The following is a 144179-nucleotide window of genomic DNA, read 5'->3' as shown; positions in this document are numbered from 1 at the left end:
GCCTAGACAACATAGCGAGACCCCGTATCTACAAAAAAATTTTGAAAATGAGTGGGCATGGTGGCATACACCTGTAGTCCCAGCTACTCGGAAGGCTGAGGCAGGAGGATCACTTGAGCCCAGTGATCACTTGAGGATCACTTGAGGCTGCAGTGAGCTAAGATCACACCACTGCACTCCAGCCTGAGCAATATAGCGAGACACCATCTCTTTAAAAAAAAAAAAAAAACAACATTTTTTTTAAGGGTGCAAAAGAAAAGGTCCTTCCATAAGGAGGAGCGTGCCCGGGGCCGCCTGTTCTTAGCCACAGCCCAGCCAGGTCCAGCAAAGTCAAGCCTTTCTGAATAGAACATTCCTGATCTTCCAGCCATCACAGCCCCTTTGCCTGACACCTCTGTTTCTCTTCATTTGCTCTTTCTCTTCCTTCCGCCACAATATGCTCAAATCATCTAAAACTTTCCCTTTATCACTGAGCCTCCCTAATTAAGCTAACATTATTAGAAGGTTGAAAAAAAAAAAGAAAGAAAAGAAAACCCTCCCAAATTCTCTCTGCGTTTCAGTAGCTCTTTAATATGCGAGGCAACGAGAGATGATCTGCTCCTAATTGCCAGTCCCTGGAGTAGCCAGTCAGAAAATGAATTGATGCATTTTTTCCTTATGAACAATGCATGTAGCACAAATTGCAGTGGCCGTCACCAGAGATTTAATTACAAAATATCATTACTTTCACACATCATTTCAGATTTGGCCTGATCAAATCAAAGTTAGGGTGAGAGGGAGAGAAAACTGCACTCTTAGCAGGGTCATTCATTCAGGGGTGGCTGCAACGCGGGTGGGAATTGGCATTGTTCAAACTTCCTCGGGGCCATTGCAGGGGAAGCAGCTGCCAGAGACAAAGATGCTAAGGGAGATTTCTGGGATCCAGGGCTTGGGCAGAGTGGAGGCTGTGGGCGTCAGGGCACAGGAAGCACCCCTTGAGGAAGGGCTCAGGCTGCAGAGGGTCTCAGGACCCTGCATCTCAAAGGTGCTGCAGAAAGTCCTTCCATCCTTGGCTGATGCTGCCAGTTCATTCATCCCACAAATATTTGCTGGGCGCCTAATGTGTGCCAGATACTGTGCTGGCCCCGTGGGGGTGCAAAACAGCGAGCAAACAAATGTGCTCTCTGTCTTCACCGGGTATATTCTCTGGTTGGGGAAACAGATTGGAATTGAATAATCACAGTAGCGGAGCCAGACTGCCTGGGTTTGAATTTGTGCACCACCACTTAGTAGCTGTGCGACCTTGGCTAAGTCACTCAGCCTCTTGGTGCCTCAACTTCCTCATCTGTAAAATGGGGATAATGATAGTACTTACCTCATAGTTGTGTTGAAGATTATGCGATTTAATATTCATAACATGCTTGGAACAGTGCCTGGTACATGGTAAGTGCCATGTAAGTGTTGGTCAAATAAATACAAGCATAAAATTGCAACTATAAGAAGCAAAAGATACAGTATCCTAAGAGCCTATATGGTAGGGGGATTCAACCTAGCCAGGGAAGTCAGGAAGGGCTGGAGCTAAAATGCAAAGGAAGGGGATACATTAATTAAGGGAACACTATGCAGGACGCAGTGGTTCACGCCTGTAATCCTAGCACTCTGGGAGGCTGAGGCAGGAGGATGGCTTGAGGTCAGGAGTTCTAGACCAGCCTGAGCAAGAGTAAGACCCCGTCTCTACCAAAAATAGAAAAAATTAGCCGGGCATGGTGGCTTGTACTTGTAGTCCCAGCTACTGGGGAGGCTGAGGCAGGAGGATTGCTTGAGCCCAGGAATTTGAGGTTGCTGTGAGCTATGATGACGCCACTACACTCTAACCCAGGCAACAGAGTGAGACCCTGTCAAAAAAAAAAGTAGGGGGGGAACACTAAAGAAGAGTTGCCTTAGCAGAGAAAGCAGCATATGCAAATTCCCCGTGGCAGGAGGAAGCATTTTAAGGGCTAAAGCACTGGGGGGAAAAGGCCAATGTGGCTGGGACATGATACAAGCTCAAGATGAGGAAGCTGGCAGGGCCAGTCCATGTAGGGCCTTGTAGGCCACGGTCAAGAGTTGGGATATTAAAATGGTCCATGAGCATTAGAGTCTTAGAAGCATTCATCTCTCAGTTAGCCTCAGTTGTGACAGATTTGTGCAAAGGTGGCCTAAATTTTTACCCTCCCTGTACCAGCATCTCTTGCAATGTCACTTTGCAGCTCCTTCCACTAAGAGATAGAGTCTATTTCCCCACCCCTTGAATGCGGGCTGGCCTTGTGACTTGCTTTGCCCAACAGAATATGCTGGGAGTGAGTGACACTGTGCCAGTTCTGAGCCCAGCCTCAAGCAGCCTTGCATGCTTCTGCTTGCTCCCTGGAACCTGCTCAGCCACCGTTAGAGCAAGTCTGGCCTAGCCCACTGGAGGATGACAAGACACCACAGAAAGCAGAAATGAGTCATCCCAGCCATAGCCATCGTGGCTCAGCCAACAGTCGGCTGACAGGGAGGGATCCCAGCCGAGAGTGGTAAAACTGCTCAGCCAAGCCCAGCCACGAGCAGCAGAACCGCTCGGCTGCCCTGCAGAATTGTGAGTTAGATACACGGCCATCGTTTTTAGTCACTAGGATTTACAGTGGTTTGTTACACAGCAGTAACTAACTGATTTGTACACTGGCAGGGGTGGGGACATGGTGAGAAATGAGAGAGAGAGAGAGAGAGAGAGAGAGAGAGAGAGAGAGAGAGGGAGAAAAAGGAGAAGAAGGAAGAGGAGGAGGAGGAGGAGAAGCAGGGACAAGGCCTGAAGGGACAAGGAGAGGAGAGTTACTGGGACCTGGAGGGAGAAGGGCTAAAACAGCTGTGGCTCCTGTCACCACTTGGAAGGGAGGGAGCTGGAGGGTCGCCAAGAATTTTTAGGCATGTAAAGGCGTTCCGAAACCAAGAAGTTTGGCACCACAATGCTCAGAACAACTCTCTAAGGAGTTCACCTCGTGTTAGGGGTACGAAACTGAGGCTCAGAGCAGGGATGACAGCTCGCTGCGCTCACACAGCAGGTTGGTGGCTTCGCTGGGACTCGACTCTGGGCTGTCTGGCACCAAGGCGCACTCACACTCTCTCCCCAGCGCCAACGCAGCGAGAAGCCAGGGGAGCAGCGGAAAAGCACCTGGCTTCTGCCACCTCCCCCAAGAGGGGAAAATGACGGCGATTGATTGATCTCAATGATCAGCTACAAATGGCCGCTCCATGTGGCCATGTTAATCAGCTTCTACCAGCCAGGATCTGACCAGTTTGAAAGGTTTATAGCAACAATGTGGGGCTGATTTATTTCTCCTTAATAAAAAAGTGATCAAGTGAAACCTGCATCTATCATTCTATTTATCACTCGGGATGATTTATTAACTAATTACACTCGCCGTGGCCGCTGGCTCTAAGTGTGGACGATGGGGGAGGTGGGGTCAGTGTGGCCATCGGAGCTGCCCTGGCCACATCCACCGCCTTCCGCTCCAGCCTTGCCGCTCACACACAAGCAAGAACAGGTTCTCAGTGTGGGGCTAAGCCTCTGCGAGAAGGGGACACTGGGGAGGTGACAAGTGAGGGGCTGTCTGGCCCAAGACTTTCCTCCTTCCTCCTTCTTTGTCTGTGGGGAAGACAGGGTACAGTGAGCTGCAGGGAGGGTCGCCAGGTAAAACGTGGTCGCCCAGTTAAATTTGAACCTCAGATAAATGCTGAATAATTTTTCAGTGTAAGAACATCCCAACTATTGTATGGATGTCCTGTAAGATCTTGCAACCCCAGCCCCAGCTGTCTGTCACCACGAGAACTCCCAGGGTCCACACTCGTGGTCCAGCCTCTCTCTGCACAGTTGCTCACCCCCTGCTAAACCTGTGGGCTTCCCACGGGGGTCTCCGGGAGGATGTCACTTCTCAGAGCCAGCAGGCAAACCATATAACCTCGATGAGCCTAATCTGTAAAATGGGGGCGCCCAGCCTGCCCTGTTCTTCCCTGGCATGCCACACCGGGCTGGTGAAAGGGGATGAGTCCATCCCTCACCAACTACACACTGAAAAGGTTGGCCTCTCTTTAGTCCTCCTGGAGACATCATAGCTATAACCTCCAAACTTTTTTCTATCATCTTCCTTGAAATTTTGGGTTTGGGGTAGGAGGAGTCAGAAGGTGAGTTGACACAGCCTTTGCAAGAGAGAGCACAGTGTGTCTACTGAAATTGGAAATAAGGCTACGATATGCTTAGAACAGAAGTGCTGTCTGAGGGCTTAGTAAATCCAGCGACCAATAACTATCCCTTGGACGTAGCAATCCCACTCCCCCAAGTGTCTAAACCAGGGAAGAACAAGGGTGTTTCCTTTAATCACCCCAAACTCAGAAACAAGCTGAAATCTATCAAAATAGAATTGGATAAATGGACTGTGATGTAGTCAAAAGAAGATGCAGACATAATAAGAATGAGGGAAAGCTATTTACTAACCTCCAAAGATTTCCAAGATATATTATTATTATTATTAGAAAAAAGCAAGCTAAGGGCATTCTAGACCAGGGTTTCTTAACCTTGGCCCTGTTGACATTTTCGGCAGGATAATTCTTTTAGCGGGGACTGTCCTATGCATTGCAGGATGTGTAATACTAATTACACTGGCCGTGTAATTGGAGGCTGGTAAAACTCTGCTCTCCTCCAGTCGTGACAACCAAAAATGTCTCCAGACATTGCCAAATATCCAGTCCGCAGCCCACCAGTGAGAACTGTTCTAGACAGCATCAGGGATGTTTATGGGAACAAAAGCAAACACCTAACCGGTACTTCTACGTGAACTTAGGTCAATTTGTGAATGCACAGGAAAAAGTCTGGAAGGAGAGTCTCCAGGCTGGGTGCTGGGGTTGCCTCTGGGGAAGGGAGTGAGAATTTGGGTGGGGGAAAGAGAGGGATCGAGGGAGACTTTCCCTTTATGTGTATTATCTGCATGTTTGACGATGAGAATGCATTTGTCCAGTACTTGCATAATAAGAGAGAAAGGAGGGGAGAAGAGAGAAACAAATGGGAAAAGAGGAGGGGAGGGAAGGAGAAGGAAGGAACTAACGAAGGAAGGAAGGAAGGAAGGAAGGGAGGGAGGGAGGGAGGAAGCGGGGGGAGGGAATGACTGGCAGGAGCCAGGTCAGTAGCTGAGGAACACTGGTCCCGCCTGCTGTCTTTTCCTCTCCGGTCCTCAGTGTCCCCAAAGAGTAACTACTAAAGGGGCTGCACAAACAGGTCTCCAAAGACCCCTCCTGGCCTGTCCTCAGCTGAGGCGGCCCCAAGGTGACCTGGCTTCCCTCCCACACAGCCCAGTGGCTGCACAAAGAAGTGCTTGGGGTCCTCTCCCTCAGCAGCTCTGGCTGATTATGCCTCCCCGGGGGGAGGGGGGCTCGGGGCCTGGTCAGCGCCCAGCTCCACACCGAGGACTTGCTTGGGGCTTGATTAAATAATTACACAGAACCTACTGAGTAATCACGCCGTCTCAAGAAGCAAGGAGCACCTTCCGAGGGAGGCCCCATTAGTGATTTGGGGGCGTGTGAGTGTGTCTGTCTCCTGCCCATGATAAAATCATCATCAGAAGTCCTCATTAACAAAATGCATCCATATGCCCCATCTCCCTCCACTGCCTCCCGAACCCAGAGACAGGGATAGTGTAAGGTCCCGGCTGGGGACACAGGCTCAGAGAGCCCTGCGGCTGGCGCAAGCTCCCACCAGACGCTGGTGGTGAAGGCGTCATGCCAGGAAGGACACTCAGAGCAAGTACAAGGCTCAGGACTGAAAGAGCCCTAAAGATGTTTTGTTTGTTTTTTGTTGTTTTGTTTTGTTTTGTTTCCCCACTGGGCGTATTTCTCTCCTTTCGATTTTGGAAAACAAATCTGAAAACAGCCAGGGGAGCCCCCCTAGGTCTTGCTGCCTAGAAAACAGCCCAGTATGAGGGGTGAGGGGTTAGGGGTGGGACCCAGGCCCAGGGGGGCTGCCAGGTGCGGAGGGTGTGAGCCCAGGGAGTCCCAGGGGCTCTGCTCTCGGACTGGGCGCTGGGACCCCCTGTCCTGCAGTGAGCAGCCCACCCATGCCCACCTCCAGGGTAAGTGCCTGGTTTAATGGGGAAGAGAAATGCACAATGGCCAATAAGAGGTCACCCCAGGACTCCCCGGGGCCCAAGCCTACTCCTGAGATGCCCGCGGCCTGCTCACAGCCTGCCGGCTACCCACGGCCAGGCCCATTGGCTCATTCACCCTGGAACAGCCCAAATTCATTAATAATGATTAGTCTCTCCTCAAGAGGAGGCTCGCAATCAAAGGGCCATTAAAATTAAGTGCTGGAGGAGTGGGTGGCAGAAGAGGGGGAGGGGAGGGAGAGGGAGGGAGTGGGCAGGCAGAGCTGGGCAGGGGTCCCTGCTGGACCCTGACACTTCCCTGCCGCAGGACCTTGAGTGGGTCACATCCCGTCCTGCTGCGGAGGCTCAGTTTCCTAGTCTCTGAAACAGAGGCAGCTGTGGCTGCGGTGTCAGGGATGCTGGGTCTGGAAGGCCCCAGCGGGAGGGAGTGGAGGTGGCTCCCAGCACCACGACCCTTGGGAGGAGGTGATGGAGAGGGGACAGCTTCTCACCGCCCAGCTGCCCTCAGTCGGGGTCCTGGGCAGCCACCCACTGCCTGCCTCATCCAGTCCCGACACCCCCAGGGGAGTGCTACAGCTCTGTCCCCAACACCCCCAGGGGAGTGCCACGGCTCTGTCCCCGACACCCCCAGGGGAGTGCCACGGCTCTGTCCCCAACACCCCCAGGGGAGTGCCACAGCTCTGTCCCCGCTCTGGTCTCTGGGCAGGGGCAGCAGAGGCAGCAGGACACACAGGACCATCCCAGACCCTGGAGGAGGCAGGACCAGGACCAGACAGGGCTTCCCGGCCCTCCCCTGCCATCTGGAGGGTGGTATCGCAGGAGCCCTCAGGGACAGAGAGGCAGCCCCAGTGCCCCTCACCCAGCACCTGCCCCTCCAGTTGTCCTGGGTGGCAAGAGGCCAAGACGCAGCCCTCTGCCGGGCACCAGGACAGCTGACATGGAGTCCCACGCAGGGGCAACTGAGAAACACATGCCGCTTTCTCAAGAAACAAAATTCAAACAGGAACAAAGACAGGAAGCAAAAGAAGAAAACAGACTCCTGCAGCCCGTCCCAGGAGGTCCAGCCCTCCTTGGGAGAAAGGGAGACGCCAAAAACTCCAGATGTGCTGATCCCTGGGGTTTATGTGGCTGTCTGATTCCTCTTGAGGACAGGAAATGAAAGTTTACAAAGGCACCTATTCTGTGCCAAGCTCTTGTTATTTCACATGACAAGGTTGGTATTAGTCATTCCTATTTTAAAGGGAAAACCAGAAAGACAAAGAATCTTGTCCAAAATCACATGTCCCAGACCCTCAGGGTGCCAAAGCCAAGATTCAAACCCAGGAGTGTCAGATTCTTCTGCTCTTGCAGGTGGAGGCGACACCTGACCTGGGAGAGTGGTCCCCGCCTGGGCCAAAGCCAGTGATGCTAACGGCTAACGCTTCGCAAGCCCCTCCCCTGTGCCAGGCTACAGCTCTGCAGGTTTGAATCCCTTCATCAGGACTGACATACTCGGGTCATAAGGAAGACACTGAGGCACAGTGAAGTTGAATGACTCGTCCAAGGTCACAGGGTAAGGCCATGGCAGAGCCAGGACTCAAGCAGTCGGACTGAAAACTCCACCAGGGCCAGGGCAGTCCGGGTTTTGCTCCCCACTGGGCTCCTCACAAATGTCGGCTGGATAGGGGGCTGGTGGAGGGAAGGAGGGTGGCCAGGTTAGCAGAGCAGTGGAGATAAGTCGCATTCAGAGGTGGTGTCTAGAGCCAAACTGCCAGGGTTCAAATCTCGGCTTTGCCACTTTTTACCTGCAAGCTTCTTAATTGGTCTCTGTGCCAGTTTTCTTATCTGAAAAATGAGGATGATAATGGTTCTTACCAGCTGGGGTTCTTAGGAGAAGCAAATGAGTTTGTGCACAACATGGCGAGTGCTCCATGCTGCCGTGGATGAGGGGAAGACAGGCAGTGCTAAGGCCAGTGCCGGCCTGCAGCCAGGGCCCTAGGTGTCTTCATGAGGCCAGCAGCGGGACTCAGCCCCCACGCTGTGCAGGCCCAAGAGCGAGCAGCTCCTGAGCACCAGGCTTGCCTCACCCGCGTCCCTCCTGACACTGGTGTCCCTCCTGACACCGGTCTGCCCCTTACTTTCCATCTGGGCTCCCCCAGTTCCCTGGGGTCCGCCTGCCCCTACCCAGAGGATAGAGACTCTCAGACCAGCCCTGAAATGGTCTCCAGCCCGGGAGTAGTGAGCTGCCCGTCACTGAGAAATTAGAGCAGAGTGGGACAGCCACTTGGGGACCTGCAGACAGGACTCTGGCTGCGAAGGAGGCTGGAAGCCACTTTGCAGCTTTGTGAGAGCCCTGGGCTGAGCACCACCGGTGCGAATGACCACAGCGCCACCTGGTGGTCGCATGGGAGATGGCCCAACCGGCCCCAGAAGGCAGAGCACACACAGTATCCCACTTCCACGGGACACGCCCCCGCCTAGGTGCTTCTCCCAGCGGGGCCCCTTGGACATTTAACAAATGAACTGAGGCCCCAATACCAAGCACTTCGATGGATTTTTTTTTCATACATTATGTTATTTAATCCTAAGAAAACTCTAAGGAAGGGATCATTACCCTTTTTACAGACAAAGACACTGAGCTCAGAGATGCAGTTACTTGCTCAGGGTCACACAGCCAGCAGTAGTAGAGTGAGGATTTGAGCTCACGAATTCTGACTCCACAGCCTGCCTTCATAATCACTAAACCTTGAGGGATTAAGTGAGAAAGAAAACCAGCACTCCCCCCTCACCCCTCCAACACACACACACACACCCACACACACACACGCACACGCACACGCACACGCACGCCCCACACCACCCCCATTTCATGGAGCTTACAACTTAGTTGGGGGAACAGACAGAAATCAGAAATTCGTTGACTAGGCCCCATGTGTCAGGCACCATGTTAGGCACTGGGCTAGGGGCTAGGGGCTAGGGATGCCATGGTGAAGAGGGTGGTCAAGGTTCCTGCTTGAATAAAGCTTGCCAAGGAGACAGACATTAATCAAATAATCACACCACTAGACATACAGCCAGGACAAGAAATGTGAAGGAAAGGCATGGGTTCTGAGACCCACTATCAGGCCACCTGCTGCCCTGAAGAAGTGATGTGCTGAGCTGAGAGCTGAACAATAACCAGGACTCACCCAGGCAAGAGGCACTTACTTGTTCATTGACAGATGAAAGCAGCGTGTGTTTACCATTCATGTTTTCCTCTTTTGTTACACAGTTATAAATCCATAAATAACATACTGAATATAAGCTTTTACAACTTGCTTTCTAACTCCACGTTGTTTTTCAGCTCTCTGCATGTCACTACAGAGAGAAGGTTCTTTTAACTATAGAGGCTGTCACGCTACTGACATCTGCCACATGCACCGCGATTTATTGATCTGTAACCCCACTGATGACACTTGGGTCGTTTCCAAATTTTCTCTCCTACAAACTGCCACAGCCAACATCCTCCAAGTCCACGTCTTTCAAAGCATGTCCGTGTTACACTTCCCTGCAGAATGTGCCCGTGTTCTCTTCAATGCTTGTCAATGTCATTTTGGGGGAGATGTGGAGAAAATAATTTTCTATTACTAAAAAGTTTACATTTTATGAATGAATGAACTATAATAGTAAATGAAGCAAATTCATTTGCTAGTTTATTTACTCTGGCTGAAGCCAAAGTTAAGGTTCTAGAAAACATTTGTCATGGGGAACCAGGGAGATGGCTGAGGCTGACCCCAGACCATGCAGGAACTCACCCCGGTGCTGCAGGCACACCTGCAGCCGATGCAAGGTGGATTTCAGACCGTGTCTGACCACATCATTGGAAGAATTGATGTTATGAGTAGTCGCATTGATGATCTGGACAAAAACATCGAAGACCTCATGACACAGGCTGGAGTGGAAGAACTGGAAGGTGAAAACAAAATACTGGCCACACAAAAGAGCTGAAGGTTGCTAATAATTTACACTGAAGTCTGGAACACCATTTTTCCAAGCCAGGAGAAGACTGCGTGGCTTTCTGCAGCTAACTACTATGTGTAGACAGGTTTTATATTATAAAATGTTCATTCTTATGACATACTATATAGTTAGCTTATAGAGTGATTTATCCTCCAGTGTCTCGAACATGGTATCTGCACATCTTGGACTTTGGTCAATTGTGCTATTAATTATGAAACACTAAAACTTTAGTGGTTCCCACATTTTAAAAAAATAAAGATAAAAAACATTTGCCAAATGTTTCCCACTTTTCTGTAGACCTTGGTCTTTCTTCCACTTTGCAATTTTTCCAAAGCAGACAGCTTCTTAGGAGATACACAGAAAAGGTTCTAGATGGTGTGGTTTTTTTAATCCCTTATTGCATAAACAGGACTCCGTTCTGTGTTCCTGGTCTCAGGATTTCAGCTGACCACCCTGTGGCCTTCAGGCTGTCTGGTCTCACGGTTGGCGACGCCACCGTGGTTACACCACATCACCTGCAGATGCACACTCCCTGGAGACAGGTGGTACCTGGGAGGAACGGAGTACACTTCTAGCCAAGGCTGGACCAGTTTGCACGTTGCCCATCTGTGAAATGCCTCCTGAGAACACCTGATCTAGACAGAACCATATTTCCCGTGATCCCTGGAATGTGCTATGGCCCCTCCCCCTGGCTCCAGGTGCACCTGTAAACTCCACATTCGAGGTTTCTAGAGTAGCAGGTCTGAGAGAGAAATCATCAACATTGACCCTGAAGCCTGTGGAGCCCATTGTGGTCTCTCTTGGGGGAGGAGGGTGCCCAGTTCTCAACAACAGCCCTTTTTCTGGAATTGTCCCTGATTCCCAGAACTATGGTGAACCTGGCCAACTAGGACATGAAGGGTGAAAGGGACTCTAAGGCCAGACCTTACCACCTTCTCTACCAAATTCGTTCGCTGGGCTCTCTCCATCATCCACTCTGTCAGGAGCTGAGCTGAGCCCAGTTGGATTGAACAGAAAGCCACACCCCAGGAGACAAGGCATCCGACCCAACAGCAGCTCTGAAATCTGCCACCAGGTGGCAGCACAGCTCCTGTGCTGGCCCTGGTCTCTCTGGCTTGGAGTCCAATGGGACTCTCGGATCTGCAGACAGACCAAGCCTTGTGGTTCCTCTGCCCTGTCTCAACTGTATGATTCATTCTACATCACCCCTCTTCCTCCGTCCCTATTAAAAAATCTCTCCAGGCCAGGCGTGGTTGCTCACGCCTGTAATCCTAGCACTCTGGGAGGCCGAGGCAGGCGAATCATTTGAGCTCAGGAGTTCAAGACCAGCCTGAGCAAGACCGAGACCCCATCTCTACTAAAAATAGAAAGAAATTAGCTGGACAACTGAAAATGTATAGAAAAAATAGCCGGGCATGGTGGCGCATGCCTGTAGTCCCAGCTACTTTCTCGGGAGGCTGAGGCAGGAGGATCCCCTGAGTCCAGGAATTTGAGGTTGCTGTGAGCTAGGCTGATCCCACAGCACTCTAACCTGGGCAACAGAGTGAGACTGTCTAAAAAAAAAAAAAAAAAATACCTAAAAAAAATCTCTCCAGCCAGATAAGATGCTGCAGTCAGTTGCAGCACCGGGAATCTCTTGTGCCCTCTGAGAGTGTGTGTTTCCAAAGGAGCCTGTTCCACCACACTGGAGGCATAGGGCGGGGCTGCCAGGCAGCTCTGGAAAACCCAAGAGGCAACATGAGAAGGCTCAGACCAGTATCCGCCAGAGAGAGGACTCACAGAGCCCAATAAGGTGTCCCAGCCTCTGTCCCAGCATCTGCAGCCACAAAGCTCTAAACCTGACTCAGCTCCACTCCCTGAAGCCATGGAACTTGGAAAGCCCTTTTGCTGGAATTGCTCCAGAAAAAGGTGGAGGCCCAAGGGTCAGCGGTCTAGGGGCCACACGCCGAGCCCTGCCTCTCCCTTCCCACCATTCCAGGCAGCCTTGACCTCACTGGCCTCAAACAAGGTCCCCAGACCCCCACACCCGATGGATCAGCACAGGGGTCCTCCCACAAGGCCTGGATCTTGAGGCCAGCACAGATCCATCCAATGGCCCTCGGAGGCTCTTTCTGGCCTAGGTTCTTGTCCTTGACACCCTATCCCCAATCAGGGCAGACCAGCCCATGTGGGAAGGTTAGCAAGGACAAGCCACAACCCTGGAGAGGCTGCCCAAAGCCTGAGGCCGGAAGCCTGAGGTCTGGAATGTTTCCAGTTCCACACTCTCACGGCTCCCCAACAATCCCTTCGGTGTACACATCACAATCATAATTCCATGATACATGTGCTCATGTGGCCTTTTAACATCCTGCTATCCTCCTCACCTGCAAGCCCTGTAAAAAAAGGAACTGCATTCGCTCCTGTAACCCCTGCATTGAGCACAGTACCCGGCACGTAGTAGGTGCTTGAAAAATAACGGTGGAGTAAGTAAAAGAATAAATGGATATCTTCCCAGAGGAGACCTTCAAATACTTGTAAAATGTTTTACAATTTACAAAGCATTCCCCACGGTGATCCCATTTCATTCTCCCCACCAACCTATGGAGTCGGTACTGTTACCATCCCCACAATACAGTGTATTCATTTTCTATCCCTGTAAATAACAAATGACCACAAACTTAGCTGCTAAAACAACACAAGCTTTTTACCTTACAGCTCTGGAGGTGAGAAGTCCAACACAGGTCCCATGGGCTAAAATCAAGGTGCCAGCAGGGCCGCGTTCCCTCTGCAGGCTCCCAGGAGAATGTGTCCTTTCTCCGGTTCCAGAGGCCACCACGTTCCTTGTTTCATGGCCCAGACTCCAGCCTCAAAGCCGGGATCGTTGTGTGTCTCCGACTGAAGCCAGGAGAGGTTCTTTGCACTTACAGATCGGATGATCGGATTGGGCCCACCCAGATGGCCCAGGGTCACCCCCCCATCTCAAGGTCTGCAATTTTAATCACATCTGCAAAGCACCTTTTGCCATGTAAGGTAACCCAGTCAGAGGTTCCAAGAATTAGGACATGGACATCTTGGGGCGGGGGATATCCTGCCCGGCACACACACAGTCAGAAACAGAGAGGTGAATTAACTGGCCCACCTCACCCAGCTTGCGACTGGGAAAGTGAGGTTCAAAGCCAAGTCTTTTGCGCTACAGAATTAGGCCTCTTTCTCCCCTTATCGCCCATGTAAATATCCAAGATCTCCAGATGCCTTTTCAGGAGCCAGAAGAGAAGGACACATGGGCCCGGTCCCCTTAGAGTAAATAAATACACACTTTTATTTATGTTTTAAAAAAAAAAAAGAAAGAAAAGATGTGCTTTTGTCTAGACAGTGGGATCATGTGGGGAAACTTTCTCTTTGTTTCCCTTTATTATCACTATTTTAACATAATACAACTAGGGGAAAAAAGGATTAACCCACCTCATTGGCTGGGGTGCGGCGGGGGTGGGGGGTTCCGAGACCTGTTGCTTCTGCAATTAAACAAGTGGCCAGCAGATGGCGCAGCAGGCTCATAGCAGGCTCTCCGCCCCCGGAAACAACCTTTCCAGGGGAGCTGGGGGTGGCAGATGTAAAGGAGGGTTTTCCCTTCTCTTCTGCAAAACCCGTTCTGGGACGAAATACCCAGAGAGGCTCCAGCAGGGTAAGGCAAGAGCATAAAGGCCAGGGGGCCCCAGCCTCAGGACAGCCAGTGTTGGGGGCCTGCCCCGCCTCATGCCCCGCCTCATGCCCCACCCCCTGAGCACAAGGACCAGAGGTCAGGCCTGCAGGAATTGAAGGAGGGGATCAGGCTTGGTGGCAGGGCAGCAGAAGGCATGCCAGGCATAGTAGCTCATGCCTGTAATCCTAGTACTTTGGGAGGCCAAGGCGGGAGGACAGCTTGAGGGTAGGTGTTTGAGGCCAGCCTGGGCAACATAGCAAGCCCCTGTCTCTACAAAAAAATAAAAATAAAAAAACAGCTGGGTGTGGTGGTACATGCCTATAGTCCTAGCTACTTGGGAGGCGGAGCCAGGAGGATTGCTTGTGCCCAGGAGTTGGAGGTCACAATGAGCTGTGACAGGGCAAGACCCTGTCTCTAAGAAAAAAAAAAAGGCAGGAGCAGTTGGGTTGCAGGACACCAGGACACTTAAGATGGCCCAGCACCTCACACACTTTGTCATGCATTTATCATTACATCTCATCTTCTCTGAACTGGCTGGGAAGAGAGCAGCATAGTTTTTGAATCTCTCCAAATTTACACATAAAAATAAGCAGCCAAATTAGCAAAAGCAAAACCCACAGACAATGTTTGCTTCAAAATTAGGCAATAAGGTATCCCCGTGAACACCAAAACGTGAGTGGAAGCACCCAAGCCTCCAGTAGCCACTGCATGTTATCAGATGCCCCCTAGGACTCCTCCTGCAACGCTGTCCCTGAGTTGGCTTCTGGCCCTTGATGCCCCATCCACTGGCCAGCAGAGGGAAACAAAGGGGTGTCTGATGAACTCGAGAACAGGAAAATCCCAAAAGAGCCAGCAGGTATTTGCTAGAACACAGGGAGGGACAATTTGAGAAGAGCAACTGAAACTGGGAGGGTCTTGCCTAGTCCTTTAACAGGTAAGTACACGAGCCTGCAAGGACTCAGGCACTGGAGCAGTTGGACCCTATGAACTCTCAACACTAACCCATTGGGGTTCCCTTCCAGGACGGGCAGGGTCCCGCACCACTGACAGTGGGCTCAAAATGGGGCAGGACCAGGACAATCAAAGAGAAGGAAGCAGAAGATCCAGATAAAAGAGGAGGGAGGAAGTTGAGACAGGAAACCTCAGAAAGCAGGCCACCATATTTTTGAACACCACATGAAAACCACAAGAGAGGGTGCTCTTGAAGTTAGCGATGCCATCCTGCACATCTCCTTCTTCAAGTTTAGGAAAACTAATTTTACATAAAAATGAGCAACAGAAAAGTCTTGAGGCCAAATCCCATACAAAGTTAATTTAAGCAAAAGGAGACTATGGAGCTAAAAAGCATCCCTATGAACAGAAAAAGCACGCCAGCAAGACAGTTCTCAGAACAGATCAAAACTGTAAACTTCTATTTCGAAATGACCTAAAAGGCATTTTTTAATTATGCAAGATGTGAAAGAACATAACTCGGGATTAGATGCGCATGTAAATAAGGTGACAGAACTCAGGAAAAAAAACTAGAAATATAAGGGGAAAAAATCATTTTAGAAATTAAGACTAACTAGAAGGAACACGAGAGCAAATTAACCCAACCTTAAGATAATGACCTAAAACAAAATGGAAACAAAGGAAGACATATTTTAAATCAACAAGAAATGAAGAAGGGATTTTCTAAAATATTCTAGAGAAAGTGACAGATTTTGAAATGAGCCAAAGAAGTTCCAACCTGTACATAATACGAGTCCCTGAAGAAGAAAGCCAAAGCCAAGAGAACAGACCAACCACTAAAAACAGTAATTCAAGAAAACTTAGGGAAATTTTTAAAACTTCAAATTACATATTGAAAGAACATACTGAAAATATCAACCCAGAATAATAAGACATCTTCAAAACACATTCTAATAAAATTCAAGGAAAGAGGACAAAAAAATCCTTCAGGCCTCTAGGCAAAAAAATAAACACTGACTTACAAGGAAAAATAAATTAAATTATTATCAGACTATTCAAGAGTAATGCTTTATAGTGGAAGAAAATGAAGTAACATATTTAAGATGTTCAGAACAAAGAATGGTTAATAATTTTATGTCCAGAAAAACTGACTTAAAAGTATCATGGGCATAGGAAAATAGTAATTCACATGAAAGAACTTAGAATATTGTTCTGATGAGTCCTTCCTGAAGAACCTATTAGAGAAAAAGCTTTAGACAATCAAAATCATTAGAGAAAAATAATAAAAGGCCTGATAGTGAATATTAAATATATAGTTACTTGCACAACTAAGACTAAATAGAAATTGCAAAGGAGAAAGTATAGCATGTAATGGCTATATGCTCTGACAATGTAGCTACAAGACTACTTTCAAAATATGGATAATATGAACAGCATATGATTAAAAAAAAGCCAAACTATTTCCAGCAATTATGTTGCTGTGTGTTGTATGTTGCTAGTGGTATCACAGTTGTCATTTTGAGACTGTTATGTTTATAGCGTGGGCTAAAGAAAAAAAGTAATGACTGAATATTCTAATTCTATCATCCCCTATATCCTTGAGGATCTGATTTGCAATACGGAAGAAAGGGTGGAAGTCATATAGAAGAGATGAAAGAGAGACGTCATACAAAGGAGATTAAGTGAAAATCCTAAATGTGAATTGGAATCATCAATATGATCACAGGGTGCCGTCCTGGTTTCTGGCTGAAAGGGTTGTGTGTCATAAAATGTTTCCTAATGGTCACACCAGTAGCAATGTGCATCCATAGCACCCAGATAGTGGTCATGAAATCCCATTTCCCATTTAAAAATGAAAAGCATTCCTGGAGAAAAGGCCAATTCCAGGTCTGGAGCAGCAAATGATGAATGCAGATGAATCTGGCTCCTCTTGTCATGCAGAAAGCTAGGCAGCTCCCAGAGATGAGTAGGGTTATACCCAAAGGACTTGAGAGCCAACTTGAAGAGGATCTCAGTAGCCAAGAATGGGACCATTTGAGCTTCATAAAGAATAATTCTTGTAACCGATTATAATCCATCAAATATGTTTAAATCCTAGAGCTCGTAATGATATTTAATAAAATGACTTTGCCTCCAAAGAATGATGAAGCAATTAATTCTCTCGAAAATTGTAAATAAAAGGAAAGAATCGAGCATTTCTCTTGCCGTTCTTACATGAACTGCACCACTGAGTAAGTAACAAAAAGTAGATAAGGGAAGTGTCAGTCTTCTAAAAGTATTCCTACTCATGAATGAAAAAGAAAAGGTAGCGTTGGGATGTTATCACTTTGCAGCCCTCAGTGAATGAACAGACTAACCGATAATGCGCATCAGCAGCTCCCCACGTAGAAAGAGGCATCGCCCAACAGTTTGTGCCTCCGGATGAAAAAACACAAGCCCACCGAGAACCCAGCCAAAGAGATTGAACCCAAGACTGATCAAGCCTCTGGATCCAGCTGCTGATCTGCAGGAAGCACAGAGGACAGAGGAACACACAAGGCTACATGGTAAGGATGCAGTCAGCAAAATCCAGACGGTGGGAAACTCTACAAGCTAAACAGATAACTAGTAAGGAAAACGGGTAGATAGAGGGGAATCTATAGATTAAAAGAGACTTTAAAGATGAATTTTTGGCCGGGCACGGTGGCTCTCGCCTGTAATCCTAGCACTCTGGGAGGCCGTGGCGGGTGGATTGCTTGAGCTCAGGAGTTCGAGACCAGCCTGAGCAAGAGCGCGACCCCGTCTCTACTAAAAAAATAGAAAGAAATTATCTGGCCTACTAAAATACATATATAGAAAAAAAAAATTAGCCAGGCATGGTGGTGCATGCCTGTAGTCCCAGCTACTCAGGAGGCTGAGGCAGTAGGATCATTTAAGCCCAGGAGTTTGAGGTTGCTGTGAGCTAGGCTGACGCCACGGCACTCACTCTAGCCCGGGCAACAAAGCAAGACTCTGTCTCAAAAAAAAAAAAAAGATGAATTTTTTAAACAGGCAAGGCTAAACAATAGTATCTAGGAAGATACACATGAGGAAACAAAGTATTGCAAGAAAGTGATTACTGTAAAAGCAATTGTGGGCCAGGGGCAGCTCACACCTGTAATCCTACCACTCTGGAAAGCCGAGGTGGGAGGATTGCTTGGGGTCAGGAGTTCAAGACCAGGCTGAGCAAGAACGAGACCCTGTCTCTAAATAAAATAAAGTTAGTAGGGTATAGTGGCATGTGCCTGTAGTCCCAGCTGCTCTGGAGGTTGAGGCAGAAGGATCTCTTGAGCCCAGGAGTTTGAGGTTGCAGTGAGCTAGGCTGACGCCACTGCACTCTTCCCCCAGGGGACAGAGCAAGATTCTGTCCTAAAAAAAAAAAAGATAAAGTAATTATGGGGGCCAGGTGCGGTGGCTCACGCCTGTAATCCTAGCACTCTAGGAGGCCAAGGCAGGTGGATTGTTTGAGCTCAGGAGTTCAAGACCAGCCTGAGCAAGAGTGAGACCCCGTCTTTACTAAAAATAGAAAGAAATTATCTGGACAACTAAAAATATATAGAGAAAAAATTAGCCGGGCATGGTGGCGCATGCCTGTAGTCCCAATTACTCAGGAGGCTGTGGCAGGAGGGTCGCTTGAGCCCAGGAGTTGGAGGTTGCTGTGAGCTAGGCTGACGCCACAGCACTCTAGCCCGGGCAACAGAGGGAGACTCTGTCTCAAAAAAAAAAAAGAAAAGTAATTGTGGGGAGTGGGAGGGGACTAAGGCTGGGAGAGGCATTTGGAGGGAGTTGTGGGGGGTGCTTGCCAAGTTCTGTTTCTTAACTTAGTGGTTACAAAGATGTTTGCCTTGTGATAACTTATTAAGCCAATTTTGTGTGTGGTTTTTTTAATCTATGTTTATTTTACAATAAAAAAGGGATTTTTTTTTTAAGTTGAAATGACTGAATGAATGAGCAACTCTAGTAGGTCTCACTGTTCTCTTTTGACAGATGACAAAGGGAAAACTCAGAGAGGAGAGCAGTTTGCTTGGGGCCACACAGCTGCTAAGCTGCCCAGCTGGGCATGAAACCCCAGTGAGGTTCATCTGTTCACTCAGCAAACAGTTGCCAACACCCGCTGAGTTTACTGCTAGGGAAACAGCTGAGTTGAAACAGCCTGACTTCCCGTCCACCTGTCCTGCATGGGTGGGAGGAGGGGATGGGACATGCAAAGGACACTAGCTGGTCTTGGTACCCAGTAGGGCACAGCCACAGCATGCCCCAGGGCTCGTCCCCTGTGCGAGGCCCACGTGGTGTTCTCAGAAGCAGCAGCCAAGCCCGTGCCCTCTCATTCCTGACTCTGAGACGAAAATGCGTTTGAATTCACCAGAGCCTCTGATGAAGTTTCACTTCCCTTTCTCAGCACCTCCCTGACTATTCTGTCACCTACAGAGGGAGGAAGGCCTGGAAAAAAAAGATCTCTGCCTGAAACTAGGAAGTCAGCGTGACCCTCCCAATACCCTGCCTGGGGAGGAGGGCACGGATGAGCCGGGGCAGATGGGGAGGAGATGAAACTGGGCTGTCACCTCTGCAGGCTGGAACCGCCTCCTCTATCTGCCTTGTCTTCTGGTATCCCCAGCACCTGACCTTTGGCCTTGTAGAAAGCAGGACCACGATACGTGTTTGTTGAATGACTGAGTGAAGGAAGGACTGAATGAATGAATTTAATATAGCATCTTATCTATTTCACATAGAGTCCAAAGCTCAATTAATACTTTAAAAATACTATATTAGCTTTCATTCTAAAACAGAAGTTATAATAATGCCTACCCCTGGGGTCATTGGGAAAATTAAACAAGTTAATGAATGCAAAACACTTAGGCCAGTGCCTGGCACACACTAAGAGCGCATGAGCTACTCACGTAAACCGAGAGTAGGTCATGCTGCACGATGTGGGATTAGGGTCAGTGTGGGACATGGGTTGGAGATCAAGCGGAGGATAGAGCTAAAATTTAGTGTGAGGTTAGGATTAAAGGACCAGTTTGTGGCCAGTCAGCAGTCAGATTTCTTAATTAACCCTCTATTTGTTTATTTATGCCCCACATTGTTCTAGAAGGATTCAAGGCATCTTTTAGGAATATCAACTGCAGAAATCAAGAAAGAGAAGATAGAAGTTGCTATGGACTGAATGTTGGTGCCTCCCCAAAATTCATTTATTGAAACCTAATCCCCAATACGATGACATTAAGTGGTGGGACCTTTGGGAGGTGATTAGGTCATGAGGGTGGAGCCCCCTGAATGGGATTAGTGTCCTTATAAGAAAAGACACAACAGAGGTCTCTCAATAGATAGATAGATATAGAAATATATCTTCCCCTCTCTGTCATGTGACTATACAACAAGAAAACAGCTATGTGCAAGCCAGAAAAATTGTCCACACCAGATACGGAGCCTGCCAGAGCCTTAAGAACTGTGAGAAGCAAATTTCTGTGTTTAAGCCACCCAGTCTACAGTATTCTGTTACAGCAGCCCGAGCTGACTGAGACGGAAGTGGGTGCAGTGCTAGCCAAGGGCATTCATGTTGGCCCTCTCAGCACAGAGCGGCAATTGGGCACCAAATCCCAGGACTCACTGGTTACTCTGAAGGTCACGCTGAGAGCTCAGGGTTGAGTAAAGCAGGCCTTGCAGAGTTCTGGTGAAGATTCCATGAGTTCACCCATGTAAGGTGTTGGACATAGTAAGTTCTCAACAAATGTTTGCTGCTGTCATCAGCACCCAGGGCTGGGCACTGACAGCCTGGTTCTGAATGTACAGTGAGCAGTGAGGACCAGTGTTTTCTCACTGGCCAGACTAGCGCACCCTCTCCCCGTGAGCAACCCTGGGGTCAGAGCCAGAGGAAGTGGATGTTCAATAGCCAAACCTATTCCATGGGGGCCACCCTGACCAGCAGCTCTAGGGATACTGGAAGCCTGTTGGCTAGGAGCCCTCTCCTCAGAATGTGCCTGGACAGGCTCTGGAAGCTCTGGGCCCTGACTGACCAAACCCCAGCCCCCAGGACACCTCTTTTCTTTATGTAGCCAAATATGAAATTTGGCCTGATAATGAGGAATAGTCCACAAGGCGTATTTTTTTCTTTTTTCTTTTTTTCAGACAATGTCTCGCTCTGTCACTGGGCTAGAGTGCCATGGTGTCACAGTAGCTCATTGCAGCCTCGAACTCCTGGGCTCAAGCGATCCTCCTACCTCAGCCTCCCAAGTAGCTGGGGCTACAGGCCTGCATCACCACGCCCAGCTAATTTTTTTATTTTTTGTAGACAGTCTCAGTCTTGCTCAGGCTAGTCTCCTACTCCTGGCCTCAAGCAATCCTCCCTCCTCAGCCTCCCAAAGTTCTGGGATTACAGGCCTGAGCCACCTTGCTCAGCCAACAAGGCATATATCAAATGCTGAGTGTGTGTGTGTGTGTGTGTGTGTGTGTGTTTGTGTGTGTGTGTGTGTGCACATGCGCATGTATCGGAGGAGTTGTATTCATTTCCTATTGCTCCTGTAATGATTTACCCCTCTGTAATGATTATTTTATAGTTCTGCAAGTCAGAACTGAGCTAAAACCAAGGTGTCAGCAAAGCTGCTTTCCTTCTGGAGGCTCTAGGGTAGAATCTGTTCCCTGCCTGGTCCAGCTTCCAAGGCTGCCCACATTCCATGGTTCACAGCCTTCATCCTCCCTCCAGCCAGCAATTGCATCACTCTGACCTCCAATTCTACTGTCACATCTCCTCTTCTGACTTTGACCCTGCCTTCCTCTTATAAGGACCCTGGGCCCAGCTGGATAATCCAAAATAATCTCCCCATCTGAAGATCCTTAACTTCATCACACCTGCAAAGTCCCCTGTGCCATGTTGAGGTGACATATTCACAGGTTTCAGGGATTAGGCTGCAAAATATCTTTGAGGGGCCATTATTCTGCCTACCCCGGGGACCTAGTGCTATAAACTCCTGAGGTGCTGTGAGTCCCCTGCCCTCTGCTCTACCAAAAGGGGGGACTTTGGAACCAAGAAACAGCCCCCTTTCTCAGTTCTAAAGAATTGTTGGCAAAATGTCCTATCAGGAGGTGAAGAAAAGAGGTTGGATAATCCAAATGAACCCTTTGGATCTTTCCAGAGTAAACAAGATATTATGTTCACCTCTCTGTGGTCCCAGCGTTCACCTGTGATACCAGCCAAGGGCCAGGGTAGCAGCCGGCATCGGGATTCACCTGCTGCGGGAAATCCAGGCCATGAAGGACTTCGCCACTCCTTCCTGCTCACCTGTGACTAGAGTGATAATTTCTTTACCTCCTGAGATGGTCCAAAGAAGCAATGACCTGGGGACCACTTTGAGTCTTCCAGCTCTGCGGAAAGTATAAAATGGATCCCAAGTGCAATGGTGTGCCTAGCGTCCCAGATCCATGTCCCCCACCAAGCCCCAATTCCCACTTTATCTGACCTGCTGGCCCTGGGCCTGGACTCCCGGCCATGGACACAGGGCAGGAAGGCCTCCTTGATGAGGCACGGACACTCAGGAGACTGTCCAGCTGCCAGGCCGTGGAAGCCACCACAGCTGGGAACCAATCAAGCACCACTCTTGTAAAAGCAGTTCCTTCAGCTAAAAGTCATAAATGTCCTCCTGTTGAAATGACAGGTTGATTTTTGCCTCTGCTGACAGGAAACACATCTGTAGAAAGTGGTGAATCCTCATAGTCTAAAGCGGGAAGTTGGTCAAATACCAAGACCAAAACCTGGTATATTAATCACTGGGCAGAAGTGTGAAGAGGAGGATGCTGGGGAATGGAGACCCCGCTAGGGACCCCATCAAGCCTAGGTTACAATCAAATATTGGTGGCCTGGAAGCTGTTCTGTCTCCAGCTGGAGTCTTTGCACTTCTCTACTCTGAACAAGCTGGGCTGACCCCAGCATTTAACTCTCAAAGATAGCTTTATCACTCTCATTTCCACGCCCCTGAGATGCTCACCTAAAGAACTAACAATTTAAGAGTAAAAATTGGCAAGGTGAAGAAATAGGGACAAAGGGGAAATGGAAGAAGGAAAGCTAAGAACAATCAGGGATGAAATTGATACAAGCAACAAAGTTTACAGAGTCCTAGGTACTTGGAAACTGTGGGCCACAAATCTGACCCTGAGCTTCCTAGCAGCCATTCTGAAAAGGGAAATATGATCCATCACATGATTCATAAGTCATGTCAGCTAAAAGCAAAACAGTTTCCCTCAAAGAAAATACCTATTCCTATTATGAGGACACAGAAGAAATTTCTTCTGTGGTTCACAGAGAGGCCACTGGGCAGAATGAGTGAACACTGTCCTCAGCAAGATCCTGACAGTAAATCCAGCAACCAGTTTCCTAGGGTTGTTTCTTATAATTTGCCTCGATGAAGGCCCATGGTATAATGCTGAACCCAAGTTTAGCAAAAAGTTACTTCCTGGTGAATCCTCCAAGGATAAGTACTACAAAATGCCTGTTCTGATAAGAGTTACTAAGAATAAGCAGGTAAGTGGTAGAAGTAATCCTTTGTGAGTTTGTAAGTTTGGGAGATTTATATAATAAATTTTTGCCAAAATAACTAAAATCTTTTAATTGGGTTTTAGAAGTGTTGAGCTAGATCTCTTCTCAATGTTATAATAATAATAAGCTAGGCCGGGCGTGGTGGCTCACGCCTGTAACCCTAGCACTCTGGGAGGCCGAGGCGGGTGGATCGCTCGAGGTCAGGAGTTCAAGACCAGCCTGAGCAAGAGCCAGACCCCATCTCTACTAAAAATAGAAAGAAATTATCTGGACAACTAAAAATATGTAGAAAAAAATTAGCTGGGCATGGTGGCACATGCCTGTAGTCCCAGCTCCTCGGGAGGCTGAGGCGGAAGGATTGCTTGAGCCCAGGAGTTTGAGGTTGCTGTGAGCTAGGCTGATGACACGGCACTCTAGCCCGGGCAACAGAGTAAGACTCTGTCTCAAAAAAAAAAAAAAAAGAAAAGATAGCAGGGCCAGTTCCGTTACAATCACTTCTATGTAATAATGATAAAATCAATACACCTTCATATAAGATCATCTGCATTGCAGTGATATTATCAGTACACACCATTCTGAAAGTCGAAAATGGAAAAGACAGCCTATAATGAATAATGTGAGAGTGTGGAGCCATCAGAATTTTCATACTCTGGGTGGGGCATGTAAATTGGTACAACCGCTTCAGAAAACTACTTGTTAGCATCTACTGAAGCTAAACAAATATCTACCCCATAACCCAACAATTTCACATCTAGGTAAAGAAATACCTACCAATGTTCACCAACAGACACATACTACAAGATCCATAGCAGCACTATTTATAATAACCTCCAACTGGAGATACCTAAATGCTCATTGACAATAGAATGGATAATCAAATTGTAGTATAAATTCATACAATGAAATACAGTCATCCCTCAGTATTTGTGGGGGATTGGTTCTAGGGCTCCCATGGATACCAAAATCCCCAGAGGCTCAAGTCCATGATATAAAAATAGCATAGTATTTGCATATAACCTACACTCATCCTCCTATATATTAATACTTTAACTGATCTATAGATTACTTATAATACCTAATACAATGTGAATACTATTCAACAGTTGCTATACTGTATTGTCTAGGGAATGATGACAAGAAAAAAATGTCTGTACATGTTCATCACAGAGGCAATTTTTTTCAAATACGTTCAATCCGTGGATGGTTGAATCCATGGATGTAGAACCCAAGGATGCAGAGGTGTGCTAGATACCAATAAGTAGAACAATCAACAACTATACATAGCAATATGGATGAATTTCACCAACATAATGTTGAGCAAAAGAAGCCAGACGCCAAAAAGTATATACAGTATGATTTCAAATACGTAGAAGTATAAAAACAGACAAAACTAATATATGCTGATAGAAGCCAGGATAACTTTGGGGAGCTGGTGCATAGAAGGGACTGTGATAAGGCTTCTGGGGTGCTGGCAATGAGTGTTGGTGACATGGATGTGCTTAGGTTGTGAAAATTCTTGTGCTATGGGCACTTTTCCGAATATACATTACACTTTAATAAAAAGCCTTGTAAGTGGGATCAGGTCATTACAGTACACATTTAAAATTAGTTAGGGATGTTGTTCAAAGAAAGGGGGTCTCAGTCTGACCAGGATTAGAGCCCATTCTGTGGCCAGAAGGAGGCTGGGCTCAGCCAGGATAAGGTTCCAAATGGATCCGAGGTCAAAACTCATCTGTGGCTGGATCAGGGCTCAGGCTGGCAGGAGGCCCAGTCCTCCCAAGCGTGACTGTTGCCATTCCAAGGTCCAACCACTTGATGTCTCCACTCAACAAATTGCAGAGCGAGGAGACCAGGCTGCACAGAGCTGCCTGGAGGGAGACCGGCCCTGAGCTGGGCTACGTTGGAGGTCACAGCGCAGGGAGGGACCAGCAAACGCCAGGGAATGAATCTGAGTGGCAGCAGAGCTGGCTGGTCTAGGGCTGGGGTCCAGGCCCCGGGAACAGGGGATAGCTGTGGGGACCACAGAGGCAAGCCCGGCTCAGAAGTCCCAGCTTTGTCCCTGTCTTGGCAGCACTGGTCAGTCATTCAATGCCTAATGAGCTCCTCCTCTTGGCCAGCACTGAGGATTCAATGGTGGGCCAGTGGGGCACGGCTCACAGTCAGGGGCACACCTCCCCGCCCCGCCCTCTGCTGCCACAGCACTCACAGCTCCCTCCAACCCAGAAGAACCTCCTGTATTAGAATCTGCACCCTCTACAGGTTTCTTTGGAGATAAGGTTTCACTCTGTGGCCCAGGCTAGAGTGCAGTAGTGTGATTATAGCTCACTGCAGCCTCAAACTCCTGGGCTCAAGTGATTCTCCCGCCTCAGCCTCCTGAGTAGCTGGGACTACAGGTATGCGCCATCATGCCCAGATAATTTTTGTGTTTTTTGTAAAGACGGTATCTCACTATGTTGCCCAAGCTGGTCTCAAACTCCTGGCCTCAAGTAATCCTCCCACCTTGGCCTCCCAAAGTGCTAGGGTTATAGGCGTGAGCCCTTTTCTTGTTTATTGTCTGTCTCTCCCTCTAGGGTGGATGTCCAAGGAGCAGGGACCTCATCTGGTGTCCTCAGCTTCAGGGCCAGAGTAGATAACTACTAAATATTTGTTGAATGGAACTTGGATAGCAACGAGGTGGTCGCATCATCCCTGCAGAACCAAGCAGAACAGAGCAGGGGGGCTTCCTCTGGGTCTGTAGCTCCCAGTTCCCCAGACCGTGCAATTCTGAAGCCTTTGACAGGGCTGTTTGTGGGGTGGTGTGGGCACCTGAGTGGGACCAAGAGCTGGTGGCTTTAGGGCCAGCAGTGCTGCAGGAGAGAAGGTGCTGTCAGCCCAGCTCACAGACAATGAGCAGTTCCACTTCCCCCTTTTCAAAAGTAAACACGATGGGGGAGGGAAGGGACAAGCTTTTGTGCCACCCCTTGATGGGCCCAGGGACCTGGCTATTACAAACAGGAAATAGGAGCCAGCAGAGACTCAGTAGAACCAGCTGGGGGTGCCCTGTCTACTGCCAGCTCCAGGGAGCTTCCCAGCCACCGTAAACTGGCCTCAGCAGGTGACCAAGGACAAAGAGACCAGCTGGTTTGGGGCCTGCTGGGGCCCTGGGAAGGAGACCTGGGGAAGGAGGCAGGGCATGACTTCAGGGAAACAGGCTGAAGGGAAGGGGATGGAAGAGCTGGAGCTGCAGCGGGTGCTCCCTGGAGGAGGAAGGAGGGAACAAGAGCCTCAGACACAGACTTGAATGGCCACATGGATGTAGGCAGCTGTCCAGGACCTTCAGAGAACCAGTTTGGACCCATTTCATTGGGCATCAGAGATGGGGTTACTAGGATGAGCCTCTAGCCCAGTGTCTACACCCTACCCCGGGGTGCACATCCGGTCAACATTTCAAGCACTGTCCAATAGAACTTTCTGCAACTGTGGAAATTTCTTTAGCTAAGTTTTCCAACACGGTAGCCAGTAGCCTCACATAGCTGGTGGCTACCATATTGCACAGCACAGCTCTAGACCCACATGCAGAGTAAGCAAAGCTCCCTCCCAGTATTTCTTTTTTCCCCCCCTCTCCTTCCACTCTTTCACATCCTCTTCTCTTCTTGTGCCTCAGGCTATCAGCCAATAACTGATTGTAATGGAACTGATTGAATTTCATAGGACATAAGCTCACGTAAAACGAATATATAAAATACCTTATTTACCTATAAATTTCATTTCTATCTCAGCCTCCTGAGTAGCTGGGATCTTGCTCTTGCTCAGGCTGGTCTCCAACTCCTGAGCTCAAGTGATCCTCCCGCCTCCGCCTCCCAGAGTGTTAGGATTACAGGCGTGAGCCACCGTGCCTGGCCCAACTCTTTATTTTGAAAATTAGTAAAAGAAAGGAAAGAATCAAGCACTTTTCCTACTTTTCCTGTATGAACTATATCTTATTGTAACCAAATAATTAGTTAGAGGAAGTTTCTCTTTATAGAATTATTTCAGCTAATAAATGAGAAAAAAAGTTGAAGAATTAGAATTTTACATTTTATATTTTATGACCTTTTAATAGCACAATAGATCTAGGCCATAGTTGTCAATGGCTAGGCATTGCACGGAATGAGAGATGAAAATACGGAATGTGCCTCATGGTGGAGGTACACAACACCACCTATGATGTATTCTTGCTAAAAACATTTATTCTGACTCTATTAAGATACTAGTGACATGAAATAGAGAGATCAGAGGAGTATGTTAAACGATACCACAGGGATGCAATTCAGCAAACTCTAGAATTTAGGAAACTCTATCAGACAAATACCTTATTTCTTCAATAAACTAATTGAAGACAGAAAAGGGAAACCTCTCCAATCCCTGCCTATTCCACCTTGCACACTTAAAAAGGAGAGAAAGGGCAAGCCTATAGATTAAAAGGGATTTAATTATTATCAATCAATGTGATATGTGGACCTTGTTTGAATCTTGATTCAAGCAAATACATTACATTTCTAAAAATTATACAACAATTGGGCATATTTAAACACTGGATGTTGAGTAATATTAAGAATTTGTTGTTGGCCCGGGCGCGGTGGCTCACGCCTGTAATCCTAGCACTCTGGGAGGCCGAGGCGGGTGGATCGCTCAAGGTCAGGAGTTCGAGACCAGCCTGAGCAAGAGCGAGACCCCGTCTCTACTAAAAATAGAAACAAATTAGCTGGCCAACTAAAATATGTATAGAAAAAATTAGCCAGGCATGGTGGCACATGCCTGTAGTCCCAGCTACTCGGGAGGCTGAGGCAGTAGGATTGCTTAAGCCCAGGAGTTTGAGGTTGCTGTGAGCTAGGCTGACGCCACGGCACTCACTCTAGCCAGGGCAACAAAGTGACACTCTGTCTCAAAAAAAAAAAAAAAAAAAAAAGAATTTGTTGTTGATTTTTTTAAGTGTAATAATGATATTGTGGTTACATGTTTAAAATTTCTATCTTTTAGAGACACATACAGAAATGTTTACAGCTAAAATAATCTGATGTTTGAGATTTGCATTGAAATAATTCCACAGAAGAGGAGTGTAGATGGCCATATAATGAAATAAGTTTTTCCATGAGTTGATAACTGTAGAAGCCAGGAAATGGCTATATCGGGGCTCATTATATTATTCTCTTTACTTTTGTATATACTTAAAATTGTCTATAATAAAAAGTTTTCGGACTAGGGATGGTGGCTCATGCCTATAATCCTAGCACTTTGGAAGGCTGCTTGAGGCCAGGAGTTCAAGACCAGCCTGGGCAACATAGCAAGACCACAACTCCACCAAAAAAAAAAAAAAAAAAAGTTTTAAGGAAAAAAGCTAATATTAGCTTATTTTCATGCTTTCTGCATTTTTACTGTGAAAACCATCTCCAAGGCCAAAGGAATCTGAGAAAGGTGATGAAATAAAAGGCATTGTACAAAAAAAATTGCATTCGTTAATACTTCAAACTACATAGAAACAGACACTTAGACCAATGGAACAGACTAGAGACCAGAAAAAAATCAATGCATCTACAGCCCAACTGATTTTCAACAAAGGTACCAAAAATACACACATTGGGGGAAAGGACAGTCTCTTCAATAAATGGTACTTGAAAAACTGGATGTCCACATGCAGAAGAATGAAACTAGACCCCTCTCTCTCACCATATATAAAAATCAACCCAAAATGGCCTAAAGATTTAACTGTAAGACCCCAAACTGTGAAACTAGTAAAAGAAGGCACAGGGGAAATGCTCTTGACATTGGTCTGGGCAAAGATCTTTTGGATAAGACCTCAAATGCAGAGGCAACAAAAACAAAAATAGACAAATGAGATTACATCAAACTAAAAAGCTTTTGCACAGCAAAGGAAACAATCAACAGAGTGAAGAGACAACATATAGAATGGGAGAAAATATCTGCAAATTATACATCTGACAAGGGGTCAATATCCAGACAATGTAAAGAACTCAAATAACTCCATAGCAAAAAAACAAATAATCTGATTTTTAAATGGGCAGAATGGAAGCTGTCCAGGTCATGGCAAAAATTAAAAAAAAATTTTTAAGTGGGTGAAAGACCTGAATAGACATTTCTCAAAAGTAGACATGCAAATGGACAACTGATTTATGGAACAATTCTCAACATTACTAATCATCAGGGAAGTGTATATCAAAACCATAATGAGATATCACCTCACTCCAGTTAGAATCACTATTATCAAAAAGGCATAAGACTACAAGTGTTGGCAAGGATGTGGAGAAAAGAGAACTCTTACACGCTGTTGATAGGAATGCAAATTAGTACAGCCATGATGGAAAACGGTATGGAAGTTTCTCCCAAAATTGAAAATAAAGCTACCATATGATTCAGCAATCCCACTACTAGGTATATATCCAAAGGAAATGAAATCAGTGTGTTGAAGAGATATCTGCACGTCCATGTTTACTGCAACTACTATTCACGACAGCCAAGATAAGTGTCTATCAGCGAATGAATGAAGCAAATGTGGTATATATACACAATGGAATACTACTCAGCCATGAAAAAGAATGAACCTCTGTCCTTTGTGGCAACAGGGATGAAGCTGGAGAACATTATGTCAGGTGAAAAGAGCTCAGCACAGAAAGACAAATACCGCACTGTCTCACTCATGTGGAATCTAAAAAAGTTGATCTTGTAGAAGTAGAGACTAGAATAGTGGTTACCAGAGGCTGGGAAGGGGAGTGGGAAGATGGGGGGAAGTTGGTCAGTGGGTACAAAGTTAGCTAGGAGAAATAAGTTCTGGTGTCCTGTGGCACAATAGGGTGACTATAGGTAGCAATAATGAATTGTATTCAAAATAACTAGAAGAAAGGATTTTGAATGTTCTCACCATAAAGAAATGATAAATATTTGAGGTGATAGATTTGCTAATTACCCCAATTTTATCATTACACATTGTACGCATGTACTGAAACATCACGTCATACCCCAAAAATATGTACAATTGTCGTGTGCCCATTAAGAATAAAATAAAACTTATAACTACTACAAACTATATTTTTAATTGAGGTAAAATTCACATAACATAAAATTAACTAAAAGTACAGAGTTCAGTGGTATTGGATGCATTTAAAATGTTGTGCAACTTCCACACCCACCAAGTTGCAAAACATTTTTATCACCCCAAAAGGAAACCCCATACCCATTAAGCAATCATTCATCATTCTCCCCATCCCCAGTTCCTGGAAACCCCTAATCTGCTTTCGGTCCCTATTAATGTACTAATTCTGGATATTTCATATAAATAGAATCATACAATATGTGACCCTTTATTTCAAACTATTTCTAACCACACATTTACTGAGCTCTGTTATGTATCAGGCACTAGTTAAGTGCTAGAGGTAAGACATGATCCCCACCTCCATGGGGATTACTAGACAGACATTATTCAAAGAACTACAAACACTTAGCTATCTAAGTACAAATGTGTAAATGCTGCAGAGTTGAAAAACAGAATCTCTGGCGAAGGGAAAATGAGGGAGACTGATCTAGTTTGGGGAAGGAGGGACAGCTTCTCTGAAGAGGTGACATTCAAGCTGACCTCTAAAGAATGAGGAGGGGTGAGTCTACGGCCATACCACCCTGAATACGCCCCATCTCGTCTGATCTCAGAAGCTAAGCAGGGTTGGGCCTGGTTAGTACTTGGATGGGAGAATGAGTAGGGGTGAACCAGGGGACAGGAGGGACAAAGCTTCTAGGACAGGTTAGGGGACAGGCAATGAAAGTAAACAGAAGAGTAATGAAATGATTTGGGCTTTTTTGTTTTTGTGGGTTTTTTTAATTGACTAGAGTTCATAGCTTATATTAAGGTTCATTTTGTTTTGTTTTGTTTTTCTTTGTTTTGTCTTGTCTTGTTTAGAAATAGACTCTTGCTCTGTCGCCCAGGCTGGAGGGCAGTGGTGCAATCATAGCTCACTGTAACCTTGAACTCCTAGGCTCAAGCAGCCCTCCCACCTCAGCCTCCCAAGTAGCTTACACTACAGGCACGCACCATCATGTCACCATGCCTGATTAACTTCTTTACTTATTTTTTTTTTTTTTTTTTACAGATGGAGTCTTACTGTGTTGCCAAGGCTGGTCTCAAACTTCTAGCCTCAAGTAATTCTCCTGCCTCAGGCTCACAAGGCTCCCAGGCTCATGCGGTGGGATTACAGGCATAAGCCACAAGGTTCACTCTTGGTGTTGTACAGTTCATTGGGTTTTGATGATTGTATGATGACATGAATTCATTATTACAGTAGCATACAGAATAGTTTCACTGCCTTAAAGATACCCTGTGCTTCCCCTATTCATGTATCCCGTCCACCCCCCTTGCCAACACCCCACTGCTGGAAACCACTGAACTTTGCACTATCCTCTATAGTTTTGCCTTTTCCAGAATGTCCTATAGTTGGAATTACAGAGAATGAAGCTTTTTTGGACTGGTTTCCTTCACTTAGCCATATCTATTTAGGGATCCTCCATGAGTTTTCATGGCTTGAAATCTCATTCCTTGTGTGTGTGTGTGTGTGTGTGTGTGTGTGTGTGTGTGTATGATAAAATAAATATAACATAAAATTTGCCATTCTAAGTGTACAGTTCAGTGGAATTAAGCGTAATCACATTGCGGTACAAACATCACCACCATTTATCTCAGAATTTAGCGTGTTCCTTTTTACTACTGTATAATATTCCATTGTATGGGTGTACCACAGTTTGTTTATCCATCCAACAATTGAGGGATGATTTGTTTTTCAATAAGACCACTGGCTGCCATGTGGAGGACAGACGTGAGGAGGTTTAGGAAAGAAGACAGGGAAGCCAGAGACATGGCTACAGCTGTCATCCAGGTAAGAGATGATAGTGGCTTCAACTGGGGTGGTCTCGGTGGAAGTGTAGAGAGGTGGGTAAACATAAGAGCATGAGTGGCACGGCACCGGCAGGCTTTGAGGACAGATTGGACGTGGGGCTGAGGGAGAGGAAGGAGTTAAGGATGAGGTGCATCTTTCTGGCTTGGGAGACTAGGTGGATGGATGGTGGTTTTATTGACCAAGACGGGGAAATGTGGAAGTAAGAATAGGTTTGGGAGAGGACCACAAGTTCAGCTTTGGATCTGATGTTCTGAGTTTGAAGTGTCTGAGAGACATCCAAGCGGAAATGTGAAGTGCCCTATTGAACATCTGGAGCTAGAGCTCAGACCTCTTCCTCTCTATCACCAAACAATCCACCCCCCACCCTTATTTCTAGTCCTGAACAGGTCAAGTTTCCTTCAGCCTCGTGACCATGGCATTGCTGTTCCCTTCGCCAGAAACCTTTCTTCCCCAGATGGCTGCATGACTAGCTCCTTCTAAATATTCAGATCTCAGGTCAAATATCACCTAACCAGAGAATCCTTCCCCAAGACCCAAGCTAAAGTCAGTGTAAGGAGTGAGCTAGGGATCCACATTGCTCAGATTTTGCTGTGCCAATGTTGCATTAAAAAAAAATAATAATAACTTCCAGAAACTCAGTGCTTATAACAGTAAACATTCCCTTCTCACCCAGGGGTCGATGGGTCAGCTGGGCTCAGCAGGGCCCCCCTGGGCTGAGCTGGGCTGGGCTGCGGGTTGTGGTTGAGCACGTGGCTGCCTCACATGTCTTCTCATTCCAAGTCCAGGCTGAAGGAGCCTCCACTCTCTGGTATTTGTGGTTCTCATGACCAAGGGCAGTTGCTCAAGAGGGATGGATGGAAACACTCCACCTTGGAGCTAGCCCTGCCACTTCCACGCATATTCTTTTGGCCAAAGCAAGTCACATGGCCAAGTGCACTATCAACAGTGTGAGGAAGTCTACTCCTCCCACGATGGGGAAGGCTGGAGAAAGTAAATATTTGCTGAACAATAATACAGTCTACCAAATGACCTAATTCTTTTTCTTCTAGGTGGTCATGTTTCTTGAGTAATCCCTCTGCACTCTGACAAAATGCCATCCTTTACAAATGAATGAATGAATGGAGGAATGTGCTTTTCAAGGCAGAAAGATTGTCCCCACTCTTCAAATAAGGAAGCTGGGGCTCAGAGAAGGGAGTGACTCACCCACGATCATAGAAACCACCTGTGGCAAGCCCAGCCTGTCTAGCTCCTTCAGTTCAATTCCCTATAAACAGTAAATAAGGCAGGAAAATTCTATTTTCTGGGCATCGAGGCCATATCACCCACTCCACCCTCCCACTGAGGCTCGGTTGACAGGCACACGATTAGGGGGCAAGTACACCAGAGGCTCTCTTTGCCAGTTAGATTTCAGGTTTCACTCTGAAACCAGGTAGGACCTTGATTCGTCATTTCCTGGTGTCTGAGCCCCAAATGTTAAGTACATGTTGATTGAGTGAGTCATTGGTACCGTGAAGGTTTTAGTTGCTGATTCAGTGTTCTGTGAACTTTGCATCCTGCCCCAGCTGTGCCTGTCCCTAAGGTACAGTCACCTCTACTTCTTCAGGGACCTGCAGTGTTTAACATAGAGTGGGGCACACAGTAGTGCTCAAAAATGACATATAGGCATAAGAAAAGTCTAGAAGGACATGCCCAGATAAACAGTGGGCAACTCTTTTGAAGTAGGGTTACTTAGGACTTTAACCCTCTACTTTAGGTCTTTATATAATATTTGAGCAGATCAGGATGAGTATAGGTTGCTTCTGTAGGTATGAGTACAGGTATGCTTCTAATTGCATAAGTTGCCATCAGAAAGGAAAAAAACCATTCTGGAAATATCCTAAAGTTCATACTAGCACGCAAAAAGGCATTACTTGCTGGATGGTTGGGAAACTCCTGAAAATCATCTTCCTCCAGAATCCTACTCCCACACATTGTTAGAAGCCTGTTTTCAGAAACACTGAGTCAATTCCCAACCACTCCTTAAAGTCGGTGAGCCAGTAAGCATCTACCCCACTCCCAGTGCTGAGTGAGCCACCAGGGTGACAGGTGACAGGCAGGGAAACAGGTGGTAGCCAGAGTCAGCAAGGTCCGCATTCATTTCATAGCTGACATGGATGGAACTAGACCATGGGCCAGACACTGTGCTAAGTGCTCCACATGGATTATCACGCTTAATCCGCACAAGTCAATGAGGTAGGAGCTATTATTATCCTGTTTGACAGCTGCGGAAACTGAAGTGCAGAGAGGCGAAGGAACTTGCCCAAGGTCACTTAACTAGCAGATGGTGGAACCGACATTTGATTCCAGAGCCCAGGCTCTCCACTGCTACCCCACGCTGCCTCCCGCTGGGAACTTGCCCAGATTCCACAGGCAGTAAGTGACAGAGTCAAAATCCAAACCGAGAATGGTCCACCAGCCTCCAAAGAATATCCTCTTAGCTGATATGACATCCTTCTCCCTTCCAACCCCCTCCATTTCTGGATCCAACACCAACACACTGGGTGACCTGGGGTAGCCTCCCCGAGCCTCAGTTGTCACGGCTGCACAAGAGAAACAACACTGCTTACCCCGAGGAGCTGCAGAGAGGCTTGGTGAGAAGAAAGTTCCTCCCGTGGAACATGGTAAGCGCTCAGTCAAGATACGTCTGTGTTCTTTCTGCTTTCTAGGAGTTCGTGCAGTCGGACAGGTGGACACAGGAGCAAGCCTGTCCCATGAGCTCTGTGACTGACGTTGCCCTAAGAGCTAGGGGGCCAGGAGAGGGTCAGAGGCCGGGCACGGGATGAGAGGGCATGTGTTGCTGTGTATCCAGAAAACTCAGCTAAAGGAACATTGGAATAAACAACTCCCAGGAGGAGGGAAGTTCGGTTCGTCATCTTTCCTGTTTTCCTAGCCTGGCCCAGGTCCAAACCCTCTTCTTAATCTTGTCAGGGTTCTGGCCCTCTGCCCCGGGAAGGAGCCGCCAGGAGGCTCCAACGTGAGCCAAGTCTTCAAGGAAGTGATGTCTGTTTTCTGTGGGTCAAGCAAAGACAAGGGAGAAGGAGGCGGGGACAGAAATAGGGAAGGGCCTAGTGGGAAGACCCGTTCTTGAACTAGTGGAGAAACTGAGGCTTAGGACAGAGCGAGGTTGACTGATTGTGCTGGTGCTAGAGTTGGGGTAAGTAGCCTGTCCTCCTGCTTTCCAGGCCAGAGTCCTCTCTGCTGCATGTACCCATCACTCACCGCCTTCCTGCTCTAGGACTACCCAGGCAGGGGGAGCTGCTTTCACTCCCCCTTTCCTACTACTGCTTCCAGAAACATCTCCCCAGCCCTGCTCTGGATGCACAGATGTGGGTCCCGTGGGCACTGGAGGAGGAAGTAGTAGCTTCAAAGACCTTGGTTGGTTTGGCAATGTGGGAAACGAGCATGATCGAGCCTCTCAAGGAAAGAATCAATGTTTCCTGAGCACCTACAGTGTGTCTGCACAATGCCAACCACATCCAACATGTTATATCATCCAGTCATCACACTAACTCTGAAAATAAATTACATTCCCATTTTGCAGATGAGGAACCTGAGGCTTATGGGGGAGATGTTTCCTGCCTAACTCTACCTCCAGCCCCTAACTTTTGTCTGAGCTCCAGACCTGGTTATCCACTTCCTCTTGGGCATCCCCATGTGTATGCCCCACGTGCTTCTCAAAGTCAGCATGAACAATCCTGAGCTCATCATCTCCACCCCCACAGACTTCTGGTTTCCCATAATAGCGGCACTACTCAGAAACCTAGATATCAACCTTGACTTCGCTCTCTCCCCATTCCTATCTCCAAGTAGTAGCCTGGACCAGTGGTCCCACCTCTATTTCCCAGACACTGGCTTTCCTTGATGCCAAAGTGGGTAGCATAGTCTAGACGTTCATCATCTCCCTCCTAGATGACTCCAACAGCTTTTGAAAAAGCCATTCTGCCTCCAGTTTAGCCCTTGCCATCCATGCCCCAACCAAATGTCAAAGTAATCTTTCTAAAATGCAAATCTGCCTAGTCTCAAACAACTGAAAACCCTTCAGTGGCTTTTCAATGCCCTTGAGGTTAAACCCCTTACACGGGCTTACCAGGCCCCAAAACTCTTGGCCGTTGCTGCCCTCTGTGCTGTCACGTTGGGTCACTACCTACCCTCTGCTCCACAAGCCTTGGACATTCCGGAACGCTCACAATTCCTCTTTCACTTCAAGGCCTTGGCACGTGCTGTTTTCTCTGCCTTTGCCTGGCTAACTCGTCTCATCTTTCAGGTCTCAGCTTAGTCACCACTTCCTGACCCCCCCTCTTAAGCTTCGTAAGCCGCCCTTCCCATGAATTCCACAGTCCCCCTGTACTTCCTGCACTGAGCTGCCCACCCCCTCCCTCTCGCATGCCCCTGTCCAGGCCAGCAGAGCCTTCTCCGGCAGCACAGACTCTCCAGTGGAAATACAAAGCACACCGTATGCGTAATTATGAATTTTCTAGCAGCCACATTTTAAAAAGTAACTGTAAATAGATGAAATTTATTTTTTAATTTATTTTAATAATGCATTTTAACTCAATATTTCAAAAATAGTGTTTTAACATATAATCAATATAAAAATGATTAATATTTTATTTTACTTTTGTACGAAGACTTTGAAATCTGGTGTGTATTTAACACTCACAGCACATCTCAGTTTGAACTAGCCACATTTCAAGTGCTCAATAGCCCCACGTGCTAGTGGATGCCAGACTAGACAGTACAGTTTGAGAAGATGCTTAAAGCTAACTGGGACATCAATTCTGAGGACTAGGCCGGGCACGGTGGCTCACGCCTGTAATCCTAGCACTCTGGGAGGCTGAGGTGGAAGAATCACTTGAGGTCAGGAGTTCGAGAACAGCCCAAGCAAGAGTGAGACCCTGTCTCTACTAAAAACAGAAAGAAATTAGCTGGGCAACTAAAAGTAGAAAAAAATTAACTGGGGGTGGTAGCGCACGCCTGCAGTCCCAGCTACTCGGGAGGCTGAGGCAGGAGGATCACTTAAGCCCAGGAGTTTGAGGTTGCTGTGAGCTAGTCTGACAACACCACGGCACCAAGACTCTGTCTCAAAAAAAAAAAAAAATTCTGAGGACTATTCACAGGCAGGCACTCTTTGGAAAAAAGGATCCTAAGTCAAAAACATCTTGAAAACACTGACAAAGTGAAACAGAATCTTTATGCTTCAGGACCTCTGAAGTCTTCTCTGTGGTAATGTGATATGTGATACAGACCAGAGAGCATGTAGCGTTTCCCCAACTTATTTGAGCTCAGAGCTCTATTTTCATAAAGCATTTCTGGGGATTAGTGTCCAGTGTTCTTTGGCAAATGTTGTTTTAGCCACATCCTTAAACTCAGTAGAACATACGACCCCCACAGGAAGAACCTGGGGTTCGGGAAGCCCACCTCAAGTGCCTCAGCATCTGAAACCTGATTACTGAATTGACTAATTAACTAACTCTGGGGGGCCACATAGGCAGGACTAGAATCAGGGAGCAAAAACTGCAGCACAATTGAACTCAAACAAGAAGAGTTTGTGTGTGTGTGTGTGTGTGTGTGTGTGTGTGTGTGTTTAAAACCCAATTGCCAGATCTGTCTGGAAAATGCAATAGGTGGCCTTGTGAGATGGTGATTTCTCCATCACCAGTGATCAAGAAGGGATCAAGGTTGGAGTTCAGCGGCTCTTCCCCAGAGTCTCTCATTTCCCTTTTCCAGAACTTACAAAGAAAGAAGAAAAAAGCCACAGTGGGCAGAGAACTTGAGTGTCAGAGGAATTAGTCAGACATGTTCTGGGCTCTTTATCAAGGACACACTTTGGGATTCTGGAAGCTTCAATGGAGGATGTTTATAGCCAAAACCTCTCCGAGGCTGTAGGTTCTTGGTTCAGTTCACAGGATTCTTTTTTTTTTTTTTTTTTTTGAGACAGAGTCTCACTCTGTTGCCCAGGCTAGAGTGCCGTGGCATCAGCCTGGCTCACAGCAACCTCAAACTCCTGGGCTTAAGCGATCCTCCTGCCTCAGCCTCCCGAGTAGCTGGGACTACAGGCATGAGCCACCATGTCCGGCTAATTTTTTCTATATGTTTTTAGTTGTCCAGCTAATTTCTTTCTATTTTTTTTTTTTTTTTTTAGTAAAGATGGGGTCTCGCTCTTACTGAGGCTGGTCTCGAACACCCGAGCTCAAACAATCTGCTTGCCTCGGCCTCCCAGAGTGCTAGGATTACAGGCAAGAGCCACCGTGCCCAGCCTGTTCAGAGGATTCTTGATCCATTGCATATACAGTCAAAATCTAGTCAATGACTAATTGAATTAATCAGTCAAAATGTGTGTGTCTGGGTGGAAGACAAGAGGATAGTCTGTTTCTTTTAAAATTGCTTTTGTGGGACAAAAACCAGGCGAGACCAATCTGTGCTGTTAAAAGTCATCAGGAGGCTGGGCGCAGTGGCTCACACCTGTAATCCTAGCACTCTGGGAGGCTGAGGCAGGCGGATTGTTTGAGCTCAGGAGTTCGAGACCAGCCTGAGCAAGAGCAAGACCCTGTCTCTACTAAAAAAATAGAAAGAAATTAGCTGGACAGCTAAAAATATATATAGAAAAAATTAGCCGGGCATGGTGGCGCATCCCTGTAGTCCCAGCTCCTCGGAAGGCTGAGGCAGTAGGATTGCTTGAGCCCGGGAGTTTGAGGTTGCTGTGAGCCAGGCTGATGCCACGGCACTCTAGCCTGGGCAACAGAGTGAGACTCTGTCTCAAAAAAAAAAAAGAAGTTATCAGGATAGCAGTTACCCGTGGGGAAATGACAGGAAGGAAATATGGGGGATTTGGGGGGTTTGGACAATCTATTTATTATTTGGTGCAGGTAACAGTTTGAAAATTCATCAAGCTTCACATTTTTGATATGTGCACTTTTCTGTATGTATATTACATTTTGATAAAAAGTTTTAGAAGTTGCTTTCGTGATGATATATTACTTTATCACAATAAGAAAAAAAGTGTGACTATGATCAACCTAACCAAAATTATCAGGCAGGTCTGTGATGAGCTAGGGAGGAAGAAATGAACCATCAGCCAGGTGTTTTTCTCACGTAGCATCCGAGCTGCATTTGTGCTGGCTCCAAGGGCAGCTAAAGGTTAGCCATGCTGTAGAGAGGCCTCTGGCCATCCAGACAGACAGCAGATGGAATCAGAGCCATCATCTTAGAGCCCCCAGGTACCCATCCATAGGATACTTGGAAGTGCCTGGAAGCTGAGGCCTTTAAAGGTTGGGCTCTGTGTCTCCACACCAAGTGCAGGGCCTGGCACAAAGTAGGAGTTCAACTAAGTGTCCCTTTCCTTCCTCACACCTGGATTTCAGATGTGGCAGTGCCAGAAGTGCCAAGGCCTGCTGTGAGAAGGGACTGAAGTGCCCCATTTAGGACTGGCAGGGATCACAGAGGCTGGCACAGCTGGGCTGAGAATGGAAGGGGAAACGAAACCCCTGCATAGCTCACATGTGCTCAAGCAACTACAAAGAAGCCATCTGTGGTCAGTTTTGAGAGTGCATGGGGGAGAAAGAGTTAGCTTCAGAGACATGGGGGTGGTGGTGAGGAAGATGGGTTTCAGGTGATGAAGATTGGGGGAGGTCAAAAAAATAGCAGTTAATAATAGACAGCACACCATCCATGGTGCAGAGGGAAACCACCTTGGGCTGGCCAGGCACAGTGGCTTGTGCCTATAATCCTCGTACTTCCGGAGGCTGAGGTGAGCTTGAGGGAGTCCTGGACCAGCCTGGGCAACATAGTAGATCCTGTCTCTACAAAAAATAAGAAGAATTAGCCGACTGTGGTGGTGCGCATCTGTAGTCCCAGCTATTCAAGAGGCTGAAACGAGAGGATCACCTGAACCCAGGAGTTTGAGGTTGCTGTGAGCTATGATTGCACCACTGCACTCAGCCTGGGTGACAAAGCAAGACCCTGTCTCAAAAGAAAAAAAAAAAAGAAAGAAACTCTGGGCTTAGAACTTTGTGATGTTGGCAAAACACGTTACCAAGCAGTTCTCTCATCTGTAAAAGTGGGACAATAATAGTTCCTTCCTCTTGGGGTTGTTGAGAGGGTAAAATCAGTCGATGCGTGAAAAACGTACAAATCTTGTTATTGCTGTTTATAATAACGGTATCGATAATACAGTAGGAAGAAGCCTCTGTTTCCTTCTGAAAGGAGACTTGATAGACTAACTTGGGAGCCAAAAACAACCAGAAATCTAGAGGGTATGGGAGAAGGGAACAAGAGACCACCCAGAGGAAAGTTTCTTAATCTATGTGAACCTGAACTCCTATGCAAAATGCTGTGTTTAAGTGTATATGTATTTTTTGGAGGGAGAGGGCCATAGTCCCCCACCGGCTTCTCAGTGGAGTCCATCATACACACATACACACACACACACACACACACACACACACACACACACACACTCTTTTAGGAATTACCTATCTAGAGAAGTGAAGAGCCAAGAGAAGGAGACAGATAAGACAGGAGGCCCACAATCATCCATGGATGGCACGAGCCACCTCCGTGCACCTAAGACATGGGGCTGGGGGCAGTGGACAGTATGCAGGACAGAAACAGAAGCAAAGGAGAGTGTTCACAGGAATGAAGACTTAGAGGACCAAGCCCACTCACAGCGGGCGTGGAATGGGGCTTAGCCTAGCTATCATGAGGCCTAGATAAGGCTCACAGAGGCTGTTGAGGGGAGGCTGGGTGAGTGAATGGATGGGCGGGCAGGCAAATGGACCCAGCAGCTGAGGCTCAGGGAAACTGGGGAGGCACACTGCAGATCAGGAGGGAGGGAATTAGAGAGACCTTGACCATGTGTCTGGGGAACTGTGGAGGGATGGAGTGGAGAAATGCTTTCTGGTGTGGTGGGAAAGAGCTGTCAGCCAGTGTTTAGTTCTTCCATCTGAAATACTCCTGACTCTACGGGTGAGGATTTGCAAGGAGGCAATCTGCCAAGGAGAGGGACTTAACTGTTGGTTCTGTAACTGTTTTAGGAACACCATGGGGTGGAGTAGGGTGGACAGAGACTTTGCTGTTAGACAGTTGTGGGTTCGTACCCTGACTTGGCCATTTCATTCATTCGTTCATTCATGCATGCAACAAATATTTCTTAAGCACCTACTATGGGCCCACCTTTCTACCAGATGCTGGAGACAAAACAATAAATAAAAGATGATCTCTGAGCTCAAAAGTCTTACATCTAGTTGGGGAAATGGACAGTGACAGTGCAGTATGATATGTGCTCAGACTGGGGCCGTGCACAGGTTGCTCTGGGAATAGAGAAGAAGAGCACTTATACTTCTCCAAGCCTCAGTCTCCTTGTCTGCAAATGGGAATCATGTCATTCATTACTAGGAGTCTCCTGGCCCCTGCTTGACACATGTTAGGAGCTCATTGCAGCCCATAATTAATTCACTTATTCAACAAATGCTCATTGAACACCCTATATGTGCCAGGCGCTTCTGTGGATGGTAGAAATTTAGTATTGAAATAAACAGATGAGAATCGCTGCCTTCATCAAAATTACATCCTAGTAGGGGGGAAACAAATGATGAATAAGTAAAATATTTAGCAGGCTAAATGGTGACATGTACCTTGGAGACAAATAAAGCAGGGACAAAAGGAGGGTAGGAGGTTGTAATTTTAAATAGAGTAGTGAGGAAAAGTCTTACTCAAAGGAAGCTATTTTAGCAAGGATCTGAAAGGGGAGAGGGACTAGGCCATGGAGATATCTGGGGAAAGGACGTGCCAGGTAGAAAGATCCAGAAATGCAAAGGCTGAGGCCACAGGGTGAGTGACAGGTGTTTTACGGTGACCAGGGTGGCTGGAAAGAGATGATCAAGGTGGACAGCACCAGCAGATGAGGTCAAGGGAGGCCTTGGAGGGGAGTAGGTAGGGCAGGGTCTTTCAGGCCATTGTGAGACTTGACTTTACCCTGAATGAGATGGGAGCCACTGGAGAGTGTTGAGCAGAAGAGTGACAGGATCTCACATCTTAAAAGGATCGCTCTGTTTTAAAGAATCACTTGTTCTGAGTACATACTATGGCATGACAAGCATAGAGCAGGGGGTACCAGTTAGGAGGCTCCTGCATTAAACCAAGTGGAGATGATGGAGAGTTGGGCTAAAGTGAAAGCAAAGGGAGTGGCGCGAAATGTTTAATGTCTGGATTTTTGAGGGTGGCGTCAATGGAATTTGCTGAGAAACTGGATACAGAGGGGAGGCAGGCAAAAGAAAGAGTCAAGGATAACTCAAGGTCCTGGTATGAGCCTTTAACTATGATGGAGAAGACCAAAGGAGAAACAGGCTTGGGAGGAAAAATGGAGGAAAGACAGAGGCAGGAAAGACAGAGGCACGCAATGTTTAAGAAGCCTGTTGGAAATCCAAGAGGGGGTGTTGGGTAGGCAGTTGAATATACATGTCCAAGGCCTGGAGGCAAGGTCCTGATTACAGATGTAAACTTGGGACTTCTCAATATATGATTGGTATTTAAAGCCACAAGAGAGTACAGGATTTTATTAATCTCATACACTTTCAATTTGGAGGTTCCCAGGCTAAACTTGAACATTCCATAAGGATTTACGCAAATATTTTACCTATGTTCTGTCTCCCACTTCTGAACAAAAATGCTCACCAGGAAGGGAAAAGTCCCCAGAAGAAAAAAATCAATTTAAAATAGATCGTGTCTGGGTGTGGTGGCTCATGCCTGTAATCCCAGCATGTTGGGAGGCTGAGGCGGGAGGATTGCTTGAACCCAGGAGTTTGAGGCTGCAGTGAGCTATGATCGTACCACTGCATTCTGCCCAGGTCAACAAAGCAAGACCCTGCCTCAAAAAAATAAAATAAAAATAAAATAAAATAGATTGTCTTGCCATTTCCCGCAAAACAGGAGGAGAACCAAGTTCTGGGTCGGTGGGAGGATTTGAAGTCTTCAGCATCATCTTTCTCTCATCAAACCCTTGAGGCTGGGCTTGCACAGAAGAGTCTTCCTGGCTTTCCCGCCCTGAGAGCTCTCCCACCAGGTCCCAGAATACTGTATTGGAATTGATGGTTTATTTGTCTATTTCCTCTACTGGACAGTGGCCTCCTCCAGGGGAAGGCTGTGCTGAATTCATCCCACACCTACCAGCAGGGCCTGACACCAAACAGGCATCAGGGACTGTTACTGGCACTTCAGTGCCTTGCAGAATCTGATAAAGCACATCCACCTTGCTGGGTCCTGAGGGTCTTTGTCCAGCTCCACCTCCAGAGCTCATGTCTGTGCTGCCAGGCCCCTTTCCTGGCACCCACCGCTGATCCTGGAAAGGTAGAGACAGACCCTGTAGGCCTGGACTCTGCTCTTGGGGAGAAGACTATCCTCAGGAGCCAGGATAAGCCATCCAGAAAAACTAGTTCTCTGAGTCAATCCTCAAGCGAGTTCCAGTGGGAAAGGGCCCAGGGCCCTGGAGGTGAGGTTGGAAGCAGCTTAGAGGCAAAGAATGTGTCTCCTCTGAAGGAACCTCCTCCTTATCTGACCCAGAATTCCTGACACATCAACTGTGCCAGCACTTTGTTAAGAGGGTTGGGATGACCCCAAAGGCCCTGAACTAGAAATCAGCAGACCCTCTTATTATATAAGAGTGTGTCTTGTCCATCATTAAACAAGCCAACAAAAGCCCTCTCTTAAGCCCAAGTTACTCCAGTTACTGCATTCTGTTCCTCCTCCTTATTATAGCTAAACCTCTTCAACAACTTGTCTGAACTTGCTATCTCTACTTCTTCAGTTTCCACTCACCTCCTAACTGTGGCCCATCCCTAAAATAAGGCTGTCCTTCCAGGCCCTCCCGAATGACTTCATCTAGTCTAATTACTTCAGGTATCACCTTGACGTTGACAACTTCTAGTTCCTCTCCCGAGCTCCAAGCCCATGGATCTAACTGCCCACTAGACCCCTCGACTCAGCTACGCCACAGACACTGCACACTCAACATGTACAGAGCTGAACTCATCACCTTCCCTCCAAACCAGGTCATCCCAAATATTCCCTCTGTGAATGCACTTTCATCTTCATCCTTGATTCCTTCCCGCTCCCTTTCCCTGATATAAACAATCAATCACTGATACATCAACCCTATGTCACGAATATCCCCCAAACACATACACTTCTCTCCAGGCTCATGGCTTTTTGGCTGATCAGAGCCATCCTCATCATCACTTGGCCCAGATGGTAACAACAACTTTCTTAACTGTGGCCTCACAAGCCTCAGGTCTTGACTACTCCAAATCCATTTTCTATGTTGCGGGTAATATTTTCTAAAATGCATATTAATTATGTTCCACCATTGTTTAAAATTCACAGGGACTTTCCAGTGTTCTGAGGATAAATTGCAGACTCCTTAACTCAGTTCAAGAGACCCTGCACGAGCTGGGCCTTGCTTGCTCCTCCAGCCGTACCTCTCACTACTCTTCACCCTCTATCCCTCGGCCACACTGCATCGCCAGTAGTTCCCCAAATAAACCACACTCTCCCCAGCTTCCAAACCTCTGCCATCTGTTCTTTTGGCCTCTAGTCTCATTTCCCTCACTTGCCTTCTCTATCCTCACAAACCTTTACCTGACTGACTTCTGTTTCCATTTTCAGGCCTAAGCTTAAATTGTCACTCTTACTGGGAACCCAGCCTGACTCTCAATTATGGATGGCAGCTCTGCTAAAGGGCTCCTACAGCAAACACACTGTACTTTCCCACAGTAAGTGACAATTCCTTGTTCCCTTGTCTGTCTCACCCACCAGGTCTGAGGTCCTTGAGAGCAAGGACCTTGTCTTTCAAGTTCACAGCTGAATTTCTAGTACCAGGCATCATACCTGGCTCATAGTTGGTGCCTGTGTGTGCCTGTGTGTGTGTGTGTGTGTGTGTGTGTGTGTGTGTGTGTCTGTGTGTGTGTGATGCAGGGAAGCTGGTGAAGCTGCCGGATGCAATGAGAGCCCAGAGAAGAGGGAGAGATAATTATAGAGGCAGGTCCTGGGCAGATTCCATAGAGATAGTAGCCACTAATAGGATGTGCAAGGCAGGATCCAGGGTTAACCCAAGAGGCTCCAAGTTTCTGAGCCTAAATGACTGGGAGAAGTAGAGCTATCCACTGAGCAGGGGCCCTAGAAGGGAAGGGCAGGTTCGGAGGAAAGTTGAACTAGGACCAGAGGGCTGTGGGGGTCACTAAGTGGACATAAGCAATAGCCCGAGGATAAATATGACCGTAGCTCTAAAAAGAAGTCAAGGCTAGAGGCATGCAATTGAGAGGCTGCCTATAGAAGTCAATATAGAATCCATAAAGCTAAGAGGAGAGTGTGTGTAGAGAAGAGAACATTGATGATGGAACCTTTGGGAATACTTAAGTTGTGCTTGGAGAAGAGGAAGAGGCAGAGAAACGGCATTTGGAGAAGCAGGAAGAATCCCAGGAGAATGAATGGTCATGGGGCCAAATGCGCAAGACCTAAAGAATGTGCTCATCCACACCATTGAGTGCTGCAGGAAGGTGGAAGAGAATCAGGCTACTCTATTTAGGAACTAGGAAGTCCCTTAGAACAGAAGCTGGGTGAACAGTCTTTAAGGAATAGGAAATAAAGCAAAAAAACTCAGCAAGTGTACACTGTCCTTTCCAAATATTTCAAACAAGGGTGAGGGGAACAAGTGACCTAAGGACAATGTGGAAGGCAGGATAGAGGTTCAGAGACTGGGCTCCATAGTCAGATTGCTTGAGTTCAAATCATAGCCCCATGACTCAATAGCTGTGTGACTTTGGGCAAGTTAACTTTCCTAAGCCTCAGCATCCTTGTCTATAAAATGGTGAAACTAGTAGCATCTGTTTCATATGGTTACTGCAATGATTAAATGAGATAGTGTATGTGAAGCACTTAGCACCGGGCAGAGCACGTGGGAAGTAACCAGTTGAGTGAGATATTATTTTTAACAAGGTCAAGGAAGGAAAGTGGGAGAGGGGAGAAGTTGCCATGCAGGAGGAAGAGAAGATGCTTGAGCAAGCCATGCTCTGGGGAGGTGAGGGGATGGGATTGAGGGCTTGGAGGGCTTGTTGGGAGGTAGATCGTTTCAAAACTGGGCCTTGGCTAAGCAGTCATCTGCTGGTTATTGAGTGAGGAAGCCACTTCTGTTCCATTTTCTTGGAGAGTCAGGCTGAATTGTCTTGGGGTTTCTGTCACTCCTAGAATCTGCTGGTATTCCCTGGAGCCCTGGTTTCTGCCTCTCTGCCTCCCACTGCCCGCTGGTTCTCCAGCTGAAGGCAGCTGGATTCGAGCAGCAGCAGGACATCCCAGCAGCATATACCATGAGAGGGAGCTTCAGCTGCTTCATGACTTCTCCTTGGGCTGTACCCTGGGCACAGCCCCAAATCCTGCTGTGCCCTTCACAGCGTGCATTTTCACAGTCATTCCACATGACCTGCAATGGTTAACGATGCTTCTGAAACACGTGCAGTGGGCTCCAGGGGCCTGCTCGCTAATCTGCCTGTCTCCAGCGTCACCTCCACCAAATGTCCCCACTCTACTGCCCATGGTTGTTCTGGTACCTATCCAAAAGCCTGTCATAGCTCTCCTGTGGTAGCTCCACTGTCACTGGGAGGGCCTTGCTCCCTTCCCAGCCTCATTCTCTGGCACATCTTCACATTTGCCCTCTGCTCCATCCTGACCACATGGCCTTGCACATATTGCTTCTCTTCCTGCAGTAGCTTTCCTTCTCCTCCACAGGCCAGCCCCGCCTCACCTTTGAAGAATGGCATCCAACTGGAAACCTTTCCTAATATTGCCCCCTACCACCACCACTGGTGAGTTGGATGTGCTCCCTCACTCTGGAGTTCCCATAGCAACTGGTGGCTGGCCACCTCTTTCCTGTTATTCCTTGTACCTTAGAGTAATGGTGGGGAATATGTCTGTCTCATTATCAGACTAGGAACGCCTCCAAAATGAGGATTAGGTCTTACTAATATTTATATCCCTAAGGCGTAGCATAGGACCTGTCTACCTCATAGTACCTATTATACCTTCATTCCTCAGGGGATGCTGGTTGAATGAATAATTGTCCTCATCACAGAAGGGATGTCTTCTGGCAGGAAGACAATAGACACACATGAAAGCAGACTCCCTTCCTTGCTCTGAGCCACATGGCCAGGATCCTACATCTTTGTTGCCAGACTGCCTCTCATTTCATAATTCGAGGGTTGTCAGCCTTTCTGTTGGTTCTGTCCTTTTTATGCCACAAATGTCAACCTTTCTGGTTGTTACTGAGATCACCAGCCTGAATCTCTTTTCTGGAGCACCAAGCAGGTTCTTTTCCGAGGGTGTCCAAATCTTGAACGGGCAGCAGACCCTTAGGGGCAAGGAGAGCTGCTACAATACACCAATACCAAAGAATTGGCAAAGTCAAGAATGTGCCAGCATTAAAGGGTCAAAATGTCAGAGGGGTGCTCAGGTGCCATGACATGAAGGGCCCAGAGTGGGGGCCAGAAGGATAACAGAGGCCTGGTGAGTGCTCAGGAGTCAAGCATAGACTAGGACCAAGCCATCAGTGTGCAATTAAGCGAAAGGAGGAGAGACTTTTTTTTTTTTAAACAGAGTCTTGCTCTGTCACCCCAGCTAGAGTTCAGTGGCATCGTCATAGCTCACAGCAATCTCAAACTCCTGGGCTCAAGCGATCCTCCTGCCTCAGCCTCCCAAGTAGGTGGGACTACAGGCGTGTGCCACCACGCCTGGCTAATTGTTTCTTTTTTTTTCCCCCATTTTTTAAAATTGTTTCTATTTTAGTAGAGATGGGGGGGGGACGGGTGTTTGTTCAGGCTGGTCTTGAACTTCTGAGCTCAAGTAATGCTCCTGCCTCAGCCTCCCAGAGTGCTAAGATTACAGGTGTGAGACATCATGCTGGGCCCTTCTTTGAATTCTTATTGTTCTTTCAATTCCTTCCTCAGAATTAAAAAGAAAAGTTCCTAACCTAATTTGTAACTATTTGAAAGCACCAGAACAGGAATGCAACCAGGCTTTAGGAGAAAGGAACCAGGGTCTTGAACTTCATCAGTCTTCTTCTTTTTTTTTTTTTGAGACAGAGTCTCACTCTGTTGCCTGGGCTACAGTGCCGGCGTCAGCCTAGCTCACAGCAACCTCAAACTCCTGGGCTCAAGCGATCCTTCTGCCTCAGCCTTCCGAGTAGCTGGGACTACAAGCATGCACCACCATGCCCAGCTAATTTTTTATATACATATTTTTAGTTGCCCAGCTAATTTCTTTCTATTTTTTTAGTAGAGATGGGGCTCTCACTCTTGTTTAGGCTGATCTTGAACTCCTGAGCTCAAACAATCCGCCCGCCTCAGAGTGCTAGGATTACAGGCATGAGCCACCACGTCAGGCCCAGTCTTCTATCTTTTATCTTTTCTCCCCCGCCCACTCCTCTTCCCCTTCCCCACCCTACTCTCTCACTTTCTCTGGCTTTCCTGACAGCAAGCACCACCAGGAGCAGCTCCCTAATCTACAGACTATAGATCTATCCACAAGAAGAAAGAACAAAGCACTCTCTTCTTCTCAATTCTAAAGGCTCAGGGAAGTTAATCTGAGTGGCTCAGCTTGGGTCAAGTGCCCATCCTGGTCCAAACAACTGTAGCCAGAGGGACAGCAGCACATTTGGGCATTTGTATACCTTGTTTCTCCATAACCTTGCAGTCTGGGAAAAGCATACAAATGGACATGTCCCTGAAAATCAGCAGTTGTTCAGATGACCCTACAGGCATTCAGTTCCAGGAGTCAAGAGTTGAGCCAGGTTGAGCCAGGTTGATAAGAATAAGCCCAACAGAGTCAGAAGCGAATGAGTAAGAACTAGATCCTGGGCAAGCACTGAGATCGAGAGTGTCAAGGTCCAGTCATTTCAAAAAGCCCAAGTCTCATCACTTCTAGGCCTTTTGGCTAAGATCATGTGTGGTATCTGTTTTTATCAGTTTAATATCTGATGTGTCCTCTATCTGAGGGCAATATAGTAAATGGATTTTGGGAGCAGGGAGATGGAATAGCAGCTTGCCCTGTCCACTCTATGCATCGACTTAGTATTGCAGTACCTCTAGTAACAGTGCTCTGTTCTCCCCCCTCTCCCCAAAAGCCCAAGTCTCAAGAAGTAGTCTGGAAAAAAGGGTTTCTGGGCTTACACACATTTTGGAGACACTGCACACCATGTCCCTCTTTTCAAGAGACACATACGTATTTGTATATTGGAAGACTCTGAGAAGTTCTCTGGGAAAAGACCTGTTGAACTTTAAAACATAACAATGTATGTATTTGTGCATGGAGCTCTTCTTTTTGTGGAATATCTATAAATCCGTCCACCTTTCACAATGCATACTTTGGAGACAGGCCTACCCCACGAGCTTTCATCTGTTAGTTATTCTTAGGGGAGCTGGGAGGGTCCATGAGTGAGCAGTCTTGATTTAAAGCAGCATTTCCCAAACCTCATTTATTTGTTCTGTAGAATTTGTCTTATGTGTCCCCTCTGTGCTATTCTTGGATATTTTAACATAATCAATCAACCACCTTTTTTTTTTTAAGCCTCATCCTAAACAGTTGTATCCTGAAAACTATAAATTTGATATAGTGGTTAAATATTTTTTCTCATACATATTGGAATAGGTATATGTCTATTAAAATTTAAAAGTTTGTGCACCCATTACCAATAATCTTCTCAAGTACTAGGACCATATTGTGGGGACACTGGCTTGAAGTGGCAGGAGTCAGAAAGTGGCCATGTGAGTGGGCTTGGGTAAGCCAGTCAACCTCCAAGCATAGATACCCATGCTGGCAGAGAAGTTAAGCCTGTGACAAGACTACCGGGATATCTGCATCTCTGTACGGGGACCAATCTTGGTATGCCGTTTTAGAAGTCTGTGGTCTCTTTTTATTCCTATCTGGTCTTTCTCAGAGGGACCTAGAAAGCAAATGCAGATTCTCCCTGGGCACTGGGGGTTGGGAGTGGAGTAGTGGCAGGAGGCACCATTATTCCTGAAGGCAGTCCTCAAATTATCCTGACCTAACTGCAGCAAGCAGCGGGGAGCCAAATGCCTCCCCTGCTGGCTGGGATTCATTCTGAGATGGGAAGACTATGAGGAGAGACACCAAGAGCAAGGCAAACTGGCTCTGGCCTCTTGCTTCAGAGAAACAGCATAGCTTTGGAGTCAGGTAGACTTGTGTTTGAATCCAAGACTCACCACTTAGTAGCTGTGTGCCTTCAAACAATTATTTTTTTTTGACAGTCTATTAAATACCCACAATTATCACCATTGTCCAGAGGAGGAAACTGAGACTCAGAGAAGTTAAGCAACTTGCCTGAGGTCACGCAGCTAATAAACAGCAGAGCAGAATTCAAACCTAGGTTGTGTGCTCCTAACCTACATTACCCTGCTTCCACTCACTCACTGACTGTGCACCTCTTCTATAGGAGGGCTTGGCTGGGTGCTGGGAATCCAGTGCTGGGCAAGGTCCCCACTCTCACAGATCTTGCATTCTATAGGGAGACAGACATTAAACCACTAATTACCCCATTAGTTACTTAATAACAATTGTGATAAGTGTTACAAAGGAGAAGGGCTATGAGAGGCAGTTGACCTGCCAGTGGAAGCTGGTCGGGGAGTGTGTCAGGGGATCACTTTGAGAAAGGGATGTTTAGGTTGATCTTGAAGCATTCACAATAATTAACCCCAAAGTGTTTACCACTAGATGTGATAAAGATGATGGTCCATGGATGAACTTTTTTAGTATTTATTTTTAAATGATTTCATGGATATTAGTACTTAGGATGAAGGTAAACAGAAAGGGGCTCAATTAAAATATTATATAATAATAGTGGAAGTGGTCATAGATGTGGTAAAATTCACAAGGGAGATAATGGTTAGAGTTGTGTGTTGAAAAAATCACTTTGCAACTGTTGGAGGGCATTTTGGGAGCGGGCCAGCGTGGAAGCAGGGACCCCGTTAGGAGCATATTGTATTAATCCAAGCAAAAGATAACGCAGACTAACAGATGTACGGGCAGGGGAGAGAAGTAGATGGATTGAGGAGATGCAATCAGCCGGGCTAATGAGAAATGAGGTAGAGGAAGATGTCAGGGTGGAGATTTTCTAGCTGCATGGAGATCAGTTTGGCCCTGGAGAAGCTTGTGAGGCATACGAATGTAGATGTCAGGCAGGTGGTTGTAGGTCACTTATCTTTGAGAGACAGTTTGACTTTTGTAAAATAGGTGACCTCACAGAGCTATTGTGAGAATTCGGAGCTGGATACACAGTAGATGCCCCATAAATGGCAGTTCTACTCCCCAACTCATCTCCCCCACCTTCACTAGCATGCCAGGGATGAGCTGTGTGTAGCACCAAGCCGGTTTTCCAGGGAGTCCAGTTCCCTTTGGTCTCTTGCATTACCCCTTCCCTCAAGGTAATTTCTGGCTCATAGTGGGTGCTCAACAAATATTTGCACAATGAACGCATGAACCCAGGCCCTTGGGACCCAGAACTACATGTACACAGCTGAAAACTTGGGCTAAACTGAACACTTGGTTGAAAAACCAAAAAAATTTTAAGAAGTGGGCGTGGAATAACGCATAAGTTGCAGGGCCTGGACAAAGGCTGGGGAGGGTGCTCCTCCCGCTGAGCGGCCTCAGAGCCGGGCTCACAAGTGAGGAGGCGCTGATGAGAGCTCTGGGGTCCCGGCTGTCACGGCATTTGCAGCTTCGAGGAGACGGGGCTGTGGGACACCAGCCCTGCCCTTGCCCCGCTCGGTCCCGCCGTGGCCTTTAAAGGCCCACCACGTGGCCGCGTGGCCAGCCCGGGTCTGGAGGCGGTGTCCGGACGGCGCCTGCGCACCGCCAGGCAGAGGGGTTCGGGGTTCCGAGAAAAGGCTCCGGGAGAGGAAAGGGAGGTTGCTGCGGGTGGGAAGCTGTGGGAGGAGTCGGCTCCTTATGCAAATCACAGCCTCGCGCGCGGGCCGGGGGCGGGGCTTGCGAGGCAAAGCAGGGGTCCGCCTGTGGAAGCACGAGGGGGCGGGCCGTAACCCTCGGCCTCTTTTCGTGAGCGCTGACGTCGCCGCCGTTTAAAAGCGGCCGCGCAGGCGCAGTGAGCCCAAATGCGAACTTAGGCTGTTATACAACTGCTGGGGTCTGTTCTCGCCGCCCGCCCGTCAGTCAGGCAGCGTCTCCGCCACTGTCGCCACCTAAGCCGTTCCAGGACTCGTCGGCCTGCTGCCGGCGCTTATCCGCGCCTCCGCGAGTCATCGGAGCCCCGTCCGCCCGTCTGCGTCTCCCCCGCGCCGCCGCGCCGCCTCGCCGCCCGCCGCGCTTGCCGCTCCGGCCGACATGAGTGGGGACCATCTCCACAACGACTCCCAGGTACGGCCCGGCCTGACCCCGCCGCCCCCCGCCCACGCCCCGGCCCGCCCGCGACCCCCGGCGCAGGCCCCGGTCACGGCCCTGCCTCTTTGACAGGCCAGAGTCCCCAGCGAGGGGCCGCCCGCCGGAGGGTATCGCCCCGCTAGGCCTCAGGCGAAAGCTGTGAAGTTATAGTTTAGGGGGTGGCTGCCCTCTGGGGCCGTTCCCGGACCCCCTCATCCCTGGGGGCGCAGGGTGGGCCAGGCCCGTGGCCGCGCGCGCTCCCCGCCCGGGGGTTAATTTGCCTGTCGTTTCATATTCCCTCTTTTTCTTTTTGCAGATCGAGGTGGATTTTCGGTTGAATGGTGAGTGTGCCCCCCGCCCCCGCCCCGGGCCCCCCAGCCGCCGGCCGCCTCCCCCGCGCCGGGCCGGTGCCGGGCAGAGGACAGACATGGCGTCCCAGAGACTAAGTCCCGGCTCCTCGCTCACCGGCCCCATTGTTCCCATCGGGCCGCCTCTGGGCCCCCTTTCCGGGGACCCCAGCTCCCCCAGATCGCGACCCTCCCAAGAGGGGGCAACTGAGACCCCGCGTCGCCCGCCACCGGGCCTCGGGCGTCCTTTCCGGGCCGGGATTCCTCCCGGGAAAGTCGCCTTGTCGACGGTCGGGACTTAGTCTCTGCGCCATTTTCTTTTTCTCCTCTCCTTTCTGTGCCTGTGTCTCTTTCTCTCCCTCCCTCGGCTCCTTCCTTGAGCTGCCCAGAAAGAGCTTTCTGCAGAGCAAAGCCGTATAAATCACAGACCTCACCAGAGAGGGAAGACGGGGAGACTGAATTATTATTGCTTTTTCCAAATTGAACTTTATTTTGGAGGTTATTCGCATTCTGCTTCATGTTTGTTTCCTTTTCTGCTTCCAGAATGAAAGATTTCCTTAGGCAACTGTTGATTTTGGGGGGGGGGGGGTGGGGGTGGTGCGATGTTTAAGACAGGAATTATGGCTCTAAAACTAAAGCCATCGTTTGTGGAGTTCTTCCTATGTCTAGGTTGTTTTCCCCAAGTTGTGTTCTTTGCAAAGGTAATAGTAGTACCTCCCTTCCAAAAGTTTGCAAGTTGTTTATGGGTCACCAATGTAAACGTTAGATTACTTAAAAATTGACATATTAGTGACTAGAACTTTTCATTGTGCTTAGGTGCCCAAGGCAGTGTTTTTTAGAAACGCAGTTTAGTCTACTTGTCAGGAGGAAAGGTTGTTGAGCATCTTATCCTGGACCTGGTGTGTTGGCCCTTTCTTTTGGGCTGTAGGGAGGAAAAGAAGATATTATTTATTGAAACAAATAATGGCCAGCACCCACCCCTGCTTCCTGTTCATTCTTTTTCAGAAGCCACTGTTTTTCAGGAATTAAAAGCTAGATTGCTTTTCCCACATCTTTCTGTTTTTGAACCCTTTTCAGCCAAATCAAGGCATTTATTCTTTGAGTATTTCCACTTCAGTTACTCAGGGAATATTCCCCCAATGAAAAGCTTACCCTTGCAGGCTTTCCAACAATCCTGAAGTTACCCTCTGTACTATGCTGGGAATTCCCACTGATTCTGATGGTACATAATACTGCACAATTGAGTTTGGGTTCCGGGAATCTCTCCAATGGGAGAAGCTGATGAGTAGGTTTTCTGATGTTGTAATCAGCAGTCCATCGTGTTAGCCTGCTCTACTGAGAGCAGCCTTATGTTCACATTTTGAAGTGGGGCATCCAGCAAAAGATGGTACTCAGGCAGGAGAGAATCTGGTTAAAATAATGGCATTTCTTGAGCACCTTGTATGTGCCAAGCACTGTGCTTCGTGCTAGAGCTGAACCTGCAATCATAACACTCCTCTTGCTCACAATTCAGTCTATTGAGGGAGACATAATTAGTTAATTATAAGGTAGATGCTGGGGCATATGTGTGCCCAAAATGTTTTGGGAGTATAGATGACTTAATTTTGTTGGGGGATGGGGAAATTTCTCAGAGGAGGTGACTTCTGAGCTAGGTGTTGTACAAGGCTAGATGCAGAGAATTGTCAGGGATTGGAGTGTTTAAGTATGTTTCACTAACCTGTCAGGATCTTTAAAGAGAGAGCTGAGGCCACTACAGTTTAGAAAACCACAGAGAAACTATGTTTCTTTGGGATATGGGGGCAAATACAGGATGTAGCAGGTAAGGATGTAAGAAGTAGTTCTTTTGACCTCTCTAGAGAAAGGTAGGATCTTAATATAGAAAGTGTTCTTTTGGGGTTCAGGCTGGGCCCAGTAGGTTATGTATTTAGTGATGAAACAAAGTTTAGCCCTTTCTCATGAGAAAGTTAACTTCAGTGGCTTTCATGTAAATTATACAAAGGAACGATTGCATATGTGAATGATTGTGGGCTGGGTAGACTGTTGGGTGTTATTGCCATTTTTTATAGAGGCTGAAGTAAACTGCCTATGTTGATTTTCAGAATATGTTGGTTCACCTTTAATAGCAATAATAGCTAATATTTATTGAATACTTACTGTCTGCCAGGCATGAATCGGTGCTCTTGCCGTGGGTCATCTAATTTAATTTAATCCTTGGAAAGACCCTTATGAGTTAGGTACTGTTATCTCCGTTTTATAGATGAGGAAACTGAAACTTCGATATATTTACTAGCTTGCCCAAGGGCAGTGAGTTGGGCACTCCAAAGCTCTTGAGCTTAGTTAGCCACAATGTGATAGTGATTACTATGATACTAGCATGAAGAAATTAAAAGCCGCACATCTCTACTTTCTTACAGAACTGAAAAAGAGAGAGAGGAAAGGAAGGATTTGATAGTTTGCCATTTGCTTTTTATCTAAACCTTCTTCAAGAGAAAAAGCACTTTAACTGTCTCCTGCTACCATAAGCGTCTGACACTGGAGTAATGATCTATGTGAATATTGTCTCTAGAAGATGTGGTGTTAGTAACTGTGCTTGCTCTATCAAGTAATACACTGTTAACTAATGATTGATTTATGTAACTATGAAAGACAGTTTTTAAAAAATAAAAATCAATGTGTAATTATGCTCAGACATGTCATTATTGATCTTTGTATTAAGAAGAGTTTGCTTAAGCATGATTTTAAGCAGGCCTAACCCATCTTACAGATTAACAGTACAAGTTCATATATTAAAATCAAACATCTCTCATTTTGCCTGCCCTTATCCCTAAGATGTAAAAGTTTTTTCCCCCTTTGGAGCTCATTTTTTACAATATTTAAAATTGTAGCTGTTTGTGTATAATTTAGAACATCGTGGCCCATAGTTAACTGCTGGGAAAATCTGTCATTTGTGAAAATGTATTTATGTTTAAAATATTGACAGTGAGTTAGGAATTTCAGGAGCAGAAACCATAACCTCTCTTTTACCTACGTGAAAAGACTTCCTTTCTAAGTGTTGGTAGCACTAACTATAGTGCGGCTGAGTCATTTATGTAATGTACAGGCTGCCTAGCTGTCTGTAGAATTGATAATGGTAGTGTCAGGTTGGGGTGTTCGTGCTTCTTTTGCTGTTTCAAGGACTTGAAGTTTTTGCCTGTCTACTCTAGAGTTAGGGGGCTCTTCTCCCCTACTCTCCCTCTATAGTGAGGTAAAACACTTGACTCCATCAGTGTATATTCTAAGAAATGTTGTATGGGATCATAGTTTGACATCTTGTGTTGATTCTGGTTAGCTTAATGGATTCAAATTGGAGAAGGGGAATTAAATATGAATTATTTCTGATGCTAACAGTTATACTTTTGTGCTGTTGGGTATGGGTTGGGGTGGGCAGCGGGAAGACTGATGATACGGCTATCTGAGAATTCCCATCACATTTTTAAAACCAAAAACTGATGACACCTCTAAATGAAATCTGGAACATCTTCAAATTCAATCAGGAAATACTTAAGCATTGGGTTTCAGTGTTGTCTTTTCTTACACTGCATCTGGATTCCTTAAGGCACCTTATTAAAATTAGTGAGCTGCTAGAGTCTTTATACTACATTTTTGACATGAAACAGTTGCTCGTCAACATTTTTTTTCGTCAACATTTTTTTTTTTAAGATTACCAGCATATCGGATCTCACAAACAAATTCTGGGCTCAAATGTTCCTGGTTAAACAAGAAAATCTAGGAGTTAATAAAGGAATCAGAAATACCTCATGGTTTAAAAGGTGAAAACTGGATAATATTGCTAACCATCGCGAGCTCCTACTTTTCATTGGTTAAGTAGATAGAATAAAATGGAAAATAGGAACCTAGGGTCAGTCCCCAAATCTCATTTTAACCAATAGTAGCAAAAAAAGAGAATTGAGTCTGACTTTTTTCTTTGCTGTCAGCATAAAGATGAGGAATTCAGAGAGTTTGAAAGAGATTCATTAGTTTGTTCTGGGTCATAGTGAATTAATATCCATTTATATGAGTGCCAGGGGTTCTTAACACGATTTAAAGCTTATATTCCAAAATTAGGCTTCGAGTTTTTTTGTTTGCTTGCTTGTTTTCAGTGTGTGTGGGGATGGAGAGGTGCAAAAGATGTTTGCTTTTTGAGTCTGTAAATATGTTAGAAAAAACTGTGTTCTGTGTTATAGTAACAGTTCTCTGCTGCTAATGATACGGGAAATGATTCTGTTGTACTTTCTGGATGTATATCGTTTTATTAATAGGAGACTTCAGATTATGCTGAAATTGTCATTTCATATTTGTTGGATGTGAATGCATATGTACATCATGGATCTTTAACAACTTTTGCCATATTTTTAGTGCAAAATAAAACTGATTTTCTTTAAACCCGAAGTCGTTTCCCCAGAAGTGTGTTTTGTGAGGGATTCCATCCTTCCCATATGAAACTGTTGAACTCCAATAAAGTCCCAGATTCACTTGGGAAAATCGATTCAAATGTAGTTACTTTGAATGAGGCCATGAATATGTTTGAAATGAGTATTTGACGAGGACCCAGAGGTTAAAAAAAAAAAACACAGCCCTCCTGAAAGAATATTAATAGTTGATTCATTGCATTTGAAGGTGAGTCAGTTGAGTGAATTTTCTGTGTTCAATGGTTTGGATTATCTGACTGTGCCTTAATTATTTTGAAACCTCTAACTTTGGATAGTAAGGGCCATTGGGTCAACAGTTGAGAATTCAGCTTCTTAAGATAAAGAGTTTAGGATGGGAGAAGTTCCAAAGTAGCCTTTAGGAAGTGAATGAGGTATTGTGTTTAAAGGAAGCTTCAGATTGTGTTTAAACTTCGAGTAATAATATTTGGAACAAGCCTTTCTCCCTGTTTCCATGCCTTGTAAATCTGAAGTTTGAGCAGCAGCTTTCTATCCTCATGGCTCCAGGCCAATAGCTGCAACAGGAAATCTAAAATAGAGTATGTGGACTTGGAATAATTAACATTTTGCCAATCCCCACCCTCCCCACCTTGCATCTATCTAGGTGCAGGCAGTGTGTGTGGTGTTGATAGCATAGGACGGGGCACTGTGGAGGGGGATGAAAAATGGGGGGAGGATGGCACGGTTGGCAAGGCTTGATTAGGTGTGGAGAAGCTTATGGCGGTTCAGCTTTAACTGTTGGCACGAGGAAAAAAGAAAAAACTTACGGCGGAATATCTGTTAGATATTAATGGTATTTTGGTATTACAGGAAATGTCTAATAGTTCACTGAAATGATTTAACAGTAAACAGATATTGTTGAACATGATTTTTCTGTGTGTTTAGGAGAGATGATAATATTTATTTTTTGAACTGGGAGAGAAGTGATGTTGCTGGTATCTCATGTATGTTAAGCATCTTTATCTGTGTCTGTCATTTACGTCTCTAATGTTTAGTAAAGAAAGAAACTCCAAGGGAAGATAGGCGATTTAAGTTTTATTTCTTTTTGAGGTATTTTAAATTTGTTGTCTTAAGTTTTTAGTTCCACTCACTCATCTCCTTGCCACCTTCATCTTTATGTACTGTCCTGGAGAATTTTTGTGAGATGTATAGTAAATGTTCTTTACATCTCCGTTCTACCCTCCCCATCAGATTTGGAGTGGGGAGGCATCTCTACCAGGCCATTATTTCCCCTCTGGGCCTTTGAAATTAACATTTTTGTTTTTGTGGATTCAAGGAACTTAAGAACTCAGTTCATTATCATTCCTGAGATACACCTAAATAAACTCCAACAAAAGAGGTTAAAGCAATCAGCATTATTAGGGACTTCAGCATTATTAGGGACTATCTTTGTTGTTATAAGTGCTGTTGTGGAGAACAAATTTAGCAGCTCTGTGGGTATTTTGACATTTTCCTATATTTTAAGAACAAAAACCAGTCATCCCATGGTCCTCTTATTCTGTGTGTGTGTGTGTGTGTGTGTGTGTGTGTGTGTGTTTAAAGAGACAGAGTCTCCCTCTGTCGCCCAGGCTGGAGTGCAGTAAGGAGACTGTCTGTCGTTCACTGCAGTCTTAAAGTCCTAGCCTCAGGCCACCCTCAGCCTCCCTGGGAGCAGGGACTACAGGTGCAGGCCACAACACTTGGCCTTTTTTGTTTTGTTTTGTTTTTTAAGGTTTTTGTAAAGATGGGGTCTTACTGTATTACCTAGGCTGGTCTCAAATTCCTGGCCTCAAGCTGTCCTCCTGCCTTGATCTCCCAAAGTGCTGGGATTATAGGGATGAGCCACCAGCCTGTATTATTTTTCTTAGCCCAGCCTAGCAAAGATAGGTGCCTAGGACCTTTCTTGGGGGAGACATCCTTGGTTGTTTGGAGTTTACCAAAAAAAATAAAATAAAAACTCTATGTTGAGAATTAGTCCTATACCAGGACAATGCACCCTTTTGCCACTTAGTAAAAGTCCAAATTTTAATCTTGCTACCATATATGAATGCCCAAATTTATAAAGCTTCATGGGCATATTACTGATTGAGCAGGAGACTAATCTAGGAGACTTCAGGATCAGTGTCATTTGTGGATCTTATTGGCTAAAACCGCTTAACCCAACTCTTACAAGGTAGCCCCTTTATTTCTTTGTAGTCAGCTATCTGAGCTTTTGCTCAGCAAGTGGAAGAGGAAGTGGGAGGAAGGGAGCTAATTTTGAAAGCTTGCTAGGCACCATGTTGTATATGCATTAAATTGGAATTGAATGGGGGTAGTAGATTGCATAGGCAATGAACCAGTGGAACCAGAGACCAGGATGGGAAACTCTTTCTCCTTTTTACCCCTTATATTCCCCTTTTGGTAGCATACTGCCTTGGTCCAGATTCTAGAAATCCTATTCAGACTGTACAGGTGTTACAGCCCACCCTTAATTATCTACTGGAAGAGATAGGTTGGACCTCTTGTACTTGGAATGTTAGGTCTACAAGAAATGCTTTGGTGTTAAGGCTGGAAGGGTGTATGTGGTGAAGAGGGAAGGTATGGGGAAGTATGCTCTTGAACAGCTGTGGTAAAATGGAAAATTGGAGTAGAATTCAGAAAAATCTAGATAAAAGTTATTGTTCTTAGTAGGAAACTTGGCCTGGCCACTGAACCTTGTTTTCTCATCTAGAAGCAAGGATATTTCTATGCTTTTACATGCTAGTGAGAATTAAATCAGTATATGAAAGTGCTTCTCTGCCTGTGTTGTAAAATTTAAACTTTGATAAGACAGCTTCTACTCCCAAATGGATCTTTATCTTGAATGTTAGGTGTGAAATAGTGATGTGGTGACCTTGTCCTTCACTGATATTCCCTGTTAACTTTTTAATTCTTTCTGACATTTACACAGTGAATTGTAGCATGTAACTATAGAATTGTTGAGTCTTTACCTACCTGAACTGCATAGCCCATACTGATCTCTTCCAATTATGAAGCCATCACTGTGAAATAAAAGGTGTCTCCATATTTAGGTGTGGGCTAAGTAAGAGCCAAATGTATATCTGGTTCCTTGTTTTCTAAGAATAAGTTTAAGGCAAGGTGGTTGTTACTGAAAGAACTTGTAGCAGTAGAAAAGATGGGCTCAGAAATGAAGGAAGTCTATTGATGTGACTAATTTCTCAGCCATTTAATAATTTATGGATTTTCTATTAAAGATGCTCAGAACCTTTTAGATGCATTTAATAAGTGAAATGCCAGGTTCATTATTTGTGATTTTTTTTTTTACCTTGAAATTCAATATATCTTGTGTCAGCATATGTTTTCAAAGGCCACTATTTTACTTGTCCCCCAAATGTTTTTAAATCAAGGAGAGAAAGCACCTGAGAATTACCTTAATTTTTCATTCATTCAGATGGCTGTTTAAGTGACCAAGTCAACTTCCTGTGGAATGGTAATTCTTGAGAATAAAAATACCTTAAATAGTAAAGCTAACATATAAGAATTTAGTAGCAAACTCCATGTAAACAGTTGTGTGAGAGTATAGGCATTTGGGAGAGTCCGTGAAAAAATTGATATGGTCAGCAGAAATTTCAGTAATGGTTCATAAGTCTGGCTATTGCTGAATATTGAATTGCCCTGAATTTGTTATTTTGGAAGTGCTACTTAAAGGAAATAAACCGGAGTCATTTAGGGATATGTTCACTAATGTCCATTAGATTAAGCCTAATGGATCTTTGTAAGAGATCTTATGCCATTGATCAAAAGGATTATCACAGAAGCATCACAGTAGGCCCAGACTTCAAAATTAATACTCAATTAAAAGTAGGCCAGAAAAAATAATTTTGTAGTATAGAAATTACAGGATAGGGTCTAATTTTAAAGAGTCTTCAAAGATAAAGCCTTCAAAAGATAAACATCTTAGGAAAGCTGGGTTTAGTGGCTTGTACCTATAAGCCTATAATTCCAGCTACTCAGGAGGTTGAGGTGGAAAGATCATTTGAGTCTAGGACCAGCCTGGACAACACAGTGAGACCCCCATCTCTAAAAAAATAATAATAACTGGGCGTCGTGGAGCCCACCTGTAGTTTCAGCTACTGGGGAGGCTGAGAAAGGAGGATCACTTGAGCCCAGGAGTTTGAGGCTGCAGTGAGCTATTTTACTGCATTCCAGCCTAGGAAAATATAGTTCTTAAAGTATACGAGGGCAGGGAGGGGAAACTTTGAGAAGATGAATATTAATGCTACATACTTATATTGTCCTCAAGGAGTGTGTCCACAATATGGAGGTTGTATTTAGAAGTCTTCAAAGCTTGGGCCTCTTTCTCTTCCATTTTTCTGTGATACAGGATGTGAATAGCCTTTTTGCCCCCACAACACACATACAAACATTACAGAGACTTTGAGTCAAGGGAATTCAAATTTGAGTTCTTGAGCTTTTGCTCAATAGCTAGGTCTTTGATCAAGTTAATACCAGAGCCTTAGTTCTTCACCTGTAAAGTAGGTATAATACTCACCTTACAATATTGAGGATTAAAGAGCATTTGAGATTATTTTATGAAAGGTGAAAGTTTAGAACAGAATTTTTAGTTTGTTGATAATCTTAAAAAAAAAAAAAAAAAGACCAACCCAAACACCTTTTTCAGACATGGCTTCGTTAATCTTTTGTACAAATGGAACATCTTTAATTTCATTAAACTTGCGAATTTGGTAATATCTGTTATGAGATTTTACCCAAATAGGAAGGGTCACTAGTGAGTGTGATACTGTTGTTGTGAATCATAGAGAGCCTGGCTCAGGAGGGTGCAAACTTGCCTTACTTTATGGCAACTTCAGTTGTCCAGTGACAAGCACCTGCTGTGCACAAACCACTTTGTTTTTCATACCTTAAATTACAGAATCTTTGGCAGTGAATAACTTTCCTCCCTTCACACTTGGTGGGGTGGTACAATATTTGTAAATTTCCTTAGGAAGCTAAAAATTTCATGTTTAATTGTAAGTGGGAAATTTTAAGTTGCCATATTTATTCATACTAACATTCAGAAAGTGAATATCTGTAACTACTGGACACAGATGAACAAGAGAAACCCATGTAACTCTCAGAATAAACACTTTGAAGTTAGTAAATTATAGGTATGTCCTCTCAACTTCCTCTGTTGAGATTTTTCATTAGGCCTCACTATAAAGGCTCCTGTTGTACAAGTGTGAATGGGGACTAGAGGTAATTTCTGACAGTTAATACTTCTATCAGTGCAAGAGAGTGATGTCTCCCATTTATTCCCAGTCCTAAGACATGTTTTTTCCTTAAAGAAATTGTAAACTTGGGACCTTGTATTTCCAAAGATTTCTAAACTCTTTACAACTATTATAGAAAATTGTTTTTTTAGAATACCTATGCTCATTAAACCTTTTCACCTGGAATAGGAGAAAAGTTTAAGATCTGTGTATTTATTTTCCATTGTCTTTTTTTATCAGACACCTATTAATATGTTGCATGAATTTTAGAAAGGTAGTTTTTAAGTCTCCCTGAACCAGGTAGATAGTTAGTGACTAGAAATGCTCACATTCTGTGCGAGAGTTCCATGTGACAATAGCTAATTCAAGTATTAGAAAAAATTTAAATCCTGAAACTGAATTGACTGAGATAAAGAATTTGAAATCACCATCTTCACAAATTTGGTGAACTAAAATGTTAGAGATTAGACTTAGTACTTAAAGTCCTGGGAAACTAATTTTATGAAACAGTTTAAATATTTATTAGTGCCTCTTCCTAATTCATGAAGTATTTTGATATGGGCAATATATGAAAGGTGTTAAAACTCCTCACAGGAGGGTGCAGAGTACATAGTGGTATTACTTATAATGATTTCAATACTAGAAAAGTGATTAAGTGTTAGACTTACTGTATTTTAGTCTTACAGTCAGTGCATTTTTGCAGGAATGTATGCAATGTTGGTAGTTCTTGCTATTTAAAATCAGAAGTGAAGAAACAAGAGCCTCCTGGGGAATTGATTGTACCTCAGGGTCTACTTAATTTTTCATGCTTCCACTTAACCAGGAGAAGAAACAAAAAGGAGAGAAGGAAGGAATGCAAGCAAGCTCGCTAGTCTTTGTAACTGCTGGCTTGTTGCACTTGATTTCCAAACTGATAGCTCTCTGAGGCCAAGCACCCAACTCTGAAAAGTCAACTTGAGAAGTATTTATTGAAATTTTGATTTATTTTTGACTAAATTTATTTTCAATTTATTAAATATCTGATTTTTTAAAGCAGATCTCCTGCAGTAACCCTCTTTCCCTGTTTCCCAGAAATAAAGTTCAGAGTTTCAATGTGCATTCTTGTCCCACAACTCTTAAGATCATGTTGGGTCCTGTTCAAGTAGTAGTCCTTTTACCCTGGAATGAATGAATGCTTTTTAGTCTTTAGACTGTGATAAAGTTTAGGTAGTTATAACCAATACTTCTCCATTTCACTACATATTTTTGGGAAGACACTAAGTATTGTGAACTTCTAATAGGTTAAAAACATCTCAGAGCCTGCTTCAGTCTCCATTTCCTTTCCGGGGAAGTCTATCTAATGTTACCACCTAACTCCAAGGCAGAAGTAACCACTTTTCTCTGGCTTTCACTGTACCTTTGTTATCCTCTCTTAATTTTTCATTCTAAAGTAGTCTGTAGGAATTACGTGTTTTGCTTACTTACTAAGAAGTGGGCAAGAGCATTGTCACATCGTATATGATCAATACAGATGCTTTCAACAGATGGTTTAAGTTGTGAAATGGGAACCTCTCTTTCCCCTAACTCACTGGCTACTTGAAGATCAAGTGAGAAACTTTGAGAGATTTATAGTAAGTTTTTATTATTCTCAACCTAATATGCATAAGAATCACCTAGGAGTGTTTGGTTAAAATACATATTCCTAGTCCTATTCCTAGAAGTTAATTCTGTAGTGGAGGGTACTGAAAATCTGTATTTTTAGTGTATCTTCAACAATCCCAAATGATTCTGATTAATGTGGGTGGCCATAAACCTCCTTTGGAGAAACTGATCTATGTGGACTTTACTATCTTATTTGGCTGCAGTGTGTATTTTGTTTCACTCAATTAAGGTATTCCATCAGTCAAGCTATGAAGCTTACCAGGATAGTTTTAAACGAACAGAACAGTGTTCTTCAATATATGTTTATAAAAGCTTGATACTTTAATTTAAAAAGATAGCTTTTACCTTTCAGTGAGCATTTACCTAAATAGCAGAGATAGTTAACTGCCTTTGCAGCTGATTTACTATGTGTTTCATCAGAATCCTAGTCCTTTCTCTTACTTCATGTTTAACAAGCCATTTAATTTTGATGTCATCTTTTTGGATTGGGTGACTTAAGTGGAAGCACAAAGAGCAAGAGGCTTTTTTCATACTGGTATTCCTAGGATGGTTTAAAGCAGGGCTTTAGAAGGTAAGTAGGCATGGTTTAGTGGAATACTAAAACTCCAGTCTGTGGAGATCACTGCCTTTAGATTAAATTAGTTGGGGTCTTCAGCATCTGATGGCATTGATTGAAATGGGAGGATTTTTATAGAACAGTACAGTTAACCCTCGAACAACTCGGGGGTTAGAGTTGCTGCCCTACTGCACAGGTAAAAATCCAAGTATAATTTTGGACTCCCTAAAAACTCAACTATAATAGCCTACTGTTGACCGGAAGCCTTATTGATAATGTAAACATTTGATACGCATATTTTGTATGTTATATGTATTGTATATGGTATTCTCACAATAAAGTAAGCTCAAGAAAATATTTTTTAGGAAAATCGTAAAGACAATACATTTACTGTTAAGTGGAAGTAGATCATCATAATAAAGGTCTTTATCCTCATCATCTTCATGTTTAACAGGCTGAGGAGGAAGAAGAGGGATTAGTCTTGGTGATGGCAGAGGAGGAAGAATCCGTGTATAAGCAGACCCCAAGCAGTTCATACCCAACTGTAGTTGTCATAGTGTGGTTTCCTGATCAGCAGCATTTGGCACTGTTTGAGAACTTGTTGGAAATGCAAATTCTTGGGCCTCATCCAGACCTACTGACCCTCAAACTCCTGAGAGTGGGGGCTCAATCATCTGGGTTTTAGTGAGTAAACGAGGTGATGTGGTGCACACTAAAGTTTCAGAACCAATAAGATAGAGCAAGATTTGAAGTTCAGCTTCTTATGTTGAGCCTCACATTTTTAAGAACAATGAAAGGTAATTGACAAAATCCACATGCTCGCAAATGAAATACAGGCTTTGAAGTTAGATAAACTTGAGTTCAACTCTTACTAGCTGGATGGCCTTAGGCAAGTCACAGCTCTGATCCTAGTTTTCTCATCTGTAAAAGCAGGGATAATAGCTACCTCAGAGTCACATAAAATAAAAAAAAGCACCTAATTGTACCTGGTTCCACTGTATCCCCAAAGTCGAGTAGTTGACAAGAATGAGGTAAGTTTTTTTTTTCCTTATTTTTTTTTTTATTTCAGCTTATTATGGGGGTACAAAAGTTCAGGTTATATATATTGCCCATGTCCCGCCCATCCCCCTGAGTCAGAGCTTCAAGTGTGTGCATTCCCCAGACAGTGCGCCTGGCACTCACCATGTAGTTATACCTCCATCCCCTCCCCCCACCCCCCACCTCCCCGAGTCAGCACCTTCAAGCATGACCATTCCCCAGACGGTGCGCAACGCACTCATCATGTAGGCATACACCCACCCCCGCCACCTCAGTCTGATATCAAATTGGTATCATTCCCAAATGTGCATTTAGGTGATGATCAGGGAAACCAATTTTCTGGTGATGCTTGTTTTTCCATTCTTGGGATACTTCACTTAATATAATGGGTTCCAACTCTCTCCAGGAGAACCAAAGAGATGTCATATCACCGTTATTTCTTACATATACCACAATTTACTAATCCATTCGTGAATTGATGGGCATTTGGGTTGTTTCCACATCTTTGCAATTGTGAATTGTGCTGCTATAAACATTCGGGTACAGGTGTCTTTGTCATAGAATGACTTTTGTTCCTTTGGGTAGATGCCCAATAATGGGATTGCTGGTTCTAATGGTAGGTCTACTTGAATCTGTTTAAGGTATCTCCATAATGCTTTCCACAGGGTTTGCACTAGTTTGCAGTCCCACCAGCAATGCATGAGTGTTCCTGTCTCTCCGCATCCACGCCAACATGTGTTGTTTTGGGACTTTTTAATAAAGGCCATTCTCACTGGAGTTAAGTGATATCTCATTGTGGTTTTGATTTGCATTTCCCTGATGATTAGGGATGTTGAGCATTTTTTCATATGTTTGTTAGCCAAAGAATGAGGTAAGTTGATTGATCAAAATAAGCTTTGGGTCAAATTCTGTAGTCCTGACATTAGTATGAAGCCTAAGACTAGTTTTGTAGAAATTCATCCTCTTAAACACTGATCCATTTTCTTTCACAAGGAACCATGGCTGGGGTTCATTAATTGTGCAGCACTTGTGCTTCCTTATAGTCATGATGTTGGAGTAGTTCATAATGGGGTAGGGTCCTCTAGAGCATAAAAATCTTTAAGGAGCCAGTTATATGATTAGCGGTAGAAAGGCTTCTTGTATTCTTAAAGAATATGTGTTAGCTCAGTAGAAGAAGTGTGTTTAGGCTTATTCTTTCTACAGCTAGTCACCCAGAGAATGGCCCATGCATTTTAAGCACAGTCAACAGGGATGCTGTAGACAAAGAAGGCCTCTTGGTTTAATTGGTACTAGGATGTGTGAAACAATGCATCAACATACTTGACATCTTTATGACCAGACAAGGTGTGGATTTGGCTGTATTGGTAACAAAGGCAGTTTGGCTGAGCTGTGGATTCCTATGTAGTATAGGCAGGAGGTTTGTAGCCACTGTCACTTCTTCCCAAGCATTAAGGGCTCACTTAATAGAAGCAAAAGAGGACAAGCCTGCAGGAATGGGCCTGCCCTAATTGAGCTGGCCTGAGAAGGTACATTTTCAGGTTAGACAAGTCCTTTTTCCCTTTTAAGTTCAGCCTCCTGGGAAAGGAGATGCATTTGCAGTGTGGGGATGTCATTGTGAAAACATGACTCACTGCAGAGGAGTATGTGAAATGCAAGGGCCCATCTTAAGGGTCTTGTACTGCTTAATTACTTTTGGAAGGAAGAGTAAAAAAATTCCAGTGTTGAGTTTTGTATTTAGAGAACAAAGGATGAGTTAATCGGGTATGGGCTTTGTTTGCCGTATTTCTGAAGCTTAAAATAACTGCTCTATCTAGGTTTGTCTTACACCTCAGTGGTCTAATAACTTCAGTTGAAATGTTCTCTGAGCAGGCACTTGTTGAGGGTCTTATTCTCCAGGGGCAGTCTGCTTTTGAGATGGCCAGCCTTGCCAGGCAAACTTCTGACTGACCTTAAGGAACTACACAACATAGTGCAGTGCCATGTAGGGAAAAGGTCCTTGACAGGGCTCCAGCAGGTAGAGTGGAGAGCACTACGAAGGAGGGTGTTGTCTTGGATTCAAGTTTCTAGATCAGTGCTGTCCAATATAACTTTCTGTTATTAATGGAAATGTTCTGTATCTGCTATACAATGTGACCGGCTGTTGCCATATGAGGCTTTTGAGCCCTTGAAATACGGCTAGTGTGACCAAAGAGCGTAATTATGGTATTTTGTTTTACTTAATTTAAATTTAAAATAGCCACATGTGCCCAGTAGCTACCATATTGGACATTGCAACTCTAGATAAAATTTAATTAAGACCCAAGAGATTGAGTTTTAGATTTTTCTTGGAATATGGGTGGTTGGGGCTCTTGGAACTTAAAAATCCAAAGACGCGTGTGACTTTGGTGTGTTACGAGTTTGAATAATAGTCTTCCTTCTGTATGTCCACATTGTCTTATCCTGAGTGGCACGGCAAGAGGACTTATGACTGGTAGGTAAAGGTGTATGTATCAAAGCATTTGCAAGTTCAGGCAATTGTCTATTTTACTCGACCCCTTTAGTGTTAAAGGTGAAAATTTAAGGTCCCTTGGATGGAAATAAGTTCTCATTTTATCTCAGCAACCCTATGAGGTAGGTTGTGTCTATTCTGTAGCTGACAAAACAAATTAACTTAAATTTATATATACCTTGATGGATCAGTGTCCTTTAAAATGGTTGGCATTAGCCCACAACTTCATTTGAAATTAGTTGCCTGTAACAAGAAGTTAATTAACATTTGGTGAGTTGTAATCAGTAATAAGTGAATGTCTTTAAGTGGTAGAGAATCAAAGATTGTTCAGATTACCAAATAGCACCCAAGAGGTTAATTCATGCAAAGTGTTGCTTGTAATAAAAGCGGATCAGAACTCGGCTTCTGTACCCCATCTGGAGTCATCTTCTCATGTGCATGCTCACGGCCAGTTAGGCTACATCTTATTTCTAAGTAATCTGACTCACAGTTAGCTAGACATATGTTAGTCTGATGGAACAAAGTAGTAGGATTGTAGCCTGGGCCTCTTTGAGGACCACTGACATACAAGGTTTTAGATAACAACTTGAGCAAATTGCTTAAAGACTAGGAATAGATCCAGTTTTCTCCAAGTATAGTTTCAAATTGTGATCAGTTTTTAGGAGGTTGGAGGATAAAATGAATAGGGACAAAATAAATAGCTGATAGTTGAACATTTGCTATGTCTCAGGCAGTATCTCAAGTAAGAACACTTGAGTGATTCCTGAGGTGATTAACATTACTATCCCCAGTTTACTTTTGAAGAAGCTGAGGCTCAAAGTTTTAAGTAAGGTAACTGGCTCAAGGCTATGTAGTTTGTAGCTAAACCATAGAGCAGGGATGCTAATCTAGGCCTATCTGATGCCACAGCCTGTGTTCTTAATTGTGACACAAAACAGGGTAAAGGGGAGACTTGGCTGAATCGGTTGCCTTCCGGGAATTCTGGGCTGTAGTGGAGCTAACCATCAGACTAGGGGCTCTCATCTCTTCATTTATGACGGATCTTTAATAGACTAATATCAGGCTCTGCTGCATTTTAAACTAATGCATAATTCTTTCCCTATCAAAGAAAGCTTGCTTGCCTATGCAGCAAAGACCCCCGGATGGTTTATTTTTTAGCAGTTCAGCTTGTGCTTGGAGCCAGTTATTCTAGAAATCAGTAAAACCTATTTATGTGAATATTCAAGAAAAAGGATTTTTTTGTTAACTAAGGATTAACTAGAAACCCCCTTATTTTATAAGAATCCTGAAGCCTGCTTATTTACTAAGGAATTTCATCAGAAGTGGTTAGCATTTTGTGAACAAGTATGATGTTGTTCCCACTTCAAGGGGGATAAATAACAAATTTAACTAGCTTGCTGCGTAAGAAGGAGAATCAGCAGTGGGCCCAGCAGTGGCCTCTCTTCAGAGTTCTTATTGATGTGACTTATTTTGTCTAGTTTTGCACAGCAGAGGTAGATTTTAACCACTTTCAAATCAAGTTGAGCAGTGGCCATTTGAGGGCTGTTTGAAGGAGGAAGAGCAGTGGGAATGAGGCTTAGCGTGGACATCATTTAGCAGAAAGCTTAGGCCTTAGAGAAGAGTTGTAGGTAAATGTTGGCAGGGAATGTTCTTCATTTACACACTGAGCTTTAGAAAAGCACCTTTCTGCAGGAGACACTGGGGATAGTTTCTGTCACTAGTGCAGTGTTCTGCAAACTACACCTGCTTTTGAACAGCCCAGGGGCTAAGAATGGTTTTTACTTTTTTAATACAGGCATGTGCCACATTCTGTCAACAAGGGACCACATAAACAAGGATGGTTCCGTAAGATATATTACTACATGTTTACTGTATCTTTTCTATGTTTAGATACACAGATACTTATGATTGTGTTACAGTTGTCTACAGTATTCAGTACACATGCGATACAGGTTTGTAGCCTAGGAGCAGTAAAGCTATACCTGATAGCCTAGGTGTGTAGGAGCTATACCATCTAGATTTGTGTAAGTACACTCTATAATGTGCACAAAACAACAGAATCACCTAATGATGCATTTCTCAGAATGTACGTGGAGAAAAAAATGCAAGGGGGAGTATTAGTTCATGACACCTGAAAATTACATGAAATGCAAATTCCAGTGTCCATAAATAAAATTTTATTGGAATGTGTCCACGCTCATTCACTTACATATAAACTGTGGTTTCTTTTGTGCTACAGTGGCAGAGTTGAGTACTTGGAATGGAGATTGAATGGGTCGCAAGGCCTAAACTGTTTACTACCTGGCACTTTACAGAAAAAGTTTGCTGACCTGAGTGCACTTGTGTGTATCACAGGAAGCTCACAGGACCCTTCACGTTAGTTGGCAGCCTTTAGCTTCCGAAGGGATTTGGGTCCCACTGGCAGGACACAGTTACCCATCTCTCTCTAAGTGTGGCTCTACCCACTGGTGTCCAAACAACAGAGATTTCTATTTGAAAGAGCCTGATTACCCCACTGCTTACCTAAGTTACGGGTAGCTGTGTCACCCCTTAAGTCAGCGGTCCTCAACCTTTTTGGCACCAGGGACCGCTTTCATGGAAGACCATTTTTTCCATGGACTGGGGAGAGGGGAATATTTTTGGGGTGATTGAAGCACATTACATTTATTGTGCACTTTATTTCTATTATTATTACATTGTAATATATAATGAAATAATTATACAACTCACCATAGATTGGGGACTCCTGCCTTAAGTAGCTCTTCTTTCTTCCTTTCAAACGGGTTGGAAGAGTATCAGGTGAGAACAACCGCTTTCTTCCTCAATTGTAGAGACTAAGTAGTCTCAGTGGTGAATTTAAAAAAAAAAAAAAAATCCCCAGGGGCTGACTCAGCACATGTCTGCCTGCCTTTTAAAGGAACAGAGAGACCCAACTGAAGTAGTAATTGAAAATAAGATCAGTAGCATGTTCACTTTTGCCTGTGACTGGTATTTGATATTAATTATTACTCAGAGTTCTTGGGGACCAAGAAATAATCAGGGTTTTTCAAAATATGATTGTATATTATAGTCACCTGGAGACTATAATGTATTTGTGTTAAAATATATCTGGGGATGTGTCCAAGTACTAGAGCTCATACACAGGAAAGTTTGAGAACCATTGCTCTCAAGCATTTAAAATTTTTCTTTTTACCTAAATCCATCTGGACCAAAATAATTTTTAAAGTTCAAAGAATTTTTGAGATTGGAAGTATAAGGGATCAGTAGAGGTCATTTTACAAATTAGAAAATGGAGACCCAAAGCTAAGAAATAAGTTACCTAAAAGCCCACCAGGACATTGCATTAAAAAAGTGGGAGTTCTAGGGATGTCTTACTACTGTTAGAAAGTGGAATTGACTTTTAAAATCTGTCATTTAGTTCTTGGTATAATGTAACAGTGAACAGTCTGTTCTAGCTCTGATTGTGTCTAGAATCTCCAGATCAGAAGATTACCTTATAGGTAATAATAAGGTAACATAGACGTTTTGGATAGACAGTTTGTGGAGCCATCACTTAAGTCTGAATTCTTTTTTGATTTTTAAATATAATTAATTGGTCCCTGGAAATGAGAACTAGAGGAAGAAAGGAAGATGAACTTGAATTTAAAGAGCATAAAGGAAGGGGTAGGATGGGAGAGAATGTTGTAAAATAAGTGAAAATAGGGCGCATAGACAGGAAGGGGCTGCCAAGAGACTTAAGGTAACTGTAGTGTTGTAAAAGCATAAAGGGAGTCTAAGAAATTTAAATGTAGAAGCTGTCTGGAAGAGAAAACATCCTCTGACCATTTAACCCTTTTTGTGTCAATTTGAGGCCTAAAGCTGACCATAGGCTGCTTCATGTGTGTCTTTCCATGGCAAGGCCCTTAAAGATAATAGCTGGCCACTAAGCTTACACAGCTGCTGATGTTGAAGAACTTAAGTAGATTCTCTTAAGTGTTTTTAAGTCAGTTTGTGGGATTTCTTCTGACCGTGCAGGCACTTTGGAAATTGTAGTGATAGGTTTTAGAAATTTGAAATTGTGTTGCAGAGCTAATAAAAACAAAATTGAAAATGCTGGTGTTTGAGCAACTCTGAGTCTTTTAATGCAATGTACTTCTAAGTTTCTGATGATTTCAGAAGCTTCCCAAGTATTGAATATTGAGGAGAAAGACTTATGCACTTTGCAAAATAACTGTAATAAGTTTGACTTTTTCTTTAACTTGGTCGCCATAATTCCTTATGAGGATCTTTTTCAGCTGTAACGTTAGAGTCTGATTCTGGAACTTGATGGAGGCAAGTCCAGTGAAACTTGGGCAGTTATGGAAACCCTTTTTCCCCCTTCCTTTTCAGTTACTCTAACAGCTGCTACTGTTGGGAAGGGTTTGGGCAGGTATTTATGCTTTTTATAAAACTTGATGAGGACTAACTCAGTTTTGTTCCTGAGCTGTAGTCCCATACCTAGAACAATGCCTGACACAGAGTCAGCACTCAAATATTTGAACAAATGAATATTGCAAACCCCAGCTTCCTTAAGGAAAAAAAAAAAAGAATTATTCATACTTCTGTCTGCCATCTTCTCAGCTGGAGATGGGTTTTTGTTTTATTAGCTTGAGAATACTAGGTCCCTAACAGGGGAACCCCGTTAGTTTCAATAATGAACATGTCTATCCATGACCTTTTGTGCAGCACACATTTGGGGACGACAAATAATAATTTGGACTTAAAAAATCAGAAATTTCTAATCTTTTCTCTCATTCTTGACTTTTTAAGGATTTTTTTTTTTTTAGAGCTGAATCCTCCCAACATTTCTATTTCCCTTCAAATTCCAGAGCTCCTTGAGCTTTTAGCCAGGGACAGTCTCTGTCCTGCTTACTTTGAAAGGCTATTAACTATGCACTGGAATTTTGGAAATGTTCTCATTGAGAATTGCTGTAAAATAGTGATAAGGACTCTTCTGTGGGGCTACAAATTGAAATCAGGCACCATTAAGATGGATCACAGACTGCATTTCCTGTATTGAAACTGAACCAACATTGGTAAAGTCTGAATTTAGACAGCTGTGTTGGGAGAGAGTGAAGGGCAGAATTCTATTCACTCCTCAACCCATTCCCTCTTTAATGATGACAAGCTCTCAGGCTTCCTGACTGCTTTTAGTTTGTCATTAAGTTCCTGGGGAGATTCATACACCCTGATACTGACCGCACTCCCGGGTGCCTGTCTTTATCACCCGAGACCAGCTTGTTATCTGTCCTAGACAAAAACGGTCTTCTTTTAAAATTATTAGAATGTACTGGGTGTAGAGTGTTAAGTAGAAATGTTGATTTTGTTTAAGCTCCAGTTTCTGGGGATGGTGGTATCCAAGGGTTTGATAGGAAGGAACGAAAAGATGCAAGGGTTTACCCCAGGAGAAGAGTTTTAATAATGAGATGATAAATATCCTCTTTAAATAATTAATTTCTTCACCAGTGTGTTCACTCAAATGGTTCCAGCGTCCCCTTTCCTAATGCACTGGTTGTATATTTGTATGTCAGAGAGGAGTACAGATTATCTTTGACAAATGTTGTACTGTGAGTGCCTTTTTGGGAAAGGCAGCTTTTGATTGTTTAACTCTATTCCTCACCTCTATCCCCCAAAACTTGACTTGATGACTATCTTTGGTAGAGGAGCCTATCATATTATATAGCTGCTTTAAGTCTCAAAATCTGTCCTCAGAAGGCAGCGTAAAGGAGTCTGGCCCGACACATGCAGAGAGCCTTCTTTATACCAGAAAGCTCTCTGCCTTTGTTGATAAGAAAGCAAAGGACTTTTTTCTCCTGCCCCGATCTGATTATGCTAAAAAGCTTTAAGGTCATGCAGTAGTTGGTTGAATGATCAGTATTCGTTAGTCTTTTCTCTCTTAAGAAAATGTAAATGTTTGTGCTTGGATTGAGTTTAGAGACCCTAGGTAGAATAAGAATGGCCACACTGTAAGCCACCTACCGACTGCAGCTAAACTAATGCAAATGTGCTTCTGCTTGGGGGATGGTAACTGGTGTTAGCATCCCTTAAAACCTTTAAGTTCTTTAGGCTTCTGGCTACAGGGTTGTTAGAGTAGGCCAAAGCTTTGCTTCCTTCTTTGAAAGTGATTTTTTTCCCTGGATCTGAGTACAGGAAAGAAAATCAGGCAGCATCTTATTCATCCTTGGCTGGTCGGAGAAGGTCAATAGGCATGGTTGTTGCCTCAAATGCATATGTAGAACCTGAACTCTGAGTTGTATAAAATGATTGAGTAGGCTCAATTTAGTTCTATGTAAATTAATCATGAGGAAGGTTAAATAATAGTTATACCTCATCGATAGCTGTCAACTTGTTTATACTTTCGTGGAGATTAGCCAGTAATTCTGTTACCACTATATACAAAAATTGAATGATTTTCAAAATAAAATTCTTTAAGATCAGTTAAATTTTCTGACCCAGTTTCTTCATCTGTAAGAGAAGTGAATTTACCAAGGTCACAGGTATCTAGTAGATGATGAACAGAAATTTGATGCTCTTAACCACTGATCTTTGCTGCCATTTTATAGATCTAGTAGTTAAGTGACTTTACCCAAGGTCTCGCACTAAGTGACAGAACAAGGATTTCAAGTCAGATCTTTTTCAATGTTGAGCTAGTCTCCTTTCTCCAGCTTCCTTCAGAGATCCCTTCCATTCTGTACTGCTGTATGATGTCTCTAATCACATAAGGGTTAGACCATGATCTTTTGTGCTCTACCTCATCATGGGTGAACATGTTTAACAAAGTGTTTCATCTTGGGATTAGACCAGCTTGCAGGGATTTTTTAACAGTTAAAAATTATACCTAGGTATTTTGTTTCCCTTCTATCTAAGCAGCAGATTAGGACTCCAGAGCTACAAAGAAGTATTAATAGTGTATCTATAATTTAAAAAAATGGCTTGGTGACACATGGCTTTAGGGAGGTAAATTAAACATAACTCTGGGATTTTATTTTTTAATATGCTCCTGAGAAGAATCAACTCCACTATTTCCTAGCTGGCAGAAGTGTTATCTCACTTAATTTTGCTCATTCGTAAGAGGATGAATATTTCAATAATGATAATAATAGCTAGTTGGCTTTTGTGGCTTCTCTTTCTCTTCTTTTTTTTTTTTTTTTTGAGACAGAGTCTTGCTTTGTTGCCTGGGCTAGAGTGAGTGCTGTGGCGTCAGCCTAGCTCACAGCAACTCAAACTCCTGGGCTTAAGTGACCCTACTGCCTCAGCCTCCCGAGTAGCTGGGATTATAGGCATGCGCCACCATGCCCAGCTAATTTTTTTCTATATATATATTTTTTTGTTGTTGGCCAGATAATTTCTTTCTATTTTTAGTAGAGACGGGGTCTCACTCTTGCTCAGGCTGGTCTCGAACTCCTGACCTCGAGCGATCCACCCGCCTCGGCCTCCCAGAGGGCTAGGATTACAGGCATGAGCCACCGCACCCAGCCCTTCTTTCTCTTCTTTTAAAAGTTTATATTAAATATTTATTTTTAGAGACAGAGTCTTGCTGTATTGCCCAGGCTGTTCTGAAACTTCTGGGCTCAAGCGATCCTCTTGCCTCAGCCTCCCAATTAGCTGGAACTATAGGCACGAGCCACTGTGCCTGGCTAATTTTTTTTTTTTTTTTTTTTTTTTAAAGAGACGAGGTGTCCCTATGTTGCCCAGACTAGTCTCGAACACTTATTTCTTACTGCAATGTGGCCCCTGTACCAAGAATGCCCTTTCGCCTTGCTAATTCCCTCTTAGCTTTTAACAAGACTTAGCTCATCCTGCCTCCTGCAGGAAGCCTATGTTGTCTCCTTGCTGTCCCTCCTGGATCCAGGGTCTTTATTTCCTCTTGTTCACTGGTGGAACTGGGCTGTTTCACCTCATTATATTACTCTTCACTTGAAAGCAAAGGAGGTAGTTAATTTAGATTCAGTATTGTTACTCCTAAGGCCTTCTTTTCAAATGCATAAATTAAATTAGCTACTGTCTTACTGAAAAATAACAGCAGGCCAGAAAATTTTGCCATCATGTGAAAGATGTGGAGGTAATGGCACCTACACCTACATGCTTCATGTATAGACATTGGGGAAAATGTCTATTACCTTTATAAAAAGTTTGCATAGTTTCTAAATACAGGAGCATCATGATGTAATACAAACACTGTTGCTTTAATGTCAATCATTTGACATTTGAGATTTTAAGGGGAAGAAAATGATTTTAATCCATTTTAGCAAGGCTAAGATAAAAAAGGGGGTTCTTCCCTGCTGACTTAGTTTTTTATGCCTTCATGTATATGTATATACACACATATATATACCAGCATAAATTTTCTGCCTTTTTATTGTAAAAGTAATGTTTATTTAAAACATTTACACAATCAGTACATTTACAGATGTGGCTCTGAAAGTTGAGAATAGAGAAATTCTGTTAGAATTCTTCAAAATATTCTCATTTTCCTAGAAATATTTTTCCTTAACCCTTTTGTATTCCCTTAATCTACCATTCTGCATTCTGACTCCTTTCTTTCCCTGTCACTTGTCCTCAGAAGTACTGCCTCTTAACTTTGTCACCATCCACTCTTTCCTCCAGATACACGTGGGAGGTATATTTGCAGGCTAAATTCCCAGGCAGGTAGATAGGTTAGTAGAGGGAGAGTGTATGAATTAGTTTTGTTAGATACTGCCAAATTCCCCCTCCATAGAGGTTGTATCAACTAGACGCACCTTATTTTCAGAGATGTTAAAATGAGGCAAAATGTTTTTTAGATTTGATGGAATCAGTACCATCCAGAGTTAGGAAAGTTAGAGGTAATGTATGTAATACTGCCTTGCATAGAATACACATTTATAAAGGATAGCTATTATTATTATCTTTTGTGAAATGAAGATATTTTCCTAAGAGTGGTAAGAAAATTGAATAAGACAGTGCTGGCACCTGTTTAGTGCCCTTTTCTCCTGTGTGCCTCGGGCAGTGGCTGTTTGGGTTCATATTTTAATTACCTTATTGGATTGTAAACTCCTTGAGGGCAGAGTTCATGTCTAATGAGTCTTTAGCAGGGTGCTTTGGACTTACAGATATATTTGATGGTTGTAAATTGAATTAGCCCTCAGAATTTAATTCTGAATACAGTAGTAAGAGGATTCCTTTTCTTTTGTACATTTAACCATCAAGTATGCTACCCAACAACTATTCCTATGGTGAGAAAAGGTGGGAAAAGAAAACACTTTTCCAGGCCGGGTGCGGTGGCTCACGCCTGTAATCCTAGCCCTCTGGGAGGCCGAGGTGGGTGGATTGCTCGAGGTCAGGAGTTCGAGACCAGCCTGAGCGAGACCCCGTCTCTACTAAAAATAGAAAGAAATTATCTGGCCAACTAAAATATATATAGAAAAAATTAGCCGGGCATGGTGGTGCATGCCTGTAGTCCCAGCTACTTGGGAGGCTGAGGCAGTAGGATCGCTTGAGCCCAGGAGTTTGAGGTTGCTGTGAGCGAGGCTGATGCCACGGCACTCAGGCACTCACTCTAGCCCGGGCAACAGAGGGAGACTGGAGACTCGGTCCCGCCCCCCACAAAAAAGAAAGAAAACACTTTTCCTTTTGTCATTTAGAAGTTTCTCCACTTAAAAGCTATTTTAACCCTGGGGAACACTGTAGGTAATAATAACAAAAGATGTTGATTCCTTTCTCTATTCATTTACTTATCTATCCATATGGAGTAATTCCAGTTAAGTTATAGTGAAAGGAGTTAGTTGTGAAAAGTCTTCTGTTTTCTCAAGGCTGCCGTATTTCAGGAGTCTTCCTCCCATATCTTCATCTAGAATTTTCAAATGCTAGGAATTGAAACAGTTCTTATCAGAAGCCATAAGGTGACCTGAATTCACGATGAATGAAGTTTTCTGACTTAATATGGAGTGGTTTATATCTTTCATTTCTTACCTATCAGTCAAGTTGAACACAGTTCTTTTTGCACTTAACAGATGCTTGAAGTGGCAGAATCCTTTCTCCAAAACATTTTAAATAACAATATCTATTAGATGAATTCCAAGGAGAAAAGATATGTACTAAAAGTAATCTTCAAGGCCATTAGTATGCTCTCTACAAACATATTTTCACCATGAGGGATATATTAATAGATCTGTGTGCCCTTACTGGCTTCCCTTCTTCACCTACTGGCTTCTCTTCTGACCAGCATCTTTAGTCAGATGTCCTACTGTTACGTTAGATACAGTGTGACTTCAGTTAGGCTCATCATTTCTCCAGTCTTCTTCCTTTTCCTTATCTTTATTCTGCAGAGCCTTCCTGTTTTTGCCAAGGCCCCTCGTTCTCCCAGTCACCTGGACACAAAGACATTGAGGGTTCTTTGATTCTTCCCCTGCAGTAATTACACTTAGCGGTGAGTTCCTGGAACTGAGTTCTATTTCTGTTTTCCTGAACATGCTTTTTACATTTTTTCTTCCTTCTTAGTCCCTTTGCCATCACTTTTCTGTAGATTGCTTTAAAAACTTCTAGATTAGTTATTTAGCTTTTACCTTTCTGCACACAGTGCCCTTCAGTTAATCTTCCATAAGTATTGCTTTTATTTTTGTTCCTTCTTGTTGTGGCCCCTTGTCATTCTTAGAGTAGAACACCCTGACTCTTAGGTTAATTTTATCTTTTAAACTTTATCTTCTACTGCTCCTTAACAAAATCTTCTCTCAGAGCTAGGCTAGTCGTCTTGCTGTATCCTCATACGATAACAAAAAATAACTGGAAGGGAAGGAGCTTAGAGATGTTTAATTTTTTATTATGAAAAGTTTCAAGCATACATATCAGTAAAGAGAGTAATGTAATGAACTCCCTATGTATCCATCACACAACTTCAATAACTACCAACCTTTTGTCAATCTTGTTTTATCTCTCCCCATATCCCCCTCCCCGCCCCCTCCAGGCCCCGCCAGTATTTTAGAGCAAATTCCAGACATCATTTATCCTGAAGTACTTCAGTATTCATGTTTAGGGATTATTTAATCTATTAATTTACACAGTGCAGATTATTTTAACAGTTTCCCCATCACTGGGTTATTTAGTGTGCTTAAATGCTTTTGGCTTTCACAAAGCACCCTCTTCTGTTTGTGGGTAGTTTTACTTTTGTACTGACCCAAATTTGCCTCGCTATCATTTCTCCTTAGAAGTGCCAGCCTGCCATGTGGAGTGGTACTGAGTAAATTTATATAATATAATAGCTATTCAGATACTTGAAGAAGTTGCCATGTATTATGCTTTTTGGTACCTGTCACTGCATACATAGCACATGTAATAACTTGTTTTTAAATAGGAACACTTAGGATTCAGATCTTTCACCTAGCTCTTATTTAATATCAGTGGGATTATTCAGCCATAACACTAAGTTTCTCACCAGGCATTTTGGTTTTACATTTTTAAATAGCAATTGCTTTAAAAGACTTGGGGACCTGGTTTTAAAGTCAATTTTGAGACAGGCAAAGTGGTACACCTGTAGTGCCAGCCACTCAGGAGTCTGAGGTGGGAGGATCCCTTGAGCCCAGGAGTTTGAGTCCAGCCTGGGTAACAGAGTGAGATCCCATCTCTGTTTTTAAAAAAATCAGTTTTGAAGTTTTATATATTAAAAAAATACTAAATGTTAGTGGCAGCCTGGTTATCTGAAACCTACCTGGAATTACTTTCAATTTATCTTTTACTTAGTTTGTTTTTCTTTAAGTTTAGCACTTTTCAGTGACTTAAGCCACATTTTCCTTATGTACACTAGTATTTGTCTAAATTTTTAAAGGTTGGTAATCTTTAAAAATAACATCTTTTATGTAAAAGTGATTTGTTGTGGGAAAAATTTGGAAAATAAGACAAAGTATGTGCACAAAAACTCAAGTTGCACATAAACTTACCCAAATTTAACTATGTTTAATATTTGAATGTCTGTATTCTAGTTTTTTTCATATGTATTTATGTTTGTTGAATTATGCAGAGTAAATTTTTTTAATATTATGTTCCTGCCATACCCTGAGGCCATGTTGACTCAGCATTTTAAAATTTGAGACTTTTAGAAGTTGGAGGGTTCTGTTTACTTCATGGGTTCTGTACACTGCATGGAAGACAGGGTTCAAATCTTATTTCTCACACCATGTGATTTGTTTTTCATGTCTCTATGGGACAGGAATTTCCTATAACCAGGGGTATGTTCATGAAAATTTTTATTTCCCCAGGGCCTGGCATAGACTAGATTTTCAACAGATTATGCCAAATGTGAGTTATTTTGCTGTGAGCCAGGAATGGGATGAATATGCATATCGCCTGCACATTATTGGTTATCTATTGCTATGAAACATGTTACCTCAAAATTTAGTAGCTTAAAACAACAAATGCTTATTTTCTCACATAGTTTCTGTGAGTCATTTATCCAGGAGCAGTTAGCTGGGTGATTTTGGCTTTGGGTCTGTCATAAAAATACAGTCAACACATTAGCCAGGGCTGCAGTCATCTGAAGGCTTAATTGAGGCTACAGGAGACACTACCATGATGGTTCATTCACATGACTGTTGGCAGGAAGCTTCAGTTTCTCAACACATAGGCCTTTCCATAGGGCTCTTGAGTGTACTGACAGTGTGGCAGCTGGCTTTCCCAGAGGAAGATCTGATGCCTTTTACGACCTACTCAGAAGTTGCATACTGACATTTCCACTTTATCCTATATGTTAGAAATGAGTCAGTAAGTCCAGCCCTGTACTCCAGGGGAAGGGAATTAGGCCTTATCTCTTGAAAGGAGAAGTAGTAAGGAATCTGTGGGACATATTTTAAAAGTACCACACATGTTGGATACTTAGGCTTCCAGTTGATTCATATTCAATATTGGGGTGACTTGACTCCAGTGAGCTACATTTTTAATAAGCCTTTGGGGTAATTTTGATACACTCTAAAGTTTGAGAGTTACTGACCTAAATAAGTGGAGAGCTACCATGTTCATGTATCAAAAGATACAATATTATTTTGATGTCATTTCTTTCTTTCCAAATTGTCCTATGAACACAAACTCCCAACTGGCTTTTTTGTTTTTTGTTTTTTTTTTTTAAAGGAAATTGACAAGCTATACCTAAACATGTGGAAATGCAGAAGACATAGAATAGCCAAAACAATTTTGAAAAAGAACAGAGTTAAAGTACTTATAGTACGTATTTCAAAACTTACTATAAAGCCGCAGTAGTCAAGACAGTATGCGTTTGTGTAAGGATAGAATTAGAGAGTCAAGAAAATAGACCTGTATTATATGGTCACTTGATTTTCAGTAAAGAGGCCAAGGCAATTCAATGGGGGAAAGGGCCATCTTAAAAAAAAAAAACATGGTGCTAGAACAACCGTACATCTTCATAGATAAAACAGTGAACCCTGGCCCTCACCACTGTAAAATTACCTGGGAAAAAAAAAAAAAAAAGATGGTAGAAGCTGAGGCAGGAGAATCACATGAGCCCAGGAGTTTGAGACCAGCCTGAGCAGCAGAGTAAGACCCTGTCTTACGAGAAAAAACCAGGAGAGAGAGAAAATCTGTGTGACTTTTGGGTAGACATAGATTTCTTAGGGCACAAAACATATAAACCATAAATGCAAAAATTGATAAAATGGACTTCATCAAAACTTAAAATTTCTGTTGTTTGAAAGACACCATTAAGAAATTATTAAAAGGCAAGCCAGTGACTGGGGGAAAATATTCACAATACATATAGTAAACAAAATTTGTAAGCTGGATGAAGTGGCTCACGCCTGTAATCCCAGCACTCTGGGAGGCTGAGGTGAGAGGATTCCTTGAGCTCAGGAGTTTGAGACCAGCCTGAGCAAGAACGAGACACCCTTCTAAAAATAGAAAAATTAGCCAGGCATCATGGCACACACCTGTAGTCCCAACTACTCAGAAGGCCGAGGCAAGAGGATTGCTTGAGCCCAGGAGTTTGAGGTTGCAGTGAGCTACGATTATGCCAGTGTACTCTACCCAAGGCTACAGAATGAGACTCTATCTCAAAATAAATAAATAAATAAATAAAAACGTTGTAAACCAGAACTCTTACAACTTAGTGATAAGAAGACCAGAAGAATTTTCTTTAATGGGGGAAAGATTTGAGCACATACTTCACCAAAGAAGGTATATGAGTGGCCAAGAAGCACATGAAAGATGTTAATCATTAAACATGATTCATTTAATCCTCAGAAAAATGTGAATTAAAACCACAGTGAGATAGCACTATATATCTGCTAGAATGGCTAAAATTAAAGACTGATAATACCCGATGTTGGTGAGAATTTGTAGCAGTTGAAACTCCATAGAATTTTTGATGGGGATATATAATGGTACAATGACTTTAGAATAGTTTGGCAGTTTCCTATAAAGTTAAACATACACTTTTCATATTACTAAGCAATTTCACTCATAAGTATGTACCCAAGAGAAAGGAAAACATGTCTACAGAAAGATTTGTGTATGAATGTTCATTGCAGATTTATTCATGATAACCATTGCATGGAGAGACAAGTGTCCATCAGCAGATGAATGGATACATCTGTATAATGGAATACAACTTAGCAGTAAATGGAACCAACTATTGATATACCCAACAATGTGGATGAATGTCAAAAACGTTATTCTGAGTAAAAGAAAATCAGACACAAAAGAGTAAATTCTGTGGCCGGGCGCGGTGGCTCACGCCTGTAATCCTAGCTCTGGGAGGCCGAGGCGGGTGGATTGCTCAAGGTCAGGAGTTCGAGACCAGCCTGAGCAAGAGTGAGACCCCCGTCTCTACTAAAAGATAGAAAGAAATTATCTGGCCAACTAAAAATATATATACAAAAAATTAGCCGGGCATGGTGGCTCATGCCTGTAGTCCCAGCTACTCGGGAGGCTGAGGCAGTAGGATCGCTTAAGCCCAGGAGTCTGAGGTTGCTGTGAGCCAGGCTGATGCCACGGCACTCACTCTAGCCTGGGCAACAGAGCGAGACTCTGTCTCAAAAAAAAAAAAAGAGTAAATTCTGTAATATTTTATTCATTGGAAATTCTAGAAATCTATACAAATCTGATCTAGAGTACTATCAGATCAGTACTTGCTTTGGGCAAGAGGTGGAAGATGGGAATTGACTGGGAAGGGACAGAAGGGGGAAACTTTCTGGGGTGATGGACTTATTCTCAATTTTGATTGTGGTGAGAATTGCTCCTGTGTATATGTTTGTCAGACTTATCACACTATCTCTGAGATGTATATACAGTTGCCCCTCTGTATTTGTGGGGCATTCAAGACTTTCCACTTTGTGTCATTTATAGGTTAGGCTTGATGGTACAAGGTCTAAGGTGAAGAATGCCAAACTGTGGCTTCCTTTCATGGTAAAATTGGCTCCAATTCCTTCATCCCACGTGTTAGTAACACGTGTCTTAGTTTTAGAGGCAGGGTAATGGGATGCCTTATCTGGCCTTCTTTGTGAAATCCTCCCTTCCAGAGGAATGTGCTATTATGGCTATCATGCCATCTGGATCATGCCATTTGCTTCTTGACCAGCTTGTCAAGGTAGGTGGGCAGAAGACAACTCATGACTCCTAAACTGACTCATCTCTTATGGTTGCAGATTCTCATAAACACAAAGATAAACATAAAGATCGAGAACACCGGCACAAAGAGCACAAGAAGGACAAAGAGAAGGACCGGGAAAAATCCAAGCATAGCAACAGGTAAGGGTTGAGTCAGCAAGTTCCTCATCATTCAGTGCATTGCCCATTTCTTGGCCTACCTGGAATAGGCCTTAATTTGAGCCACAGGTAGATAGTATGGATAGCATAGTAAGCAGAGTCTGTATTTGATTCTAGAATTGCTAAGAGGATAGCCTTGATAATTCAGGCCTTACTTGGGATGGCATTGTTCAGATCAAGATGTACAAAGCAAGTATGGTGGATTTCCTTCTGATATATACCTCACTAAAACTATAGTTTTTCACTAAGTCACCAAAGGATTCATTGTTACATATGACAGCATTTGATCAAGTGTCCAACAGGCTTGCCTTGATAAAAGGTGACTGGATTGGTGACCTTATCTTTTTTCTTCTTTTTGTATTTTAAAGGGTATACATTAAAAATCCTTAACTTGGACTTCCATGGTCTGTGAGCCCTTGAAACTGTATGCAAAAGGTTGAGTATATGAGATTTTCCTGGAGAGAACATTCCCAGATTTCATCAGGTTATAAGAAGGCTCAGCTTCCATAGCTCCCACAAAAGCCAATGATCACCAATATAAATGAAACTCAGTAGTGCTGCCGTCTGAGATCCAAGCCCCAGAAAGATGTTTTTCTTGTTCATTTTGCCCCCATTTTTTGGTGTAGGAAGCAAGTGGTTAAACCCACTCATTGAAAATGAGGACGTATACTTCCATTTTGATTTAAAGACAGTGGTGAGAAAGCCATATGGTGTATTCCTATTCCCACAGTGGCCTGAGCTTTGTTAGGAGGGAATATAAAGACCCACCATTCATTGGAACAAATGTCTCCATCCTAGAGTTCCTTATCTTATCTTCATTAGCTTATCTTATTGTCCGTAGACAATTTAAAGTGAGAATTATTTTCTAAGTGTATTCTTTTTATGATTCATTAAAAAATTTTAAATACTTTTGATGAATGCTGTTTGTGAATCATTAGAATAATCAGAATAATTTTCTCTAGTTTAGTGGGAACATTTCTTCAGGAATCATCTACCATGCCTGTGGCCTTTTTTCCCCCAACATTCACTCATGTCTTATCACTTGATCATCTAGTTTCCATCTTTATTACTCTAGTGAGTTTAATCTCACTAGTTGAATCCAGTCTGCATCTTTTCTTTTCTGGTTTACAGTTGTCCATCCCATATTAATATCTACCAAAGTAGATTTGAAAACAAAAAATATTGCCAAGGATAAATAAGTTTAATTCATAATGATAAAAAAGGAACAGTCGGGAATATATAGCAGTTATAAATGTTTATACACTAATATCACAGCCTAAAAATACATGAAGCAAAAACTGATACAACTGCAAAGAGAAGTAGACATTCATAATTACAGTCAGAGATTTTACTACTACTTTTTAAATAATTGTTAGTGCAAGTAGAAAATCGTTAAGGATGTAGAAGACTTGAACAACATCAACCAACTTGATCTAGTTGACATTTAGATTTATTCTACTCCAAACCATTAGAGTACTCATTTTTTTCTTTTCTTTTCTTTTCTTTTCTTTTCTTTTCTTTTCTTTTCTTTTCTTTTCTTTTCTTTTCTTTTCTTTTCTTTTCTTTTCTTTTCCCTTCCCTTCCCTTCCCTTCCCTTCCCTTCCCTTCCCTTCCCTTCCCTTCCCTTCCCTTCCCTTCCCTTCCCTTCCCTTCCCTTCCCTTCCCTTCCCTTCCCTTCCCTTCCCTTCCCGTCCCGTCCCGTCCCGTCCCGTCCCGTCCCGTCCCGTCCCGTCCCGTCCCGTCTTGTCTTGTCTTGTCTTTTTTGAGACAAGAGTCTTGCTCTGTTGCCTGGGCTAGAGTGCCATGGCGTCAGCCTAGCTCACAGTAACCTCAAACTCCTGGGCTCAAGCAATTCTCCTGCCTCAGCCTCCCAAGTAGCTGGGACTACAGGTGTGCGCCACCACATCCGGCCAATTTTTTCTATTTTTAGTTGTCTGGTTAATTTCTTTTTATTTTATTTTATTTTTTTTAGTAGAGACGGGGTCTCGCTCTTGCTGAGGCTGGTTTTGAACTCCTGAACTCAAGTGATCCTCCCGCTTTGGCCTCCTGTAGTGCTAGGATTACAGGCGTGAACCACCATGCCCGGCCCACATTCTTTTCAAGTACACGTGAAACATGTGCCAAAATAGATCATATTCAGGGACACCTCCCCCTTCTTAAAACCCACTTCCCTTGGCTTTTATGCCTCCATGCCTTTCCATCATTCTGGCCACCTTTTTCATCACTTTGTGGTGCACCCAGTGATTCTTTAAGACTTTGACTCTCTTCCCCTGTTACCTCTTTTGCCTTTTACCCTATCTCACGTTCTATATCCTGTCTTGTGAACTACTTTTCAGTTCCTCAAACACAGCATGCTTTTTTAATATCCCTGGGCCTTAAAACATGCTGTTGCTGGTTCTGGAACACTTGTTTGCTCTCTTAATAGCATTCTTTTAGTTGCAACTTAGACTTGACTTTACTTCTTCCAGGTATCCTTTCTGCCTACCTCCTCATATTAAAGGCCACTCTGTGTGGTCTCTGGCACCCTGAGTATATCCCTATCATAGTAATTATCAAGTTATGTTCATGTTGTAATTGTCCCTTTACTTTTCTGTTTGCCTTATGGGGATTCTAAGATTCCAGAGAGTGTAGTTGGGGGTCTTTTGTATTCATTTTACATCTTTAAGGCTTAGTATGGTACCTGGTGGATAGCTGTAACTTAACTAGTATATATTTATTGAATCAGTGAGTAGATGACCTATGGGTATGCCAATTCCCATCTTCTCCCTTCTTTCTTCTCACATATTCTTAATCTTCTGTAGGATAGTTATCAGTTCTTTCTAGTCTATCCCATTTTTCAAACAATTTTTTTTTGTTTGTGGTAAAATATATAGAAAATAAAATTTATCCTTTTTAAATAGTGTTAAATATATTGACAATAGTGTGCAACTATCCATTTCCAAAACTTTTTTTCGTCCCAATCTCTGAATCCACTACACAATAACTCCTCCTTCTCTCCTCTCCCATTCTAATTTCTTTTCTACTTTCTTTTTCTTCCTTCTCTACTGTCTGTCTTTATTAATTTGCCTATTCTAGGTACGTCATATAAGTAGAATCTATTTGTCCTTTTTGTGTTTGGCTTATTTCCCTTAGCATAATTTTTTAAGATTCATCTATATTGTAGCATGTCGGAATTTCATTCCTTTTTTATCACTGAGTTATTCCATTGTATATCTGTGTCAGATTTTTAAAAATCCATCTGTTGATGGACACTTGGGTTATTTCCACCTTTTGGCTTTTGTGAATAATGCTGCTATGAGCATTAGTGTAGAAGTATCTGTTTGAATCCCTGTTTTCAATTCTCTGGGGTATGTATCTAGGAGCAGGATTGCTAGATCATGTTAAACAATTCTTCTTCTGCTTGCCATGTTTATGCTGTGCTTATTTGATATGACATGTAAAAAAAAAATAAGATAGTCTTTGACCATTAAGAACTTCATCATCTGAGGAGGGGAAAGACATGCTTACAGATCTGATGAAGAAATGCTGATTTTTATTATGTTATGATTGTGGTGGAGGGAAAGAGATGATAAAAGTGATATAAAGGGTTCTGGGACATAAGTTTGTCCCTGCCCTGTGTTAATCTTCTCTTTAAAAAAGAAAAAAAAAAGGGATGTGATTTTGGTTGAAGTCTTCATCCTAGTCTGTCCACTTAGATCTCTTGTGATCTTGGCTAGGTTACCTAACCCTCCTCAGCTCAGCTTCTTCATCTTCATCTTGATACATGTTTCAGAGGGCAGCCATGGGAGTCAATAAATACAAAAGCTCTTTAATTGTGAACTACTCTACAAATGTGAGGAGGAAATGTTATACATCTATTAAAAGCATCCTTTCCAAGATTATAGCAAATTGAAGAATTTTTGTATGCACTTTTATGCCTTTGCATATTGTCTTCATTTCTAAACAAAATATTTGAGAAAATATCCTGTTTGCCAATAGACATTGAAAAACCTAGCCTGCATTTCTGTTTACATATGACTAAATCTAGCTTTGGATCTGTAATTCACATGTGAGTAAGTTTACCAGTTTAACCAGATGATGTATTGTAAACAAACTTTTAAGTACTTCCTGTTTTGACCTACTGACACAGTACCTCTTTGCAGCAAAAAGCAAGTATATTGGTTATATTCCAGCAAAATCTTGTGTACTATGATCCTTTTTTAATAACTTCTGATCTTTCTGATCAAGCCTAGCTAATTTTGTGGCCATCTATTATGAGAAAACAAGTATTTCTAATGTGTTTCTGTGTCCCTCCCATCTCTACTGGATATTTGTCAACCATTTGTCATCAGGTTACTCTCAGGACCCAAGTCCAGGAGGCATCTTAAGTCTCCTGTGTGGTAGCAGTACTGCACATGTGGAGAGTCAGCAATGGGAAAACTGCCTTTCTGCCAGGACAGAATGGGGCTATGGACCCAACCTCCCAGGAAATCCCGTCTTATTAATTTGTTTTCTCCTTTATTATCCTTATTCAAGTGCAGAATAAAGGAGACAAGAACATTTCATTTTGTCTCTTCTTTGTGTGGACAGGAGTCTGAGGTACGTGGCCAAAGTCATACAGCAATGTGGTAGCAGAAGAGGATGATAGACCAGGGCTCCTGAGTACCTGCTACGTTATTTCTTCCAGTAAAAAAGAAAAAAAAAATCTCCATCTGTAAGGAAAGTTAGTTGTGTAACCAAACTATGTGTTTAAATATAAGCACCCCTTCCTCGTATGCATGTGGTAGGCTCTTCGCATTAAAAAATGTCAGATCATCTTAGGCACTGCCTCTGTTTTCTTCGGGCCCCAACTCTCTAAAATTTTGGGCACAGAAAGTGTTAATCTCCTCAAATTCTGACCCTGTGAAAACCCTGTCTCTGACTTTCTCCTATTTGGCTTATAACACCACAGGAAGAGCTTACACCAATGTCAAAGATAATTTCTTCAGTCATCATTTATCTTTTGACGCTGCTTTCTGTTAGCATTAATACTTCAGATCCTTTTAAAAAATATGTAAATACTCTGAAAAGAAACAAAAGGCATATTCTTCTAGATGCCAAGGAATTACTGGGCTTGTAGGATCTTACCAGATACCTCTGTTAAAGGGTTGCATTCTTAGCCATAAATTATCTTTAGATTTCTTATATAAAAATATTAAAAGCAATTTGGAGAAGAGGGGTTTGATTTTAGATAGTAAGAGACTATCGTGAAAAATGGGATTCCTCCTTCTAGTTTCTGACTATCTCTTGCCAATTTTAAAACTGGCACTCAGACTGGAGTGACAAATTTGTGGAAAGCAAGAAAAGACAGAACACTACTGCTGTGAAATAGCTAAGAGAGTACTTTTCCAGTCATATTGGCAGTGCTAATCTTTAGTGTCAGCATGTGAAACATCTGAGAGTAAGGATGCTTTTGGCTTCTGTTTTCCCTTCAGTTCCAAATCCTACCTGAATTAAAATTCACAGAATGCGGTAATTTAGGAATATGCACTTGAATTAAGCATTCAATTTCTCAGATTAGGGGAGAATTTTCTGAAAGTAATCACATTTAAAAGATGTATTTGCTCTTTTCCTTGTGAGTGGTGTGCCAGAGCTCTCCATTTTTCTACACATCCTGATAATTAGCCTGTCCTGGGGGAAATGAGCAATTAACATAGGCAGGCAGAGGGTAGTTTGGAAGTGAGGGAACTGCATATCACCACCGTTCACATGGGAGTCAGTGTGATGTGTTGAAAACAGAAGTTGAGTGGCCAGGTTCTGTCATTTACAAGCTAGGGGTCCTACCTAATCCAAACCACTTCTCTAAGTCTCATTTTTTGTTTTGGTCAAGTGTTGACAACAGTACCTACCCTGTCAAGCTTTCAAGTTTGTTCATGTGCATGATAGCACATTGGAAACTAACATACTAAATAATTGAGATGATGATGGTCATGATTATCACAAAACCTGGTAGAATATCATGCAGATACATTGGAACTTTTGATTTTAGTAGTTGAGTCTAGTTCAGTAGTTATTGATAGCAAATATGAGCCATGACATTTTCAGTTATATCTAGTCTTGTTATAATGAACCATAATCATTGTTTTTAAGATTTCTTGGTAGAGACAGCATGAGCTAGCCATTGAAAGATGGTTAAGATCTTGATGAGGGAAGGTGATAGGTAGAAAGAGGGGCATTCCAGACAGTGAGAAAAGCATAAGCAAAACATGGAGGCATTATATAGTATATGCTTTGTTCAGGGAGGAATCCAGTTAGATGGATGCCTGGGTTACACAGGGTGTGATAGTAGAAAATGAGGCCCAAAAAAGTGGCTTGAGGCAAAAATATTATATATTATTTCAAGAAGTTGGGACTTGATTCCCAAGGGAACAAGAAGCCATTGGAAATGATTGAGAAAAGGGGATATGGGACTTAGCCACAAATGACATGACAGGGTCTAAGAAAAAGTGTTCCTATCTTGGATAACTGGGTGGCTGTTTATGCTATTAATAGAGGTAAGGAACTTAGGGGAAGAATGGGAGCTCAGAATTTGTATTGGTTTTGGCATCTATGGGCACATCCTTTTATCCTCTCGGGCCTGAAAACAAAGAGTAAGTAATTTCTAAGATTCCACTTAGAGTTTTGATAATTCTGTAAAACTCCAGAGTCCTTGTGATTTTGTTTAGTTACCCTATAATGATGATGGACATTAAGAAACTTTCATTTCTTAGAGCCTTTCAGAAGTTGTACTCTTTTCCTAGAGTACAAGGCAAACTTGTAGTTATCTAGAATTTTTAATTTAACAACCATTTAAGCTTTAACTGCTTTCCTTGAAAGGGTCATTGATTTCCCTCCTTCTATGGCTTTGAAGCTCTCTGCTCTCAGGAATCCCCTGTGATTCAACCAGTTGTGACTTGTAGGGTCTGCTGCCTTGGGTAGGTAGCAGCACTGTTAGTGGCCAAGTCCTATTCTCAGAAGATAAGGAGCCTCCTTCTACTTCTACCCTTCTAACCCCTTCTTTTTTACTTTGTTTGGGTCAGGTGCATGACTCTGGAGCCAGACTGCCTGGGTTTGAATCCTGTTTCTCTTCTTGTTACTTAACCTTTCTGTGCCTCAGTTTCCACAACTGGAAATACCAGTTTTGTTATGGGAGGTAAATGTGCTTAGATGAGTACCTGGCACTTGGTGCTATTTAAGTATCTGCTAAATACTTTTATTAGTGATAGAGAACAGATTTAACACATTAACTGCCGTAAGAGTTGTGTTTACCTCATGCTGGTTTTGAGCTCAGGATCTTGTGGAGCCTATAACTCATGTCTCTTCACCTTGGGAGCCATGAGAACTATTTTTCAAGTTGCATATAACTCACACACAGAAGACAATGAAGAATAACAGATTTTCATTAAATTAGAAAGGATTGTTTTGTTTTCAAAGTTTTTATTGTATTTTCGTAATAAAACACTGTGGCCCCAAGGAGAAATTTTTTTTCTGGCGTGGCAGCCAATGTGTTAAATGGTTTCCCATAGCCAACATTGTAGCTTCTCAGAATATCAGACATGGGTTTGTTTGTTTTCTTTTTTCTTAAAGAAACAATAAATGCTTTGCCAGGGCAGAAGGGAAGTACTTCCTGGCTTCCTGCTGCCATCTCCCTCCTGTACCTTTCTCCCACCCTCCTGCCTAAGTGCCTTAGAGAAACCCTGGTCAGTGTTTTCTGTTACCTGCTTAGCTCCAATGAGAGTCACAGATGAAAGATTTTGCCATCATCACTTAAAAAATAGTGTGGGTTACTTTTTTCCTTAGTGGAATTTAGCTAATAGAAGCACATTACAGGCATGAACACTCCAGAAAGAAAGGTGGTTTTGAATCTTTTCCGTTTGTTCTCTTTAAGGAATCTTATCCCCAAACAGACACAAACTGAACCAAGGAGTCAGCATTTATGCATAGCTAATAATTGGGTGTTCTCTCTCTTAGAGTTCCTCACACCTGTGAACTAAATTCATATTTCATCCAAAAGTGTGACCATTACAGATGTTTCAGGAATGCTACCGTCTGTGTTTGGGCCTTCAGCATGTCCCAGACTAAACTTGTTCTTAAAATGTTTGTCCAGTCTTTGGGCTCCTTCCTATGGTTGTACTAATAAGCCTTTCTTCCATGTTATTATTCTTATTTAGCCCCACTAAAGTTTCTTCAGTATTAAGTCAGCTGTTCTCCAGCCTCAGAACTAGCCAACATTGTGCCTTCAGTTGTATTTAAGCTTATTTTGTGACTTTGACATACTGTGTATGGAAAAATAGCAGGATCAGTGTAAAGACAAGGGCTGGGCACATTGGTTCACGCCTGCAATCCAAGTTCTTTTGGAGGCCTAGGCAGGAGGATCACTTGAGCCCAGGAGTTCGAGACCAGCCTGGGCAACATAGCAAACCCTGTGTCTACAAAAAACAAAAAAATTAGCCAGGCATGGTGGTGCGCACCTGTAGTTCCAGCTACTCAGGAGGCTGAGGCAGGAGGATCACCTGAACCTAGGAGTTTGAGGCCACAGTGAGCCGTGATTGCATCACTGCACTCCAGCCTGGGTAGCAGAGCAAGATCTTATCTCAACAAAACAAAATAAGAAGAAAAAAAAAAAAGTATAAAGACAAGGGTAATGTCTTTTGAAACAAGCAGTCAATAACACGAACTTCTTTTATGCACTGGTCAGAATTTCCATCATCTCACCATCAATGGAAAAGATGCAGCTCTTTAAGCCACCATGAAGGTCAAGCTCATCTTAAGCCTTTTGGAAAAAGTCATACATGTTAGAAAATCTCTGATGATGAGTCAGCCTGACTGACCCCACATTGGCTCCATTTTCTACACTGGCCAAATCCTGTTTCTGACTTTTATGGCACAACCTTGGACATACTTCTGTATTATAGGACTTTGTCCCCCAGTGCCTCTGCTACTTCTTTCAGATAGATTCCTAGGAAAGAGTGGCAGTGGGCCTTGCTGTTTGCCAGTGCTCCTGCCAGCGTGGGGGTTATGGATGAGGATTGGATTCCTGGATACTCTGCTATTTCTGGAGGCAGGGACAGTTACAGCACCTGATGAGTAGAGATGTTAATATTCTGTTCAGAGGCCTGGTAGGGCTTCAGAAACCCAAATTTCTAACAGTCTTCCATGTAATGCCTTGTATCACAAACTGTCCTTAACCCTAAATCACCTGAGCTCAGCTAGTATAAAAATCCAAACCTGCTTTATGTTTAAACAATTGGGAGTAGAGGAGAGTTTGGTTTGGTTTCCTTTGGAAAGTCAGGATTATAGCTCACATTCCGGACTTTGGTTAATTATGACCTACAAAGGGAGTTACTACTCTAGCAGGAACTTTGAATTTCCTGTATAGATTTCCCTCTTGTTAGTAGGCAGAGGAAGTATCGCGTAGACTTTTTTGGCTTTCCCGAAAAGGCCTGGATACTGTCTTGTTGCTTGTCGTTTGTTGATTCCTTTCCCCTGATCTTTGTTTGGTGTAGTAATGAACAGCAAAGCTAAAAATTGGAGGGCTGTGTGTCCACTTGTAGTTGACCATGTTGTGATTGCTAAAAGACCAGAAAGCCAGTTTTCTAGTGAAACAGACACTAATAATGTCCTAAGAATTGCTTTCATTGAGAAAGAGAACAAGGGAGGCGGTGGGTGTGGAACGGAAAGGAAGATGGAATGTTCCTGAACTTAGATCCCTGAATCAGCCATTTATAGTTTAATGGGGGGACAAACAGAAAAAAAGCAATCAAGATTTTATTCTTTCAAGTATCCAAGGTCTCTATTCTGTAGAGTTTCTACTTGATGCTACAATACAGTTATGACAGAAATACATCAGATCTCAAACTCACTGTGCACTTGTCTGTAACACCGGTTGACCTTAAGTGGTAGGTATCAATTTAGTGGAAATGTAATGGCATCAAAGTAGTGCAAGTTACTGTGAACTTGGAGATGGAAATACTAAACTTAAATCCCAGCTTTGCTTTTCTCTAACACTGTAACTTTGAGTAAGTCTTTCAACCACTGTCTCCTCTGTTTGTAAATCTGTATAAGGGGATAACAGGAGTGTCTTGAGTATTGATTGAAATAAAGTATGTGAAGACACCAGGTACAATGCTTGCTTAGAGAGAGTAGGGTTGTTTATTTTCATACTTGGTGGGAGGTGTATATATTCATCCGTCAGTATTAGGGATTTAATTATTCCCTGAGTTTTTGCTTTTAGGCAAAAACTTATAGAGATGACCATTAATTCCTCTTAGAGTTGATGATTTTTAAAAAACAAAACAAAACTGTAGTGCTTTTATAATGGAGTAGTAAGCTTAAACATTTTGCTGGTAATATCTAAACCATGTACCTATGATACATATGTGTAAACTCCTGAAGAATCAGTTGCAATCTCAGCAGCCTTGCTATTTCACCATTCATTCTAAAGCAGGAAAAATTAATGAGAACTGGTAGTGAGAGTGCTAATGCAATTGGGAGACTTTTTTTTTTTAAAACTTTAGTTTTAAAGAATACATTTTTTGATAAAACATTGCATTTTGGTATTAATAGAAACACAGATTTTGGGAACACATTGAGTAGAGTGACATCATACTGATGTCAAGAACAAAAAGCATGGTGGGAAAACTTGGTCACCACGTGCATCCAGCATGCTGTGCCGTAATGAGTCTTAGAATTTCAGTCATATAGAAACTTGCTATTTAAATGTGTGGCACAGCTTAACAAGAGCCATATAGAGAGAGGAATATATAAATAAGGGTAAGTGGGCACTGTTTTTTTTTTTCATCTTTGCTAGTACCCGGATCTTTCCTAAACATGTAGTCCTGTTTCTACTAGACCCTCTGTACTCCTGGCTGGATTTCTTAAGAGTTTCAGCTCATTTATAATCCAAGTGCTTGTCTCAAGTTGCAGCTACTTTTATGCACAGTGTGTGACTGCAGATGTCCTCTTGTTGTGGATTCTGTGGCTCTGCCCAACTTGGTGCCATCATTTGTTTCTCCTTCTTTGATGTTCTGTATAGTCAGCCAGGTATCCGTTTAGAGCAAACTTCACAAGATGGATATAGCCTAATGAACTCATTGCTGGTAAAGTCTTACATCTCCTCTGCATTGGTTAGTGCAGTGAGCAAGGCTCCTTAACTGCCAGCTCCAGTGCACTGAAGGAAACTGTGCTCCGTTAAGTTACAGCTTGTGGTTTTGCTTATTGCTTTTTAGTCTCTGTCCAAATGCATGTTTTTATATATTAATATTTACAGTCATTTTATATACTCCTTTTTCCATTTGTGTCATAACATTTTTCATGTATATTTGTAGTACTCAAGAATTACAGCATAATAGTTACATGATTTGATATATTACAGTTTCCCCTCCTGTTAGTCATTTAGGTTATGTCTACTTTCTTGCTTTTTGTTTGTTTTTGTCTTTGGTTATTAAGGGAAGCACCAAAATGAACATCTTTGTATGTAATGGTATTTTCCTAAGAGAAGTTTCCAGGAGCTAGATCCCAGGGTAAGAAGGTATGAATATTTTAATGGCTCCTGCCTTATAATGTCATATTTTGCTTTCCAAAAAAGCAATGTCTTTTTACAGTGCTACCAGTATACCTGCACACTCCTTTAAAAGTGAGGTGGTGGCTCACACCTGTAATTCTAACTCTTTGGGAAGCTGAGGCAGGAGGATCGCTTGAGGACAAGAGTTTGAGACTAACCTTGGCAACAGCGAAATCCCATCTTTACAAAAAATGAAAAAATTAGCCAGGTGTGGCACAGTCCTGTAAGTCACTGTTTCTCAGGAGGCTGAGGCAAAAGGATCGCTGGAGCCCGGGCGTTTGAGATTGCAGTGAGCTATGATGACACCAGTGCATTCTACTCTTATAGTCCAGGCAACAGAGCAAGACCCTGTCTCTCTCTCTCTCTCTCTCTATATATATATATACATACACACGCACACACATATATAAATAAAATGATAAATAAAAACCTTTAGCAGAGTGTGTTCATACTTTTGCTTTCAGATGGGTCTTTTCTTATGAGGAAAGGACCTACCAGGATTTATAAGCCTCACCTAGAATTGTGACTAGCTTTTCCTAGTTAAAACTAGAAGGAAACATCCACTATGTTGGGCTATTTACTCCACAAAGCTCTGGCTTGGCTACATATGTGATATGTCTCAAGTCTGGTACAGAGCCACCAAGTACATTTTTGGTGAAGGGGTTTTAACCCCTTCACATCAGATGTGAATGATGTGAAAGCTTCAAGTTGGAGCTTTCATTGTATTTTTTAGCTGGTAGAATGTTGAATAAGTACGCTGGACCTGCCATGTATTTTTAGTCACTTTTTTAGTATGTCCTAGTGTGTTTATAATGACTGTTTCTGTTTCTTCACAAAAATAAAAATATCGAGCAAAATAAAGTCTGATGTAGACAAGAGCCTCTACTTGAACCTTCTGTTAGGACTGTTTGTTTAAAACACTGTGAGTTTCCATGGTTCATGTTATCTTAGTGTATCTTGTCAGTTGATCTTGTGAAATGAACTCTTGTGGTCCCTCCTCTGGGCCAACCATTTGTGTCTTTTCACAGTGAACATAAAGATTCTGAAAAGAAACACAAAGAGAAAGAGAAAACCAAACACAAAGATGGAAGCTCAGAAAAGCATAAAGACAAACACAAGGACAGAGACAAGGAAAAACGAAAGGAGGAAAAGGTACAGAACTTTCCAGTGGGGGAGGAAGGGATGTAGGATGTACTTTTATTTTGTTTACCCTTTCAAAGTACCTTCATTGCATAGTAAGATCTTTTGGCCTTGGAGTGAAAAGGTCTCTGTCAGGAGACTTTAAAGCCAACCTTACTGTATAAAACTTAAACTATGAAAACCAAGCCCTTTACCACCATATGTCTCATAGTACCAAGTCTATCCATATTATTATTATTTACTCTGTATTGCCAATGGATAAATTAAGGATGTAGGGGTTTTTAGAAATGGCAGTTTTCTTTATTAGGGAAAATTAATTCTGTTTTTGGGAGAAGGCTTAATGCCTTGTTGGTCTTTTATTGATTGAAGTTTCTTCCTGAGTGAAAATGTGGTGATGCTGGTGCCTTTTGTGGCTTTTGGTTCCAGCGTAACCATTGCAAGCCTTCTTGAAATGGCTAGGCTCACCTGGCTGGGAATGAATAGTACTGTGTATATACTCTTTTCAAAAAAGATTGTTTTTAGTTTTTAAAAAAGTAAGGTTGGTACTTGGTAAATTCAGACATTATGTAAAATACAGAATATGGTGAAGAAGACATCTCCCTTTTACCCCTGACTCACTGTCTCCCATCCTTCCTAGAGGCAATCACTGTTTATGTTTTGTAGCCTTCCAGAGGTACTCTGAGTGTGTGTGTGTGTGTGTGTGTGCGCGCGCGCGCGCGCACGCATATACACACACACACACACACACACACACACGGCACATATGCATATATATGAAGATCTTTGGAAAGATCTAGAGTTTCTGATAAGTCTAGCAAGTGGGAAGTTGAAGGAGAAGGGGAAAGTGAGTATACTTTGCCTAAATCAGAGAAGGCAGGAGATAGTAGACTATTCCTTCTTTTTTTATGTTTTTGTTTCTGCTCTGCACTGCCAATGGCAGATCCCTGAGTAGTGGAATATATTTATTGCAGAAAGGACACCTGCCATCATTTTAAGGTAAAAAGCCACCATTTTAAAGGGAACCCTTTCTCAGTTAGTCAGACTGTTTCATCCTGAAGAATGGTCAAAAACAAATCTTGAAAAAATGTCAGGACCTTTAGTTCATCCATTTAGTTTTGCTAACACGAAGAGCCAATCTGGGGTCAAGATGCCCCAAGAGTTTATGCTACATATTCTCAAATAAGAGAGAGGTTTCTTCAAATTTAGTCCTTTTAAGGTACTAATCAGTTACTGTTGTTTTACTTTGCAGGTTAGAGCCTCTGGGGATGCAAAAATAAAGAAGGAGAAGGAAAATGGCTTCTCTAGGTAAGACTTGCACTGCGTTTGCATCCCTTTCTCTGGGCACCCAGTAGGCCAGCTGTCTGTATTGTCTGAGCTTACCCAGAACACACTGACCTGGCCACCTTGGTGGTTCCCAGGAAGTTATCAGTAAGAGGACTTGGTCTAAGCCAACTTTAGCATTTCTAGAGTACCAATGTAGCAAGACTGACCAGCACATTTCCCAGAAGGTTATTGTGAGTGGAGAAGGTTGGCAGGAAGAGAATTTAAAATATTGGGATATAATTTCCATACCACAAAATTTGCCTTTTTAAGGTATGTAGTTTTGGTTTTTAGTATATTCACAAGATAGTGCAACCTCCTCACTGTCTAATTTCAGAATGTTTCATCACTCTAATAAGAAATTCCATAGTTGGTAGTAATTATGGAGTTTCCTGAAAAATCACCTCCTTTGAATTCCTTCCTTAGTAATGTTGTGAAGCTCACATGTTGAAGCTTACATGACCTACATTTTAGGAATGGGTGTAGGTTTCAGTAAAAATATGTTATCTCTTTTCTAGAAGGAGAGAAAAATGTGCACTATCTAGAGGTCACTTCTGTAATAATTCTGCTTTTATGATTCTGTTTTCCTTGTCAGCCTCAATTCCCTAAAAAAGTTCAAAGGTCTCCTCTAGTTTCAAGAAATTAAATATTTACAGTCAATCTTACTCTCTCCACTGAAAGAATGGATTTATTATTTCCTGGAAGTGTTTGTGTTATTGACTAGGACAAAACGTTTTGGAAATTTTGCTTACTTCAAACTTTGAACTTTCAGTTTCATTTGATAAAGTTTTTGAAAATTGTGCCATGTATTCTGGGTTATTTAGACAAGGAGAAGCAGGTGCCCTCTTCAGGCATGTTTTATGACTGTTTTGGGAATGCAGAATAATAAAATTCCGGAAGCATTAGAGCTGCGAGCTGCCTTAGGAATTCTGATTTATGAGATAGTGATTGAGGCATAAGGTGGTTAATCTCTGCCAAGAGACTGCCTAGGATGTTTGCTAAACTAATACTAAAATCTGAATAGACTCTTTGGACTTGGTGTGTAGTCATAGTTCATTTTCAGTGTAGTCATAGTTCATTTTCAGACCTTCTGGGTTAGATTAGGAACACAGCCTTCTTTGACACTTTTCTGGAATGTTTGCTAGCTTGTGTGTATGTCTTTTTAAAAAATCTAGATGCTTTATTGGAACACAGTTTTCTGGTAAATTGTTTTAGGACTTCCTGTCAGGCTTAGAAACCCTTCCCACATGTTTTTACCTTCACCTATAACAATCTTAGGGTCTAGCATTTATTTAACTAGTTGAGTAAGTGGCATTGTTTTTTGCCTTTTGGACCCTTAGGGCTGTGTCAGTAATTTGAGGGGGAGAAGGAATAGCTGTAGAAGTGGGCATTTGGGAAGTATGCTGACGTAAGAAGAGCTAAACTCTTTAAACATTAAAATTCTACCACAAGAGGATCCACTATGCTTGTTGGTGGTGGTGTGCGTTGTCTACTGTTGAAACCCTGTGGAATATACTTTGCAGCTGAGTCTGGATGCTTATCCCTTGGGCCCCTTCACAGATGGCAGCTTTGTGTAGGGAGGCCATTCCCTGTGGTGGTTTGGGTCATCCTCGCAAAGGCAGCTAAGATACAGTGGGAAAGAATGCTGACTTGAAATAAGGAGTCCTGATCCCGACTCCTGGTATTGCCCGTTCATCTGTACAATGAGGACAGTACTGTCTACTTCACAGGGTTGTGTAGTGATCATTAAATGAAAAAAGTGCTCATGGAAAATCTTTATATGTATGTTATTATCCTAATACTAGCTTCTTTTCAGTGAGACGATATATCCCTACTTTGTATTACTTAATATAATGTAGATGTTCTAGCACTCAGTGACTAGCAATTTTTTTTTCTGTTTAGTCCACCACAAGTTAAAGATGAACCTGAAGATGATGGCTATTTTGTTTCTCCTAAAGAGGATATAAAGCCATTGAAGAGACCTCGAGATGACGATGAGTGAGTATTTCTTAATACTTTGACTTTTGAAAACAAAAAGGAATTGTTTAAAGAATAAATGTGATGTATTTCTCTATAGTACACAGAGAAACTATTAATTGGCTTTTATTCATTTGGAATTATAGTACACAGAGAAAGTGTATTAAATGGCTTTTACTCATTTGGAATTTGTGATTAATGGACCGGGTGACTGATTTCTCTTTGAATTACAAGAAGTGAGGTTTGCTAATTAAATGAGTAACATACCTGAAGCTTACATGAAGAATATATAAATTTTTCTTATTAAAAAAGCAATGTATATTTTTTGTAGAAATTTCAAATAATATAGAATTTATGAAGAATATTTAAGTTACTTTATCGTTGCCTGCCACACAGGTAGATTTCTCCTAGAGTCTGTTCTTGTCAATATATTCTGAGTGAAGTTTCAGTGTATAGAAGTAATAAAACTGCTCTTAAAATGATTATCTGAGACTTACATGTACCTCTTTTCTAGATTTAATCAGTGAGATTAAATTCTATTCATTATTTTCAGTCTTATACAGCTTATTATGCTCCCGGAATCTATAAAACACGGTAGAAAGTGGGTGGAAACAGAGAAGGGACATACTTAGTGATGAACTCGTATTTGTATTCATGCATTATAGAATTTCTTTCTTCCTCTTTCGAGGACATTATTACTGTGTGGTAGCCATTGTGCTATGCATTTGGTTCCCAGACTTCCATCATATAATGGTGTTTATTTCTCTCTCTATATTCTTCCATCCCACTTTGCTTCCAAGCCTATGTGTAGTATAAGTGGTTTGTTTTGTTCTATGTAAGGTTATGACTCTTGGTGCTTGTTCTGGCCATCTTTACTTTGTCTACTTCTGTTACTCTTGATCATAGAATGCCAGACAAGAATAACAGCAGCCACAACTACCATGGAGGTTTCCAAGAGTTTGGAGGTCCTAATCCTATGTATGGGTGAGAACTCCTGAGTCATAATTGTATTAACTGTATATTCATGTTCCCCTTTCTAGTGCTGATTATAAACCTAAGAAAATTAAAACAGAAGATAGCAAGAAGGAGAAGAAAAGAAAACTAGAGGAAGAAGAGGTTAGTAAAGAGACTTTAAGCCCCTTGGGGCTTGTTTGAAAGTGGGAGTTTTCCATAAAACAACTTTTGAAGATATGAGTTTTAGGAATTTATTGGTTTGTTCTAGTATTAACATTGGGAAAAAAAATTTACACACAAGTGGTGGCTGTGGCACTGTTAGGATTAAGATCTCTCTGAGTCCCCAGTGTGTCTTAAGTTAACCACAACCAGCAATGATTCCACTCGTAACATTTCTGGGTGTCTGTCTACCCATAGCTATGCTGGCAACTGATGTTCTTGGAGAAACTATGCTGTCTTCATATATACAGAGGAACTGTTAACAAGAAGCCACATTTTGGCTTACAACCCTGAAAAAATTTTCCTAAGGATTTTTTTGAAAGTGCTCTCCATTATCTATACTCATCACTTACTTTGGATAACTATCCCTATTTAAAGTCCTTTAATGGGTGCCCCTTGGACATAGGATGAAACTCAAACTCTTTACCACAACTCCTCCCATTCTGGCCTCTGGATCTTGTGCCTCTCTTCATCTTGTGCCTCTTGTCTAGCTCACCTTGTACCAGTCACACTGGCCTCCTTTGTTTCTTTCCTACAACATTCTTTCATGCTTCAGTGCTTTATGAAGTACATGCTCTTCCCTCTGTCTGGAAACATGCTCTTTTCTCTTCTTTCTCCTCTTGGCCTATAACCTTACTTAAAAATCTCAGTTTGGCCGGGCGCGGTGGCTCATGCCTGTAATCCTAGCCCTCTGGGAGGCCGAGGCAGGTGGATCACTCGAGGTCAGGAGTTCAAGACCAGCCTGAGTGAGACCCCGTCTCTACTAAAAATAGAAATAAAAAAATTATCTGGACAACTAAAAATATATATAGAAAAAATTAGCCGGGCATGGTGGCACATGCCTGTAGTCCCAGCTACTCGGGAGGCTGAGGCTGAGGCAGTGGGATCGCTTAAGCCCAGGAGTTTGAGGTTGCTGTGAGCTAGGCTGACACCACAGCACTCACTCTAGCCTGGGCAACAAAGTGAGACTCTGTCTCAAAAAAAAAAAACAAAAAAAAAAAAACAACTCAGTTCGATTTAAGTACCTAAGGGTTGTTTTTGATGCTTGGGGTAGATTTAAAATAGAAGCATAAGGGGCAAGCACAGTGGCTCATGCCTGTAATCCCAGCGCTTTGGGAGGCCAAGATGGGAGGATCGCCTGAGGCCAGGAGTTTGAGACCAGCCTGGGCAACGTGGTGACACCCTGTCTCTCTACAAAAATAAAACAAAATGAGCTGAGTTTGATGGCACATGCTTGTAGTCCTAACTACTTAGAGGCTGAGGTGGGAGGATTGCTTGAGCCTGGGAGTTTGAAGTTCCAATGAGCTATGATTGTGCCACTGCACTCCAGCCTGGGCAACAGAGCAAAACCTGATGTCTAAAAATAAATAAATAAATACAATGAAAATAGAATAATATGGTTCCTCTTTTTGACACTTTAGAGTTCTTATACTAAATGGTTGTTAGCGAGTAATTCAAGGAAAGATGTCACAAATTCACAGGAGTCTTAAATCTTGCACTCTCCTAAGAGAAGAAGGGGTTGGGTGAATTCTTAGCTCTGTGTTTGAGGTTAGCCCCTATTGTGGGCAAATGGGTCCTCAAGTGTAAAGTGGATAGCTTGAAGTACCAGCAATAAGAAGAGAATGGTAGTAAGTAGTAGAGTGTCATAAAAGCATAATTTATCATAGTAGTAAGAATAATAGTAATGATCACAATTAAACGAATGGATGTTCCCTGTGTGCCAAGCACTATTCTGTATGCTTTCTAGATGTATCATTTCATTTAATCCTTTAATGACCCTAAGAGATAAATATCCCTACTATTATCTCCATTTTGCTGAAGCAGAAACCATATAGAGAGGTTGAATCATTTGTCTGAACCCACATAGCAACTAAGTGGTAGAGCCAGAATTTGATCCCGTGCAGTCTGATTTCAGAGCCAGCACACCAGCTACCATAGTATCCTGCCCTCTGGGACTTTGCTGATACTTTAGTTCCACAAGGAGGGAGAAGAAAGGTCTTTAATGAAATCACATTACTAATATTAATGATTTAGGTTAACCATAGAGAGATGATCAAGGTCCTGAATTTAGAAAATTGTAGTTTTTCTGACTACTGGTCTGTTTTTGGCAGAAGTTCAAGTTAATGAGGGCTAATTCAAGAAATTGAGAGTGAAATGTTGAGTAGTGATTGTATTAGCCAGTCACTCCACTTTCATGTAGTCAGTACAGACTAGTCAGTAAAGAATTATAAAACTTGAGTTCTCCATGTGTTACTATTACTTTTGTGTTTATGTTGCAGTTATGCAAAATAATACCTTTTCTCTGAGTTTGTTAAACCATTGGGAGAAAAGAATGGTTGACTTCATTTTCTGACTATTCTACTTAGCAACCCTTCCCCTATTGGGGGTAGGTGGGGAAGCTGGCTGAAAGACTGCAAATTAATACACAGTGTTATTGTGGCAGGGACCCCAGATGGCAGGATCCATCATTAAACCTCACTCACCAACTATGTTTTTGTTTTTTTTTTTCCATTTCTGGGAATTGTTCTGAAGTCTCTCAGTGACTGATTATCCCAATTTGAGGCTTGAAAACATACAATGTAGCCAGTAGTTTCCTGATGGGGCCATCTGCATGCCTGTTCAGAAGCTGTTCAGAGAATGTCTTAACTGAAAAACATTTCCCTTTCCTGTGGTGTGTGTCAGCATAAATAGTAAACATATGAATTGATACGATCCTTTAAGTGCCTTCTCTTCACAAACATACTTACACATTTATGTTCTCCGTGCCTATTTTAAGATATGGGTGGTACTGCATACTTTCCCCTTCCCTCCTGCCCTAAAAGTCATTTGCTTATAGACCTTGTGTTTATTCCCATCTTGATTGCCATCCTATCATGAGGTCTAGAATGTTTATTTCAGTCATTCCGGAGTCACATTGTTTTTTTTTACTCATAAATTTAGGCTCTCATTGTAGTTAATAGTAGCTATATGACTTTGATCAAGGGACAAATCCTCTGTTTCAAAGTTGTCTTGATTGTAACCAGAGGAGGTCAAACCAACCTGTCCATACAGTGCTTTCCAGCTCCGCCATTCTGTAATTCATTTTGAGATGGTTAAACCACTCTTCATTGCTATATAAAACTTGCTGAATAATAACTTATATTATATTGAATAGGTAGGACAAAGGAAAATGAAGAGTTCACAAACTCCTCTGAGGTTATAAAACAGTTTGCCAGGCTCTTGCCCTGCAGAGTGAGTGTTTTAAACTACTTTCTCTAGTAGTCAGTTGTCAGGAAGTTTTGGGAAATACTGCTCTAGAGCAAACTATCAGTAAGTTTTTATTCATAGATCAAATGAAAAAATGGACCTAAGATCTTCTGCAGTTCTAATACTCCATAATTACAGTTTTTGTTTCTAATGACCCCCCCAAAACTATCTCCAGAAGTGTGATCAGTCCTTTTTTAAGTACTTTCTCATGATGTTTCTTTGTAGGATGGTAAATTGAAAAAACCCAAGAGTAAAGATAAAAAAGTTCCTGAGCCAGATAACAAGAAAAAGAAGCCGAAGAAAGAAGAGGAGCAGAAGTGGAAATGGTAACATCTCAGCACTGGATTAAAATATCACCTCTTTTATTGCACAACTTAATTAAGCAAGAGTATTGAATTGTTAAAATTAATAGCCTGGTATTTGGGGGAAAATATTCTCTCTAGAATAACGTTCTGAAATAAGTTTTGCAGGTCCTATTAAAATCATTAACTGGCTCTAAATCTATTGGGTCTCAAAACTAGGTTCTACCACCCTAAACAGAATGGACTGTTGAAGCAGACCTATATATAGATGAGAATTTAGCATATGGAGAAAGTGCAGATACCTTTAAAATTAAGAAAAGGAGGGATTATTCTATAACTCACATTGGGAAAACTGCCTGTTTGTTAAAATAACAGCAGAAACCTCCACAAAAAAGCTAGGGTGAATAGTTTTGTAATTGTAGAATAGTGAAGATGTTCTGAAGGAAGACATAACTAGAGCCATAAGTAAAGGATTCATAAATTTGACACATCAAAATTGAAATTTTCCGTATGGCAGACAGTTTCATGCCATTAAAAAAAAATCCTGGCTGGCTGCAGTGGCTCACACAATTACTTTGGGAGGCCTAGGTGAGGGGATCACTTGAGCCAGGAGTTTGAGGTCAGCTTGGGCAATATAGTGAGACCCTGTTTCTACAAAAAATTTAAAAATTAGTGAGGCATGGTGTGCACATCTGTAGTCCCATCTACACAGGAGGCTGAGGCAGGAGGATCACTTGAGTTCAGGAGTTTGAGGCTGCAGTGAGCTTCACTGCACTCCAGCCTGGGTGACAGAGCAAGACCCTGTCTCTTTTTTTTAAGCTTTTTTTTTTGAGACAGAGTCTCGCTCTGTTGTCCGGGCTAGAGTGCCGTGGCATCAGCCTCGCTCACAGCAACCTCAGACTCCTGGGCTCAGGCGATCCTCCTGCCTCAGCCTCCCGAGTAGCTGGGACTACGTGCACGTGCCACCATGCCCAGCTAATTTTATATATATATATATATATATATATATATATTTTTTTTAGCTGTCCAGATAATTTCTTTCTATTTTTTTTTTTTTTTTTTTTTTTAGTAGAGATGGGGTCTCGCTCTTGCTCAGGCTGGTCTTGAACTCCTGACCTCGAACCATCCACCTGCCTCGGCCTCCCAGAGTGCTAGGATTACAGGCGTGAGCCACCGCACCCGGCCCAAGACCCTGTCTCTTAAAAAAAAAAAATCCTAAGGCAAAATATTTGCAATAGAAAGGGCTAATATTCCTAATATGAAAAAAATAGGATATTCCTAATATCCCTTACAAAAAAACAAATATGAAAGAAGCAGTCTAATGGAAAAGTAAGGTATAGGCAATTTATTAAAGATGATAAACAGTTAATGAACATCTTAAAATGTGGTCAACCTCACAAGTAATCAGAGATGCAAAGAAAAATAGCAAATGGTGATGTTTGTGTTTAATATCTCTCAGATTGGAGAAAGATCAATAAATGAAAATATCTTGGGTTGTGAATATGAGAAAACAGGCATTCTCCTTCCCTGTGGGAGTGAAGATTCAGACAGTCCTTACGGAGGACAGTTCAGCCATAACAGAGGTTACTTTTGAAAAGTATGTTTAGATGGGGAACATTTATTTTCTACTTTGGTGTTTAGAATTTTGAAATAAACATGTATTTTTTAATACTTTGATTAAGATTTTCTATTTTCCTGTACCAGTTTATGATGAAAAATTTTAAATGATGAAGAGACTTATGAGTTAGAATAAAAATGAAAGTCCCTTACCTCTCTTTCTTCCATTCCCATTTTACCTTTCTGGCCTTGAGGTAACTGCTATTCATAGTTTGGTATGTCACCTTTCAGACCCATGTGCATGCATTTATTCTGTGACTTTTATAATTGAAAACATGGATGTCCCCAGCACCTCTGAGGAAAGGGGAATGAGCAGTGACCAGAGAGGTGGCAAAAATGTGGCTACACAGCTGTATGATTGGCACGTTGGTGTGACATCATAGTGTTAAAAGGGAAGTGTAGAAAAGGAAGATCACAGAACAGAGGATTCCTGGATCTTTTCAGAAGTCATAGAAAACAAAAGAATATGTGGTTTTATTTTCCTTGTTATTTCATTTTTCTTTGGACCTAATCAAACGTTTACATTTTCAGTGATCTTTCCCAGAATTTGTTCATAAACTATTGAAAGGGTTTTATGAGTTTTAATGAAGTGCAAATTAGGGGTTTTTATTGGGAGTTAAGAGAATGGAGAGTTAGTAATTCATCAGTCTGGTAGGTCTCAGGGTTCTTGGTGCTTAAAAAATGCTTGTTAAGTGAAGAAATTATTAGGTTATTAAGTATGAAATGTCCAGTTTCCTTAAGTACTAAGTTTGACAGTTGATATCTCTGACATTTCACTTTGACACTTCTTGTTTTATTTTTATTGTGAAGGCACATCCTCAGTCTTTCAAATGCACATTTTGGCTTCTGATTATCTTTCAAAAAAATTTTTAGAGCAATTTTTATGAAACCATGGATAAGTAAAAAATTCGTGCATTTTTAAAAATATGAGTTCCATAATGGAACCAATGCAGTACAGACAGCTTGAAATATCATAAAAATGTTTGGGAAGGATGTGGCTAACAAACGCACAGTATGTCAATGGTTTGAGAAGTTCCATTCTGGTGATTTTAATTTTGAAAGTGAGCCACGTGGGTGAGTTGAGACCAAGGTGGATAATGATGAGCTGAAAGCTGTAGTGGAAGTGAATCCGTCTCAGACTATGCGTGAATTTGCAGCAAGGTTTAACATTACTATTCCAACAACACTGGACCATTTGAAACAAATTGGCAAGGTAGAGAATCTGGACAGATGGGTACCACATGAATTAAATGAGCATCAAAAGAGAAATCGTTTCAAAGCTTGCCTTTCTTTGCTGTCACAACATAAAGGCAAACCATTTCTACACCATATTGTTACATGTGATTAAAAATAGATTCTTTTTGACAATTGCAAGAATTCAGCGCGTTGGTTGGATAAAGATGAAATGCCAAAACATAGTCCAAAACCAAATATTCATCAAAAAAAGCTAATGGTGTCTGTTTGGCGGTCCAGCACTGATATTATCCACTACAGCTTCATGAAACCTGGTCAGTCTATTACAGTGGATGTCTGCTGCAACCAATTGGACAAAATGATGAGGATGCTTGCAATTAAGGAGCCAAGATTGGTCAATAGAGACAGGCCAAGCCTCTTGCATGACAGTGCTCAACCACATGTCGCACAAACAACTCTGCTCGAACTACGGAGGCTGGATTTGGGAACTCTCTGTCATCCAGCGTATTCACCAGACCTTGCACCAACTGATTACCACTTCTTCCAGGCTTTGAACCGCTTCTTGCAAGGAAAAATATTCAGTTCTCAACAAGCTGTACAAAACGCCATTTGTGATTTCATCGCCACTTGCTCTTTAGGCTTCTTTGCTGCTGGCATAAACAAGCTACTGTTAAGATGGCAAAACTGTGTTGGTAGTTTAGGCGCATACTTTGATTAATTGTACTTCTTGTTTGAGATATAATAAACAACACTTTCGATTCAAAATCAGACATTTCATATTTAATGGCCTAATAGTTTCCTTCTCGTCAGGAACTCTCTGCTGTCTCCCCTCTTCCTTTGGAGCTTTGGCTTTTGTTGAGCCCAAGGTAGATGTAGCCTTATCCTAGCCCAGCCTTGTATGTGTAGAATTAAGTGTCCTTGAGGGGTCTAGTAGTGTAATTTTGCTTTAGTGGTTGAAATCCTTATCAGTGTTGTCACACATTATTTCTGAGAGACCACGACTTTTGGGTTTTATTCTTTCTTTTGTATAAAGGAGACCCTGGCTAGTTTTCAAGATGGTTCATTTGGGGATGAGCAGTCTTTGCTATAGCTTCTAATGCATGCTTCTTTCAAGTCTGATTATTAAACTTTGCACATTCTTTTCAAGCACAATGTTCAATGGCATACTGTAAGTTTTTAGAAATGGAGAATAAGAATTAATGAACAAACAGCTTCTTAACTGATAACTAGAGGCTGCCTGTTGTATTCTGAGATTAGTGGTCCAGTCCCCAGTGACTGCCACTGATGGCCTTGTCAGGGAACTTAAATGGCAGATAATTTTATTTTTAGTATTCCTCTTGCTATCCTGCTAAAAAAGAATTACAGACTTTACTACCAGTTTGGCAAATGTACGGATGTTTTTTGCTTCCCTCCATAGTCTGCAGACATGTTCATCCTGGCAAAAAAACAAACAAACAAACAAACAAAAAAACATTCTGATCCTTATCTCCCTCTATCTTTGGTAGTTGTGAGGATGGGAAACTATTCCCTCTGGTTTCTTTAATATATTGCATTTTTCCCATGGAAACTGTGTTATAAGTGGTGGCAGTATGCTCAGGCTCATCCATGAAAACCTATTTATCCCAGATGTCCTGATTTTTAACTGTTGCTCATTCTAGCTTTATAGGATTTCAGCACTGTGTTGGGTTAACTATACTTTTGTATTAGGGCTGACCTGTTAGAACATAAGTCCCAAGTTAATTCTTAACAGATGATTCCTCACAAAGACGTAGAAACTGGGGAGTTTATTACTGGTGTTAGGTGTGACTTTAAATGGAGTTTTGAGTCTGTTAAAAGGTAAATATAATGAGTTAGGACTATAATGTTGTAAGGACTTAGTGTTGAAAGATCAGGATGCACAATTAATAATAAATGTATGGAATACAGATTATTGACATTCTCCTCAAACCAGAAAAATTGCCCTTAATTTCAGAGATTAGCTTCTAGAAAGCTCTAGCATGTAACCCTTATTTCTGAATTTTTAAAAATTAAATAGTTTTACATTGTACTTTAGGAACTCATTAACTTCAAGGGAACTTGATTTCAAATAGCATGTGGAGTTTGCTTTCCTGTGTTACACACATTTCTAGCATTTTTCTACCTTCCCCTTTTCAAGCAAATTTTATTATAAAATTGATGCTCAAATTTATAAGTCAAGCTGCCAAAGAGACGTTTTGATGCCTAAGTACATGATTTTATTAGTAAATTCTAGGGGGGAACATTAGCACTAATGGGAGGCCTAAAAGGCCAATACTGTTTTTATTTGTACATTACTAACTTTAAATCCGTTAACATCAGGTTATTGGAAGAGATGTTCTAACTTTCTGTTTAAACTGAGGTTTAGTGTTGAGTGAGTCTCTGAATATCTTAGTTTGCTTAAATGGTAAAGAAGTTGCTATGGGTCCTCAAGATACACATGTTGAAATAAGAATTGTATAAACAGCTTGGAGTCCTAGCTCAAAAGCACTGGAGTTGGTGAGAAGAATGGTGGCAAGTCCCAGGATAAGGGAAAAAATGGTGTTCTCAATCCCTTCACAGTTAATCTGTGACTGCCACAGATAGGATCCTTACAAATGCTCTCATATACATACATATATACATGTATGTATTTTCTCTAATTTGGAGAGTTACAGACCCTAGGATTGGCTGGGTTCCTGTATGCAGGCCTTTGCATGTTAATGACTAGTTGGGAGTTCCTACCAATTTCATATCTGTAAAGTGGTAGGTTGGTTAGAGAGGATCTTTAATGCTCCTTCTAGGTCTAAGATTTTACTAAATCTTGACTTTGGTTTTTTAAAAATTATTTTAATTGTGATAAAATATATATGACATAAAATTTACTGTCTTAACTATTTTTAAGTGTGTACAGTCAATGGCATTAAGTACATTTATGTTGTGCACTCATCACCAATTGCTGATCATTTTCATCTTACAAAACTAAAACTCTTCACCCATTTAACAATAACTCTTCACACCCCTCTTCCCCCGTCTCAGGTACCTCACATAAGGAGAATCATACAGTATATCCTCAAGGTTCATCCATGATGTAGCATGTGTCAGAATTTTCTTCCTTTTTAAGGCTAAATAATATTTCATTGTATATAGCACATTTGATTTATCCATTCATCTGTTGATGGACACTTGGGTTGTTTCCACCTTTGGGTGTTGTGAAGAGAGCTGCTATGAACATTCATGTACAAGTATGTGTTAGAATATTGTGTGTATACCTGGGAATGGGATTGCTTGGTCATATGGTGATTCTATGTTTAGCTTTTTGAGGAACAGCCTTACTGTCTGTTTTCTACAGTGGCTATACCATTTTATATTCCCACCAGGATTACACAAGGGCACTAGCTTCTCCACATCCTCACCAACACTTATTTTTTGTTTTACTGCCTTCCTGTTGAGTGTCAGTGGTATCTCATTGTGATCTTGATTTGCATTTTCCTAATGATTAGTGATGATGAATATCTTTTCATGCGCTTATTGGCAGTTTGTATATCTTCTCTGGAGAAAAATGTCTAGTCAGATCCCTTTTCCATTTTTTAAGTGGGTTGTTTGTTTTGTTATTGAGTTAGGAGTTCTTTTTATATTCTGGATATTAACCTCTTATCAGATATATAATTTGCAGATATTTTCTCTTGTTCTGTGGGTTTTCATTCTCTTGAATGCACAGAGGTTTTTAAATTTGATGTAGTCCAATTTGTTTTTCTTTTTGTCACCTATGCTTTTGGTATCATATCCAAGAAATCATTGCCAAATCCAATGTCATGAAACTTTTCTCCATGTTTTCTTGTAAGAGTTTTATATTTTTGCTCTTATATTTAGGTCTTTAGTGTGTTTTGAATTAATTTGTATATATAGTATAAGATAAGTGCCCAATTTTTTTCTTTTGCCACCACCTTTGTTGAAAAGACTGATGGACACTTGGGTTGCTTCCACCTTTGGTTGTTTCCCTGTTGAATAGTCTCAAGCACCCTTGTTGAAAGTCATTTGAACATGTTATGTTGACTTTGATTCTATAGTAATGCTGCTGTTACAATACAGTTTGATACATGTAATTTTTATTTGATATTTCTGAACTTTGTGTAAAATATTGGTCTTAGAAAGTGAATGTGAGAGTGGTGAGAAGGTCTATCTATTCCAGAGAAAAAGAGACTTGAGACAAATCAACCAGTTCCAGTACCTGATCCTTAATTGGATCCTGGTCTATAAAATACATTATAGATATAGTTGGGAAGTGCTTAAAATGGATTGCATATTAGAATGATACTAGGAAATTAGTAATTTTATTAGATGTGATAAAAGTATTTATTACAATTATATGGGGGAATATCAGTTTTATAGAAATGTTTGCTGAAATATTTAGTGCTGAAGTATCAAAACTGCAGTTAACTTTGAAATGGTTCAGCCGAAATAGAGAATTTAGTAAAATATTAATAATTGTTGAATATAGAGGTGGTGGGTATGTTGTATTCATTGTTTGTCATTGGTTTTTGTCTGTTTGACCGTTTTTAAAATAAAATGTTTTCTTAAAAAGTTGTTTCCACTGAGCTTTAGATTCACTTATTAGTGTCTGCTAGGGAGTTCCAGATAACCCATAAGTACCTTAAACTCATTATGCCCGAATTGAACTTAACTGTTATTTCCTAGGCTTCTTGTTCTACTACGGACTTTCAGTAGGGTTGTTTTCCTCTATACCTTTATCTGACATCTCCATTCTCAGGAGGCTTTTTCCTGCATATCACCAACGCAAATATTGTCTTGTATGCCTTTATGGTATGTATGCTATTACAGCATTGTGGCAATACACCTGTTTCCATTTTCATATTCCTCACTTGTTGTTGAGCTCCTTCAGTGTTGATCTCTTATATCCAGTATTTTTGAACTGAACTGTTGAAATGTATTTTTCCTTTGTTTGCTGGAGTATTCCATCTTACTTGCGAGTGTTGGCTTTTTCAAAGTGGAGGACACTGGTTCTTTTGATCCAGGCCTTAAATGTGGGGCCCAGAAGTCATTCCAGAGTACCCATCAATAGAGCAGATAGTTTGGCATTTAATAGGCGATGATCTCTGTATTAGGCAAGGTGATCACTAAATGAGGCTGTGCCTTGTCTTTTAAAGGTGGGAAGAAGAGCGCTATCCTGAAGGCATCAAATGGAAATTCCTAGAACATAAAGGTCCCGTATTTGCTCCACCATATGAGCCTCTTCCAGAGAGTGTCAAGTTTTACTATGATGGTGAGTTGTTTCAAGGTTTTCTGAATCTTGGCTAAGAAAAGAGTTTGCTTCTATTTAGCGATAGAAAACGAGCAAGGATCCTATGGTGGATAATCGTTTTTGTTTATTTTATTTTGTTTCATTGTCATTGTGTGGTTTTGAGGAAGAGGCATCAGGTGTTTACTTAACTCTGAAAGGCCCATTCTTTGGCTGAAAAAGTGCCACGAGAAAGGGCCTATTAATGTCTTATCTACACAGTACAAAAAAGGTCTACATGGCTAACATCACATGGTCCACAATGTATGAATGTTTTTATCTGAACTTCATTTCTAGGGAGCTACTTTTTACAAGAGAGTTATTAGAAAAGCCTCACTTGAATGGTAGTAATTTATTTTAGTGATATAACACAAACTGACAAAGCTACTCATCACTAGAAATAGTACCACTATTTAGTTGAAGATTAGTCTGCCATCGACCTCTAGATAGGGCTAGTAGGCATCTGTCACTCACTCTACATAGCAAAACATGATGCCTTTGATATATGTACAGTCAAGTATGATGAGTTGCTTTAAAGAAATGCCCTCCTGGGTCTCTTAGAACTTCAGAATTGTCCATTAACTGTCATTGGTATTTCTATCCTTGGGTTGAAAGATTTGAGGGTAGTTTTTGATAGGCCTTCTCTTGGTGATGTAGCAGTATGTAGATGGTAATGCTCAGTTGATTGTCCTTGTTCCAGTAGTTCTATCCAGAAATGGCTAGAGCATTGCTCCTCAAGCCCTTGTGTGCTTATGATTCACCAGAGTGGATCTGGGCCATTTTAATATTTGTGGGGTAGTGGGATTGGGTACTTCTGAACCAAGTGGTTTGCTAACCAAACTTTGAGAAATGCTGGGCAGGAGAACTTCTGAAAGGCATTGGTGGTGAACACTCAGAGTTCTGATGCATCCCTACCCACCAGCAGTGGCGTCAGGGCCACCAACACTAGGTCTAGGTAGTAGTTAATACTGAAGGGTTTGGTCTGCAAATGAGGAAAGTGCCCACCTTGATAAGCTGAAATTTATTTTTTTAAAACTACATATTTATTGACTGTGCCTGTGTTCAGATACCAAAACCCAGCTTAATCCCTGGGTTAATCCATGATTTGGGGAAGTTTGCAGGCTAGCAGCACCCCATAGTCTCAATGGCAAATGCTTATATTGTGTACAGTTTGGCCTTTGTTGACCAGAGAGCATAAGAGTTCTTTCAGTCCTCACACTGGGTCATTCCTGGAGACTCTGAAGTATGACTTAAAGCTAAAACTCCTAGTGAAGAGAAAGGGCCTAGGGCCTGGAAGAGGAACATCTTAAAAGTACAGGTATTCTGTAGCTTTAGTCTGGGCTCACGAGGAGCTTTAGAAAGCTCAACTGGTAAAGCCTCACTTTGAGATTCAAAGTGATTGGAGGAAAAGCTAGATTCCCTAGTCTTGGGGTTGCTCTTATTACTTTTCAAAATGGGAAGCAGAGGCATGGACTAGTCCACCGGTCACCACGGTCCTTTTCTCCCGTTCTGGCCCAGTCCTCCTTTATAGGAGCTCAAGCTCCAAGGTTCTAGCATTTTCTCAGTTGGCCTTCCCTCTAGGATTTCTTCCCTTTGATTGTATAAACTCCCACTCTGCAATAAGTCAAGAAGTGGCATTTGACTTATTAGTCCAAACTGATACTGTTAAGTGCTGCCTACTCTTCTGGGCAGAATTCTCAGACTCCTTTAGAACTTGCCAGAGAGGTGGGGCATGGGCTGGTTAAAGCAGTGAATTGTTGCCTCTGCTGAGAACCTTCAGTTTTCAGCTTTGACTCAGCAGTTTTCTTTTCCTGGAGCAACTCAGTCTTTTCCACAAAGTGTTACTGTTGCCAGGAACCTTCAAGTCATCTTCCCACCACTCTGCTACAGGGAGCTGTCATTTCATCTTTTGACAGCTCATCTAAGAGGAGGAGTTACGATTGCTTCCTCTGTTGGGACAGAATTCAGTAAAATAGCCAAAAGAGTCTCAAATACTGTTAATATTTAGTTTATACCAAACATACCCAAGAACAGTTTACATTTTTTCTTGCCATTTTATTTCATTTATTTTATTCTTAGTGACATAATGTTTTTCTTTATATTGGAAGCATATTACAGTTTTACTGGCAACTCTGGTTCAGACCTCAGTGGGGAGTTCTGAAGAAGTGTGGGAAATCTTTTAATCCAACCTGTCCTCCCCAAAGTGTCTTCCTTTCAAAGCAGAAGTTTGGTGGGGGTTGGGAGTTCAGTGTGTGGGGGAAGCTGCGCCACCTGTTGGCCTTTTAAGTTATGGCTTCCAAGTAAGTTCTTTCTGCTGTGACAGTTTAAATCTTGTGCTACATACAGTTCCCTACATCCCTACAATCAGGGATAACTTCCCAACCATCATAAGATGAGATGTCTTCTGGGTTGTGTTTTTTTTTTTTTTTTTTTTTTGAAATGAATGGATTTCTGCTTAAGCTTTAGTTTCCTATGATGAATGTGGACCTCCTTTGTGAATTAATACCTATATAATAGTAAGGCAGTGATTCCATTTACATTTAGCCTCATTTTAAGTATAGCTAAATGCTGTTATTATGGCATAGATTAGTTCCAGATGGTGTTGTAAAGTCGGCTTTTCAAGAAAAAATAGAAATTAGCCCTAAGAGTACTGTTAAAAATACTCTATTTGAAAAATAAATTAAACCCCCAAGTACTTCTTTTTATTGCTTTATTAACTAATTCAGGTACATAAAATCCCTAGGCCCTATTCAGATTTTCTTTACCATTTCATTGTGAAACATCAGGGTTGCATTAGAACAGCTTTTACATAAATACTTGCATACTGCCAGCAACCCCAGTCATCCCTCTTGTGCTGTGGATGCATCCTGTTTCCCTGAAAGAGGCAGCTTCATAGTATCTGCGTTCCAGAGCAGTGCGTTGCAAACTCTAGTGTGCTTATAAGTTTTATTAAAATTCAGTATGTCTAGGGTGGAGCCTGGGATTCTGCATTTCTAACAAACTCCCATGTGATACCAGCGTTGCTGGTCTGTGGACCACACTTGGAGTAGCAAAGGTCTAGAGGAAGGTCTTATTTAGGCTTTTCATTTGGGAAATCTGGGCTTGCCTGCTATGGATATATATTTTTATTCTATTCCACCCACGTAACTTCGAAGAAGAAAGATGCCTATTTCTTTTCCCCACAATTCCTTTCTTCCACTCCCTGCCCTATCCCTTCCTCCCCTTCTTGAACAGAGGCTGCTTAGCTTAGCAGTGGCAGGAGTCCCTCTGAGGATTTGATTTTTAAAAACCATTGAAGAGGTGTAAAGAACCCTGCTTGCTGAAAGGAAAAGGAAGAGTGACTGGGCCTCCCCCAGGTCATCCCTGTCCTGAGCAGGCACCTGGGAACAATTAACTGGCATAGTCTCCAGAGAATGACCCAGGTAAATATCTGCTAAAGAGAAGGAGAATTTATATAAGTAGATATAAGTTAATATGTTGTTTTTGTTATTGTTGTTCTTACTGTGTGTCACTGGACCTTTATATACCGTGGGAAGGTAAACCATTATTGAAGAAGTCTCCAGTGCTCAGTATTTATATTTAGAACATGAATACTACACCTCACATTTTGGAACCACTTTTTCCTCTAGGTAAAATCATGAAGCTGAGCCCCAAAGCAGAAGAAGTAGCTACATTCTTTGCAAAAATGCTCGACCATGAATATACTACTAAGGAAATATTTAGGAAAAATTTCTTTAAAGACTGGAGAAAGGTATTGTAGCCCATGTATTAATATCCTAGTACCTTGAAAATACATTGATCAAGTACTAAGTAATAAATTATGATTTTACAAAAAAATTTCCTGATGTAAAATTTGAGTTTTATGAATTTTGTTACAAATGTCTGATCACTTGCTATATTTTGTGGCATTTTTATCTAACAAGAATACTTATATTTCTTTCCTGTGTCAGCTGTCATGACTGAGGAGGAGGTTTATCAGATTAGGCCAACTGCAGTAGAGCAAAGGGAAGTTTGTCTCTGCAGGACTGCCGCTTGTCCGCTGTTGCAAAGAGAAATGTTAATCTGACTTCTCATTCCCTCTTGATTCTTGCTCATTTGCTTTGGGTGCTTTGTCCTCTTGAAACCACATAATACCATATCTGCCTAGGTGATTTTAAAAATCTGTGTTTTGAATTTGGATAATGTGGACAGAGGCAGAACTGAAATTTACCTCCTGAATTAGCTCTGAAAATCAGATTTAATACATGAATAGAGAAGGGGCAGTGTTTCTAAGGGAGAATGAGTATGGAAATACTTCTCTTATTACTAAATGATACATATGTTTCTCAAACTGGTATTTGTTGTCTGCCTGGGGATTTGTGGCAGTGCGCCAAGAAGCCCAAGAAACTACGTAAGAGTTAATCTTTCGCAATAATAAGTCACTTAAAACATTTTTATGTTAAATACATATTTTATAATAGAACAAAGTAATAGAATTATGTATTCTCTACAAAACTCACTAATTTAGATTGGCCACCTCTTCAGATACTGACTGAAAAAATGGTGCTTTACTGTAATCGCAAAGAAGCCCAGGGACTTATTAGCATATTTATGTCCTTTTTCTTCTGCCTTTTCTTTTGACTAGGAAATGACTAATGAAGAGAAGAATATTATCACCAACCTAAGCAAATGTGATTTTACCCAGATGAGCCAGTATTTCAAAGCCCAGACAGAAGCTCGGAAACAAATGAACAAGGAAGAGAAACTGGTACTACGGAATTTATTAAACCTCTGGAGAATTTTGGAATAGTGATTAGTTCATCTCATTTTCTTCTTGGTTCTTGTGACACAACATTGACTTCAGTCATTTCACATCATTCTATGCTAAAGATTTAGAATTCTAAGCCTAACAAAGTCTAAATTTTCTCAAGGACTTAGACTGAAAATTGTGAATAAGCACTTTGTTCAATAGCTCAGGATAAGAACCCTGGTATTCCACTGACCTAAAAATCATTCAGTAACTCCAATAATAATAATATTTAAGGATGAGCAGACCTGTCCCACAGTAGCTACTGGATATTAAGGATTTAAGACAGGTGAGATAATATTGGCCATGTACCTCCCTGTTCTTTGATCTGTTTTACTCTGAAATCTAGCCATGCTCGTCCATCTCCATCTTCTAGCCTTGGCCATGCTCATTGCTGAATGATCTTTCTAGTTTCCAGCTGGGATGTCATTTTCTTCTACATGCTGCCTGTTCTTATAAATAAAGTTCTATTGGAACACACACCCCTACTTATCTGTGTCTGCTTTTATGCAACAGTGGCAGAAATGAATAGTTGCAACAGAGATTGTATGGCCCTCAAGCCTAAAATATTTTCTATTTAGAAAAAGTTTGCCAGTCTCTGAACTGGAGGACTCCAGACCAGAATTTCATTTTTTCCAATCAGAGGTCCAGAAATTAAGGATTTTAAGGAATTCTTTGTACTTCAAATCCCTGTCGTTTCAGTACTTTAAAGGATTTGCATGTTTATATAATTTAGGCAATTGTATTTATATAATTCATTGTTTGATAGTACTTATTTGGCTGTTATTTTAAAAATTAATGAGGGATGTAGTGGCTCACACCTGTAATCTCAGCAGTTTCGGAGGCAGAGACCAGGAGTTTGAGATCAGCCTGGTCAACATAGCAAAACCGTGTCTCTACAAAAAAATTAAAAAGTGGGAGGATCGTTTGAGGTCAGGAGTTCAAGACCAGCCTGAGCAAGAGCAAGACTCCACCTCTATAAAAAATAGAAAAAAATCACCCGGGCATGGTGGCATGTGCCTGTAGTGCCAGCCACTTGGGAGGCTGAGGCAGGAAGATCACTTGAGCCCAAGAGTTTGAGGTTGCAGTGAGCAATGATGACACCACTGCACTCTAGCCAAAGTGACAGAGCAAGACTTTGTCTAAATTAATGAAGTGAGACTCTGTCTTGATAAATTAATTAATTAATTAATGAGTTACTGTAAGAATGATAATTGCATCAGACTTTTCAGTCTCAGGTTAACCTTATTCTCATTATTCCAAATTAGTGAAATTTAGTATAATTATTTATTTTAGGGGTGTTTTTAAACTTAAAGATCACTTTGGAGCTTTGTTCTTGGAATAGTGATCCAAAGATAGAGAGGTTTTCATAAACATCCCCTTGTCAGAGCCCCTGCCAAAGACACCTGTTGCCAGCGACTGGAGTCTTTTTCCACCCACAAGGCAGCAGGACTAAGTTAAATTGAATCACTAAATATAAATATAAGGTAGTGAAGAGTCAGTAGAGGGTAAGGAGGCTCAAAATCCTCCCCTTCTCCACCTTCTTTTGGAGCAAGGATGTAGAGTGTATATATCCATATACTTAAAAAAGAATCCATGGCAGATTTGTCTGGGCTTAAAACCCCATGTGAAAGGCTGGTCAACTAAGTGGCTGCAGAGCTGTTCTTTTATGAAGCCCTATCTATCAGAGACTTCTTCATCTCCTGTTTTGACACTACTCAACAAAACAATATGAATATTTAAAGTATATTTAAAAACACCCAAACAATACTCGTAAACGCACATCCTTTAGGGTACAAGCATCAGTTTCAAATCTAGTTGAAGTCAACCTTTATAGGCAAATCTTTTGGGGAATTTTATTGTATTTAGTGGAGAGATGCACTAGAGATTTCTTTTCATTTGAATTCATTTTTTACTGATTTTTAGACTTTTCTCTACCATGACCTGTTTTCCCACGAGAGATAAAAATTATTAGAGAACAGCAGTTTGAACCCATTTTTAGTACTTCCTTGTTATCTTCCAGAAAATCAAAGAGGAGAATGAAAAATTATTGAAAGAATATGGCTTCTGTATTATGGATAACCACAAAGAGAGGATTGCTAACTTCAAGATAGAGCCTCCTGGGCTTTTCCGTGGCCGTGGCAACCACCCCAAGATGGGCATGCTGAAGAGACGAATCATGCCTGAGGATATAATCATCAACTGTAGCAAGTGAGCATATAGTTCATCCTTTGGGCCAAAAATGAGGTGGAGGGCTTTTTTTGTTATAAGTAGTTGGGAATATTTCCAAAGTTACAGAGGACTGTTTGGGAAGGAAATATTTAAAAGCAACATGGTATTTCCATGTATAGGTCTCCAAATGTTTTTTTAGGTATAGCAGTCTCCCCTTAAATGTGGGGGATACATTCTAAGACACCCTACCCAATAGATGCCTGAAACCATGAATAGTACCAAACTTGATTGCCATCAATTGGAATACATTTCTGTTCATGTCTTCCACTCACAAATTTAATTTATCTTCCATCTTAACTAAACACTGACCATACACAGTGAAACTATAGTTTCGGGTGCAATAGCAAAACTAGGCATGATTTTTTTCCTTCTTCACAGTTTCACAGACAGATTTGTTCTGACTATAGATTTTTTATTTTTTTTTTCTTTAGTAAGTCAAGAACTTTCACCTTTCCACTTAAAGGAAGCACTTCTCTTTGGCATATCTGAATTGGCATCACTAGCAATTTATACTTTGGTGCCCTTCTTAAGTAAAATAAGGGTTACTTGAACAATGCATTGCAAAACTGTAACAATTGATCTGATAACTGAGATGGCTACTAAGTGGCTAGCAGACAGGGTATATACAGCATGGGTATGCTGGACAAGGGAATGCTTTGCATCCTGAGTAGGATGGCGAGAGATTTCATCATGCTACTCAGATTGCTGCGCAATTTAAAACTTATGAATTGTTTATTTCTGGAATTTTTAATTTAATATTTTATAATCGTGGTTGGCAATGGGTAACTAAAACCGCATATGAGGAGGGACTACTGTATTGAGTGATGAGGAGGAAACTTGGATATATATGCTCAGCAGATAGTCCACTTTGGGTCATGAAAGGTAAAATTGTCCCTCACTTCTCATTTTACTCTCCTCTTCCTTTGTTTCCACAGAGATTCCAAGGTTCCTTCTCCTCCGCCAGGACATAAGTGGAAAGAGGTCCGCCATGATAATAAGGTTACTTGGCTGGTTTCCTGGACAGAGAACATCCAAGGTTCCATTAAATACATCATGCTTAACCCCAGTTCACGAATAAAGGTAAGGGGTTAGCTAAGAGCTGCACTGGGTAGTGGGGCTGATGATCTCTTTTTGTTGAAATGTGAAGATCTTGCCATCTAGAATCACTTTGACAAATGAAAAACCCTCCCCACTGAAAGAAAGCAAGTACTGTCATGGTTAGCAATATCTGGTGACCTCCCTAAGGTGTCTGTTTTTTGCATCACATTGTAACCTTATCCATTTATTCATAAATATTTATTGAAATCCCAGTATGTGCCACGTACAGTGTATGTGTGGTGCTAGAATTGCATTGGTAAACAAGACAGACACAGGCTCTGCCTTCATATTGCTTACTATCCAGTGGTCAGAATGTGATGAAGAGTATAGTAAAAGTATATTGACCTCTACAGCTCTCTTGCCTTTCCTCACCTTTCTTGGCTCTGAGGAAGGGAATGTAATTGCTCTGAATCCCAAAACAAGTTGTAAAATCTATTGTCTTATGTACTTCTGGCTTCCCAAGGTCTCATCTGGGTAGGTTCCACCAGCACCAGATGGAATGGTACATGTGAAAGCACATTCATAAACTATGTTATATACCTGTGTTACTATGGACCATTACCATTATTGACAGGCGAAAACTGTCTTGTGGGGAATCAGTCCTCATTAGCCAGCTAGCTATGTATACTCTGCTTTGGAGAGTCCCACGAACTTTCTACAACATACTATGGAAATGAGAATAGCAACCTAAAAGAGAGATAAGCTTCACAAAAAAACAAGTCAAGGACTTGGTTATTTGTAGACTGTGACTGTTTTACACGTAGGAGACTGGGACTTAACAACATTCTTGATTTTGGTTTATAGATTGTTGAACACCTGTTAATATATGAAAGCCACAGCTCAAAGGCTATATGAATTATCAAGACTAAAATCCACATTTTCTAGCTTATAGCCTTGTGTTCTTCTGTATATCGCTATTCTAATGAAAAATGCACATCTGTGTATTTTATTCAATTGGAAAATATACTTTTCCTAGTTTAGAGTAATTACAGAGTTAAAGAACCCTCATGGTGAGCAAAAGTCAAGTCATTTAAAGAACTGTGTTGTATTCCTCTTCTGAAATAGCACAAACTTGTGTGGCTACAGAGGTGGATAAACAATGGTTTTAGCCCTCACAGAACTTGTAGGCTGGTGAGTACACTGGGTGAGAATTCAATTGTATTAGAAGAAAGATAAAAATTAAAGGCATTGTATAAATAGATCAGTTATTCTCAGCACTTACAGATCAACAACAACTTTATGAAGGAAACTGAGTTACAGTTAGGTCTTAAAAGAGGTATTCCAAACACAGAGAATTGTGTCATTATGGACAGAGCGGGGGTAAGCACAGAAGTGTAGGGAATGTGAAAAGGAGTGACAAAAAGAAGTCTCCAGTAGTGATAGTTGCACAATATTACAAATGTACTAAATGTTACTAATGATAAATTTATGTTACATGCATTTTACCACAACTTAAAAAGTATCAAGATGATAGATACTGTGTTACTATTAAAAAGCATTTTCACATAAGTTGACATTTGGTTCTCCTAACCATATCAGACATATATTAATATCACCATTTTATGGATGAGTAAATTAGTCTCTGGGAGGCCCCAAAGCTTGCCCAAGATCCAATAGCTAGTAATTCTTAGATCTTCTTCTTTTTTTTTTATTTTTTATTTTTTTTGAGACAGAGTCTTGCTCTGTTGCCCGGGCTAGAGTGAGTGCCGTGGCGTCAGCCTAGTTCACAGCAACCTCAAACTCCTGGGCTTAAGCAATCCTACTGCCTCAGCCTCCCGAGTAGCTGGGACTACAGGCATGCGCCACCATGCCCAGCTAATTTTTTCTGTATGTATTTTTAGTTGTCCATATAATTTTCTTGCTATTTTTTTTTTTTTAGTAGAGACGGGGGTCTCGCTCTTGCTCAGGTTGGTCTCGAACTCCTGACCTCAAGTGATCTGCCTGCCTTGGCCTCCCAGAGTGCTAGGATTACAGGCGTGAGCCACTGCACCCGGCCAGATCTTCTTAGACTCTTAACTTCTTAGGTCTTCATTCTCCTCATGTTTTCCTGTGACAAATTATGGCCAGCCTCATTTAATTGTCATTCTGAAGAGACCAGACCATTAAAAGACTTTGAACATAGGAGTGTCTTGAATATATCTTCACTTCAGCCAGATTTATAGGCATTACACATCAATCACACCAATAAATATAAACGGTTATAAATGTGGCAGAGAAGCACAGAGTACTGTTTGTGAGTACACCAGGGTGGCTGATCTGGTTTCTGGGGTTCGGGAAAGGCTTTTCTGAGAAGGTAACATTTAAGATGAGATTTACAGGATGAATAGGATTTTATCCCTGGATAGAATAGGGAAATGGGTGTTTCAGACAGGAAAAATAAAATAGCCTTTTGAAATCTCTGAAGTAAGAAAGAGCTCAGTAGTTTTGAGGGCAGAAAGAAGGCCAGCATAGTTGGGGTACAGTGAACAAGAATCAGGAGAGGAGGCTATAGAGGAAGCCCAGCCATATCTTCAGATCCTTCTTTGAAATTTTTTACATTATCCTAAGTCTGAAAGGAAGCCACTGAGCTGGGTTTTAAACAGGGAAATAATGCCAGATTTGTATTTTAGAAACGTGTTAAGTAATTGGTCATTCTGACTGCTACTCTGTGGAGCCTGGATTGGATGCAAACAGGAAGTAGACCAATAAGAGGCTGTTTTAGTGCTCCAGGCAGGAAATGGCTATGACTTAGACATATGTGACAGCAATGGGAATGGAAATAGGTGAACAGAGTCCAAATATATGTACACTGAGTACTTGTACAGGCAAGGATTAGAGTTGATTGTAAGAATCTCTAAAGGTTGAGATCCTTGTTAGATAGGTCAGGTGGGCACTTTAAGAGCAGAGAGCCAGCCAGTTTTATTCCAGACAATATCTGGATAACTGCTCTACACAGTAGGCATTTGTGCAGGTTGCTGGATGATGATTCTGGTGGCAAACCTAGAAGTCACTCAGAGTTAGGCCCTGCCTAGAACTTAAACCCAGAACAGAGTACCTGACTTCAGTCAACTGGAACGGGATCCCAACAACTGGCATTAAAGGCTTGGAAAAGTGGTACCGTTGGGGGAAGGAGAAATGTAATTTCTTCAGCTTGCTGTCGATCTTCTCTGAGGCTGACTCCCACTCAGGAGAACAGTGAGATCTTCAGAGGTTGAGGTTTGACAGCACCTTGAATAGTTTTTAACTTTCCATTGCTCCAGGAGAAGCATTCTCTTTTTAGATACCAAAAAATAAAAATAAAAAAAGAAACATACAAGCATTGGGGGTTTTATTTTTAGTGAAATATTTCAGTTATACAAGAATAGATAATAATGTAATGAGCCCACCATCTGGCTTTGTCAACTCTTAACATTATGTCCTATCAATTACTTTATTCCATAAAAAAATTCTGATAAACATAACTGGAGCCACCTGTGTACCATTACCTCTTTCCCTGCAGATTACTATGATGGACTCGATGTTTTTATTTGTGTGTGTGTGTTTTATTTTTTAAGAGGCAGGGTCTTACTGTTTTGCCTAGGCTAGACTGCAGTCTCAAAATCATTGCTCACTGCAACCTTGAACTCCTGGGCTCAGACGATTCTTCTGCCTCAGCCTCTTGAGTAGCTGGGACTATAGGTGTGTACCACCATGCCCAGCTAATTTTTTCATTTCTTTTTTTTTTTTTGGTAGAGACAGGGTCTCACTATGTTGACTAGGTTGGTCTTAAACTCCTGACCTCAAGTGATCCTCCTGCTTCAGCTTCCCAAGGTGCTGGGATTATAGGCGTGAACTACTGCACCGGGCCTATTTTTTGTATTTTTACAGTATGTTTATGTGTGCATAAACAACATGTAATATTGTTTTGCAAGTTTTATTAATAGTTCTAAATTAGGTATGTTATTAAAACCATGCTGCAGTGTGTTTATTTCACTCCAGCTTTGGTTTTGAGATTTTATTGTCTTGACAGAACTTTTAATTTATCCATTTTATTTGCTACATGGTATTCTATTATAAAAACTGTTCTATTCTCTTGTTAGGCACTTGGCGTTGTTATACACTTTCTTGCTATTATAAACTGCTGGAATAAACACATTTTTCTTATGCATGTGGATGAAAATTCTTTTATAACTTATTAGATATTTCCAAATTATTCTCTCAAGTACTTCAGTTTATATCTTCACCATTCCACCCCGCACCAATGTGTACAAGTTCTTTTTCTTGTTAGAACAAGTGTTAGTTAACACTTACTAATATTCTAAAGTTTTGCTTTGTGTATGGCATGAGATTGAGATCTAATACATTTCCAAATAACCTGTTGTCCCAGAACTATTTAGTTGTATTACCTCCTTTGTCATATAACACATTTCTACATATATATCAGACTGTTTCTGAGCTCTCTGTCCTGTTTAATTTGTGTGTCTATTTCTGCACCAATAGCATACTTTCCTTACTGTAGCTTTATAGCGTCTACTGAGTAGGACACGTTACTTTCATTGCATTCTTAATTGTCTTGGTTATTCTTGGCCCTCTGCTGTTTCATATTAATTTTTAGGTAAGCCTGTCAAGTTCTAATCAAAACTGTTGAGATTTTTATTGGAATTGCATTAAATTTATAGATTAATAGGGGAAAGATATTGACAATATGTTTTTGTGTTTCCAATCCATGAACATGTTATACTTCTCCATTAACTCATGCCCTTTGAATGTATCCTCCAGTGTGGCTTTGTAATTTTCTTCATAGAGATTTTACATATTTTTTAAAACTTGAATTTTTATAGACCTTATGGTTTTTATTGCTAATGTGAATGAGATTTTTTTCTATTACATTTCTGTTGGGTACTACTAGATTGGTAATGCTTTTGATTTTTGGAGGTTGATCTTGTTTATGTAGCAATAGATAACGAGGGGTACTAAATTAAGGGTTACTGAACTCTTATTAGTTCTAAAATCCATAAAACCCTAACATTTTCCCTAGTCAACAGTTATCACAGTCAGATATTTAATTTCTGTCCTCTGTTTCTTGTATCTCATACTTTCTGGGTTTTCTTGTTGAAATACACTCTTTAATGGTTCTTGAGTGAAGATGCAGCAGTAGCAAACACCTACCCTTGTTTACCTGAAAAATTTCTTTATTTTCATCCTAATTCATAATCTGTCTTTTCTTCAATAAAGAATGTGTCTCTACCATAGATAGGCTGTGGTTTTACTATGCTATATCTAGGTATAGGTACTTGAACTTACAATCTGAGGACTAATGTATTTTTATTCTTGAAAATTGTCAGCCGTTATTTCTAACATGGCTTTTAGACTATTCCATTTCTCTTTTAGAGTCCTATTAGATGAATATTGGAGCTTCTCAGTCTACACATAATCTTTTTAAACTATGTTTTCATATTCTTTATCGTATTTAGTCTAAAGTTTTATTCCATCTATAATTTGTTTAATTTACTATCTTTTATTTTCAGAATTTCATTTCATATCTATCTGATTTTATTTCATCTGTTTATTATAATTTCATATCATTTTTAGAGTTTACGTCTTTTTCTCTTTATGCGTACTAAACATACTTATTTGAAAGTCCTTTTAAGATTGTTATATAAAATGTTACGTGAAATGAATTCACTTGCTAATTATTGTTTTATTGGCAGTTTTTCTGAGCCATTTTCCTTGTGTCTTTTGAAATTTGTTTGTAAACCCTTTGGTAAAGGGTTGGCAAGTGGGTTTTGTCTGTATATTGTTCCCTTTTCTTTTCCTCCTCTTGCCTCTCCACTTCTCTGCTCATTCCTTCCTGCCTTAGAGGGAATCTCCTAGGCCAGCTCAGCCCAGGCTAATACAGCCCTGGCTTCAGGTCCTCCCTTGCATAGGGCACTTTCATTGCTATACGTTTGGAGCAAAAGGATGATTTAAAGTATGATTTCATTGACTTATTGTGACCCAGAAGTTTTTTGTGGTTGAGGGGTGAAGGGTGGTAAATGGTGGTTGTACTTGATGAAGGACTTTAGGCCTAAGATACGGGAGGCTACCATCATGGCGCTTTTGTTCAACATATTTCTGCTCAGCCTCCAAAGGTGTCTCCCATTCTAAGACACTTTGCTTATTCTTGTATCTATATTTTACTCATTCACATTCCCCATGTAATATTACTGTACCATTCTATCCCATCTCTGCTCTCTCAAGACAGTTAGTACAAGCATGATGTGAATTACAGATTTTTGACAATTTGAAAACTTGGAGCATTCGAGGGTAAAAGAACACAAAGGTGTAGCAGCTGCAGTCTTTCCCCTTGATATACCCTGTCCTTACCCCCTATCTGGAAGCTTGGATTGGCCTACTTGCAATAGGTTATACTGTTTTCAGCCTCAGAGATCACTGAAAGGATCAGGATTTTTGGGAGCCACAATAACACATGCTCCAGGTACTAAAAACGTCCTGGACTCAGTCACATTTTTCTACATTCATCCTGGTTTGTTCTGCTTTTCCTCCCAGAATTTCCATTTTACAGACATCTTCTTGCAAGTATTTTCATTCCCTTTCTCTCCTACCCTGTGCCTAGTGCCCATGGGAATCTGAAATAGCATTGGAATGCCAGCCAGCCTCTGGAACCTGTAATTTCAACCAAGGAAGCACTCTGATCCCAGATAACCCAGGAGTTTTTGATCCCAGATAATCTAGGAGTATACAAAAGGACTGCTTATAGGTACTCACTGTTAAGTACAACCCACTGCCAAGTTTGCAAGCATTATCTCCTCTCATAACCTGGGAAAGCAGTCCTTAGTAAAAATAAGGTTCTTCAAACTAGTTTACAAATAGAGTTCATCATTATGATTTTTCTTTCAAATGAAGTACAGCACTTCAGAATCAATGTTAACATCATATTGCATTTAATCTTATTAAAATATTCTCAGTGCCAAATACACACTTATGCCTTTTTTTCTCTTTAGAACCTATAATTCTATGGGCTTTCAAAAATGTATGTGCCTACAGCCTTTTAAATGTAACCGCCTAGTGATTAAAGGGCTAGATGTGCAGGAAAACATTTTTACAAAACTCATAGTCTTGGAAAGCTCTCATTTTGGTGAGTTTTCTTAGAAAGAAAATAAGTCACATGCTTATTTTTTTAACAATAAAAGATATAATTCATAAAATGGACTTCATTAAAATTATAAACTTTCCCGTTCTACAAAACACTGTTAAAATACAAGGTACAGACTAGGAAAATATTGGCACCATGTATATCTGTAAAGGACTTACATCCAGAATATACAAATAATCCCCATAGCTCCATAGTAAAAAGACAAACATCCCCATAAAAGAGAACAAAAGATTTGAACATATACTTTACAGAACATATAGGAATAGTCAATAAATAAGTACATGAAAGAGTGCTCAACATCACTTAATTTCAGTGGAATGAAGATTTTTTTTTTTTTTTTTTTTTTTTTTTTTTTTTTTTTTTTTTTTTTTTTTTTTTTTTGAGACAGAGTCTCACTTTGTTGCCCGGGCTAGAGTGAGTGCCGTGGCATCAGCCTAGCTCACAGCAACCTCAGACTCCTGGGCTTAAGCGATCCTACTGCCTCAGCCTCCCGAGTAGCTGGGACTACAGGCATGAGCCACCATGCCCGGCTAATTTTTTTGTATATATATTTTTAGTTGGCCAGATAATTTCTTTCTATTTTTGGTAGAGACGGGGTCTCACTCTTGCTCAGGCTGGTCTCGAACTCCTGACCTCGAGCGATCCACCCGCCTCGGCCTCCCAGAGCTAGGATTACAGGCGTGAGCCACCGCGCCCGGCCTGGAATGAAGATTTAAACCACAAGACACTAAGTCCAGTTCTAGGTATTTTACCTCAAGTGAAATGAAAATACATATCCACAAGAAGACTTGTAGAAGACTGTTCATAACAGCGCTATATTCATAAGAGTCCCAATCTGGAAACATCCCAGGACAATAAGGTATAGTCATAGAACATACTGTATTTATTGGAAATTAAAAGGAGTGAACTACTGATACATTGAACAGCATGGATGAATCTTAAAAACATGTTGAAAAGCCAGACATAAAAGTCTATACTGTATGATTCCATTTATATAATAATCTAGACTAAGCAGAACTAATATGTGATGACAGAAATCAGATTAAAGATCAGTGGTTGTTTGGTGGGAGGTTGACTGGAAAGGGGCAGGTGGGAATATTCTGGAATGGTAGAAATATTCTCTATCTTCATAGGGGTGTAGGTTTACCTGGGTTATGAATTGTCAGAACTGATCAAACTGTAAACTAATCTGTGTATCTATATAACATAAAGACTTTAAAAATTTATTCAAAATGAAAGGTGACTAATTGGGGTTTTAAAAACAGAAAGAAAAGTATTGGAAGAAAATTTGTAGATGACTAGTGATACCTCACAAAGGACTTGTATCCAGACAGTATGTTTAAAATGGGCATGTATAGAAAGCTGGTTGGGTTTTATCTTTAATCATGGCGTACATACATAGAGCCAGTTTGTTGTGTCTTTTGTGTTTTTTTTTTTTTTTTTTTGAGACAGAGTCTCACTCTGTTGCCCGGGCTAGAGTGCCGTGGCATCAGCCTAGCTCATAGCAACCTCAAACTCCTGGGCTTAAGCAATCCTCCTGCCTCAGCCTCCCGAGTAGCTGGGACTACAGGCATGTGCCACTGTGCCCGGCTAATTTTTCTATATATATTTTTAGCTGTCCGTATAATTTCTTTCTATTTTTAGTAGAGACGGGGTCTCGCTCTTGCTCAGGCTGGTCTCGAACTCCTGAGCTCAAACAATCCGCCTGCCTCGGCCTCCCAGAGTGCTAGGATTACAGGCGAGAGCCACCGCGACCGGCCTGTTGTGTCTTTTATGTAAATGACGAATGTTTGGGGTTCAGAGTACCATTCACCCTTTGGTGCTCCACACAATGGCAAACTCACATAGGGATCACCAGCCTAGGGAGAAGTAAAGAGCCATGTAATGATATTTGCAAATGTCATCTTCCCCAACACAAGTCTCTCAGAAAGTATTAGAGAATTGAGTCTTTCAGTTTTCCTCCTTACCTCCCACTTTGTAATTTTGAATCTAGATCCTGATCCCACTTAACCACTCTGCGGAATGGATAAGCAGCTATATTAAAAAGAAAAAATATTGTGGGCCTACTAGTTTTAAAAAGACACCCAGCTGGGCACAGTGGCTAACACCTGGAATCCCACCACTTGGGGAGGCCAAGGCTGGCAGATCACTTGAAGCCAGGAATTCAAGATCAGCCTGGACAACACAGTGAGACTTTGAGACAGGCTGGTAGGCCTGTGCGCATTGGAGTGAGGGGAAAGAAGCCACTCTTGAGCTGGATACTGTACTCTTGAAGATGAATCTTTCATGTCCAGTTTTTTTCTCTGTGTGTGTAAGAACAATTGTCATGGAGATTTAATGCTGACTTGTGCATGAGGACAGTGTGTATCACACCTTTTCTTATTCACCCTCTTAAATGTCAAAACGTACTGAGAAACATCAGTGAGAAATTTTCAGCTCCCCAGAAAATAAGGCTTAGGTATTTTTTTCTGTGTCACCAACTACTAAGTCACCCACCCACAATAGTGAGTAGTTACTGAACCTCTTGCTTTGTAGCCAAACAAGTACATCCAACTAGTATGCACATGATTGTGAGAGAGTACTGATGACTCCTTAGCATACCCGTATCAGCTTTAATTTCTGAGCATTTTTTAGGATCTAGAAGTGAAAGACATTTCTTGCTGCATATACCCCACACCTCTGCACACTCAGAAGGCTGGTTACCTTGACCACAGCTGTTCTGCCTCAAGGACCACATGTTCATGTCATAGGCAGGAACCAGGCATGTCTGGATAGAAATCACTACCCCAACTTTTGTTGTGGGTGGGGTTATTAAAAGCAAAGATTCTTGGATTCTTAAATTCTTTCTTTGTGTTCATGTCATGTAGTCTGCTTTGTAGGTTTTTCTTGTTTTTTTTTTTTTTCAAGAGAGATAGGGTCTCGCTCTCTCTTAGGCTAGAGTACTGTGGTGTGATCATAGCTCACTGTAGCCTCAAACTCCTGGGCTCAAGTGATCCTCTCATCTCAGCTTCCTGAATAGCTGGGACTACAAGTATGTACCACCAGTCCTAGTTAATTTTTTTTATTTTTTGTAGAGGGAGGGTCTCACTATGTTACCCAGCTTGGTTGTGAACTCCTGGCCTCAAGTGGTCCTCCCAAAACAAAGTGCAAGGATTACAGGTGTGAGCCACCATACCCAGCCCCCAAAGCTCTGATTTTTCCTAAAAATAAAAAGTCTTCCCAGAAACATTGTTCCTCTCAGTCTACTCAAGGAACAATTTTAAATGCAGAACCTGGAAATCATTGTGTTTCTCAGTAATTACATGATGTACTGTTTGGTTCTGCCTCTTTGACAGCTTTACCAAACTGTGAATGGTTGTCTTAAGTTTAATGGAATTCAGTCCTAGCAGAAAGCTGCTATCGGGTCATAGATCTGGCAGCAAGACTGTGTGTACTGATGTGGGAATGGAGGTGTTTATACCCTTTGTGTTGACAGAATTCAGTTTTTGGGACATGCTATGTGGGCTTTCCCCAAGAACATAAACGTTGTACAAAATAAAAGCTAGAAGCTTTCTTAGAGGGTAGATGAGGAGCCAGTTGTGCTTGACAGTGAGATGGGACAGCATGTGTTCTCATCAGCTTAAATGCCTCAGACTTTCTCTTCAGTACTATTCTTTTTCAGTTTTAAGTTCAGGTACCTGCTCTTTGGTTCAGAGCTCTGAACTTTGATATATAAAATTTGTCTTTACCATCCCTAAGCAATCCACCTTTGGGGTTGGATCTTTGCAGGGTGAGAAAGACTGGCAGAAATATGAGATTGCTCGGCGGTTAAAGAAATGTGTGGACAAGATCCGGAATCAATATCGAGAAGACTGGAAGTCCAAAGAGATGAAAGTCCGGCAGAGAGCTGTAGCCCTGTACTTCATTGACAAGGTAAGAGCATCTTCTCGTTAGCGTTGTGTGTAGAGTTCAGCTTCACAAAGGGAGTGCCTGCTCTGCCCCAGGCCCTGTGCCAAGTACTAGAGAGACAGTGACACCCTGATGCCCACCATCTTGCAACAGATCTGATCCACTAAGGAAGGGAGAAGTGGAGAGAGGCATGCACAGTGTGTCTGCTGCTGTATGAATACCTCCTGCCTAATAAGAGGATTTGTGTGAATCTGAATGTGTCAGAGATACTGTGACATTTTCAAACTCTTTGACCATGACTCATAATAAATTTTTTATATCATAACCCAACATGCATATAAATGTATTTGTGTTTGTGTGTAACTGAATCAAAAGTTGCATAAAACATTGCTTAGCCATACAAGCAGTGGATTCTGATTTGATTTTTTTTTTTTAACTGTTTCATTGTTTTAGAAAAAGATGGTTATAACCCATAAAATTGGTTAAGGAAACCATGCTTACAATCACAACCACAACTTTAAAGACAGTGCTCTAGAGGAGCTCAGTTCTTTGTGCTCATGAGAAGAATAAGATTTCATGTTTTTTTCCCCAACCGTGTACTACTTGTATTTGGCATAAGTTGTGAATTGTCTCAAAATTAAGACACTAGCTTTTTGAGTCTAATTGCCCAGAATAGCAACACTCTCATTTGCTGCCTTGTTCCTAAAAATTTTTTCCTTCCTCTTCTCCATCACCATTTCAGAGGACAAAGTAGAGAAAAGAGAAGCTTGAATATTTTTTATATCCCTGGAGCTTTCATAGGGGAAGAATTAACACTGCAGAATGCAGAGTTCCCAGGCCATGCAGACTGTCCCCAAAGAGAATTGAGAGGCTTCTGTTTGTGGTTTCCTAAAGATCCTATGAGGATCACATCTTTTCGTTCATGCTCACCTTTCTTCTCTTTCTTTCTCTGGGTAGCTTGCTCTGAGAGCAGGCAACGAGAAGGAGGAAGGAGAAACTGCGGACACTGTGGGTTGCTGCTCACTTCGTGTGGAGCACATCAATCTGCACCCAGAGCTGGATGGTCAGGAATATGTGGTAGAGTTTGACTTCCCTGGGAAGGACTCAATCAGATACTATAACAAGGTCCCTGTTGAAAAACGAGTAAGTTAATGTGGCCTGTTTTTCTTTCATTCAACAAACATTTATTGAGTCCTTTTCATGTGCTCTGCACTTTGCTGGGCACTAGCAAAAGTGACTTGAGCCAGGTGTGGTGGTGCAAGCCTATAGTTCAGCTACTTGGGAGGCTGAGGTGGGAGGATCAGTTGAGGCCAAATATTTGAGTGCCACAGTAGCATCTGTGAATAGCCATTGCACTCCAGACTGGGCAACATAGCGAGACTCTGTCTCTAAAAAAATAGATAAAAATAAATGGCTTGAAAAAGAGGGGAGAGGTATTGTACTGTGTACCTCCTTTTAGTCCTTGTCACTTACTCTATGCTATCTTCCTGGGAATGAAGGGCCATCTCCCTAGCAGTAGTCAACAGAGCACATTGTAGAGAGTTGGCCCTCACAGTAAACATGTTTGACCCCTACCACATTGTTTTGTTGATTTAGCCACATCTCAGTATCTGCTGGTCACACTGCACGTTTATCACTTTGCAGCATGTTTATCACTTTGCATCTTAGCTCAGCCTCTCCCTAACTCCTGAGTGAAAGGTTAACCCTTTAGTCCCCAGATTGCTAAGCCCATCATTGAAGAGGGTACATAATTTCAACCTAATGTTTCCCAAATTACTGGGCTTGAACCACAGACCTATAGAGCTTGGGGCCCCAGTAATTAGGCTTTGCTGATGATGGAAATGCTCCAGGTTACAGGAGAACAAAGAGACCTGACAGTTAAATGTAATCTGACTTTAGATTAGATTCTGTACTGGCAAGATAAAGGACATCATTAGTTCAACTGACAAAACTGGATTATACATAGTAAATTAGATAACTGTATCAATATAAATTTATGAAGCTAAGTACTATATAAATGTAAAGGAAATATACGCTAAAATGTTTAGAGCTAAAGGGCCATAATATATGGCTCAGAACAAATAATTATGTATATACATATGTAAATACACACATGGAGAGAGTGAGCAGACATGCACACTTCACAAGTAATAAATGGGGTAAAATGTTAACAGTAAATCTGGGTAAAGGATACATGGGTGTTCCTTGTGCCTTTTCTTTTTCTTCGCAAGTTTTTGTGAGTTTGGAATTATTTCTAAAGTAAAAGTTTTTTAAAAAGTAATAATTAGGCTTTACCTATTTCTTTTAGGTTTTTAAGAACTTACAACTATTTATGGAGAACAAGCAGCCTGAAGATGATCTTTTTGATAGACTCAATGTAAGTGGACAAAGTGTGCTGGGTTGAAGGGAGTCCCAGCCAGTCTCACAAGATCCTAAGAGTTTCCAGGGGGTGACTTAGGCTGTCCCTTCAGCCTAGCCTGTCCTGTGGCATCCTATATACTTTTCCTCCCTCTGTGCACACTGAATCTGTGGCCAGAAGCAGGTACCTCTCTGCTTTAGAACAACTGCCAAAGCCTTGAGACAGGAGATAGTTGAACCCTACCTTTTATCCTCCCCTGGCTCCTATAGAGCCCTCCCTTGGCTGAATGCCCAGCAACCTCTGCTGGAGACCTAAAACCTGTCCCTGATAATAGGGAAGGACCGATTTGCTTTATTGGCTTGTTTAAGATTGAAATATTTCATAAGGAGGCATAATGTAACTCTATATGCTGGAATTCTTTTCCATCTTTTCCTAACTTCGTGCTTGCAATAAACTTGACAAGATTGTGGCTGCTCTGGCATAAATGACTCCAGAAGGGGCAGGGTGGTACAGCTTTTACCTAAATCCCAATATGTTCTCTGTTGGTTCGTCTTCTCCAGACTGGTATTCTAAATAAGCATCTCCAGGATCTCATGGAGGGCTTGACAGCCAAGGTATTCCGTACATACAACGCCTCCATCACGCTACAGCAACAGCTAAAAGAACTCACAGTCCGTAAGTATTGCTTGTCCAGACAGGGCCCACACTCCTATTAATGGTGTCCAGTATCCTTAGCTAAGTCAGTTCTACTTTTTCTATTTACCACTGTGACTGGAAACTTTCCCTTCAGATCTCTAATAGCCAAGGCTTATTGTATAAACATAGGATCAGTGCTATTTCCCCCACTCCCACCCCAGCTTTCTAGGTTAATCTCATGGGATACTGATCCGTGACCTTTCTACCTGCTATGAAAATGCCTGCATTTTGTGTTTTGTGTATGTTATTTAAAAGCTCACAGGGTGAAGATATAGTTGTGTGATGCTCTGTTAAATTGGAGAGAGTAAAGTTGTCATGGTTACTAGAAAAATATAGGAGCACGTCCTTTCCTTGAAGTTTCTGTCATTTTTCCCCCCATAGGAAAGTAAGTAATATTCTAAAAACTAGCTACAGAAGGTATCACCAAGTTCCACAGGCTTCTTTCCTAGAGCCCAGTCACTACTAAATTTCCACTGTCCTTTAAATATGTCAAATGGCCTCAGAATATGAACCAGAAAAGCCAGAGGTGGGTGTTGAGGGATCATTAGTATTTAGGAATGAAGAATGTCACATGGTACAAGTAAAAGAATTTCTTTGGAGGACATTTATAATTTATCTTTTTAAATAATGTACTACCTTACAGCTTAAAAATGTAAAACATAAGGTCCCTTTTGTCTCACCCTGTTTTATAGACTTTTTCTGTCCAAATTCCACATTTTCTTCAGCTACATTGGATGGGGAGGGGGGTGGGGAGGGAGTGAGGCAAGCAGATGAAGAGTCCCTGGCCACACTCCCTGAAAGGTGTAGATTTTAGTATTACTGACACTCAGAATTTGTCTTATGATGGGAATTTACTCAGGCTAAGCTTACATATAAACTTCCTGCTGTCTTTACTTATGATTGTTGACTCAGATTTTGGACCTTGTCCTTTGGGGGAAACTTGAATTGATCATCTGAGTGAGATAAGGGCAGCAAAATCCTGGGGAAGACACATCATGTGTGTACTCTTTGGTATGTGAACTGACTCTCTGTCACGTGTCTGTCTTTACAGCGGATGAGAACACCCCAGCAAAGATCCTTTCTTATAACCGTGCCAATCGAGCTGTTGCAATTCTTTGTAACCATCAGAGAGCACCGCCAAAAACCTTTGAGAAGTCTATGATGAACTTGCAGTCGAAGGTATCTTGTATGAAATAAAAGGAACTGTGTTTGCTGTGGGCAGATCATCTGAAAATAAGAGGCTTTTATAATCCAGCCTTTTGGGCTGGGATAGCAGGCCAGTTTTGGGTCTATTCTGGAAAAAAGGTCCATGGTAAAGATAAACAAATGGAAATATACAGGAATACAGGGTACCCCTTGTTCAGGACATCTTCATCAACACAAATTCTACACTGGCCACTTCCTATTTGAAAAGCTAACTTTGATGTGCCCTCTAATTGCTAATTATTGTCCTTATTGTACATAAGGAAAATGGATATAAAGAGTCTTCACAATTCCTTGCCATAGCCCAGAAATACAACTATTTCCAAATTAGATTGTTTCAAATTAAAAAGATGATGAAACAATGATATTTAAGTTCTTCCTAATTCTAGCACAACTATTTTTATTTTTACACATTCCACAGGAATCATATTTTTATATAGTTCATCATGAAACATTTGTTGAATGCTGGTTGTGTGCCAGACAGAGTTGCCGCCCTAGTGAGAAAGACTGGTGTGCAAACAAGTAGATGCTGTTCCTCTTCCATGTGCCTCTCTCCCTCCGACTCTGCCTGGTACTGAGCTTTTAAACCACAGGGCACTTAACATTTGAAGATGAGCATTTTTGTGTTAACAAAGGCTACATAACTAATCCATCATAATTTGCTAACCCGCAGTGAGAATTTGCAGATACTTCATTATAGAACAGATACGTAGGTTTAGAAGGGAAACCAGTTATTGAAATACAGTTATCAAAATATATTTTAAAGTCTATGATAGAGAAATAGGTGTGCCTCCTTATTAACTTAAGGTTTGAGGTGGTTCTAATAACTCCTGTATATTTCAAGGTAGAATGAATATAAATACTTTAAGATTGAGCAACAATTCTAATATGATATGACAATATCTGTAACATTTTTTTTTTTTTTAAGAGACAGGGTCTCACTCTTGCTCAGGTTAGTCTCCAGCTCCTGAGCTCAAGTGATCCTCCCACCTCAGCCTCCCAGAGAGCTAGGATTACAGGCGTGAGCCACCTTGCCCAGCCAACATGTGTAATATATATTGATAAAGTCACAGATACTACTCTGGTTTGTTGCCCACATTCATAATTGAAGAAATACTAAATTTCAACTAGAGATCGATAAATGGAAAAACATTACATCTGTAATTTCAAGTTCATGGCATTCTGTATTCGAGCAACTGAAATTTAAAAACTGCTGTGGATTGAGACTACGTACACATTTTCAGACCCACAGTGTTTTCACTGTCTGTTGCCATTTCTTTGAGATAAATACCTAGCAGTAGTACACCTAGGTCAAAAGGCACATACAACCTACTGTTTATGCTACAGATGCCAGCTGGCTTTTCTGAAGGGATGTATACACCCACAGTGAATGAATATACATCCATAGACCTCTCAAATCCTTGGATCATATGGTTGGCAAACAAAGAACCCTACAGACTGCCTATCCTTGCAGCTTCTGTTTGCTGCCACTCTATTAAATGGTGGTCATCTGGAATTGTTTACTCTCCTCGTGTTATTATTCCAAGCCAGAAATAAAAGCATTAATATTCAGGTGCTGTTTACCTAATTCAAGAGACCCCTCCCAGGAGCATGAGGAGGTCTTTTGTTGCTCTCACTCTGGAACCTCTGTTTGGGCAGCCTAGGCTGCCTGCCAGACGAGCCCTCCAAGCCCAGGAACCCACTCCTGTGTACCCACAAAGCAAACACACGCCCCTGTTTGCCAAGTGAATCAATGGAGCCTTTGATGCTTTAAGAGAATTTGACGTAGCCTGCCAATTTAGCATTTACAGAAATGGTTAAAAGATTGTGGTTTGCTGCATTTTTAGCCTAAAAAGAATCTGGCTGGTGGTGTCTGTAATACTTTTGTATATATTAAATAGAATCAGTTCCCTCAGTTTGGCTTTAGACAACATAGACGTTGGAAGTGAGCCAAGCCATTCATAGTAAAACATATTTAATGATTCTCTCACAATGGTGGCCTCTGTGTCCAATCTTGGGCTATGTGAGTGTGTCTAACAAACAATTCTAGGCTCAGTGAGCAGCAGCTCAGTGTGTATGAGTCAAGCATGTATTTACACTGGAGGTTCTCTTGACCTCAGGTCAGCAAGATGATCGCAGGTCTGGGGTTCTGCCCCCAGCAGTGTGGGCTTTAACCTCATGCTGTTATCCACTGCTGTTGCTAAGCAGGAATCTAAGAACTTAGATTCTCCAGAGGTGCTTTAGGGTTCTAATAAGCAAGAAAAAAGCTGAAAGTGCTCTTGTCTCTTCCTTTGTATAATACATAAGGATTCTACAAGATTGGGGATGGGGGTGAGAAGCCCACAGCTAAAAACATTTTGACTGGTAACTTCCTTCCGACCTCAGACCTTTCTCATTTTTAAAACAATGCCAAAGCCAGGCCATGGTGTGCCCATGTATTGGTTTGGGACAGACTGGCTGAGCTTTTTGGCTTCCTGGGTACCTTTTTTTTTTTTTTTTTTTCCTGGGTACCTTTTAATTGCCATTTTTTAGTCCCTTGGATATTCTCTTCAGTGCATTTTTTTTCTTGAGAAGTTGGCAACTCCTTCCCAGAGTACTGGCAGGATCTGAGGAATGAGCTGGGCTTGCTCAGTGTATACAAAGTATCCTGCCTCAGCTTCCTAAAGATGAAGACTAAAATCTGGCACAGGGTCTATTTTATAAACAGCTGTCGTTTGTAGCCCTCCTCCCAGATGTTTAAAGCCAAATTGTTCTCTGAAAGATGAGCACACAGATTCCTAGTCCCAGTGGATTCCTTTCCCCAAGCCCCAGGTTATTGCCTTATAAAACTGGCATTTTTTGAAGGATCACTGAAGATCATAAATGAACAACTAGCAGTTGAATTAAGCAGTCACTGTGCATCTGCTCTTCGCATTCATGAAGCCATCCTTGGTGTTTTTACCTTGCAGACCACCGGAGAGAGACAGCTGCCTGGTGCAGACAACTTCTAGGTTGCACCTTCTCTGGTGGAGCTCTCTTTTCTCTTTGGCTCCTTTTGATCCTAACCTTACTGCTATTCTTCCCTACCTAGATTGATGCCAAGAAGGAACAGCTAGCAGATGCCCGGAGAGACCTGAAAAGCGCCAAGGCTGATGCCAAGGTCATGAAGGATACAAAGACCAAGAAGTATGTACCTGAAATTGTGGAAAAAGTTGGGGGTTAGTTGAGAGAGAAAAGTGTGTGCTGGGGCCCCAGCTTTTCTAGGGTTTCTGAGTGATACCTTTTTGAAATCTCCGGACATGGGGCTTTTATGGTTTTACTGCCCCAAAACAGCAGGGTGGGGTTGCAGTATGCACTTACCAGGCCTAACTCTTGATGACTCTGCCATTCTTTAGGGTAGTAGAGTCAAAGAAGAAGGCTGTGCAGAGGCTGGAGGAACAGTTGATGAAGCTGGAAGTTCTGGCCACAGACCGAGAGGAGAATAAACAAATTGCCTTGGGAACCTCCAAACTCAATTATCTGGACCCTAGGATTACAGTGGCTTGGTGAGTGTTGAGCCCTTCTTGAGGTTCTGTTGCTGCTCAAGGAAGGTAGAGGAGGTTTCAAGAGCATTGTTGGTCTTCATATTGCCATTCCTAAGATGAACACTTCAATCCTCTGGGGAACCTGCTAGCTTCTGCTGTGCACTGCGGCAGGGGTGGGGAACCTGCAGCCTTTTGATTTCAAGATTATTCTTTTTTAAGCACCAAAGGAGGCAAGAAAAGCTTCATCTTTCTCTGTTGCACCCCTTTTAATAAAAGGATTTGTTCTGTAAAATTTGGATCCAGTCAAAAGGCTGTACTTAAGGACCTAGAGGTCCACATGTGGCCTTAAGGTCGCAGGTACCCCACCCCTGGGTGGTCCTAAAAGGCCAGTATTGTTACACTGCCTTGGTGTTTATGTTCTATTTTTAAAAGGCAGGTGCAGTCCCTATACCTTATGGTGCTTTAAGACAGGAATAGAAACTCCTAGCCCCTGTTGAAGGAAAAATACAAAAGAGCTCATCCGTCTACACTTTAACAAAACTTGTCAATGAAATTTTTGTAAGTGAAGTAAGAGAGGTAGGAACGAGATAAAACAAAAATGAGAATACAGATCTGAGAAACCTATACAAAGAGGTTTTTTAACAAAGACATAAATTCTGTATTGTGTATTCTCTTTCTCTCTCTTACACACACAGTGCCATATAACATCCAAAACAAGTGGCTTTTTTTGAAGATGTTTAATTAGTTTGAGCTGTTAAAGTCTGGGCATAGTTGGAGGTATTATCCCCTGTAGCACTGATTCCACTGAGCCAGAGGTTCCACCCAGCTATTGTGCTCTTTTCTGCTCTTTTTTGGGCCTCCTTTGGTGCTAGAGATTTGGTTAGCTGTGTGGAGGGGCAAGATAGCACAGTGGTTAAGAGCGTGGAGCCAGACTGCTTGGGTTCAAATTTCAGCTCTACGTAGCACTTACTAGCTGCATGAGAATACACATAAAATACTTAACATCTCTGCCCCAGTGTTTTCATCTGTACTTTTTCATTTGTACATCTGTAGAAGCACCTACTTCAGAGATCACTGCCAAGGTTAAATGAATTGATCACATAAAGCCGGTAGAACATACTTGGTACACCAGTGACTCCCATCCTCACCAGACAGACGGGAGGGAGAAGGTGGCACGTTTTGAGCCTGGGCCCCAGGTCTGGGCCATTGCTCTGAGAGTTGCACTAATCCCCCATGTTTCTCCCTTGTTTGCAGGTGCAAGAAGTGGGGAGTCCCAATTGAGAAAATTTACAACAAAACCCAGCGGGAAAAGTTTGCCTGGGCCATCGACATGGCCGATGAAGACTTTGAGTTTTAGCCAGTCTCAAGGGGCAGGGTTCTGTGAAAAGGAACAGTATGGTTTGGGGAAGATGGATAAACTGAACCTCGCTTGCCCTCGCACTGAGGGAAGAGAGGCAGCAGCAAGTCTTAACAAACCAACATCTTTGCGAAAAGATAAACCTGGAGATATTATAAGGGAGAGCTGAGCCAGTTGTCCTATGGACAACTTATTTAAAAATATTTCAGATATCAAAATTCTAGCTGTATGATTTGTTTTGAATTTTTTTTTTTTATTTTCAAGAGGGCAAGTGAATAGGAATTTGTCAGCATTCTGCCAGGCAAATTTACTGTTTCACTGAAGCGTTTGGATTCTCTTAGCTACTGTATGCGAAGTCTGATTATATTGGTGCGTTTTTACAGTTAGGGTTTTGCAATAACTTCTATATTTTAATAGAAATGAATTCCTAAATCCCCTTCCCTCTCCCCCATTTCAGGAATTTAAAATTAAGTAGAACAAAAACCCAGCGCACCTGTTAAAGTCGTCACTCTCTATTGTCATGGGAATCAACTTTCATTAAACTTGAAGCAGTCTGACATCGGCAGTGTTTTGGTTCAGACACTTGTTCACAGAAAAGCATGATGGGAAAATATTTCCTGACTTGAGTGTTCCTTTTTAAATGTGAATTTTTATTTCTTTTTAATTATTTTAAAATATTTAAACCTTTTTCTTGATCTTAAAGATCGTGTAGATTGGGGTTGGGGAGGGATGAAGGGTGAGTGCGTCTAAGGATAATGAAATAATCAGTGACTGAAACCATTTTCCCATCATCCTTTGTTCTGAGCATTCTCTGTACCCTTTAAGATATCCATCTTTTCTTTTTATACCCCAGTCTTTCACTTGAAAGATTTTATTGTATAAAAAGTTCCACAGGTCAGTAAATTTAGAGGAAAATGAGTATTTGGTCCAAAAAAAGGAAAAATAATCAAGATTTTAGGGCTTTTATTTTTTTCTTTTGTAATTGTGTAAAAAATGGAAAAAAACATAAAAAGCAGAATTTTAATGTGAAAACATTTTTTGCTATAATCATTAGTTTTAGAGGCATTGTTAGTTTAGCGTGTGTGCAGAGTCCATTTCCCACATCTTTCCTCAAGTATCTTCTATTTTTATCATGAATTCCCTTTTAATCAACTGTAGGTTATTTAAAATAAATTCCTACAACTTAACGGAAACTTAAGTGTCTGCCTTATTGTTAGCAAGGGCCCAGGCCAGAAGTTGGAGCTCTGGGGCCGGGAGGTAGTATGGGATATGGTCTACCATTCTGGTCAGCAAGGCTGTATTCTTCCTCAGGAGCAGATGGGGCAGGGCAGAGCCTGGCCTGGAAGGATGTGGGTGTGGGTTGTAGGGGATCCAAAGTCCACACCCCTAAATAAAGACAGGCACAGAAAGGAAGGAAGGGTGCAGAAATCCACAAGAATAGGTGGGGTACAAGAACTGTACCTGAGGTCCAGTGTAGGTGATGTTTATTGAGCAGATGGAGCAGGTACATTTGGGAGGCAGATTTTTGGAGAGCTTTCCCTGTATACTGGCGAGAAGCAGAGGGCTTCTTTGGGTTTGCTTATGTAGCTAAGTCAGGATGGGGAGAATTAAGGGTACAAAGCCAATCAGAACCCAGAAGCCCCTTCCCAGGTGGAATGCTGACTTCTCCCTGCGTTGATTGGTTAATTGAGAGAGGGAGTGGTCTTTGACCACTTCCCAGTGCTCCAGATACCCTAGTTGGCTATGGTCTCTACAAAAATTGTTTTTCTTCTAGGTTACAGCTGTCTGGAATTCAGGATGAAAGGTGAGGTCTCTAGGTCAAATGGAGCAGGGAGCAGGAAGGCCAGAGTGGTCAGAGCCGTTCACTTAATGGAAGGGACCTGGGTCCTCTAGCTTGCTAGCACTGGCAGGAATCTTCAGGGAGGCAAGCCATCTCCTTAATGGTCTCTGTTCTCTCTGGGGCTGAAGGCAGGGCTGGTACTGAACTCACAGCAGAAAATCCTAGAGGTCCTTGGCAGCCTGTATTTTTATAGGCCAGTGAGAGAGGCAGCATTCACCCCGGGGAATAAAGGGAGTTATGCAGCCATCATTGCTTTGAAGCAAGAGACTGCAGCAAGTATTTTTGAATTCTGTGGTATTAAGGTAGCTGGACCACTGAATGTAGGAATAGCAACAGAGAGGCTCTTCCAGCGCCCAGTTAATACACTATGGCTAGTGGGTAGGTGATGATTAAGTAGACCTCAGATTTGGGACTTGGGCAGCAACTGTGATCCACAACTAGAAAGCAGGGACAGGAAGCCTTGCAGGCAGAAGACCCTGCTGATGGGCAGAAAGGTAGTGCCTACTGCTCTGGCAAGGACCTCCCTTGCAAGGCTTCTGAGGGCAGGTACAGGGCAACTAGATGCTGCTGGTCAAGACACCAGGAAGAGCATCCCAGGCAGTGGCAAGAGGCTTGGGAGAACAAAGCCAGAGAATGGGAAGCTGATCTAGCCACTGGAGATGAGAAGTGGCTGAACCAGGTAGGTCGGGGCCAGATGTAAAAAGGGCATTGAAGGATGCTTGAGCCTAGAGTCAGAAGTAAACCCTACCCCCTTGCCTTAATCCTGTATGTCTCACTTCCAGTCATGTCCAAGAACAGAGGCCTCATGGGCAGGGTCTGAAAAACTCCCCCCTATCAGGCCCTCCTATGATGCCTGAGTCCAGCTGTGGGCAAAGGGGAATGTCTTCCACGTGCTACCCACACCAGACATCTGGGTGCTGACTTGGCTTCTCTCCCTTACTTGCCCCCGCAACCTGGTCAGCAAGTTCTGTCCTTCTCCCTGCCAAAAGCTGTCAAATTGCCTTACGCCTCTGCCACATTAAAAAATGAAAAAAGAAACTTCACAATCCTCAGCCCTCTTCAGCCACTA

General features: G+C 42.1%; 1 protein-coding gene and 1 non-coding gene across 3 annotated transcripts; both read left to right on the top strand.

Moving 5' to 3' along the window:
• The first annotated feature begins 49207 nt into the window (after positions 1-49207).
• LOC123622980 lies at positions 49208-49398 on the top strand. Its single transcript, XR_006729712.1, has one exon. It is a non-coding gene; the product is annotated as a U2 spliceosomal RNA (small nuclear RNA).
• Positions 49399-52418: 3020 nt separating this feature from the next.
• On the top strand, positions 52419-142463 carry TOP1 (DNA topoisomerase I). 2 transcript variants are annotated; one of them, XM_045529316.1, is made up of 21 exons: positions 52419-52683; positions 53003-53027; positions 84092-84194; positions 96801-96924; positions 98162-98217; positions 100135-100230; positions 101250-101325; positions 104854-104954; positions 112904-113019; positions 116664-116785; positions 117659-117781; positions 119844-120031; positions 120988-121132; positions 132033-132176; positions 133110-133295; positions 134461-134529; positions 135072-135186; positions 136259-136386; positions 139481-139575; positions 139785-139934; positions 141168-142463. In XM_045529316.1, the coding sequence occupies exons 1-21, from the start codon at positions 52651-52653 to the stop codon at positions 141268-141270; spliced, it is 2298 nt and encodes a 765-aa protein (XP_045385272.1). In that variant the 5' UTR covers positions 52419-52650; the 3' UTR covers positions 141271-142463. The 2 variants fall into 2 exon arrangements, with proteins under 2 accessions (XP_045385272.1, XP_045385273.1); XM_045529317.1 differs by lacking the exons at positions 52419-52683; positions 53003-53027; positions 84092-84194; ... (4 more) ...; positions 104854-104954; positions 112904-113019 and adding an exon at positions 115840-116456.
• The last annotated feature ends 1716 nt before the right edge of the window (positions 142464-144179 follow it).

Source organism: Lemur catta, chromosome 17, assembly GCF_020740605.2.
Source record: "Lemur catta isolate mLemCat1 chromosome 17, mLemCat1.pri, whole genome shotgun sequence".
In the NCBI taxonomy this organism is placed as follows: domain Eukaryota; kingdom Metazoa; phylum Chordata; class Mammalia; order Primates; family Lemuridae; genus Lemur; species Lemur catta.
Note: the sequence above shows the minus strand (reverse complement) of the source record. Positions and strands in the feature narration are given on the sequence as shown.

Coding starts and splice junctions, on each gene's coding strand:
- TOP1 (XM_045529316.1), top strand. CDS start 52,651: ATGAGTGGGGACCATCTCCACAACGACTCCCAG. Junction 84,195..96,800: donor AAATCCAAGCATAGCAACAG/GTAAGGGTTGAG, acceptor GTCTTTTCACAG/TGAACATAAAGATTCTGAAA. Junction 121,133..132,032: donor ACCCCAGTTCACGAATAAAG/GTAAGGGGTTAG, acceptor GGATCTTTGCAG/GGTGAGAAAGACTGGCAGAA.